Genomic DNA, 144,179 nt, shown 5'->3' with positions numbered 1-144,179 from the left:
CAACGGGTACGAGTCTCGAACAGTGCAGGCATTGAGTTTCCTGTAATCTACACAGAACCGGATGTTCCCATCCTTTTTCTTGACAAGCACCACTGGGGCTGCCCAAGGGCTCTGACTACTCTGCACCACTCCTGAATCCAGCATCTGCCTCAGTAATGTTTTCACCTCTTGATACATCTTGGGCGGCATCTGCCGGTATCGTTCTCGAATTGGACGAGCTTCCCCAGTTGGTATCTCATGCGTGATGGCTTCAGTACAGCCGAAATCTTCGGAGTGACGGGCGAATGCGGCCTGATTTTCCCACAGCATAGTTTCTATTGCTTGCACATGCTCAGGGCCCAGAGCCTTCACATCCACTTCCATTTGATCAAGGATGACCCGCCCACTCCACTCTGGGGATGGCGTCTCTTCGTCCCCCGCAGTAACTGCTAGGGTCCACCCGCGCCTTCTTTCGGTGATAAAGACATCTCCTTCTGACTCACCACTTCACACTAATGTAGGTACACCAAGGCCAGATCTGTCCCTCGTGGCAAGGTGACCTCCCCGGGGCCCACATTCAAAGCTCTTATGGGGACATGTCCTCGCTGGACCACAGCTATCGTACGAGCTATCATGACTTCTTGGTCCAATCCTCCGCCTACCACAGGCTGAACAACCACTACCAACCCGTCAAGGTTGCGGTGAGTCCCCACTGGAAGGTATATTATAGTTTCTCGCTTGGGAGGTAGGATTACAGGTTCTTTACCAGGAGCCCTGATGACCCCTACTGTCTGATAAGATGGCACACTCTTATGCGTCCCACAGACGAGGATCAGTCGTTGAAGGGCTTCTTGAGTAGGCTTATGTGTAGTAGCCTTCTTCCAATATCCAGGTCCCCATCTGGTAAACATAATCTGATCGAGTTCACGTAGGATATTCATTCCCAGCACTACAGGCATATCCTCCTTGATAGGCTCAGGGACTAGCAGGATCCCTTTTCTCCCAACTTCTTGCCCACAGATTCGAATATTCATCCACACGACCCCTGTGACCGGGATCGGTTGTTGGTTGGCAGCAAACAACCGGATCAATGTCTCTTTTTCTGGCTTGGCCAGGTCCTGGAAACGATGCTTCTGGCATCGTTGTCACTTGTGACCTGGTATCTATCAGGCAATCCACTAGAACTCCTTCGAATTCAGCATGTAGGATGGGGCTCCCAGCAATCAAGTGTTCGTTATGATATGGAGCGGCCTCTCTTCTCGCCTCCCCCGCAGAGTGCCGCACTACTGCGGGGGTTGGTAGTTTAACGGCGGCTTCCGCTAGCCTTGAGTATAGTTCTGACAGTCTTCTGCAAGGTGCCCCCGTCCTCCACATTCCCAGCATTGGATGCCTCCTCCTCGCCGAGGGGTACCTCGAGCCTGTCCTCGTGCCTCCGATGCCTGACGGGAGGGGGCTTGCTCCCACTGATCCCTTATCGGTCGGGCTGAAGAATGGTTGCATTAGTATGGTGGGTCAGACTGTTGTAGTTCCCCCACTCTTCGCTCCATCTGGGTCAGTTTCTCTTGCACGTTGACAAGGGACTGCTGCAAGTCTTGCACCACCTGGACCAGCACCTCCTGATGGTTTGGGCCCCCTCTGGTACTGGTGCCCTGGAAACGCATCACCCCAGAAGCATAGCTCTCTTCTTTACTTCGGGCCACTGTTTCCGCCAGGATTTGACGAAACGTAAGAGCCAGATCTGCCCGGACCCGCTTTGACAGTGCTCGCCATAAGGATGTGCTGTGCAGTCCCAGAATGAATTGCTCCCGGAGTATCCGGTCTTTAGAGCCCATGCCGCCAAATCCATCCGCCTCCTTTCTCTGCACCTCTGCTAACACTTCTTGCAGTGCTGTTGCATACTGAGAAATTCCTTCTTCTTCCCGCTGCAGCCTAGAGAAAAATTTGGCGCGAAGGTGTCCGGTGCTAGCAGTCTCGCCGTAGATCTCTTCCAGGAACTTCACTAGCTCCTTCAGGGTACTGCGGCTGAGTTCTGGATGTAGGCAGACGTTTCTACGGGCTTCTCCCTCTAGGGCAGTTAACGCAATGTCCGCTTCAAGGTCTGGGCTGATGTTATAAATCTTCAGGGTGCTTTGCAGCCGGGACACCCAGTCAGACAGTGGCATATTCTTGCCGTCAAACTTTGGTAGCACACTAAATATGGTGCCCATAGGGAGTGTCCTTGCAGGGGTTCCACCAATGCCCACAGCATCTCCATTAACATTAGCATTCCCGCCATTGCTGTCTGCTGCCTCCATCTTGGTGACAGTACCCTGCTCGCAGCACCACTTGAAGCGATGGCCAGGGGACCACCACGGTGCAGGAAGACTACTGTACACAAGATGAGGTGCAAACAACAAAGGGTAGATTTATTGGAAAGCAAGGAATGAAGGGAATGAGGAAGATGCAAACAGGGGTATACAATGGCAACAGACAATTTACAAGAGTTATGAACTTTAACTTTTCCGTAAAACAGCAAGGTGCTACAACTATTACAGACTCAAAATATGTCTAACAAGCAAATGTAAACAATAAACAAGTGATGATGCTACTCAACATATAACCTCCCTGGCCTTTACTAAGCAGGCCACACAGCTCCCGTGTACTGACTTTTGAAGCCTACACTAGGCCCTAACAGGTGCACCAAACAGGAACAAACTCACGGTGATGTTGGAGAATCAGGTCCAGTCCCAGGGGGGGCCCCAGCAGTCTAATATGGTGGTGCGCACGGCTTTCTGTCAGCTCTGTGAAACGTGGTCTTCTCCTTGCTTCTGGATCCTAGGGATGCTCTGGGAAACTGTAAATCCCTTTCTCTGTATCTTCGTGGCTCTCTTGCAGCTATATCAGGACACAGCTCTTCTCTCTTTCAGCTGTCAGCACAAAATGTCCTCTCTGAAGCAGCCTCAGCTCACACACGCTGCTCCAGCTCCACACCTGCGCTCTGCACAGACCAGTTCTTCACACCGACTATTGCAGGGGAGAAGCAGAACATTCCATCACGCCAGACAAGGGGGTGCAGCCTCTTAAAGTGACAGCGTGTTCCTTACTGTACAGCGTGTTCCTTACTGTCCATAACAGCACCACCCTCTTACACTATGGTAACAGCCAAGAGTGGCTGAGCTACGGAAAGAGCCAAGAGCAGCTGAGTGACAGAAACAGCCAAGAGCAGCTGAGCGACGGAAACAGCCAAGAGCGGCTGAGCTACAGAAAGAGCCAAACCAAGAGCAGCTGAGCTACGGAAACAGCCAAGAGCGGCTGAGCTACGGAAAGAGCCAAACCAAGAGCGGCTGAGCTACGGAAAGAGCCAAGAGTGGCTGAGCTATGGAAAAAGCCAAGAGCGGCAGAGATACGGAAACAGAGCTACAGAAACAGCTAAGCGTCTGAGTCATGCATTTGCGGAAACAGTGTTAGAGCTGGGCAGATTTATTCCCATCATATCCATGAAAGGTTGCGATGTGAATAACCCTCCAAATATTTATACCAAAAGACAAAGATGACATATTGTAATATAACACTACACTTACTATTAATAGTTAGAAAGCTTTTGGTTTCTGAAGTGCCCCTTCCGCCATCACTCCGCACTGCATGAAATAATTGCCAGTTTGCACTCTGATGATAAGAGTCTCCATTTCTGCAGGAGTAATTGGACTGCAATCCCAACCTGGACTTCTGTCACACCATCTCATATCCTTCATTTGCATGAAATATTAATGCTCCTCTGTGGTGTTCCTCAGCCTCTCGTGTTTACAAAATCCTCATGATCCGCACATTTATCTCCACTCTCTTCCCCATACTTTGGGGCAGCATTGCTTCAAAGTAATTTTTTTTATTTATGTATTTCTGAATTTCCTTCCTGGAGGCAGTCAGTCCTTCATGAAAATCCACAGATACCTCTGTGCAGAGCCACTATGATTACAAATTATTCGCCCAGCTCTCAAAAGTAACCCCTTCCCTCTGTACTTTTAAAAAACGATTTCCTAATTCTTATACTGTATGCCTTCTACCTGTTCTGTACAAATGAGTTTTCAGCAATCTTATTATCATTGCAGACAGAGGATTCCTCTATATACAGTAGATAACACAGGATCCACCATTCACAATGTGATATCACAGCTCACCTCCTCCTCCTGTACAATGACTGATAACACCTCTATATACAGTAGATAACACAGGATTCCCCATTCACAATAGGTGATGTCAAAGCTCACCTCCTCCTCCTATATAATGACTGATAACACCTCTATATACAGTAGATAACACAGGATTCCCCATTCACAATATGTGATGTCACAGCTCACCTCCTCCTCCTCCTGTATAATGACTGATAACATCTCTATATACAGTAGATAACACAGGATCTACCATTCACAATAGGTGATGTCACAGCTCACCTCCTCCTCCTGTACAATGACTGATAACACCTCTATATACAGTAGATAACACAGGATTCCCCATTCACAATATGTGATATCACAGCTCACCTCCTCCTCCTGTACAATGACTGATAACACCTCTATATACAGTAGATAACACAGGATTCCCCATTCACAATAGGTGATGTCACAGCTCACCTCCTCCTCCTATATAATGACTGATAACACCTCTATATACAGTAGATAACACAGGATCTACTATTCACGTGATATCACAGATCACCTCCTCCTCCTGTACAATGACTGATAACACCTCTATATACAGTAGATAACACAGGATCCACCATTCACAATAGGTGATGTCACAGCTCACCTCCTCCTGTACAATGACTGATAACACCTCTATATACAGTAGATAACACCGGATCCACCATTCACAATAGGTGATATCACAGCTCACCTCCTCCTCCTGTACAATGACTGATAACACCTCTATATAGAGTAGATAACACAGGAACCACCATTCACAATAGGTGATATCACTGCTCACCTCCTCCTCCTGTACAATGACTGATAATACCTCTATATACAGTAGATAACACAGGATCCACCATTCACAATGTGATATCACAGCTCACCTCCTCCTCCTTTAAGTATGTGATATTCATATACTCCCAGCCACGTTCCGACTAGATGGGCGCAGCCTTGCTCAATACAAGTGTATGAAGAGAGGCCAGAAAAAAGTCTAGTCAGAATGTGGCTGAGAGTGTGCATATCACATACTTGCGGTCACATGACTGAACGCTTCTGGTGCCGGAGGATTCACATGTTTGCGGTCACAGAGTGACTGCAGACTTGTAGGTTTAGACTGGACAACCCTTTTAAAATCTACATGGAAAAAATGTTGTTTTTTCATAGAGTAATAAACAGTGCAAAAAGTCAGTCTGTTTCCAGGGTCAATGAGATCCTTGAAGTCTGATTTTTGGGGTCATATCCAGAAGTACAGATGTGCGGCCATAGCCGGGTAGCACATGCAGACTGATCAGCTGCAGCTACAATTGAGAGGCAAATAGATTTGATAAGAGAGTGGGCATACATTTCTCCCCTTGAGATTTCGCCTGGCACTCAGGGGGCCTTGTGTGTGGGGTCTTGGCGCTCACCAGATGGTGCATGATGGTGATTGACAGCTTGTGCTCCTGGTGCAGCTGCAATATCTGGCTTCGCAAGCTGTTACCGGCGATCGCCTGGTGGATTCTCTTGAACGTAAGTGTTTTGGGTGACAATTATTCCCAGTCATGGAACACAAGATGGGGCCCTAATGGATCAGCTAAATGGAGCCGTGCCCCTTTCTTAAGAGCTGCACATTCTACTAGAAGAGAGGCAATTACCTTTCATATCATCTAAAGAGAGCAGATCTGCTGCTGCAGTACTGAGAAGTGCTATTCCCAAGAGATTACTCACAAGTAGACGGCACTGCCAAGAGATCGTGAAATGTGCGCGCCATCCGCCGGAGCGGAAGACTGCAAACATGTGAGCAGCGTCTATTACATACGGACTCTCATCAAGAGGTTGGGATCATTTCCTTATTAGTAAAATAATAATGAAGGACTAAATATTGGTCGCTGAGAAGTCCTTGATAAGTGGTCAAAGGGGTTGTCCAGGACTAATATTAATGATGGCTGGTGTTGGTTGGAATCGATTCATGCATCCTATTGCTTCGGGCATGAAGGTGGTCTGTGGCTTCTGCACTGAGGCGGGAGTTGGTGGCGGCCTTAGACAGAAGAGGGCCCTTTTTGTGTCTGTGACATAACCTGTTTAATGCCTTGTAGGTGGACCTGGCTCCTTCACCTCTTGGGCCCTGTGGGGCTGCACAGGTTGCACCAATGGAATGTGCGCCCCTAGCATCCTTGGCTCTTCAGTTCTTATCTGACGTCATCCTCGGCTCGCCTTTTGATTAGCCAGCCTGGTGGCGTGACGTCTTGCCAAGCCAGCCAATCAAAAGAAGGGCAGCAGATGCCGGCAAGTAAGGGGTGCTATTTCTGCTCCTGTGCAGTGGCCACAGACCACGTGTGAATCCAATTCGCTCCTATTCATAAGATAGGTAAAAATATCAGATCGGTGGAGGTCCAACATCAAGCACCTACTGATCAGATGTAAACAGTGCACAGCGCCAGCACAGCGCCACTCATTGTGTAGTGGCCATTCTTAGGTACTGCAGCTCAGGAGATCCATTTATCTGCAGTACCTGGTAAGGCCACTACTCAGTGAGCGGAGGGGAGCTGTTCTGGCTCCGCACACTGTTAACTTGGGGCCAACTGCTGATCCATGGGTGTGCCAGGTGTTGGAACGAACCAATCTGATATTCATTACTTCATCCTAGTGATACCAGGTTATCAACATTACAGGCCTGGACAACCCCTTTAAAAGTTATATATTCAGTGTAGTGACTCATTTCAACACAGGCCCCATTGCAGTCATATGGTAGTCATGTCGCTGGTGAGAACCATTATAATGTGGACCTATTATTATTACCCAGCTTTCCCAAAAATATAACTAGGAAACATGTCAATGTCAGTCTTAGCACATTAAAAGGGGTATTCCAGTGCCCCCAAATCATCACTAGATTGTTCTGGGTCCCCTGTTCTCCTCGAGGCTCAAGCCTGGCCAGGAGGCGTTGAATGGAATGCCTGCATGTGCACGCCCAGTTGGCTAATAAGACTAGATTTACATACAGGGAAGATTGGGCCATGTTTCAGGAACAGAGAGGTGCAAGAACAAAAAAAAGTTACGCATTCACAACAGATACAGAAATTATGTTATGGCAAGTGGCAGGTCGTCTTTAAAGGGGTTATCCAAAGTACAATCCATAGGATAGGTAACTACGTAGACCATCACCAATCCTGAGAACAGCAGTGTCAAAGACCTGTGTGAATGGAACATATATATATATATATATATATATATATATATATATATACACTCACTGGCCACTTTATTAGGTACACCTGTCCAACTTCTTGTTAACACTTAATTTCTAATCAGCCAATCACATGGCGGCAACTCAGTGCATTTAGGCATGTAGACATGGTCAAGACAATCTCCTGCAGTTCAAACCGAGCATCAGTATGGGGAAGAAAGGTGATTTGAGTGCCTTTGAACGTGGCATGGTTGTTGGTGCCAGAAGGGCTGGTCTGAGTATTTCAGAAACTGCTGATCTACTGGGATTTTCACGCACAACCATCTCTAGGGTTTACAGAGAATGGTCCGAAAAAGAAAAAAAATCCAGTGAGCGGCAGTTCTGTGGGCGGAAATGCCTTGTTGATGCCAGAGGTCAGAGGAGAATGGGCAGACTGGTTCGAGCTGATAGAAAGGCAACAGTGACTCAAATCGCCACCCGTTACAACCAAGGTAGGCCTAAGAGCATCTCTGAACGCACAGTGCGTCGAACTTTGAGGCAGATGGGCTACAGCAGCAGAAGACCACACTGGGTACCACTCCTTTCAGCTAAGAACAGGAAACTGAGGCTACAATTTGTACAAGCTCATCGAAATTGGACAGTAGAAGATTGGAAAAACGTTGCTTGGTCTGATGAGTCTCGATTTCTGCTGCGACATTCAGATGGTAGGGTCAGAATTTGGCGTAAACAACATGAAAGCATGGATCCATCCTGCCTTGTATGGAGCATCTTTGGGATGTGCAGCCGACAAATCTGCGGCAACTGTGTGATGCCATCATGTCAATATGGACCAAAATCTCTGAGGAATGCTTCCAGCACCTTGTTGAATCTATGCCACGAAGAATTGAGGCAGTTCTGAAGGCAAAAGGGGGTCCAACCCGTTACTAGCATGGTGTACCTAATAAAGTGGCCGGTGAGTGTATATATATATATATATATATATATATATATATATATATATATATATATATCACCCTTAAAGGGAATGCGACCGGGCTTTTACTACTCCATTTGAAAGCAGCATGATGCAGGAGCAGAGACCCTGATTCCAGCTTACTTTACTGGTTGCTGTAGTTTTGATAAAATCACAGTTTTATCTGCTGCAGATCTAGCAGTTCTCTAAATGCTGAGCTCTGTATAACACTGCCCACATCACTGATTGGCCGATTTCTGTGCACATTGTGCATAAGCAGAAAGCAGCTAATCGGTGGTGGCGGCGTGGTTGGACTAACTGGTGGGAGGGTTTTCTAGTCATCAAGTAATAATCTGCTGCTGAGAAAACACCAATTTTATCAAAACTACAGCAAGCAGCCCAGTAAGTGATACGTAGCTGGAACCAGGAGTCTTTACACTATACTCCTCTCAGATTAGGTGGCAAAAAACTGATGACTGATTCCTTCTAACAAAAGATGATGACTGCTCCTACCCATACAATGAGCGGCAGTAATTATCCATGGTCAGCCTTTGGGGGTCCAGCACGGCTCACGGGAGCAGCAACAGCCAGACATCTCGTGGGCAGAACTACCTGACGCAATATTATTTATTCAGGAATTGTACATGTTATCCGGATCTAATAATAAATCACCATAGTGATTAATTCTCCGAATTATGTACCATAAACCGATACACAGAAACAAACAGAACTTATATTTACATAGAAAGGGACATTAGCAAAACTAATCACTAAGGCTACTTTCACACTAGCGTTTTTTGCAATCCGTCGCAATGCGTCGTTTGGCCGAAAAAACGCATCCTGCAAAAGTGCTTGGAGGATGCGTTTTTTCCCCATAGACTAACATTAAGCGACGTATTGCGACGGATTGACACACGTCGCAACCGTCGTGCGACGGTTGCGCCGTGTTGTGGCGGACCGTCGGCACAAAAAAACGCTACATGTAACGTTTTTTTCAGCCGACGGTCCGCTTTTTCCGACCGTGCATGCGCGGCCGGAAGTCCGCCCCCGCCTCCCCGCACCTCACAATGGGGCGGCGGATGCGCTGGAAAAATGCATCCGCTGCCCCCGTTGTGCGGCGCAGAGAAGAACGCTAGCGTCGGTAACCGACGCTAGTGTGAAAGTAGCCTCACACAGCATCCCCAACACTTACCCTGAAGCAGCACTATACATTAGGAATTAGGAACTCATACATAAAACTCATTTGATTTGTTAAATCGTCCGTTAACGTTAATGCTAAGCCGGTTTATTACGCTATTGTGTTTGGATAAGCGTGGCCGGAAAGGAGGCCAGATGGAGTCCAAAAGTTGGGAACTTTGGACTCCATTTGCCTCGTTGCACTTAATGGCTCCATTGTAGGGGAAGTTCTGCCTGAAACATGAACAAAGAGGCTAAACGTAATGTAAAAATGGCATTTTTCTGAAAAACTCCCAATGAAGTGAATGGGAGCTCAGCTGTAGTACCTGAGAACGGCCACTACAAGGTGTGAGGAGCTGTGCTGTTCTGTACAATGTGTACATCCGGCCACCGCAGGAGCTGCAAACAGCTGATAGGTAGAGGTAGGAGCCGGCTGTCAGACCCCAGCAATCTGATACTGATGACTTACCCTCATCAATACCTGCATATTAAAGGGAGTGTCCAGGTTTGGCACAAAAGTCTGCAGTCAATTTATGTGATGGTAGACATGTGAAACCTTACAGCGCACACTGCACGTGGTTAGGATTCTCCAGTGCCGGTGGCAAGACCAGGAGGTCATGAGACTTCAAGTATCCGATATGCATAATTCCTGCTACATTCCGACTAGACGTGCACAGCCTCACCTCAGTACAAGTGAATTCAGTGAAGCTGTGTAAGTCTAGTCAGAATGTGGCCGACAGTATACATATCTGCTCCTGGCATCGACCCTGGTGAATCCTGACAGCATACCACGCTGTGCATGATGTGAGGGTTCACTAGTATGCAATCACACAGAGTGACTGCAGACTTGGGCCCCACATCTGGCCAACCCCTTTAACATTATGACCAGGTATTCGTAAATATAGCCTTTTTTGTGTGATGTGTTTTCATGAATTACAACCCAGAGGACTGGGCTTCCTTGTACCCAACAGAAGAGATGACTCTGCTGGTCCACCCCCATCTATACAGAACAGAGCAATGATTATAATTGCATTGTAAATTCTTGTATCATTGCGTCTGATTGGATCTTCCAATAGGTTTTTTTTCTGCTCGACTTTTGAAACTTATTATTTTGTAATCGCCTAGGTCCACTAGAGGATGATGTGGATTCATCATTGGCCGTCCAGCCGTGAATTACGTGACACTACAGATTGCTTTAAAGGAAATACCCTTTTGAGAGACTTCCTCTCTGGGCCAAGTTGAGTGATTAATGATGTCACGCGCCTTGTGCAGTCACATGACACGTATCATCTGATGGTGGATGGGGCAGAGTTATATGACTTTATCATTGGAGGTCACGTATTATGTAATATTTGCAGCACGGACACAGAACCCCTAAGGCTTCCAACACTAGTTAATGTGACCATGAGATCCTTCAAATCCTGGTTCCTTCTTAGCAATCAGCTCCTGCCCCTGAGCATACTTACACCAGAAGGCCATTGATTTCTATATATGGACAGGTGTGAGCGGCCAGGTGCCAATCATCAGTTTATGTCCACCAATCCACAAGGATCATTAGCCTTCAACAACATAGTAAGAACTTCTATAAAGGGGGCTTTGTCATAATTCCAATTCAGGAGCACACTGCTCCCAAGCCTCCCCTGACCTACTGACCAGGGTGTCTACCACAGGGTAGTGCTCTGATTGACAGTTTTGCCCATCTGAGCCAATGACCTAAACTGAGGGCATTCTGATGATATAGCGGCACTGAAGTTGGCCAGATACTGTAAATCAAACAAACTGTCAATCAGGAGTGCACCCCCCACTCCGGTAGGCAGCAAGTCAAGGGAGGCTAAGGAGCAGTGCGCTCCTGATTGATTGACAGTTTGAACTAGCTGAGCCAATGACCTAAACCGAGAACTCTTTGATTCAACTAGAGGTACGGAATTTGACCAGATGCTGTCAGTCTGTCTGTCAATCATCAGCGCACCTGTTATGGACCTGGTGGTTAGGAGCACCCGGAATGACCTGATGAGTAAACTAGTAATCGGAACAAGCTCTGGGAAAGTGGGAACTCTGCTGACCGCAAACTCTACTCCTATCACACACACTAGAAATAGCCGTGGAGCGTACCTAACTCTCCCTAGACGCCTCTTCACAGCCTAAGAGCTAACTACCCCTAAAGATAGAAATAGAAGCCTAACCTTGCCTCAGAGAAATTCCCCAAAGGTAAAGGCAGCCCCCCACATATATTGACTGTGAGTTAAGAGGAAAGTCACAAACACAGGAATGAAACAGGTTTTAGCAAAGGAGGCCAGACTTCACTAAATAGTCAGAGGATAGAAAAGGGAACGATGCGGTCAGCACAAAAGACTACAAAAAACCACGCAGAGTAAGCAAAAAGACTCCCCACAGGGAATATCATGATAGCAAGCTGGACTAGAAATTAGCAGTACTAATATATATTCAGGAAGCAGTAACAACAAATGAACTAGCAAAGACTTAGCTTCTGCTGGAGTAGACAGGTCCTCAGAGAAGTCCAAGAGAGATCTGAACCAATACTGAAACATTGACAGCTGGCATGAAGTAACGATCTGAGTGGAGTTAAATAGGGAAGCCAGCATAGCAATAAACGAGAGCAGCTGACAAAACCAACCTCAGTGACCAGCAGTTCCGCTCAAAGCCACCAGAGGGAGTCCAAGAGCAGAAATAACCAAAGTACCATTCATGACCACAGGAGGGAGTCCGAGAACGGAATTCACAACACGCACCACCATGTGATAGGCAGTATACTAGAAGGGGCTGGGGAGCAGTGCGCTCCTGATTGATTGACAGTTTGGACCAGCTGAGCCAATGACCTAAACTGATAATACAGATAATACAAACAGGAGCACTGAAGTTGGCCAGATACATCTATCCATCCAGCTTCAGAGCAGCACTTACAAGCTCTATAGAAAAGAGCATGTAAGTGCTGCTCTCCTTGCTCAGGAGACTGGCCACCCCAGGGAGCTATCAGAGGTGGCCAATAACCTACGCAACGAGCAATGAACTATATTATTCAAAATCCTTCCGCTCTTGAGAACAGAGAGGATTTTTAAATTACATGTTAAACTGCAAAGTTGCTTTTTTTTTAAATAGTTTTCATTTTTTCTAATTTATGATAATGAGTGATTCATTACTTAAATTTAAGAGGGGACTGGATACCTTTCTTGAAAAGTATAATGTTACAGGGTATATATACTAGATTCCTTGATAGGGTGTTGATCCAGGGAACTAGTCTGATTGCCGTATGTGGAGTCGGGAATTAATTTTTTTCCCCAATGTTGAGCTTACTCTTTGCCACATGGTTTTTTTTTGCCTTCCTCTGGATCAACGTTAGGGCATGCTAGGCTATGGGTTGAACTAGATGGACTTAAAGTCTTCCTTCAAACTTAATAACTATGTAACTATGTAATGACACAACCTCCTTTCATGCAGTAGCTAAGCAGTCTTAACGCAGGTCATGGAAAAATTAATTGCATGTGTATGAAAGAAAGAAAGAAATAGCTGTGAGCCAAACAAACTGCCCTTCTTAAAGCAGTGCCCCTTCATGAATGTAACAAAGCTGTTCCTACAAGCTCACGTCTGGATTCCCACATCTAGTGCGACAGCTGCAGCCAATATGATGCATTCACTTCTCGCTTGCTCCTTAGTCCAGGATGCACAAAGGAACCTGTGGGGTTAATGCAGCTGGAACCTGATGTATTGGACTGTGATGCCTGGAAGAAAAATAAGGCGCAGGCATGAAAACATGTGGGGTCATACTGCCACCTGGTGGAAGAAACCTGCATTGGAAATGACAAAAAATAACGGTTTGTGCAAAACTAGAGGTCATCCATGATAAACTGATGCCATTGCACAATCTATTTATATGACAGCACAGCTTAACCCATACAGAAACCTATACGCTTGTTTGCAAAGACAGCACAATTTCACGTGGCATAACGCGTTTTACGCCATGTAGATTTTATACAAATTGGGACATGATTAAGAAAAGGCGCAGCGTATTTGATTACCGTGAGGCATCTGCAATCACTGCACGGGAGATAGAATTATAATCACCCGTATAGAAGTCTATGCCACCTGACAAACCCTGCAGAGCGGATGTGAATCCGCTAAGATCCAGAGGCTCACCTGTGCTGCACGCAGATACACAATCAACTTTTCTGCCTCCTAAATTTTGCCATCGCCTTGGGAGAAGGTAAAGCTGTTCCCTAGTCTTGCCAGAGTCCATCTTTGCTATTTTATTACCAGAAATCAGAAGCCATAATCAAAGCCTCAACAAACAATCGGTGCAGCTCTGTATAATTGTCAGGGGAGCAAGCAAACCTTATCATTTAGAAACCATGTAGTTTGTTGTGCTTAAGGTACCTTCACACGAAGCGACGCTGCAGCGATAGCGACAACGATGTCGATCGCTGCAGCGTCGCTGTTTGGTCGCTGGAGAGCTGTCACACAGACCGCTCTCCAGCGATCAACTATGCCGAGGTCCCCTGGTAACCAGGGTAAACATCGGGTAACTAAGCGCAGGGCCGCGCTTAGTAACCCGATGTTTACCCTGGTTACCAGCGTAAAATCTAAAAAAAACAAACAGCACATACTTACATTCACGTCCCCCTGCGTCCACTTCCTGACTGACTGAGCGCCGTACAGTGAGAGCAGAGCGGTGACGTCACCGCTGTGCTGCTTTCACTTTCACTTTGCGGCGCTGAGTCAGAGGAGGAAGCAGACTGCAGGGGACGCAATGTGAGTATGTGCTGTTTGTTTTTTTTACATTTTACGCTAGTAACCAGGGTAAACATCGGGTAACTAAGCGCGGCCCTGCGCTTAGTAACCCGATGTTTACCCTGGTTACCAGTGTAAAATATCGCTGGTATCGTTGCTTTTGCTTTCAAACACAACGATACACAGCGATCGGACGACCAAATAAAGTTCTGGACTTTATTCAGCGACCAGCGACATCACAGCAGGATCCTGATCGCTGCTGCGTGTCAAACGAAACGATATCGCTAGCGAGGACGCTGCAACGTCACGGATTGCTAGCGATATCGTTATAATGTCGTTTCGTGTGAAGGTACCTTTACAGTAAGGCTTGTGCAATGCCCTCACCTGTTCCTTATACAATCCTAGTTTCACAGAAGCTCTATTATTTAAAAGGGCTGTCCACCTTTTGGGGACACATTAATGCATGTATTTGGGGCTAAAAATCATTTTTGCAGTTGGGTTTAATTAAACATTTTGCACAGTTTGGCATTTACATGCGCTTTGTTTTTCTTGTAGATTCAATTCTGATGTTTTCTGTGGTCATCAATCAGCTGAGAGGAGCTCAGGAAAAGACGGATAGAAGAGTTTGGGTATGCGCACATGTTGTAGATTTCCTGCAGATCTGCAGCTTTTTTTTCCGCGCAGAAATGCTGCAGATGCGCAAGTGATTTACAGTACTATGTAAATCAATGGCAAAAAAAAATGCTGCATGGAAAACGCAGCAGATTCAAAAAAGGACCAAGTCACTTCTTTTTGCGGATCTGCAGCGTTTCTGCACCCATTCCATAATAGAAATCCGCAAGGGTTAAAAAAAAAAGGAAGAAATCCGCACAAAAATCTGCAACGTGTGCACACACCAAAAAAAAGGCGCAGATTGTGACCTGCGTTTTCTGCCAAGAAATGCAGAATCTGCACAGAAAATTCCACAGTCAAATCTGCAATGTGTGCACATAGCCGTAAGAACTGTGTCAGACAAGCTGCCTGACAGATTCTCAGTTAACTCATTCTGCAGTCAGTGCAACACAAGGCTCTAGAAGGCAAATGGTGCATATTGTTTTTAATGAAGCTCAATTGCAAATTACTTTTTAAAACAGTCTTTAATGGACATATTGTTATAGTATACCTTGGTTTTAAAGGGGTTGTCCTACCTTGGGGTACATGGACATATGAGGCTATGTGCATCCTCATATCGCACAGTGCGCGCGCTGTCAGGACTCTCCGCCTCCTGGAGCGGACAGGTGCATAACGGCAAGCATGGGAATGTATACATGGTTCCTAGTGATGATGACTGTGCAGGGAGGAAGAGGTACGTATTGTGGAGGGAGTGCAGGGCCATAAATGACGCTGCTGGACGGGGCAAGTATAAGGCCGGGATCACACACAGCGAGATACGGCCGAGTCTCGCAGGTGAAAACCCAGCTCTGGCGCCGGCACTCTGGAGCGGAGCGTGCAGCCGCACAGCAATACATGGAGCCGCACGCTCCGCTCCAGAGTGCCGGCGCCAGAGCTGGGTTTTCACCTGCGAGACTCGGCCGTATCTCACATATGTGTGATCCCAGCCTAACAAAGAGGGCAGGAGGCAGGGATTTCTTCTACGCCCGGAGCCTGGAAGAAATCATTAACATAAGAAAAGAATATAAAATTTCTCAGCAAGACAATTAATATGAGGCAGACAGGTAGGACTAGTGTAACATCTATTACCTGTATGCTGATATTAATAGGTCCTACAGGGTGACAGATAATAATTTTATTTCTATAGCGCCAATATTCCGCAGCGCTTTACATTATATAGGGGACTTGTACAGACAATAGACATTACAGCAGAACAATAAACACAGATTAAAACAGATACCAAGAGGAAAAAAAACCAAACAGCACATACTCACATTCACGTCCCTCGCCGTCCGCTTCCTGCAATGACTGAGCGCCGGCAGTAGCAGGGTCACAGCGGTGACGTCACCGCTGTGCTTTCACTTTCACTTTGCGGCGCTCAGTCAGTGTGGGAAGCGGATGGAGGGGGACGTGAATGTGAGTATGTGCTGTTTGTTTTTTTTACATTTTACACTGGTAACCAGGGTAAACATCGGGTTACTAAGCGCGGCCCTGCGCTTAGTAACCCGATATTTACCCTGGTTACCCGGGACCTCGGCATCGTTGGTCACTGGAGAGCGGTCTATGTGACAGCTCCCCAGCGACCATACAACGACTTACCAACGATCACGACCAGGTCGTATCGCTGGTCGTGATCGTTGGTAAATCGTTATGTGAGACGGTACCCTTAGGCTCGGGTGTTCATGTAAAGCTGCATGAACCAGTTAACTGCCTAAGTATGTAACAGTACAGACACAGAGGGCTATTAACTGCATAAGGCATACAATAGCATGATACGAGGAACCTGATTATGGTAAAAATTTTGAATGGGCCACACAGGGATAGTTAGGTTAATGTGTTGAGGTGGTTGGTCCAGTCTGAACAAATGCGTTTTTACGGCACACGTAAAGCTGTGGAGATTGGGGATTAATCATATTAACCTAGGTAGTGCATTCCAAACAATTGGCGCAGCACGTGAAAAGTCTTGGAGACGGGAGTGGGAGGTTCTGATTATTGAGGATGTTAACCTCAGGTCATTAGCAGAACGGAGGGCACGGGTAGGGTGGTAGACTGGGACCAGGGAGGAGACATAGGGTGGTGCTGAGCCATGGAGTGCTTTGTGAGTGAGAGTGATAAGTTTATATTGAATTCTGGAGTGGATGGGTAACCAGTGCAATGACTGGCACAAGGTAGAGGCATCGGCAGGCTCGGACTGGCCCACAGGGGAATTCCCTGGTGGGCCCCTGTGCAGATCTAGGCCCCCAACTTACTGTATGGGTAGCACTTGTCATAATTCACTTGATTCTCTCTGTACAGAAAAAAAGCAGCATCTCATTCATTAAATAAACAACCCAGTTAATTATTATATAGAGATATAGGTAAATTTGTGAACCAGGCACGGTGTAACGGTTGGTGAGGAATATGATCAGCATTCAGGACAGATTGGAGCGGGGAGAGTTTGGTAAGGCCGGTTTCACACTTGTGTGTGGAGCAGTTGCGGAGGGCTGCGGACTTCCTCAGTGAAGCCCCGCCCTCCGCCGCTAGCTCCGCCTACTTCTGCATGCCGCCTGCATGCGGCCTGCGTACCTATCTTTAACATTAGGTACGCAGGTCGTGCGGCTGTATGCGGAGGCTGCCGCATGCGTCGTTTTGACGCTGCAGATAAAAAACAAAATGCTACAGGCTGCGTCCTACGCTGGTCGCCGCAGCGTCAAAACGACGCATGCGGCAGCCTCCGCATACAGCCACACGACCTGCGTACCTAATGTTAAATATAGGTACAAAGGCCGCATGCCGGCTGCATGCAGAAGTAGGCGGAGCTAGCGGCGGAGGGCGAGGCTTCACGGAGGAAGTCCGCAGCCCTCCGCAGCTGCTCCACACGCAAGTGTGAAATCAGCCTAAGAGGGAGGCCGATTAGTAGAGAGTTACAATTGTCCAGATGAGAATGAATAAGAGAAACAGTAAGAGTTCTTGCAGAATCGAAAGTAAGAAAAGGTTGAATTATATAAATATTTTTTGAGTTGCAGATAAGAAGAGCGAGCCAGTGATCGGATGTGGGGGGTGAATGAAAGCTCAGAATCAATTATAACCCCAAGGCAGCGGGCATGGTGCTTGGGAGTAATGATGGCACCACACACGGAGATGGCAATGTCAGGCAAAGGTAGGTTAGTAGAGGGAGAGAACACGAGGAGTTCAGTTTTTGACAGGTTCAGTTTCAGATAGAGGGAGGACATGATGTTAGAGACAGCGGTAAGACAATCACTGGTGTTTTGTAATAATGCAGGCGTGATGTTGACGTATTCGTGACTAGAGGTGTATAATCGGGTGTCATCAGCATAGAGATGATACTGGAAACCAAATCTACTGATTGTTGTCCAGTAGGGGCAGTATACAAAGAGAAGAGGAGGGGGCCTAGGACTGATCCTTGAGGAACCCCAACAGTAAGGGGAAGGTGAGAGGAGGAGGAACCAGCAAGGTCAGAGAGATAGGAAGAGAACCAGGAGAGAACGGTGTCCTTGAGGCCGATGGAGCGGAGCATAGTGAGGAGGAGCTGATGATCCACAGTATCGAATGCTGCAGAGAGATCCAAGAGAATTAGCATGGAGTAGTGACCATTAGATTTAGCTGTTAGTAGGTCATTAGAGACTTTAGTGAGGGCAGTTTCAGTAGAGTGTAAAGAGCGGAAACCAGATTGAAGAGGGTCGAGAAGAGAGTTATCTGAGAGATAGCGGATAAGACAGGAGTGGACAGGCGTTCCAGGAGTTTGTAAATGAGGGGAAAATTAAAGACAGGTCTATAATTAGCGGCACAGTTTTGGTTGAGGGAGGGTTTTTTAAGTAATGGATGTATGATGGCATGCTTAAATGAGGAGGGAAAAATACCGCAAGTGAGAGAAAGGTTGAATATTTTTTTTAGGTGAGAGGTGACAGCCAGGGAAAGGGACTGGAGGAGATGTGACGGAATGGGGTCACTGGTGCAAGTGGTCCGGCGAGAAGATGCAAGGAGCCTGATTACTTCTTCTGTGACTGGTTCAAAATTAGAGAGTAAGCTAGATGCAGTGGGGGAGGGAGGACAGTGCCTGGTATGAAGAGATTGGGAGAAAATTTCCTGTGAGATATGGTCAATTTTTTCTTTGAAGTAATTGGCCAGATCGTCAGCGCGGAGATCCGTGGTTGGGGCCTGCACTCTTGGGTTGAGTAGGGAATGAAAAGTGTCAAAGAGACAAATTCCCTTTAACCCCTTCCCGACATCGGACGTACTATACCGTCCGATGTCGGGTCCCCTGCTTTGATGTGCACTCCGGCGGTGAGCGCACATCAAAGCCGGGACATGTCAGCTGTTTTTTACAGCTGACATGTGCGCGCAATAGCGGCGGGTGAAATCGCGATCACCCACCGCTATTAACTAGTTAAATGCCGCTGTCAAACGCAGACAGCGGCATTTAACTACCGCATCCGGCCGGGCGGCCGGAAATGAGCGCATCGCCGACCCCCGTCACATGATCGGGGGTCGGCGATGAGTCAGGAAGGTAACCATAGAGGTCCTTGAGACCTCTATGGTTACTGATCGCCGGTGGCTGTGAGCGCCCCCCTGTGGTCGGCGCTCACAGCACACCTGCAATTCTGCTATATAGCAGCGATCTGATGATCGCTGTTATGTAGCAGAGCCGATCAGGCTGTGCCTGCTTCTAGCCTCCTATGGAGGCTATAGAAGCATGGCAAAAGTAAAAAAAAAAGTAAAAAAAAATGTGAAAAAAATAAAAAAAATATAAAAGTTTAAATCACCCCCCTTTCGCCCCAATCAAAATAAATCAATAAAAAAATATCAAATCTACACATATTTGGTATCGCCACGTTCAGAATCGCCCGATCTATCAATAAAAAAAAGCATTAACCTGATCGCAAAACGGCGTAACGAGAAAAAAAATCGAAACGCCAGAATTACGTTTTTTGGTCGCCGCGACATTGCATTAAAATGCAATAACGGGCGATCAAAAGAACGTATCTGCACCAAAATGCTATTATTAAAAACGCCAGCTCGGCACGCAAAAAATAAGCCCTCACCCGACCCCAGATCACGAAAAATGGAGACGCTACGGGTATCGGAAAATGGCGCAATTTTATTTATTTTTTTTTTGCAAAGTTCGGAATTTTTTTTCACCACTTAGGTAAAACATAACCTAGACATGTGAGGTGTCTATGAACTCGTACTGACCTGGAGAATCATAATGGCAGGTCAGTTTTATCATTTAGTGAACCTAGCAAAAAAAACAAACAAAAAACAAGTGTGGGATTGCACTTTTTTTGCAATTTCACCGCACTTGGAATTTTTTTCCCGTTTTCTAGTACACGCCATGGTAAAACCAATGGTGTCATTCAAAAGTACAACTCGTCCCGCAAAAAATAAGCCCTCACATGGCCAAATTGATGGAAAAATAAAAAAGTTATGGCTCTGGGAAGGAGGGGAGTGAAAAACGAAAATGGAAAAACGAAAAATCCCACGGTCATGAAGGGGTTAAGTGTGACAAACATGCAAAAGAATAGGAAATCAGGAAAGGGGCCATCCACTTTTTCACAACTGTATATACAGTATCTATATAAAATCATAAAGCTCTGCCCTGGCATGTCAGATCTTAAACCTGCCATCGCAGAATAAACTACAATTTTTGATTTAGGGATTTTACATCACTCTAAATTGCTTCAAACGAAAAAAAAAACACCTTTTTTCCAGCCAAAAAACTGCAAATTTCATTTTTGCTTATGACCTTTAGTATGATCAGGTCAAAATTTTTATGAAAGTGAAGCAGACGGATTGATCGGTCCTAAAAAGAAAGGATTCAGAATCGGATATATGATATAAACAAGTCAATAAGATTGGATGTCTCACTCCATAGCTGCATAAAACAAAAAGTCCAAGCAAGTTCTGAACCATAAACAATAGCTAGAAATGCAATTCCATATTATTTATTCTTTTTATCTTACCTTTAACGCGTTGCTTTGGCTTTTTCTACAAAAAAAAAATCCAGTGTGTCCTATATGAAATTTACATTTTACTTTTGGTTTACGGCACCATCAAAGCAACCAAACGCTTCTGAAAATGGAAGATATATGGGATATTGAAGTCCACCACAAAGCTTACAAGGAGTTATCCTATCTATGGACACTCTGAGCAAAGAAAAACAAACATTCACAAAAAACAGCTGTGATGTTACTCATGAAAAATAATTTTTCATTTTTTTTTTAACCTTTTTTCTCTAATAGTTCATAAAGTATCTACTCTTGTAACCCGGCTTCTGGGTGCAACACCAAGGAGAAGATGGAGAATTCTGGAAATCACAGGATGGATAGACAGGTTAATGATCTGCAAATAGGAAAAAAAATAAAAATAATAATAATCTTTATTTTTATATAGCGCTAACATATTACGCAGCGCTTTACAGTTTGCACACATTATCATCACTGTCCCCGTTGGGGCTCACAATCTATATTCCCTATCAGTATGTCTTTGGAATGTGGGAGGAAACCGGAGTGCCCGGAGGAAACCCACGCAAACACGGGGAGAACATACAAACTCCTTGCAGATGTTGTCCAAGGTGGGATTAGAACCCAGGACTCCAGCGCTGCAAGGCTGCAGTGCTAGCCACTGAGCCAAAAATAGAAAAAATATTTTCAAAACATCTTGATTTATTCAGTCTGGAGTATGAGCGCCAGGAACAGAAATCCTCGCACTTACACTCCTTGTCTGCTGTCACAGAGGTTATTTTTTAATCGTTGTTTGAGGAATGTTCTGCCGCACTGAAGACACTTGGGCAAATCATCAAGATCCGCTGCTGGCAGCTCCCTGTGCAATCGTCAACCAATGACGTCCCAGATGTGCTCAATCAATGGGAGACGAGTCTGGAGAGGTTTAAGCCACGCAGGCTGCTCAAAGTATCACAAACAACACACGGCTGGGCATTGTTGTGTTGAAAAACAACTTCTTGGACACTTTGGCGAAATGGCCACACCACTGCTTCTATGAACAAATCAATAATACATAATAATCTTTATTTATATATAGCACTACCACACCACCAGAAGGTCTTTGCAAAACATTTGGATACAAGTCCGACATCCATCCACAGGTGCTCCATTGAACTCATGCAGCCAAATGGAAATGGAGATCTATCGTCTTCAATGACAAGTCACGCTTTTGTCTTGGACACATTGATATTAGGGAACGTCCTAATCCTGGGTGGGTTGACATAATGTATAATAGCCGGACTCCTCTTCAATCCAGGTACAATAACAGCTCTGCATTTCATTAATTTGATCGTGGAACCAGTGGTGTGGACATTTCCCTAAAGTGCCATTTTCCAACACGACCATGCCAGACCGCATTTTGCTTTTCCCGGAGCAGCCTGCGTGGCCTAAACATGCTACCATGACCTGCTGCGTCTGATTTTAATGATTTGTCCAAATGCATTCAGAGCAGCAGATCCTTCCTGAGACAACCATTAATAACCTCATTGATAGCGGACAAGATGTGCGGGAATTTCTGCAAGTGACACTGATACTCAATATGGAATAAATTGAGATGTTTTGAAAAATATTTCCATTTTGTCATCATTTGCAGATAGACACGTTGTCTATCCATCCTGCAATTTCCATTATTCCCCTACTTTATCTTATCGCTTTCATACATGTAATTGTAAAATCTAAACGCAATCTCAAAGTTCTCGTATTGAGAATCGAAGCATTGCTGTTGTGAATAGGTAATTAAAGTGGATTATCTGATGGACTGCTGACCAGGCACAGCTGGTAGAGGAATTTGTGAGGCCATAGATTTATGGTCGGTGGAGATGACCTATGTCTGCTGAACTCCCTGTTATTAGAAGGCTGCAAGCAGACTGCTTGAGCTCAGACTCCTGAATGAATATTGGGGTTTTTATGAACTGCATTGATATGACAGATATGAGACATATTTTCAGCATTGTGACACTGTGGTGAGCGTAACGCATTGTCTTACATCACTGGGCGGTCATGGCAGCACCTCCAAATTAATATCGGGCAGATGGAAGAAAATACATATCCATGTTTCCTGCCTATGGATAGCTAAAATCATGATGGGGAAAAATGGCATTAATATCTCCCGCCCGGGACCTTCAGGGGCGAAGATATTCTAAAATTTGTGGATATCATAGTTTTCTAAAGACTTAGCCACATCCCATGTTCAGCCCCGTTATTGTTCACAGGAGTGGAAGTATATGGGCATGACTCGTGTTAAGAAAAGCAAATGCCAAACTAAAATCAGTCTCAGTCCTGGGAGACACCGTTAATTGTAGTGCTGTACCATTTCCAAAATGAAGAGCTCCCCTTCATAAGTCAGAGCCGATCCTGCAACTTCAGGTTTAGTACATTTCTTGCGGTTATCCTTTTTATTTAATTGTATATACTGCATTTCCCCCCCCCCCATTTTGTAGGATCTTTATAAACACTGCATATTTTTCAAATTAAATAAATCTTTGTTCCAAATTGGGGAAATTCAGATATGGGATAATCCCGAGTCCCCGCACCTTCAAAATTTACAGGGCCCGAGTATCTGGAAACAAAATGGAATAACAACACTTAATCAGTTTTTTGAAAAAGAAACTTTATTATCGTTCGAACAAATCCATGTCAGGTTCGGAATTCCCCACAGAGATTTTTATAGATATCTCCAACTGAGACACGCCATGATGTACCAGTTCCCGTTTCCTAGAATGAGAATATCTAAAAACCCACTGATAGGAGTATTATCAACTCAAGGACCCACAGGTGTGATATCCTCCCTTTACACCTTATTGTTAAACTCTAAAATCGCATCTACTCAGCTCGCTGTAGAACGTAAGTGGCGACACCTAATCCCCTCTATCACTGATGATCAGTGGAGCGATATCCTAGAAGCACATACCATGGTGTCACCTGCTGCAAATAACAAGTTAATACAATTGTATATTCTTCACCAATCCTATCTGACCCAAGTAGATTACATAAATTTGGTAGAGGGGTGACTGATGAATGTCATAGGTGTGGGGAATCCGGGGCTGATTTCTGGCACCTTATTTGGAACTGTAGAATTATACGAAGATATTGGAGTGAGGTCGTAGATACATTGGAGCCGATAATTGGGATACCGATCGAATGTAATTCGGAGTTGTGCATACTGGGTGCCGTGGATGAGGAGATGTGGGTCCACCATGATAGAACATTTCTTCGGGAAGTTCTATTTATGGCTAGAAAAGTGATAGTATTGAGGTAAATGGGGTGGGGAATCTTCGATTAACCAGTGGAAGAAGCTTGTGAATGACGTAATTCCTTATGAAAACATATTATACAGAAACAGAGGATGTCCCCAGAAATTTCAGAAGATTTGGGAAAGGTGGTGTGACTAGCCATTGATGCACTTGCAGCTCCTGGTGCTGTGGTCTCCTCAAGCTCACGATATAGTCCCTGACGTATATCCATTCTGGACCATGAAAGTGATGATTTTGTGTAGTATTAATAACATGTCTATTATAACCTGACCTGCTACGAGCTTTAAAACTTTTATAAAGACTCTGTTGATTAGGAAGTGCAATGCCTAGAAGAATATATTATACTGAAGGTTATGTTTTATTTGTTTGTATGTATACTTTATTATTGAAGGTATGATGTCATATCTATGTCAATGTTGATGTACGGATTATTTTGACTCTATGCTATGTTGCCATATGTTTGTTATCTTATTTTGCTCTATAAACCACATCCATGGAGCACTAAACTACCTGTAATGGGTGTCCAATCGGCATGTATAAACGATTGGTGGTGGCAGCTAGTTTTTTGTTTGTTATTGTGGAATCTGGTGGTAACTGTACTGGGGTGTATATATACACTGGGTTCGGAAAGTTTCAGACCCCTTTAAATTTTTCACTTTTTGTTTCATTGCAGCCATTTTGGTAAATTCAAAAAAAGTTCATTTTTTCACATTAATCTACACTCTGCACCCCATCTTGACTGAAAAAAAAACAGAAATGTAGAAATGTTTGCAAATTTATTAAAAAAGAAAAACTGAAATATCACACGGACATAAGTATTCAGACCCTTTGCTCAGACACTCATATTTACGTCACATGCTGTCCATTTCCTTGTGATCCTCCTTGGGATGGTTCTACTCCTTCTTTGGAGTCCAGCTGTGTTTAATTAAACTGATAGGACTTGATTTGGAAAGGCACACACCTGTCTATATAAGTCCTCACAGCTCACAGTGCGTGTCAGACCAAATGAGAATCATGAGGTCAAAGGAACTGGCCAAGGAGCTCAGAGACAGAATTGTGGCAAGGCACAGATCTGGCCAAGGTTACAAAAGAATTTCTGCAGTACTCAAGGTTCCTAAGAGCACAGTGGCCTCCATAATCCATAAAATTGAAGGAGTTTGGGACCACCAGAAGTCTTCCTAGACCTGGCTGTCCAGCCAAACTGAGCAATCGTGGGAGAAAAGCCTTGGTGAGAGAGGTAAAGAAGAACCCCAAGATCACTGTGGCTGAGCTCCAGAGATGCAGTAGGGAGATGGGAGAAAGTTCCACAAAGTCAACAATCACTGCAGCCCTCCACCAGTCGGGCCTTTATGGCAGAGTGGCCCGACGGAAGACTCTCCTCAGTGCAAGACATATGAAAGCCCGCACAGAGTTTGCTAAAAAAAAAACAAACACATGAAGGACTCCCAGACTATGAGAAATAAGATTCTCTGGTCTGATGAGACGAATATAGACCTTTTTGGTGATAATTCTAAGCGGTATGTGTGGAGAAAACCAGGCACTGCTCATCACCTGCCCGATACAATCCCAACAGTGAAACATGGTGGTGGCAGCTTCATGCTGTGGGGGTGTTCTTCAGCTGCAGCGACAGGACGACTGGTTGTCATTGAAGGAAACATGAATGCGGCCAAGTACAGCGATATATTGGATGAAAACCTCTTTCAGAGTGCACTGGACCTCAGGACTTGGTCAAAGGTTTACCTTCCAACAAGACAATGACCCTAAGCACACAGCTAAAATAACAGAGGGGTGGCTTCAGAACAACTCTGTGACCATTCTTGACTGGCCCAGCCAGAGCCCTGACCTAAACCCAATTGAGCATCTCTGGAGAGACCTGAAAATGGCTGTCCATCAACGTTCACCGTCCAAACTAACGGAACTGGAGAGGATCTGTAAGGAAGAATGGCAGAGAATCCCCAAATCCAGGTGTGAAAAACTTGTTGCATCATTCCCAAGAAGACTCATGGCTGTAGTAACTCAAAAGGGTTCTTCTACTCAGTACTGAGCAAAGGGTCTGAATACTTATGACCATGTGATATTTCAGCTTTTCTTTTTTAATAAATTTGCAAAAATTTCTACAGTTGTTTTTTTTCAGTCAAGATGGGGTGCAGAGTGTACATTAATGAGAAAAAAAATGAACTTTTTTGAATTTACCAAATGGCTGCAATGAAACAAAGAGTGAAAAATGTAAAGGGACCTGAATACTTTCTGTACCATGTGTGTGTGTTTCTTTTTCCATATATTGGAATTGGATATGTATATATTATACGTTTGCCGTGAGCTCTCCAATAACTGGTCTAGTAGGGAAAGCAGCTGCGGCCTAGCTCATCACTTGTCAGTCAATTGCATAATTGTCTCGGCAATTGGTGGCAGTGATGGGATATCTGCTGTTATCTTTGACATTGGTGTTGCAATTTCAATATTGAGGAGTGTGTATTGAATGTCAAGGGACCATTGCAAGCTCTCTGTTCTTGCCCCTAAAGAGGCCAGGGCCAATAGCCAGGCCATCGATGTAGAAATATATCTGAACCTTTTGCGTTCTAGAAATCTGAATATGTGTTCACCGGTGACTACTGTGTAAAGTGGAGGCAGCATGAGGAGGACCAGAAAAAACACCAGGAGGCGCTGTACTAAGTATCAATACAGCACTGAGTAACAATTTATGTTACAAAATCACATAATATTCCATGTTCTTTTCTTTACTACCTAAATTGCGCTTGAGATAACCCCTTTAAAATATTCATTATTTTCTAAATGATCCTTAATATCATGTACCAGAATTAGTAGCTAAAGGCAAAAAAAAAAAGACTGCTACAGCACAGGCTACATGACCCAAAAACTGGCATTGAAGGAAATTATAGTCATTGTCAAATATCTAAGAAAAATACACATAAAAAGCCAGGAAAGAGGCAAAACGGACAGTTTCAAGATTATTCATAACACTATGGAGCAAGGCGAGATACAATTCAAAGCCTGGTATAATACAGAAGGACCTGAAGAGCAGAAAATGTGATATCTTTGGGCGGTCGGCAGGTAAAAAGAGAAATGTTCCAGTGCTCCAGAGCAGTAGTAATTCAGCAGATCAATTGTCGGGGTCGTCACGACAATAACCCTCATTCACCAGTCATCCCAAATTAAAGTATGAGCAGAGCATTTGGTACCGGGTAAGAATGAGTCAGACAAAGGGCTGGTTCAATCTCAGTTGATGCTCGTGCGTCTACAAGTATCGGCAACGATCACAGCAACTGACTTTATTTCCGGATATGCAGTACTATATCGTTTTAGAAAAAGGAATGCAATAGGCGGGGTTTAAGCAATACATATCTAGTATTCAGTCTTTCTGATTTGTCCTGATGTCTTCTGGTGAATCCTCCCTTCTTCACATTCCTGAAGTTTCAATTTCAGAAGAAATGATACTTCTTTCCTCAGAGACGAAAAGTAGGGCAAAGGTGAATACTGGCAGCCATTTTAAATACAGTTACATTAGCATCTGCAAGCATGGGGAAAACTTATTGTTTCACAGTATAAGAATATAACAGTACAAAAAGTGTATAAAGATATATCTTTTTCACCCTGACAATCCCCCCTAAACACTAAGTTTTTCCCTTCAGATAAGATCCTTCGAGACTGTCCATGTGATGGGGAAAGGGGAGGTGGATTTCTTCATTCAGACACCTCAGAAGCTCTCCCCTTGCGAGAGGCCTCCAGGCAGCTAAACCCTTCACTAACCTCACATGGAGTTCTCCCGCTGTCCCTAAACTAAATCTCTTAGCGTCATCTGAGAATAGGGGGTTTTGTCTAATTTCTTGAGGGGGACGTACTTAGGGATTTCCCCTGGATCAGTACCATCGTACTCTAGTGGGTTTACTTCTTGATTGAGGAAGGTGCCAGTCGGAATTACTTTGGCAATAACCTTTTTATACAAGGGAATAACACAACAGAGAATCATTGATCCAATTACAAGGAGGGCAATCAGTACCAGACAGGCCTGTTGAAGGAATCCCTTGAGCCCACCCAACCAGCCGGAAAAGAAAGATATGTCTACTCCAGCATTAGTTTTCAATTCTGCTGCTAACCCAGTTATCTTTTTAAGGGCTATCATGGTTTTTCCATTCACTCCAGAGTTCTGAGGGATATAGGTACAACATTCTTCTCCTACCATCCCACAAACTCCTCCTTTCTCAGCTAAGATCATATCAAGGGCTAGTCGGTTCTGGAGGGTCAATCTAGTATTAGGGCCCAATTCCTCAACTATACCCTGAAAGGCATCTTGGCTAAAATTGACGAACCTTTGTTCACTGTAATATATGTAATTGATCCAATCAACATTTTTATTAATCTGCACCTGTGGGATCAAAGAAGCAAAGCCAGCATAGATCTGGTTCTGAGCTTTAAACTGGTCAGGCACCCCCCTTGGCACTCCAATAGCATCAATATATACTAGTAGATCTTCTTCATAACTCATATGGAGCTGATCAAGGCTTCTCCTCCTTCTGGTAGGTTCATCAGGTATCTCTGGATCCCAAGGTAAAATCTTGAACTGCATAGCTAGTTTAACAAGGGTGCATTGACCTGTCCAGGCATTAGGCAACCTAGGACGGAGCTTACCATCTCCACATAAACAATAAATATCATACATATATTGTATATGTTTAATTAGCAAGTCAGTATCTAGAGAACTGTTCTCTTTGCAGAAACCTATCTCGAAGATCCCTACTGGTGTACCTGTGGTGTCGTGGGAATTATAGCAGGTGTAATTGTCAGCTAATACGGTTACTTCTCCTGGGACCTTTAGTTTGGGTTTCTCATGAATTAGTGGGACATAATCTGGGCAATCAGTGGGCTTCAGACCTTTCAACAGATTCATGACACAGGCAGTGGTGTTGTCATCAGGAAAAAGCAATGCATGTGTGTATAGATGTGTATTCGCAGCAGCACAAGCAATACATCCTACAGAGATATTCTGGACTCTTACATTGTATCTCACCCATTCTAACCATAGGTTTTTCCTTGGGGCTGTTTGTGTTTCTATGGAGAAAACTTCTTGCCAACTGAGACCTGGAATGGGGATTACTTCGTTAACTACATTTTGCAAACACTGGTTCGGTCTCTTTTACAGTGTGAGGCGTGGATCCAGGTGCTCTTTCCTTCAAGTTTTACTGCAGTGGGAGTAACCAGGATCACCGTGTGGGGTCCTTCAAATCTTGGCTGAAGACTATCTCTGCGCACAAACTTTTTCACATACACCAGGTCTCCTGGCTCCAAGGGATGGTGTCCAGGAACCTTGTCTGGGTCTGGAAGATAACTGAAGACAGTTAAAGGCACTTTGGCAAGGTGTCCATGTAAGGCCTGCACATAGCTAGTCAAGTCCTGGTACTTGAGATGCAACTGTTGTGGAAAGAAACATCCAAGATTGCCAAACAGAATCTCATAGGGTGACAGTCCTGTCTTCCTGTTTGGGGTATATCTTACTGAAAACAAAGCTAGAGGAAGGCATTCTGTCCATGGTTTACCAGTCTCTGCCATTGCCTTCTGGATTTTAGGCTTAAGAGTTCCATTTAGTCTTTCCACTCTTCCACTGCTCTGTGGATGGTATGGAGTATGCAATGCTTGACTTACCCCCAGTGCTGCCATTACCTCTGACATGATCTCTCCAGTAAAATGGGAACCCCGATCGCTTTCAATGACTTCAGGAACTCCATACCTGCATATGATCTCAGCCATCAGTTTCTTCGCCGTTGTCTTAGCCGTAGCTTTGGCAACTGGGTAGGCTTCTGGCCAACCTGAAAATAAATCAATGCAGACCAACACATACTCATACGTCCCTACCCTAGGCAACTGAATATAATCAATCTGCAGTCTCTGGAATGGGTAAAGGGGCCGGGGAGTGTGTTTGGATGGAGTTTTCACTGTCCTACCCTGATTATGTGTGGCACATATCATGCAGCTCTGTGCCTGCCTTTCTGCGCAGATGGAAAACCCGGGGGCAATCCATTGTTTCTGTAGGGTGTCACACATGGCCGTCTTCGAGTGGTGCACATTCTCGTGCAGAACCTGTGCCATCATTGGGTACAGTACCTGTGGTAGGCAGACCTTTTCACCCCTCCCCCATAACCCAGTGACGGTATCAGAGCAAGCCCCTATCTCTTGCCACCTATCTTTCTCCTCCTTACTTGCCTGTTCTTGTAACCGGGCTAAGATGTCTTTTGACACAAGTGGAGATGGTGGGGTGTCTAGGTGATGTACTTTAGAGGCTACAGGAGTGCTTGCTGCTTTCTTGGCAGCCTGGTCTGCCAGTGCGTTACCCTTTGCCTGTCCATCAGTGCCTTTGGTATGTGCCTTTACCTTTATGATGCCTGCTTGGGTGGGAAGCTGTAGTGCATTCATAAGTTGCTGGACTGCCTCAGCATGTTTAACCCCTCTGTGACCTTAGACGTACTATCCCGTCGAGGTGACCTGGGCCTATCTGACCCTCGACGGGATAGTACGTCATAGCCGATCGGCCGCGCTCACGGGGGGAGCGCGGCCGATCGCGGCCGGGTGTCAGCTGCATATCGCAGCTGACATCCGGCACTATGTGCCAGGAGCAGTCACGGACCGCCCCCAGCATATTAACCCCCGGCACACCGCGATCAAACATGATCGCGGTGTACCGGCGGTATAGGGAAGCATCGCTCAGGGAGGGGGCTCCCTGCGTGCTTCCCTGAGACCCCCGGAGCAACGCGATGTGATCGCGTTGCTCTGAGGGTCTCCTACCTCCCTCCTCGCCACAGGTCCCGGATCCAAGATGGCCGCGGCATCCGGGTCCTGCATGGAGGGAGGTGGCTTACCGAGTGTCTGCTCAGAGCAGACACTTGGTAAGCCTGCAGCCCTGCACAGCAGATCGCAGATCTGGCAGAGTGCTGTGCACACTGCCAGATCAATGATCTGTGATGTCCCCCCCTGGGACAAAGTAAAAAAGTAAAAAAAAAATTCCCCACATGTGTGTAAAAAAAAATAAAAAAAATATCCTAAATAAAGAAAATAAAGAAAAAAAAAAAAAAATTATTCCCATAAATACATTTCTTTAGCTAAATAAAATAAAAAAAACAATAAAAGTACACATATTTAGTATCGCCGCGTCCGTAACGACCCAACCTATAAAACTGCCCCACTAGTTAACCCCTTCAGTAAACACCGTAAGAAAAAAAAAAAAAAAACGAGGCAAAAAACAACGCTTTATTACCATACCGCCGAACAAAAAGTGGAATAACACGCGATCAAAAAGACTGATATAAATAACCATGGTACCGCTGAAAACGTCATCTTGTCCCGCAAAAAACGAGCTGCCATACAGCATCATCAGCAAAAAAATAAAAAAGTTATAGTCCTGAGAATAAAGCGATACCAAAATAATTATTTTTTCTATAAAATAGTTTTTATCGTATAAAAGCGCCAAAACATAAAAAAATGATATAAATGAGATATCGCTGTAATCGTACTGACCCGACGAATAAAACTGCTTTATCAATTTTACCAAACGCGGAACGGTATAAACGCCTCCCCCAAAAGAAATTCATGAATAGCTGGTTTTTGATCACTCTGCCTCACAAAAATCGGAATAAAAAGCGATCAAAATATGTCACGTGTCCGAAAATGTTACCAATAAAAATGTCAACGCGTCCCGCAAAAAACAAGATCTCACATAACTCTGTGGACTCAAATATGGAAAAATTACAGCTCTCAAAATGTGGTAACGCAAAAAATATTTTTTGCAATGAAAAGCGTCTTTCAGTGTGTGACAGCTGCCAATCATAAAAATCCGCTAAATAACCCGCTATAAAAGTAAATCAAACCCCCCTTCATCACCCCCTTAGTTAGGGAAAAATAAAAAAATAAAAAAATGTATTTATTTCCATTTTCCCATTAGGGTTAGGGTTAGGGTTAGGGCTAGAGTTAGGACTAGAGTTAGGGTTAGGGCAAGGGTTAGGGTTAGGGCTAGGGTTGGGGCTAGGGTTAGGGCTAGAGTTAGGGCAAGGGTTAGGACTAGGGTTAGGGCTAGGGTTGGGGCTAGGGTTAGGGCTAGGGTTGGGGATAGGGTTAGGGCTAGGGTTAGGGCTAGTGTTACGGCTAGTGTTAGGGCTAGTGTTAGGGCTAGTGTTAGGGCTAGGGTTATTGCTAGGGTTAGGGTTGGGGCTAGGGTTGGAGCTACAGTTAGGGTTGGGGCTAAAGATAGGGTTAGGGTTTGGATTACATTTACGGTTGGGAATAGGGTTGGGTGTGTCTGGGTTAGAGGAGTGGTTAGGGTTACCGTTGGGATTAGGGTTAGGGATGTGTTTGGATTAGGGTTTCAGTTATAATTGGGGGGTTTCCACTGTTTAGGCACATCAGGGGCTCTCCAAACGGGACATGGCATCCGATCTGAATTCCAGCCAATTCTGCGTTGAAAAAGGAAAACAGTGCTCCTTCCCTTCAGAGCTCTCCCGTGTGCCCAAACAGGGGTTTACCCCAACATATGGGGTATCAGCGTACTCAGGACAAATTGGACATCATCTTTTGGGGTCCAATTTCTCCTGCTACCCTTGGGAAAATACAAAACTGGGGTCCAAAAAATAAGTTTTGTGGGAAAAAAAAGATTTTTTATTTTCACGGCTCTGCGTTGTAAACTGTAGTGAAACACTTGGGGGTTCAAAGTTCTCACAACACATCTAGATAAGTTCCTTGGGGGGTCTAGTTTCCGATATGGGGTCACTTGTGGGGGGTTTGTACTGTTTGGGTACATCAGGGGCTCTGCAAATGCAACGTGACGCCTGCAGACCAATCCATTTAAGTCTGCATTCCAAATGGCGCTCCTTCCCTTCCGAGCTCTGTCATGCGCCCAAACAGTGGTTCCCCCCCACCTATGGGGTATCAGCGTACTCAGGACAAATTGATCAACAACTTTTGGGGTCCAATTTATCCTGATACCCTTGTGAAAATACAAAACTGGGGGCTAAAAAATCATTTTTGTGAAAAAAAAAAGGAATTTTTATTTTCACGGCTCTGCGTTATAAACTGTAGTGAAACACTTGGGGGTTCAAAGCTATCAAAACACATCTAGATAAGTTCCTTAGGGGGTCTACTTTCCAAAATGGTGTCACTTGTGGGGGTTTTTAATGTTTAGGCACATCAGGGGCTCTCCAAACGCAACATGGCATCCCATCTTAATTCCAGTCAATTTTGCATTGAAAAGTAAAATAGCGCTCCTTCCCTTCCGAGCTCTGCTATGCGCCCAAACAGTGGTTTACCCCCACATATGGGGTATCGTCGTACTCAGGACAAATTGCACAACAACTTTTGTGGTCTAATTTCTTCTCTTACCCTTGGGGAAATAAAAAAATGGGGGCGAAAAGATCATTTTTGTGAAAAAATATGATTTTTATTTTTACGGCTCTGCATTATAAACTTCTGTGAAGCACTTGTTGGGTCAAAGTGCTCAACACACATCTAGATAAGTTCCTTAAGGGGTCTACTTTCCAAAATGGTGTCACTTGTGGGGGGTTTCAATGTTTAGGCACATCAGGGGCTCTCCAAACGCAACATGGCGTCCCATCTCAATTCCAGTCAATTTTGCATTGAAAAGTCAAATGGCGCTCCTTTCCTTCCGAGCTCTGCCCTGCGCCCAAACAATGGTTTACACCTACATATGGGGTATCAGCGTACTCAGGACGAATTGTACAACAAATTTTGGGGTCTATTTTCTCCTGTTACCCTTGGTAAAATAAAACAAATTGGAGCTGAAACAAATTTTGAGTGAAAAAAAGTTAAATGTTTATTTTTATTTAAACATTCCAAAAATTCCTGTGAAACACCTGAAGGGTTAATAAACTTCTTGAAAGTGGTTTTGAGTACCTTGAGGGGTGCAGTTTTTAGAATGGTGTCACACTTGGGTATTTTCTATCATATAGACCCCTCAAAATGACTTCAAATGAGATGTGGTCCCTAAAAAAAAATGGTGTTGTAAAAATGAGAAATTGCTGGTCAACTTTTAACCCTTATAACTCCGTCACCCAAAAAAATTTTGGTTCCAAAATTGTGCTGATGTAAAGTAGACATGTGGGAAATGTTACTTATTAAGTATTTTGCGTGACATATGTCTGTGATTTAAGGGCATAAAAATTCAAAGTTGGAAAATTGCGAAATTTTCAAAATTTTCGCCAAATATTCGTTTTTTTCACAAATAAACGCAAGTTATATCGAAGAAATTTTACCACTATCATGAAGTACAATATGTCACGAGAAAATGTCAGAATCGCCAAGATCCGTTGAAGCGTTCCAGAGTTATAACCTCATAAAGGGACAGTGGTCAGAATTGTAAAAATTGGCCCGGTCATTAACGTGCAAACCACCCTTGGGGGTGAAGGGGTTAATGGGGTGGCCATTTGCAGTCAGGAAAGCCCTGGCTCTCCAAATAGGCCCATAATCGTGTGCAATGCCAAAAGCATACCTGGAATCAGTGTAGATATTTACAGCCTTACCTTCTGCTAGTTTGCACGCTTCTATGAGCGCCTTGAGCTCTGCTTCTTGTGCAGACATATGAGCTGGCATTGACTCTGCCTTGATTACCTCATGTTCTGAGACCACAGCATATCTGGTACAGAAGTGTCCTTGGTCACCTTGGTGACGGGATCCATCTACAAAAAGCTCAAAATCAGCATTAGATATAGGCACACTAGAGACAGTAGGGAGACCAGCCGTTTCCTGAGACATCAATTCTAGACAATCATGTGGTTTGGAAACCTGATCTTATTCCTCTGGATCCATTCTAGAAAGAAAAAGAGTGTCCTTTTTCATGTCACCTACTCCTCCCCCATTTGGATCCATAGGAACGAGAGAAGAGTAGCGGGGTTTAGGACAGTGCACCTTTTCAAAGTCACATTAGTAGGCATGAAAATAGCACACTGAAGTCGCAGCTGTCTGGCCATAGACATGTGGCTAGGTTGTACTTGGTTAAGGATACTATGTACATCATGTGGGGTATGGACCATCAGTGGGTGATCCAAAACAATCTCTGAAGACTTGTGTAGCAACAGCTGGACAGACAACACAACCCGAACACAAGAGGGACTTCCTCTTGCCACTGTATCCAAGTGGCCGCTGTAAGAAGCAACAGGTCTCTGTTTATCTCCATGAAGCTGAATCAGCACACCCGTAGCATGTCCTGCATAGGTGAGTACTGTCTGCAATATTGTACGGCAGTGCTCGGGTGTCTTGTAATCATATATGGGGCCTGCGGCATGTAACACTATATCACAGGGCAAATTCCCTCCTTGGGTGGACATAGCGTCTCCTGGTTGCAAGGGGCCATAAGCGGCAAGGTAGGCCTGACACTCTTGGGCTATGACTGGGCCTCCCTTGTTAGCTATCTGTTGGGCCAAACCACCTCTATGTGACAGGGTAGAGTTGGCTGGGTTCACTATGGCTCCCACCTGGTGGGTAATTATTTCCCCATACCCCACTGAGAAAAGAACTTGGGAGCCCTGAGGTGTGATGTAGTAGCGTGAATGACAGGGGAACCAAACTTCAGGTTCTTGGAGAGTCTGGCCTTGTAGGTGTGAAGGTTTCACGGGAAGAGGAGGTCTAGGGGCCTTTCCGGGCTGGGGGCCTGCCATCTACACTGATTAAAACAAACTCTTGGTCTGAGAATTGACATGACAGGGCTTGGGAGGGAGATTCCCAGACAGGGTTAAAAGAGGCATTGGAGAACTGAATTAGTGTACGGTGGGAGGAGGGCAAGAGCTGAAGTCTGTTACATGGGCCACTGATAAGGAACAGAGCTGTGTCCTTGTACTGCGGTGGGGGCTAGAGAGCGAGTAAGAATCGCTGTGGCTGCTGATTTAACCTTTAATTTCCCTGCTGATACAGAATGGGCTTTTTGTTACAATGAGAATCCCAGATCTTTAAATACTACCATAAGACGCCCATAGAACTTCTCGGCAGTCCAGGATATATTGGTGCCTTGGCTTTAAGGGGCATAGGGCTTACAGTCGGGAGTAGAGGCTTAATTTCCTGGGGAGGGACCATATTATCTAACAGGGAGCCCCCGTTTCAGATTATTATTTTTAATTATTCATCTTTCTAACACATTAATCTCAGTCACTTTCTCAGTTCCTTCTTGTACCACAAAACATCCAGTTTTGTTTTTTTTGTCATAGTAATAGGCAACTTTCCTTTTTCAACGTAGCAAAAACAATCAGAATTCACTTCCTCTGTTGATCCTCAATTTGCTATATATCAACCACTCGACTTGAAACAGGTGAATCTTTTACCAATCTTTCAATTACACTGATAACCAAACAATCACTTACAAATTTCCTTCTAAAACTAGGTACCATATTTCACTTTCAAATTCCAGCTTATAATATTTCTTTGTACTTCAAAACAATATTGTCGCTTTAAACAAAACACAGATCTACCAGCGCATACTACACCAAGAAAATACAGAGAGAGAGAGAGAGAGAGCAGCTACAGTATGTGCCCCCTCCATTCCAAGGACACAGAGATAAGAAAAAAATCACAGCATTCCTCAACACAGAGAAAGAAGAAAACAATAACGCAGCTGTGTGACCCCTCCCATCGGGTATCTTAGAAACAAACACAGAAACGGAATACAGCAGTTCTCAGACTTAATTTTTACAAAACCTTCCTCTGATCCTCCCTCTCCATCAACCTCTTTCCATCCTTCGTTCTTTAAGCCTCGCGCAACTCGTAAATGAGCTTGCGCTTGTTCTAACAATCCTTTATCCTTCAACATGCCCCTTTGTTCTCTATGAGATTGTGCCATGTAGACGGCTGCAATCTCCCTGACGAGGGCAGTCCTACATACTCGTACAACCTCTCAACATTCTTGACTGCCTTCTTTCCCTCCCGTGACTCTACTATTGTCCTGACTTCCACAGCATCCTCATTTAACTTGTGGGGCACAGACTTCTGCTTTAAGAGACGCAGCATAACTTCACAGAATACTATGCCCTTTTGCAGCAGGCCACTGACAGCGATATCAACACTGTGTCCTATAGCACGGAACCTCGCTTTCAACGTACTAGGAAAAGAGCCTCGCGCTCAATGTTTCCTGTCCCTAACCTGAACAACAGTGATTAACAGACTATCCTGTCACGATATTCTAAACAGTCGGGAGGCGGTCTCCTAGTGAGAGCCCTCCACAGAAATACAGGTGGTCCCCTCTCGGGACGTCTTTAATTGCCTAGTTGGTACAATATCACAGAAGCTGCGTCTCCTAATCCTTTCTCTAAGCCGCCCCGCAATCTACAACTTGCTCAATCTTTCACTCCACTTCACTACTAGACAATAGTCACGGGTAGGGTGGTTGAATGGAGTACAATGACCGGTGGAGGTGTGGTGTACACGAGGACGCGCAGGATGTGACGTCTCTCAGTTGCTGGTTCAGAGCGTGGCACGGGATCGCGCTCGGTCTCACCACTCGACCGGTCACCCCTCAGATCCAAGGAGACCACAGACAAACCAATAACGGCTGAGACACTAGCAAGTGTGACACATACAAAGTATATGATCTCCACTTACCGTGTTTGGAGGGTGATCAGTCCTCGAGGTCAGCCACTACAGGTGTCGTCCACGGACATCCAGGAATGGGTCCAGGGGGTCTCGGATCGCTGGCCACGCCCCACGTTGGAAGCGCCAAATTGTCGGGGTCGTCACGACAATAACCCTCATTCACCAGTCATCCCAAATTAAAGTATGAGCAGAGCATTTGATACCGGGTAAGAATGAGTCAGACAAAGGGCTGGTTCAATCTCAGTTGATGCTTTTGCGTCTACAAGTATCGGCAACGATCACAGCAACTGACTTTATTTCCGGATACGCAGTATTATATCGTTTTAGAAAAAGGAATGCAATAGGCGGGGTTTAAGCAATACATATCTAGTATTCAGTCTTTCTGATTTGTCCTGATGTCTTCTGGTGAATCCTCCCTTCTTCACATTCCTGAAGTTTCAATTTCAGAAGAAATGATACTTCTTTCCTCAGAGACGAAAAGTAGGGCAAAGGTGAATACTGGCAGCCATTTTAAATACAGTTACATTAGCATCTGCAAGCATGGGGAAAACTTATTGTTTCACAGTATAAGAATATAACAGTACAAAAAGTGTATAAAGATATATCTTTTTCACCCTGACACTATTAGACGTGTGTGCATTAGCCATGCGGGCATCCTTCTTGGCATATAACAATGCCAATTTCATGATGTCATGTACCCAGATTGGTTGTCACGGGAACCTGCAAACCGTATAATTTGGTACTCATGTGGTTTCTATTGTTCATTCTGGCATGTACTGCTCTTGTACAATACCTGCACCTAGTCGACGTACAGTCCTACAGTTACTATAAAAAGGTAAGATTGGGTTTTTTTCACTTCTGAAGCAAGAGCAAACAGAATAGTTATCACCTGTGATATATATAAAAAAAAAAAAAAAAAAAGAAAAATTGCAAACATTTGCAGGGTCATTGTGCTGCCATAAAGGTGTTCACATAGTTGGACAACCCTTTTCAGATGCCCTACCAGAGTTAATGCACGATTGTAGCTCCCCAACGCCAATCTACCGTTCCAGTCTTCATAAATGCATATTTTCGACTCTGCTTGTAAATACGAGCAGTTTTGTAATTTACTGCTTAATAAAATTCTCAGCCGCTCTTGAGATATAAGCACTTTTCTTTTGTTTACAGCTCGCTGCCTTGGAGACGGACCACTGCTACTAAACAGAACTTGTTCTGTACTTACAAGCTCTTTTCTATGGAGCTTGTAAGCACTGTTTTGAAGATGGCTCTTTGGAGTGTTCTGCTACCTTCTAATCCCATCCAGCTTCAGCGCAGCACTCACAAGCTACCGCGTTTCCCCAAAAATAAGCCCTAGCAGGAATTTTTGGCCTTTTTGGAGTATGCTTGAAATATAAGCCCTACTTTCCCTCAATGTGGAAGTGTTCAGGCAGCTAAAAAAAGTTAAAGAATACAGCAGGACACTTAAAGAAAGCCCCCCACCCCAAATAATAATAAAAAATCATCAGACCATAAACAATTACAGCTGACAGGTGCCAACGGTGGATGGGATCTCACACACATATCTGCGTCGCCGTCTCATCCCACGCCATTTCAGCTGCATTGCACTGCAGCTCGCACAGATAGGGTCCCAGTGTCACTCCGCTCACACGCATCAGGTCCTGGTGTCACTCCGCTCACACGCATCAGGTCCTGGTGTCACTCTGCTCACACACACCAGGTCCTGGTGTCACTTCGCTTACACGCATCAGGTCCTGGTGTCACTCCGCTCACACGCATCAGGTCCTGGTGTCACTCTGCTCACACGCATCAGGTCCTGGTGTCACTCCGCTCACACGCATCAGGTCCTGGTGTCACTCCGCTCACACGCATCAGGTCCCGGTGTCACTCAGCTCACACGCACCAGGTCCCGGTGACACTCAGCTCACACGCACCAGGTCCCGGTGACACTCAGCTCACACGTATCAGGTCCCGGTGTCACTCCGCTCTAACTCTGCACGAGTGATACTGGTTCCAGCCAGCAGGGGGAGCCAATTGCAGTGGAATGCAGGGAGACCGGACGCAGCTTTGTATGTAAGAGCCCATTCACTTGCCAACTCTTGTTTAGGGTCTGGCAAGTGCGATTCCTTTGGAGGGTGTCTGCTTTCATTTGGTTGTAAACAGTAGATAGAGAATCATAATTAGAATAATAAAAATTAAAATATAAATTCTGTATATATTTAACCACACATAGTGTATGGGAAAACATATGATCTATTTGCATTTATACTTTTTGTATTATAGCATGGATACTTGATAGAGGTATTGCCACATGTGTTTCTACCTGTCCTGCTGTACAGTGGGGCAAAAAAGTATTTAGTCAGTCAGCAATAGTGCAAGTTCCACCACTTAAAAAGATGAGAGGCGTCTGTAATTTACATCATAGGTAGACCTCAACTATGGGAGACAAACTGAGAAAAAAAAATCCAGAAAATCACATTGTCTGTTTTTTTTAATCATTTTATTTGCATATTATGGTGGAAAATAAGTATTTGGTCAGAAACAAACAATCAAGATTTCTGGCTCTAACAGACCTGTAACTTCTTCTTTAAGAGTCTCCTCTTTCCTCCACTCATTACCTGTAGTAATGGCACCTGTTTAAACTTGTTATCAGTATAAAAAGACACCTGTGCACACCCTCAAACAGTCTGACTCCAAACTCCACTATGGTGAAGACCAAAGAGCTGTCAAAGGACACCAGAAACAAAATTGTAGCCTTGCACCAGGCTGGGAAGACTGAATCTGCAATAGCCAACCAGCTTGGAGTGAAGAAATCAACAGTGGGAGCAATAATTAGAAAATGGAAGACATTCAAGACTACTGATAATCTCCCTCGATCTGGGGCTCCACGCAAACTCCCACCCCGTGGGGTCAGAATGATCACAAGAACGGTGAGCAAAAATCCCAGAACCACGCGGGGGGACCTAGTGAATGAACTGCAGAGAGCTGGGACCAATGTAACAAGGCCTACCATAAGTAACACACTATGCCACCATGGACTCAGATCCTGCAGTGCCAGACGTGTCCCACTGCTTAAGCCAGTACATGTCCAGGCCCGTCTGAAGTTTGCTAGAGAGCATTTGGATGATCCAAAGGAGTTTTGGGAGAATGTCCTATGGTCTGATGAAACCAAACTGGAACTGTTTGGTAGAAACACAACTTGTCGTGTTTGGAGGCAAAAGAATACTGAGTTGCATCCATCAAACACCATGCCTACTGTAAAGCATGGTGGTGGAAACATCATGCTTTGGGGCTGTTTCTATGCAAAGGGGCCAGGACGACTGATCCGGGTACATGAAAGAATGAATGGGGCAATGTATCATGAGATTTTGAGTGCAAACCTCCTTCCATCAGCAAGGGCATTGAAGATGAAACGTGGCTGGGTCTTTCAACATGACAATGATCCAAAGCACACCGCCAGGGCAACGAAGGAGTGGCTTCGTAAGAAGCATTTCAAGGTCCTGGAGTGGCCTAGCCAGTCTCCAGATCTCAACCCTATAGAAAACCTTTGGAGGGAGTTGAAAGTCCATGTTGCCAAGCGAAAAGCCAAAAACATCACTGCTCTAAAGGAGATCTGCATGGAGGAATTGCCCAACATACCAACAACAGTGTGTGGCAACCTTGTGAAGACTTACAGAAAACGTTTGACCTCTGTCATTGCCAACAAAGGATATATTACAAAGTATTGAGATGAAATTTTGTTTCTGACCAAATACTTATTTTCCACCATAATATGCAAATAAAATGATAAAAAAAACAGACAATGTGATTTTCTGGATTTTTTTTTCTCAGTTTGTCTCCCATAGTTGAGGTCTACCTATGATGTAAATTACAGACGCCTCTCATCTTTTTAAGTGGTGGAACTTGCACTATTGCTGACTTACTAAATACTTTTTTGCCCCACTGTATATGCTAGATTTTGGCACAGGGAATCTCTCACTTGTTGTGTTTTTTTTTTTCACCTATTATCTAATAAAATATTTTGCACATTTGTATAGTTGGAATGTATGACTGCTTTTTATGTGGATAATTATATATTTAACCAGTAGATGGCACCACATACAACAAATAAACAAGGAAAGGTATAATATATAAAATTACTATAATGACCCAGAGTGGAGTATTCAGACCCGATCTTATTTTCGGGGAAACACGGTAGATAGCAGTGGGGGTATGTCTCCTAGGCAAAAAATAAATAAATCTGGAAACAAAAGTAAAAAATTGTTAAAAGATCTCAAATAGTAAATTGCCAAAGTGCTTGTTTTTACAAGCACAATCCGATAATATCTATCTATGAAGATGGGATTCACTCTCTAAAGGGAATCTGTTAGTTTTTTTGCTATGTAATCTGAGAGCAGCATTAAGTAGGGGCAGAGGTCCTGATTCCAGCCATGTGTCACTTGTCAGCAGATTGCTGTAGTTTCAATAAAACATTGATTATATCAGCAGATTATCATTAAAGGACTAGGCGTCACGTGCAAGACAGTCCAGTTCATCTGTGCAACCACAACCCCACCACTGATTGGCAGCTTACTGACAGTGTACACAGGAAGCTGCCAATCAGGAGTGTGAGAGAGGTTATACACAGCTCAGCATTCTGAGCAGAGAAAACAGGGATTCTATTAAAACTGAAACGGACAGTGTAGTAAGCGACATATTGCTGGAATCAGGGTCTGCTCCTCTCAGATTCCACAGCATAAACCTGCTGACAGATTCCTCTTAAAGGTACATGATCTGATAGAATAAAAAATCACCTTATTTTCGGTAACATAACTAATGAGAGGGGAGGAGGGAGGTGGATGAAGCTGCAGTTGTTCTTTGCCATGTTTATGTTGTGAGAGGGAGACACTGACTAGCTAAAGTGCCTAGTATGAGAGAGAGAGGGGGGGTAGAGGAAGACAGTACAAAACATTGAATAGAGAGCAAGGCACAGAGAGATGGGAGGGAGGGCTAGAAAAGGGAAGAGAAACCCTTTAAAAAAAACCTCCAAAACTTACTAACTATATACACAGCAGACACGGCGTAAACCAGGCTTAAATCTCACCTAAAAGAGTTGGCCTAATTTGCCAGAGTAGCGATCATAAAATAAATAAAAATGCGATACTTATCATCTGAATCCTCCTGTCACTCTAGTGATCTCTGCCAGGACTGTACATCAGTGACCTCACTGCTGCAGCCAATCACTGGCCTGAGCGGTCGTGTGTATGTATAGCATGTGATCTCTGAGGCTAGTCATTGGCTGCAACGATCAGGTGACTGATAAACAAGATGTGATCACTTCTCTTGATCACTGCAGTCGATCAGCGGCCTCAGCAGTCAGATGAATGATGGACACTTTTAGTCATAATCGGCAAGTAATATAGGGATTTTTGTGTACTCATCGCAAAATCCTTTTCTCCGAGCCACTCATTGGGGACACAGGACTGTGGGTGTATGCTGTTGCCACTAGGAGACTGACACTAAGTTAATACAAAGAAAGTTAGCTCCTTCTCTGCAGTATACACCCTCCTGCTGGCTCTTAGAGAACCAGTTCAGTGCAAAAGCATTAGGAGAACATTAACATATAAGAGTACAACATGTCAAACTAACGAAAAACACCAGCCATTAGGCTAACAGGTGGGTGCTGTGTCCCCCAATGAGTGGCTCGGAGAAATTGAATTTTACGGTGAGTACACAAAATTCCCTATTTCTCCTTCGCCTCATTGGGGGACACAGGACCGTTGGACGTCCCAAAGCATTCCCTGGGTGGGAAAGCAACAGAAAACATCAGGCTTCACGTAACAACTGCCTAGAGGTGCGCCACCGCAGCCTGCAGAATTCTTCTGCCCAGCCGTGCATCAGCCAAAGCTTGAGTATGAACATTATAGTGCTTCGAGAAAGTATGTAGGCTGGACCAAGTCGCGCCTTTACAGACCTGCTCTGCCAACGCCTGATGCCGAATGGCCCAGGAAGCATGCCCTGATCCTCGCTTGGATAGGCTTTCCTCTGATGAGGTAGGAATCCTGAATGGTGGAATGAATCCACCTAGCTATCATGGCCTTTGAAGCGGCTAGACCCTTCTTGTGACCCTCAGGAAACACCAACAAAGAATCCGACCTTCGAAAGGGCGCCGTTCTCGAGACGTACCTTCTCAGAGCTCTGAATACATCCAAAGTATGGAGAGCCCTTTCCACCCTGTGGACTGGAGTTGGACAAAATGAAGAACAATGTCCTCGTTAAAGGTGGAAGGATGAGACAACCTTGGGCAAAAGGAGGATGGGGACGGCCTAAGGACAACTTTGTCGTGGTGGAAAAAAAGGAAAGGCGCCCAAGAGGACAGAGCAGCCAGCTCCGAAACCTGATTAATGTGATTGCAACGAGAAAGGCAACTTTCCAGGACAGAAAGGTGAGCAAAATGTCCTGAAGCGGTTCAAAAGGAGCTTCTTGTAAGACCCCCAGGACCAAGTTAAGGTCCCAAGGGTCTAAAGGCATGCAATAGGGGGAAGCACATGTGTAACCCCCTGAATGGATGTCTTCACCTGAGGTTTTGTTGCAATCCTACGTTGGAATAAGGCCGATAAGGCAGTTATCTGGCCCTTGAGTGAGCTGAGTGCCAGGCCAAAGTCCAGACCGGTCTGTAGGAACTCCAAAATGGTGAGAATAGAGAAGACGAGGGGAAGACGTCCACGAGGCTTGCACCAAGCAAAAAATGTCTTCCAGGTATGGTGATAAATGCGTACCGACGTAGGCTTACGAGCATTGATCATTGTGGACACGGCCTGTTGTGAAAAACCAGCCTGGTCAGAATTCAGGCTTCAACGGCCAAGCCGTTAAACACAGGGCCACCAAGTTCTAGTGGTAAATCGGTCCCTGGCAGAGCAGATCTGGACGATCCGGCAGTCGCCAGGTTACATCGGCGCACCAACTCTGCAAACCATGCCTGGCGTGGCCAATCTGGAGCAACCAAGATCACTGGAACCTCTTCCACCTCGATCTTCCTGATGACTCTCGGAAGAAGCGGCAGCAGGGGAAAAATGTATGGAAGACTGAACTGGTGCCACGGAAGAACCAGAGCTTCCACTCCTATGGCTCATGGATATTGAGAATGAGCTATGAATCTGGAGACTTTGGCATTCAGTCTGGGCGCCATCAGATCCACATCTGGGTTCCCCCAACGAAGACAGATCTGTTGGAAAACTTCTGGATGAAGTTCCCACTCCCCCGAGGCGAGACCCTGACGACTGAGGAAGTCTGCCGCCCAGTTTTCCACGCCTGGCACAGTGCCTTGCGAAAGTATTCGGCCCCCTGAACTTTTCAACCTTTTCCCACATATCATGCATCAAACATATACGAAATGTAAATTTTTGGTTTAGAATCAACAACAAGTGGAACACAATTGTGAAGTTGAACGAAATGTATTGGTTATTTAAAATTTTTTTGGAAATTCAAAAACTGTAAAGTGGGGCGTGCAATATTATTCGGTCCCTTTACTTTCAGTGCAGCAAACTCACTCCAGATTCCAAAGTTCATTTTGGATCTCTGAATGATCCAATGTTGTCTTAAATGCCTAATGATGATAAATATAATCCACCTGTGTGTAATCAAGTCTCCGTATAAATGCACATGTTCTGTGATAGTTAAGGGTATGTGCACAGATTGTGGATTTTGCTGCGGATCTGCAGCGGATTGGACGCTGCGGATTCGCAGCAGTTTTCCATGAGTTTACAGTACCATGTAAACCTATGGAAAACAAAATCCACAGTGCACATGGCGCGGAAACGCTGAATAGTTTATTCCGCAGCATGTCAATTCTTTATGTGGATTCCGCAGCGGTTTACACCTGCTCCATAATAGGAATCTGCAGGTGTAAAACCGCAGGTGGAATCCGCACAAAAAAAAAAAGCGGTAATCCTGTGGTAATTCCGCAGGAAATCCGCAGTGCGGTTTACCTGCAGATTTACAAAAATCAGTGGGGAAAAATCGGCACAACTTTCCGCAGCGTGTGCACATAGCCTCAGGGTTCTGTTTGAAGCACAGAGAGCATCATGAAGACCAAGGAACACAACAGGCAGGTCTGTGATACTGTTGTGGAGAAGTTTAAAGCCGGATTTGGATACAAAATGATTTCCAAAACTTTAAACATCCCAAGGAGCACTGTGCAAGCGATCATATTGAAATGGAAGGAGTATCATAGCACTGCAAATCTACCAAGACCCGGCCGTCCCTCTAAACTTTCAACTCAAACAAGACGACTGATCAGAGATGCAGAGATCTACAGCTGAGGTGGGACAGTCTGTCCATAGGACAACAATCAGTCGTACACTGCACAAATTTGCCCTTTATGGAGGAGTGGCAAGAAGAAAGCCATTTCCCATAGATATCCATAAAAAGTGTTGTTTAATGTTTGCAACAAGCCACCTGGGAGACACACCAAACATGTGGAAGAAGGTGCTCTGGTCAGATGAAACCAAAATCGAACTTTTTGGCAACAATGCCAAACGATATGTTTGGCATAAAGGCAACACAGCTCATCACCCTGAACACACCATCCCCACTGTCAAACATGGTGGTGGAAGCATCATGGTTTGGGCCTGCTTTTCTTCAGCAGGGACAGGAAAGATGGTTAAAATTGATGGGGAAGACGGATAAAGCCAAATACAGGACCATTGTTGAAGAAAACCTGTTGGAGTCTGCAAAAGACCTGAGACTGGGACAGAGATTTGCCTTCCAACAAGACAATGAACCCAAACATAAAGCAAAATATACAATGGAATGGTTCACAAATAAAATGTATCCAGGTGATAGAATGGCCAAGTTAAAGTCCAGACCTCAATCCAATCGAGAATATGTGGAAAGAGCTGAAAACTGGTGTTCAAAAACGATCTCCATCAAACCTCAGAGCTCAAGCTGTTTGCCAAGGAAGAATGGGCAAGAATTTCAGTCTCTCGATGTACAAAACTGATAGAGACATACCCCAAGTGACTTGCAGCTGTAATCGCAGCAAAAGGTGGCGCAACAAAGTATTAAGTTTAAGGGGCCGAATAATATTGCACTCCCCACTTTTCAGTTTTTGATTTTCCACAAAAATTTAAAATAACCAATAAATTTCGTTCAACTTCTCAACATTTACATTTGGTATCTTTATGTTTGACGCATGATATGTGGGAAAAGGCTGAAAAGTTAAAGGGAGCCGAATACTTTGGCAAGGCACTGTATATGCACTGCTGAGATTACGGAGTGGTTTCTTTCTGCCCATTGAAGAATGCAAGTTACCTCGCACATGGCTGCCCTGCTGCGGGTAGCCCCTTGATGGTTGATGCATGCCACAGCCGTGGCATTGGTCGATTGAATTCGGATGGGGTGACCCTCTAGGAGATAATGAAACTGCAGTAGTGCTATAGCCATATTGCTCAGATGTCCAAGATATTGATTGCTGTGAATACTTTTCTTCTCAATGATGACAGAAGTATTCTAGGAGTGATACCTTTATTTGCTAACCAGAAAAACCAATAAAGGTATCACTCCTAGAATACTTTTGTCATCATTGGGAAGAAAAATATTCACATCTCTTTTTTCTGGCTAACACAGTACCACAATACAATTTGCTATTGTACATCAAGATATTGATGAAAGTTTTGATTCCTGAGAAGACCAGCAGCCCTGAGTGGTGTGGTGATGAAAAACTCCTCCCCAGCCCAGAAGACTGGTATCTGTAGCCACCACTAGCCATAGAACTGGGAGAAAGGACTTCCCCTAGTTGAGGGAAGAACTCAATGTCCACTATCAGAGTCTGCCTGACCCGCAGGGATAGGCAGCACCGGCAGTCGAGTGAGAAAGAGTTCCTGTCCCAAGCTAATAGAAGAGCATGCTGTAAGGGTCGGTGGTGCATCTGTGGGAAAGGAACAGCTTCCATTGCTGCCACCATTTTCTTCAGCACCCTCATCGCAAAGCAGATGGAATGAGGGGATGACTAAGAAAGTGCACAGGCTCCTTGCTGAAGGGCTAGGACCTTGTCTTGAGGGAGAATCACCAACCCTCGGGAGGAGTCCAGGGTTATGCCTAGAAAGGATATCTGCTGGTCTGGAACAGGGAAAGACTTGGCTAAGTTTATCAGTCAACCCAGACGAGAAAGAGTATTGCAAGTTATATGAAGGGACTCGTGCAATCATGGAAAGATGGACACTTTACTAGGAGGTCGTACAGATAGGGTAGGACAACCATGCCCTGAGAGTGACCATGACCTTTGTGAAAACCCTGGGAGCGGTAGCGAGGCCAAAGAGCAAAGCCGTGAATTGAAGGTGCTGTTCGTGAATGGCGAAACGCAGGAACTTTTGGTGGGGAAAAAAAATAAAATGTAAAAAAAAAAAAATCGGGAAGTGCAGGTAAGCATCTCAAATATTGATAGATGCTAGACACTCCCCTTTTTCCATTGAGGTGATGACCGAATGCAGGGACTCCATGCGGAAAGGACGTACCTTGACAAACTTGTTTAGAATTTTGAGGTCTACTATGGGTCTTACTTTTCCGTCCTTTTTTGGGACAATGAATAGGATGGAGTAGAATCCCTTGAACATTTCGTTTTCCGGAACCGGAACAATAACGCCATCGCAGCGCAAAGAGTCTATAGCTCAGGAAAGAGCCTTTGCCCTTGATGATGGAAGTCGGGAAGGGTTAAACGAGCCGGGGACGCGAAGAAAAAAAAAATCGATTTTGTATCCGGAAGACACCAAGTCTCTGACCCATTCGTTGTGAACAACTGAGAGCCAGACCTGGTGAAACAGAAGTAGGCACCCTGCTGGTGTCGACCGGAGAACCCCATGAGTCATTGGGTGGAAAATCTCTTGGATCTAGATCCCTTAGATCCAGACGGTTTGGGCCCTTCCATTGCTGATTGGACCTATAGGATGTCTGGGGTCCTCTGTTACTGCGTGAATAGCATTCTGATCTTGAAGAGGTAGTGGACCAAACCAGATTGGCGCGCAAGGATCGGAAACGGATTAGTTGTTGACGCCGAAAAGGACGCCTAAGCCTCTGCTGGGGAAGAAATTTGCTCTTTTCTCCTGTAGCATCAGAGATAAGCTTAACCAGCTTCTCTCCAAACGCTCACTCTGGTAAGGAAGAGACGTAAGAGACTTCTTTGACACAGAATTGCCTTCCATTCTCTGAGCCATAAAGATCTTCTGATCGTGATGGCATTTGCCGCCAATAGAGCGGCACAGTTGGCCGCATCCAAAGAAGCGTGTACCAGGTAATCTGCCTGAGAAATTTGGTTAGCCAGCTGCGCTGCCTCCGGAGGAAGATTGCTGCTCTGAATGGAATTAGCCATGGTCTCCGACCAAGAAACCATTGCTTTAGCTACCGACGCTGCAGCGAAGGAAGGACATAGAGCCGCACCTGAGAACTCGAAGACAGATGGAGCCAAATTTTCTATCTGGCGGTCTGTGGGATTTTTAATAGATGATCCGTCCAGCAGGGATAGAAGGGTTTTGGATGCCAGGCGAGAGACTGGTGGGTCTACTACAGGGGACTCGGTCAAATCTTTTCTCAGATCGGCTGAGAAAGGGTACTTTGCCTCAAGTGGTTTTTGTCCTGTAAAGCACTTATCTGGTAATTTCCTGTGCTGATTGACTATATCCCGAAACTCCGGGTGGATGGCGAATGTTCTATGAGGACGCTTAGATTTTTTGAAGCACACAGCGTGATCCGGCACAGAGCCGGAGTCTTCATCAACCTTCAGAGTTGGGTTGACGGCCTCAGAGAATCAAGTGTCCTCTGAAAGTCTGGCAAATCCAGATCTAAGGAGATGTCAGATACATACTCCGAATCGAGTTCGCTACCAACGTCTGGAGAGGGAGAACGAGAAACTGAGCTCGCGGACGCCATGGCAGGCACGTGATTGTACTTGAGATGTACTACGTATTCATTTCCTAGATGCTAGTACTTTTCTAGATCGTGTGCGGCCCATCAGCCAACTGTTCCCGTGTAGGGGGAGGGTCTCCCTGCGTCAGATGTGCGAACTCCACGATCCCCAGAAGGAACACTGAAGGATTCAAGGGCTTTGGCCAGAGAAGTCATAGATTGCAACAGAGACTAGACCCACTCAGGGGGACTAAGGACACTGGGCTCAGTGCCAGCGGGGGGGCTCCTATGCACATTTGGGGTCACATTCTTTGCGGATCAGTGAACTCAGCTTTTGGAAACACAGACTGGCAGGAGTTACATGAAGCGAAAAAGACTAAGAGTCTTATGGGACTTTTTAGGTGCCTGAGGCTAGGAAGTGATGTACTCCTATGTGCCCCATTAATCAGTGTTCCCACAGAGGATAGGATACTGAAAGGGAGAGCTAATGGCAGCGCTCCTTACCCAGGTCCTGTGTCCCAGCCACGAGAATCACACTCCGCGCCGCTATCCAGGCAAGCAGGCTTCCTGAACATCCGGAGGCCATGTCAGCTTGTGACAGTGTAGGAAGATGGCCGACGAGATTTCATGGGCGCCTCATTCAGAACGAGAAGCACCGAAAAAGTGTGTGGGGCCGCCAAAACGCGTCATAGCGGGGCGGAGCTTCGGCCTGTACAAGGCCAAAGCCGGGGACTAAATTTATGCCCAGGCCGGAAAAACGCCTCTTCCGCCAGGAAAAGTCTGCTGCCTGTGCCCGGACTGCTCAGAGCCCCCCCTTCTCATCGCTTACCCAGAGAGGCTGGAGATGTCCTTCGGATGATGCTGCAGGTACCTTCGCTGTACTGCAGGTACCTCCGTTGTGCTGCTGTTGCTGGTGATTTTTTGGACGGTGCAGGGATATGGTTAAAAACCCTCAATCCACTCTCCCTTTCATAGGGAGATGGAGAGGAACCGTCCACCTCCTTGCTTCATCCGCTAGACAGTGGTGGAGCAGTGGGGGCTGCACGGACGCCAAAACGGAGGGTGCCTCTGTGCATCCAAGGGGTTCAATCCTGGTGGACAGGGCTGGTTGTCCGGCATTAGGCCTAGCTGCAGAAGAGGGTACATGGAGGCAACACTCCATCTGTTCTTCTGTTGATGGTGCGGGGAGATCGGTATCCTTTAAGAGACCCATCGCCCCTAAAAATCAGCCCAGGCATGGCATCCCACGTCGCAGGAGAGGATACGTGGAGGCGACACTTCACGTGCTCGCCTGTTGTTGGTTTGGGGAGATCGGAGCCTTGAAAGGATCCGTCACCCCTTTGTCCAGGTAACAATTCTTAAGAATTAAAATAAAAAAGGTTTTTTTTTTGTCTGAATAGCAGACTCGTGTGCCTCCTACGGACACTAAGCAAGAACTGGTTCTCCAGGAGCCAGCAGGAGGGTGTATACTGCAAAGGATTAGCTAACTTTCTTTGTATTAAGTTCGTATCAGCCTCTTAGTGGCAACAGCATTCACCCGCAGTCCTGTATCCCCCAATGAGGGGAAGGAGAAATTTATTTTATGATGATCCCAACTTTCTGCCCTTTATAATCAGCAATACACAGCCACAACTACGCAAGTCTTCTCAGTGACTGTATCTGTACTTACTCAACCAGAACCGACTGTCCTAGAAAACACAATAGTTGCATTGCAGCTAATTGGATATCATTGATGAAGATGGAAAACACATCGTGCCACTGCCGCAGGATGAGCAAAAACACCTGAACTTTACTATACCTGTATAAACAAGAAAACTCAAAAAGGACACGCATGAAAGCAACACTTCTTTTAATGACAGATATGCCAGTACAGCTGCTGGTTCCATATTAGCAGTAATTAAAAAAACAAAAAATTACAATCATTAATAGACAGGTTTGCACATTAATGCTGGAGGCCATACAATAAGTCAGCAGCTGTAATGAGAGAGGACACTTTTCACCTGTGTTGCAGTTTTCAATGTTCGGCTCTTCCCCGGATTACAGCACGGCGTAACATGCGTTACAATAGCAAGTCAGAAAAAGGACCCTCTGATGAACGGTCCTCGATGGCGAATCAAAAAATAAAAATCGCCTTTACCGATTATTTGCGCAGTAAAGAAACACGGACACGCGTCATGCAGTATCAATAGGTACGAGTAACTCCTACCTATTAAATCAGTTGCCACTTGTATTTTGATATGTTTCCACTGTATTTGCTGGTGACTGTAGAGGATTTCTCTTAACCGGATATATAACTAGGAAAACAACTGTAATTTAACTAGACTAGGGGTGAAATGAAGTCCCAACAAATTTAAAAGGGTTGTCCTGCAAAATGGTGACGGGTCATTCCATATCAAGTGATCCAAATATGAATATTTTTTTTACCTGACGTCTTTATATATTTTTTTTATTTATTTATTTTTTTATGAAGTACAACTTTGGTTAATTACAAGTTTTGAATTTTTTTCTTCATCAGTTAATTTTTTACAGACTTCTAAAGATTTGAAAAAGCGCAGATTTTGGCCTGGTATGGCTTTACATATTATCATATCTCGGGCTAGAATTAAGATAAAGAGGTGGGAGAGGCATCATTTTTCTCAGAATGGTACCGGCTTTCATTTGATAAGTCACAAGACTGTTTCTTTATATTTTGTTTTGGAGAAATCAAATTCTAAATTTTGATGCGCAATTGTGAAAAAATGCATGTGTGTTACTTGTGTTCTAGGTTATATTTGTACAGGGATTCAACTTGGGACCTATCAAATTTTTTTTTTTTTTTATTTAAGTCTTGAATCATTTCATTTTATGCATGTGTGAGTTTCTTTTTTTCTTTTCAAATTACAACTTATTGAATTCATCATTTATATGCAACAAGAAACACAAAAAAACAAATACCGAAGTGCCAGAATAATTACATCTTAATCATCATAACACAACTTGCTCACCATTTTCAACCTGAATGCATTGAACAAGCCAAAAGAAAAAAAGTGATCATATCCTCAAGTGTGATTTTGTAAATACAGTCTCATCCTAATTATATGTTAAAAACAAGATTAAAAGAAACAATATTTTTACCACCTATTTCTACATATAACAATTTTTTTTCTATTATATCACTAAATATGTCATTTATGAAGTGTTTAAAAGAATAGTACAGTAGTTAAATCCTCGTTCTATAAAATAGGAACTAATCAAACAATAGTAGGTTTTTAAACTGGCCTTATATCAATGTGTCCCTTCTAGTGGGTGAAATGTAATCTGGCCCATAAGCGCTTACTAGCAATGGCCATTTTCTTTTGTGTCAGAGTATGTGCGGCCTGTCATGGTGTTCCACTCCACCTGAGCTAATATCTCATTTTTGTTAACTTTTAAAATGTCTGGTTTTCTTGGATACACAAAGGATGGAAATGGACCGAAAGGTGCAGAAAAATCACTTCTACTTCTTCATTTTCACAATCTTTGGAGAGTCCAGTAGCCGCCACCAGCGCCAATCATATTCACAGGTCACATAGCCAGTTATGTCATCCACTGCCAATCTTGTGCCGCCTTCTCCCACTTCATGGACTTCAAGGTCTTTACTGAATGAAAAAACTCCTTGTTTGTATTTCTGTTTCACTACATGAACTGAATGTTAAGAATATTTTTCTCCCTCTATGTGAAAAGTTGCCTGGGTGTTAAGATTTGGTGTGAATGTGGCCTCTGGAGGCTCGAGTGCTGGCCGGCCATCTGCTCTGCATTCACTGTCTACCCCTGCTCATTCTCAGGTTGAGCCCTAACAAAGCTTTCTCCTCTCCTCTCCTGCTTCTAAGCTGTAACATAATAATACAGTAATATCTAAAAATCATGGATTATTTGGGAAATATGGACTCCACACTGTTAGACCACAGGCTGAACAGATCTGAATTCAAGATTTTCGAATTGACACGGTAATTGTTTTATTTTTTTAAGTATGATCCCATTACGATCCCAACTTGTATTTTGGGACAGATGTGGCTAGGAGCATAGCAGGCACATGTGCAGTTTTTGACATTTTTAAATTAAACTTTTTTCAGAAATGCGTTTTAAAATGTTGCGTTTGCATAGGTAAAATATTAACAAAGATACTCTTGTGACATATCTGGTGAAAGCCTGTACAGTTCTGAGTAGAATAATGTTTATTTTGTTTCTCTATCTTTTTTCTAGCCTGAGTTATGAGGAGAAATGTAAAAGGTAGGCAACACCGAAATTTGCACTTTTTCCGAACTGTGAAAATCAATTAAAAAACATACATAGAATTTTTTTTCTTCACATTTTGCATTCTCTGACACACTATTACCAAATAACAAAATCTCAAAAGAATTAAAAATACATTGGTAAAAATCATTGGTTCACTTTACATGGAATGACCCCGACGTTTCTAGAAGAAAAAGCAGATCTGCTTTTTTTTCTTTTAAGTTGTCCCCATATAATGATGGATTGGGCCCCCCTATCCTTGCAGTGCGGAAGTGGAAAAAGAGCCCTGATAAGGAGGGCGAGGAATGACATAGTGAAATATGATTAAAGTATGCTTTAAAGGGTTATTTCCATTTTCCTAAAAAGATATTATTGGATAGCATTTGTTATTAAAAGCAAATTACTACTTATTTAAAATATGCAGCTGTTCTGGAGAGATTAACACTTTTCTTTTGTTTGCAGGGCGTTGCCTAGGAGACCGACTACTGCTGCTGTCTAGCTTATAAACATGTCGCTGAAACTGCCCAGCAGTATTAGGAGGTAACAGTGCACTCCTGGTCAGCTTCAAAACAGATATTACAAGCTCAATAGAAGGGAGCTTGTAAGCACTTTGGATACTGTGCTATGTAGCAACAGTGGTCGGTCTCCAAGGCAACGGGATAAAAACAAACAAAAACTTTTAATATCTTCTGAACCGCTGAGCATTTTAATAAATCAGTTAATTGCTTGCATTTACAAACACTAACCAACAGTACCCATTTATGAAGACGGGAATAACCCTTTAAGGAGTTTTGTGATATCACTATAATATGCCATCTAATAGGGGCCTAACCTAAATGACCCCCCACTGAGCCCGAGAATGGAGCAGCCTCAGTGCTGGTATAGCAATGCAATCCTTCCAATTTTTCCCTACACAGCAGAGCTCCCAGCTGGTCCTACTCACTTGAATGGGGCCACAATATGGTTTCACAGAGAGCCAGAGGCTGCAGGGCAGGAGAAAAGTAGTAACATTGTAATGAATCAATAACAATTATTCCCTGGACGACCAATTTAAAGTGAACCTGACAGATTCCTAGACACACAGGTAGGACGAGAACTGTCACTCATGGGAAGTGGGGCACGGAGAAGCCACCGGTGATTCATTTCTTGGACTAAGCATATAAAAGGAAAAGCTGACAGCACTCACTAAGTATGGACACCTGCTCTTGATCCAAGGAACCCACTTGGAAAAGTAACAGCAGTCAATGTAAATGAGAACAGCGTCCAGTCCAGGTGAAGAAATTCAAGGAAGCTTTATTCAGGTCTTGATAAATACCTGCTACAGGTCGAAGCGTTGTATCTATGGCGGAATAAAGAATCTTTGAATTTCTTCACCTGGATGCTATTCTCATTTAACTTGACTGCAATTTCTTGGACTAGTCAATTGATTGGCCTGGTGGTGGCTCGGCTTTCTCTAAAACACTGCAGAGTAAAAAATAGCTGGATGAAATGATGGAGCCAGACTGAATTATGCTGTCCATTATTCAGACAGCGTGAATTAGCAGTCAGGATCCCTTTAATGTTGTACATAAAATTAATGAATATGTAAATATATAAAAGAATAATAAATAGCAGAAGAATGTAATGCTTTATTTCCCCTCCGGAGGCACTGTCTAGGAATTTAACACTTGCTGTCAAGATCACAGCTGATCACTGATTCAGGCTACTTTAATAAACAATAAATAAACGGGTGGTGTAGCGGCGCTAATGAAAAAGAAAAGCATAAAAAAGCAGCTGGTATAGCCCCTAAAACCACAAAGGGCGAAGAGATGATCTAATGAATACAGAAAAAATATATATATTAAAAATATATATATATATATATATATACCTGCGCTATGATATGCATACACAAAAAACCATTACTATTACCTATCAAAAGGGAGGGAGCAATGCTGAAAGGAATAAGATCATCCGTATATAAGTCCACCTGGGCTTTCAAAGTCTAAGAACAAGAATAACATAAAATGGTAAGCAAGAACTATTGCGACAGCTATATTTATAAAATTAAAAAATAAGGTTGCGGAACTACATTAAAGATTGCACGCAATAGTGACCAAAAAAGATAAGAATGTGTTACATACTATTTGACGTGCAGACACCTGAAGCTGAAGAAAGTCAGTAGCGAAGACAGGGTGCTCTTATCAGATGTTGCGATAAATAAATTACTTAACTTTCCGGTGATCAGCGATGTAACGAGATGGTAATCCCTCGGCGTGCTGTCCCGGCCGGTGACAGCCGCCCGTGCAGGGGGAAGCAGGTATGAAGTGAGCGCTCAGTAACGTTGCAGCTGACAGGACCTTCGGAGTATTCAGGTCACGTGGTGCCCTTGTTTGAAGGTACTGAGCACGATATATATATATATATATATATATATATATATATATATATATATATATATATATATATATATATATATATATATATATATATATATATATATATATATATCGTGCTCAGTACCTTCAAACAAGGGCACCACGTGACCTGAATACTCCGAAGGTCCTGTCAGCTGCAACGTTACTGAGCGCTCACTTCATACCTGCTTCCCCCTGCACGGGCGGCTGTCACCGGCCGGGACAGCACGCCGAGGGATTACCATCTCGTTACATCGCTGATCACCGGAAAGTTAAGTAATTTATTTATCGCAACATCTGATAAGAGCACCCTGTCTTCGCTACTGACTTTCTTCAGCTTCAGGTGTCTGCACGTCAAATAGTATGTAACACGTTCTTATCTTTTTTGGTCACTATTGCGTGCAATCTTTAATGTAGTTCCGCAACCTTATTTTTTAATTTTATAAATATAGCTGCCGCAATAGTTCTTGCTTACCATTTTATGTTATTCTTGTTCTTAGAGTTTGAAAGCCCAGGTGGACTTATATACGGATCATCTTACTGCTTTCAGCATTGCTCCCTCCCTTTTGATAGGTAATAGTAATGGTTTTTTGTGTATGCATATCATAGCGCAGGTATATATATATATATATATATATATATATATATATATTTTTAATATATATATTTTTTCTACTTTAATAAACAATGGATTTCCAAAGCAGATAACCTCTTTCAAATGAGACGCATGTCTTTTCACTTCAATCAACTACCAAATAATAGAACTGGACATGACAAACATTTAATCCTTAAAGTGCAAGCAAACAAAAAAAAAATACATGCCGCAAACTACAGCAACTGATCCAATATCAGGCAACACTAAACTTTCATAAACTGATGGCTTATTGGCTAGAACCCAATAATTACAACGCCCCAAACCAAGAGCCGGTACATAGGCTTCTAAGTCACTAGCTTTAGATATGTCATCATTGAGCTTCTCAATCTTGTATGTGTAGGAATGATTCTTTGGAAGAATATTCATAAAGACAGGAAAAAACAAAACAAAAAAACCCGGTTTTAAACCAGGCTTTGGTGTACGAAATCGTAAAAACTCAACTCCACATTATTCCTACAATCATTAATTTTGTGCAAGTTTAGGTAAACCAAATCCTAATATTCCCATTCATCTGTTTTCATGTCCAAATAACTCAGGATATTATTGGCAAACTTTACTGCTTGTTTCCTTGCCATTTTAGACCGCTCGTCGCCTTGTGAATCAATGGCATCTAGAGAGAGAAGCTGCTTGGTGAGGAGCTCTTCTAACCTCATGTAATTTCTATCTGCCCTTCTGCCGTCAAAGGACAGGACCTCTCTCTGAAGCTCGGACAGGCTCCCGAGAACTCTCCACACAGCGATATGAGAAGGATGTTCTGGATTGACTTGATCACCGATGTTGTGTCTCCTTTCAATAGCCTCCTTGAGGTCAGTGTATGTGATGACAGTCTGGACCTCCACCACTGCTCTCCTTCTCGCTTCTCGTATGCAAGGATTCTTCTCTACACTTACTTCGTCCAACTGGGCTATAAGACTCTGGAGTTCAGATTTGGTCCCTAAGTGAATTTCAGACACGTTTTGTCTTTCCAACAGACTGGCTTTTATGTCGGCCAGTCGTTGGCGGATCATTTCGATTTGGACTATGGATTGGTTTTTGGCCAGGTCATAAGCACTGGTGAAGTGGGCTTCCTCTTCGATGTCTAGATATTTAAATAAGCTGTTGATTTCTTCAACTACTTCTTTCCTGTATGTCCTCACTTCTACGTGTCCGGAAACATCTAAAGCGTCCAGTTCTGCTATGAACCCGGAGAGGACGCAAGATAAGTGTCTGTAAGTTTCACATTCATTTACGCCAGCGAGAAGAGCAATCAGGCTGGCGCGGGCCTTGTTGACTTCACACATAATGGAGTTAATCTTAGAAATGGTTGGATGAGCATCGGTGGAGAGGGGAAGGGCCAGCACCTGCTGCTTCAAGCAGTTTTCCAGTATGTCTTGAATTGCAAGAACTTTAGTTAAAGTGCGATATCTTGCTTTTCTTAAGGAGGCTTTTCCCTCGGTCTTGACTTGTGTAAGTCTCATAAGAATGTTCTGAATGCCTTCTTCGAACTCCTCTGTGATACATCCTCTCCCTCCATACAAAGGCCCTATTTGCTGACCTACCAGGTTCTGAACCTCCTTGAAAATCTGCTCGATTTCCAGTCGACAAGGATGGTTTGCAGTCTTCTCCAGTTCTTTCAGAAGCCTTTCCACCTCCTCAATTGCTCTCCGCCGGGCCTGCTGAATGTTCCCCTTTCCTTCTGTATCTATAGATTCAATCTCAAAGAGCTGTTTGGTCAGAGTTTTCTCTAACTTCTTGTACTCAGGGTCACTCTGTAAGCCGCTGAAGCTAGCCACATTCTGCTCGAGATCTTTGACTTTCCGCTGGATCTCCTGAAGAGCTGTGATTGAAGCATGTTGATTACCCATATCCATTCTCCGATAATCCTTCGTTTATTATCTAAACTGAAAGAGAGAAGGATAGTTTTCAACAACATGTGAATCAAAATTTGTCATAGTACTATCTCAATTTTAACCATCGGACGGAATAGTACGTCTGATGGCAGAACCCGCATCGCAATCCACCCGCGCCTATTAACTAGCTAAATGTGCTGTCAAGCTCTGACAGCGGCATTTAACAAGTGCTTCCAGCCATCCGGACTGCTGTGAGTGCCACCCTGTGGTCGGCGTTCATAGCAATGCAGTATTTCTGCTACATAGGAGCGATCTGAGGATCGCCTCTATGCAGCAGAGGCAATCGAGTTATGGCAGCTTCTAGCCTCCCACGGGAGGCTATTGAAGCATGCCAAAATGTAAAAAAAGGGTTTTTAAAATAGGAAAAATAAATAAATAAAAAAGTTTAAATCACCCCCTTTTGCCCCATTCAAAACAAAAACAATTAAAAAAAGAAATCGAACCTACACATATTTGGTATCGGCGCATTTGGAATCGCTCGATCAATAAAAAAAAAGGGGTAACCTGATCGCTAAACAGCGTAGAGAGAGAAAAAGTCAGAACGCCAGAATTACGTTTTTTTTTGGTCACCGCAACATTGCATTAAAATGCAATAACGGGCGATCAAAAAACGCCAGCTCAGCATGCAAAAAAAATAAGCCCTCACCCAACCCCAAATCACAAAAAATGGAGACGCTACGGATAACAGAAAATTGTGCAATTTTTTTTTTTTTTTTATTAGCAAGGTTTGGAACTTTTTTTCACTACTTAAAGACACCAAACGTGTCCAGGTTCTTTTTTATCTATGAACTTGTAATGACCTGGAGAATAAAAATGGCAGGTCAGGTTTAGCATTTAGTGAACCTAGCAAAAAAGCCAAACAAAAAACAAGTTTGGGATTTAACTTTTTTCTTGCACATTCACCGCACTTGGAATTTTTTGTCCCGTTTTCTTGTACACGACATGGTAAAACCAATGGTGTCGTTCAAAAGTACAATTTGTCCCGCCAAAAATAAGCCCTCACATGGCCATATTGACGGAAAAATAAAAAAGTTATGGCTCTGGGAAGGAGGGGAGCGAAAAACACAAACCGAAAAATGCACCGGTCATTAAGGGGTTAAAAGGGTTATTCCGATAATTTCAAGTTTTCACCAGGACTGCTAGGACCCAAAAGAACAGGGCTCTGAAATGTCCTATTGGAATGGATCGAAGGCGGAATACTTTGCTCAGCCTGTCCTATAGTCAATGAATGAATGAAGAGGCAGTGTCCATTGGCAGTCAAAGCGCTTTTCCGATGAGGCATTTCAAAGCACTGTTCTTGCAATCTTTAAGGGCTAAAATGGTTAAGCTTCATGGTTCCAACAAGGGCTGTGGAGTCAGTAAGCCAAACCACAGACTCAGACTCCTCAATTTTCCTGACTTCCGACTTCACAGCACTGGCCACTACTGAGCATGTACATAAAGTGCAGTACAGATTCATCTCAACTAAAAGCAGAGATCCTTAGATCCAGAACAGAACAATCATTTATAGGACATTTCATAACTTTCCAAATTATGAAAACATTTACAGCATGTCCTGATTTGTACTACTGAACCCAATTTATTATATATTTTTGGAGTCAAAGTCGGTCCATTTTATTCAGACTCCAACTTCACCAAAATGGACACCGGTTGATAAGTTACTGATCATCGACCACATCATGTACACATAGTTTACTGCCTCCCATTGTTCTTCATTTACCGAAAACTCCAGAGCTGATAAGACATGCTGATCGGTGATCCTTCCAGTCAATCATTGGATGGTGATGAGTCGCCACCACTACGGCCAGGGATAGGCTACAGCGATCATATGTGATAACAACAATGTCATTGTTAGGAACCAGGTGAACAGAGGGGCTGGTCAGATGCATATTACTCCTTTTGTTATATAATATTTCAAATGGCTGTATAACTCCTTTAAGATGCAAAGCAATAGTGTAGTCAACTTTGGCAATAACAGCGTTTCAGATGATAGGTGTGCCCTCATCTAAACTAGTGACGTGTCCAAATCACAGCAGTGCTCAGTTGACTTTTAAAGTGATTTTCCACTTTCACAAAACCTCTCCTCCAAACTGTGCCTTTTTCACACTCTGCACTATTGCCTGTTATTGTGTGCAGCAGTGGCGTCAGGTCACGTGAGCTGCAGTCAATCAGGGAGTTCATCTTGTCTGCGTGTCAACTCATCTTGTCTGCTTTGGCAGATCTACTGAGCTCGTTGAATGGCTGCAGGACCGTCACGTGAGGTCAGCGCTACAGACACTGGGATAGCGCTAAAAAGCGAGTAAACCACAGGTTTGTGGCTATTTTTTGAACAAACTGACTCTGGAAAGGGGTTTTCTGAAGCCTTTCCACCAGGATCATAGAAAAACCCTTGAACTTTATGGTCCTGGAGGACGTTGCAACAGCAAAAACCTCATCATTTCCAAACAGGAAACCCTTGTTCTGTAGAGTTGGGCTTGTAGGGAAATGAAGCAAACACAGAAAAGCCTAAAGTACAATTCATAGTGACATGCAACGTGACCGCTTGATCATTTTTCATCTGTTCATTTTGTGGTATTTAGAAACATATGGGATCAGCAACACCCGTTCCTTTTTCATGTGTCAGTTTAATAGAGGTTTTCCCTCGATGGTAATATAGATTAGATTTAGTAAACTCCCTGAACTTATCTTCCTGCTTAAATCAGATAAATTAAAAGCCACAAACCACCCACCGATATACAACTGCAGCAGCCTCTTTGCCGCTGAGCCAATGCAGTAATGCGGAGTCAGTGTGCGCGTGCCTGGAATCTCGCTGCAGCGATGAGCTCTTAATCTGCAGGCTAGGACTGCGGCTAGGAATATATCAGGACATAAACCTCTGCTGAACCACAGAGCATCCACAGAAAACAGCTGTTCCCCTGACAAGCCAGGACAAGAATTTCACCCTCTGACCCTGATTACATGGCTGCAAGTAGAGTCCTGGTAGGTACAGGAGTCTATGTGGCAGGAAGGTGCCCATAGTCAGTCTGTAGTAGGATCTGACCTTTTTTTGTGTGGCTCACACAGCCTCAAAAAGTCTAATATCACCTATACAAAATATACTTAAAAAATAAAGAAGCCAAATAAATATTTCTGCAGGGTGTAGTCTGTCCACATTAGTAGGATATGTGGCAGAAGCTCAATACTTTTTCCAGCATGATGGAGACCATCCCAAGGCAAAAGAGATCACAAGTGGCTCGGTGAACAAGACATTAACATTTTGCATCCATGGCCAGGAAACTCCCCAGATCTCAATCCCACTGAGAACCTGTGATCAATCCTCAAAAAACAGGAGGACAAATAAACACTCAGAAATTGTGATAAGCTCCAAGCACTGATGAGACAAGAATGGGCGATAATCAGTCAGCATCCAGCCCAGAAGCTACCGGGGCGAAGGGCAGAAGCCTGGAGAAACAAGGGTCAACACTGGAAATATGGAGGAGTCGTTACATAAACTTGATGTATTTGTCAACAAAAAGTAACAACAAACTTATGAAATGCTGATTGTACTTCAGTAACCATAGAAACATCCGACTAAAAGATCTAAACACTGACGATACAAACTTTGTGAAGACCAAAACTTGCGTCTCAACCTCAAAAATGTTGGCCCCCCAACTCTAACAGCCTCATCAAGTTTAAGATGTATTTTATAAGGTATGCAGTTTATATAGTGAAATCTGGTGATAATTCCACTTTACTTGTACCAGAGAAAGATACCGTAGTTTATATTTCCAGATGTCTCATACTGATGACCGATCCCTAGGAACAATGTTGGGTGACCGACAGTGCACACCCATGGATCAGCAGTTTTCAGCTACAAAGCGCATAGAGCTCAGCTCTGTACATTATGTGTATCAATAAAATGGACATCAGAATCCCAGGCTACCTGTGTAGTAGCTTTGCTATAATTATCAAGTAAAAAACTTGCCTTCATGAGTGGAAAACTTCTACCCTGAGCCATGGGTGATATAGTATACTGGCAGAATCATGGTTTGAAGAAGCGCCCCTTCAATTTTACCGCTCCAACCAGGTGAAGTCTTTAAAATCCAGCGCAGTCACTTGCACGATCCGGGCTCCGAGCGCCTCTGTACTGAGCCCAGATTATACAAGTATCTGCGCTGGATTTCACAGACATCGGGGCTGACGACACCTGGCTGGAGTGAACGATCAAAGCCAAAGGACTTGGTGACTAGGCCAGTGCACTATACCGCCCCCGATGATGAGGGGGAAAGGTTTTATACTCACAGAGGCATGTCTTTACTTGATAAGTATAGGAAAACAACTACACACATTGTAGCTGAACTATCATCATTATAATTCGCATGTAATTGCCTGCAGGATCCTGGGATTAGCGTAATAGGCAATTTTCTAATGTCAGGTTCCCTTTAATGTGGAGTTTAGGAGCTCGTTGGTTGGATCAATCCAGCATAGTTTTTATTTTTAGCAGACAGAAAATCAGAGCTTCTATAGACAGATAGAAAACAAGTAAAAAAAAATCAATCCCCAGCAACAAACTCCGAGGCACACATACTACCTACAGTGGCTTGTGAAAGCATTCACCCCTTGGCTTTTTGCATTACAACCTGTGTTTACATTTTTGTAATCTGATTTGTGTGTGATGCATCACTAAATACTCTAAGTTGGTGAAGTGAGAAAAATCTAGGCAAAAATAACATTTATTGTATAAAATAAATTAAAATTGTCATGTGCATAAGTATTCACCCCTTTTGCTATGAAGCCCCTTAACATTTCTGGGGGAAGCAATTCCCTTCACCAGTCCCATGCTTAGTGACAGGACGTCCCCCTGTGTGCAATCTACGGTAAGTGTCACATGGCTGTCAGTATATACACTTAACTATTTCGAAAAAGCCACAGAGGCTGCAACACCATTAACAAGAGGCTCCACTAACCAAACACCATGAAGACCAAGGAAATCTCCAAGCAAGTCAGGGACAAAGTTGTTGAGAAGTACAAGTCAGGGTTGGGTTATACAAAAAAAAGAACCCAATCTCTGATGATTCCCCAGAGCACTATGAAGTCCATTATCATCAAATGAAAAGAACATGGTACCACAACAAAGCTGCCAAAAGAGGGCCACCCCCCAAAACTCTCAGCCCGGGCAAGGACGGCATAAATCAGTGAGGCAGCTCAGAGACCAAAAGGTAATGCTGAAGGAGCTGCAGAGTTCCCAAGCAGAGACCAGATTATCTGTCCATATAACCATAATAAGCTGTACACTCCATGCAGGCTGCTTTTATGGAAGAATGGACAAAAAAAAAAAAAACCTTGACTTTTACACAAAAATTCTAAGGCTGATTTTTAGTTTGACAAAATACATGTGGGAGACTCCCCGAATGTATGGAGGAAGGTGATGTGCTCAGATGAAACCAAAATTGAACTTTTTGGCCACCAAGGTAAACGCTATGTCTGGCACCAAACCAACACATCTCATCACCCCAAGAACACCATCCCCACAGTGAAACATGGTGGTGGCAGCATTATGCTGTGGGGATGTTTTTCGACACCAGGGACAGGAAAAAAGGTCTGAGTCGAGAGGGAAGATGGATGGTGCAAAATACAGATATACTTGAGCAAAATCTGTTTCAGTCGGTCAACAATTTGAGACTGGGACAGAGGTTCACCTTCCAAAAAGACAATGACCCAAAACATACTGCCAAAGCAACAGGAGTTGTTTGTTTAAGGAGCAATGTGTACATGTTTTACAGTGGCCTAATCAAAGCCCAGACCTTAATCCAATTGAGAATATGTGGTCAGACTTGAGGGAGCTAGAGCTGTTTGGCCTTGAGGAATGGGCAAAAATCAGAGTGGCAAGATGTGGAAAGCTCATAGAGATTCATCCAAAGCGGCTTGCAGCTATAATTGCCACAAAAGGAGGCTCTACAAAGTACTGACACTTTAGGGGGGTGAATAGTTATGTACACTGAAGTTTTCAGTCATTTTGTCCTATTTGTTGTTTGCTTCACAATAAAAAGAAAACCAAATGTTCACAGTTGTAGGCATGTTCAATACGTGAATGGATGCGAACCCTAAAGAAACAAAACAGTGAAATTCCAAGTTGTGAGTTAGCAAAACAATGCTGAGGGGGTGAATACTTTCACAAGCCGCTGTATGTCCGACCCTGCCTTCTCACAGGAGATAAGATGGTGGATAAGAGGTCTATTGATGGCTTAGTACTCCCATCCCAACTGAGAACACACACACACACACACACACACACACACACACACACACACACACACACACACTATAAAAGGTACCTTCACACTGAGCAACTTTCCAACGAGGACAGCGATCCGTGACGTTGCAGCGTTCTGGATAGCGATCTCGTTGTGTTTGACACACAGCAGCGATCAGGATCCTGCTGTGATATCGCTGGTCGGAGCTAGAAGTCCAGAACTTTATTTAGTCGCTGATCACCCGCTGTCATCGCTGGATCGGCGTGTGTGACGTCGATCCAGCAATGTGTTCACTTGTAACCAGGGTAAACATTGGGTTACTAAGTGCAGGGCCGCGCTTAGTAACCCTATATTTACCCTGGTTACCATTGTAAAAGTTAAAAAAAAACCCCACTACATACTCACATTCTGATGTCTGTCACGTCCCCCGGCGTCCACAGGGTTAAAACTGCTTTCGGCAGGAGCGCTTGCTAATGCTGCGCTGCTGCCGAGAGCTTCCTGCACTGAATGTGTCAGGGCCGGCAGTAACAGCGGTGACGTCACCGCTGTGCTCTGCTTTACGGCCGGCGCTGACACAGTCAGTGCAGGAAGCTCTCGGCAGCAGCGCAGCATTAGCAAGCGCTCCTGCCGAAAGCAGTTTTAACCCGGTGGACGCTGGCGGGGGACGTGACAGACATCAGAATGTGAGTATGTACTGGTTTTTTTTACAATGGTAACCAGGGTAAATATCGGGTTACTAAGCACGGCCCTGCACTTAGTAACCCGATGTTTACCCTGGTTACCCGGGGTCTGTGTGACAGCTCCCCAGCGACCACACAACGACTTACCAACGATCACGGCCAGGTCGTATCGCTGGTCGTGATCGTTGGCAAGTCGTTTAGTGTAACGGTACCTTAACTCTATAGTTATCTATACAACTGATTGGCTGACAGCTTTCTCCCACTAGTGTTCCATATGCAGAAATGCTTTGTTGAGTGCTCCCATGTACTCTATGAGAGCTACCACCAGCAGCAGCGTACCTTACAGTGACTCGAAAAGGCCCACACACAGATTAGATGGTCGACTGATTCCGCCGGAACTGCTGGGTTCTGCCGATTGTTATGTAAAGGTTGGCCTTTTTTCACCCTGATGTTTCTCAAGGTTTCTTACCTCAACTTAAATGATATCTAAAGATGTGATCATGCACTGTGTTCATGAGACAACCCTTTAAAGCATGGGTGGGGAACCTCAGGACCCAGGGCCATTTATCAGGTCCTGGAGCAGATTCTAAGGGACCGCATTCTTGGGCAAGAAACTGTATTTTGATTGCCACAAGCTCATTAATTTCTTCTTGCTCTGTTAGCACACACACACACACACACACACACACACACACACACACACACACACACACACACACACACACACACTGTTCACTACTGAACACTGAAGGGAATGCAATGATAGATTATGTCCTGAAACCAGTGCCAGACTCAGGATGTACATTGTGGGCGAAGTTTGTACGGCCCCTGCAGGATGGTATAAATATCCAAATGGCCCTTCGCAGAAGAAAAAAAAAAAAAAAAAAAGATTCCCCACCCCTGCTTTAGAGGCATGTTGTGCATCTCTACAGGGCACGGTAAGATATTCCGAAGATTAGATGGGAAAGAAGTATGCACAATATCTCATTAAAACATGTTTGATGATAGTCAGATGAGTCCACCTGCATACATGGTACTCAATAAAAACGTCCTCTGTTTCTTCCATACTTAGGGTACCGTCACACATTGAAATTTTCATCGCTGCGACGGCACGATTCGTGACGTCGCAGCGTCGTATAATCATCGCTCCAGCGTCGTAGACTGCGGTCACACGTTGCAATCACGGCGCTGGAGCGATGCCGAAGTCCCCAGGTAACCAGGGTAAACATCGGGTAACTAAGCGCAGGGCCGCGCTTAGTAACCCGATGTTTACCCTGGTTACCAGCGTAAATGTAAAAAAACAAACAGTACATACTCACCCGTCGGTGTCCTTCAGGTCCCTTGCCGTCTGCTTCCTGCTCTGAGTGCAGCCGTACAGTGAGAGCAGAGCGCAGCACCGCTGTGATCTGCTCTCACTTTCCGGCCGGCACTCAGAGCAGGAAGCAGACGGCAAGGGACCTGAAGGACACCGACGGGTGAGCATGTACGGTTTGTTTTTTTACGTTTACGCTTGTAACCAGGGTAAACATCGGGTTACTAAGCGCGGCCCTGCGCTTAGTTACCCGATGTTTACCCTGGTTACAAGCGAAGACATCGCTGGATCGCTGTCACACACAACGATCCAGCGATGTCAGCGGGTGATCAAGCGACGAAAGAAAGTTCCAAACGATCTGCTACGACGTACGATTCTCAGCAGGGTGTCTGATCGCAGTAGCGTGTCAGACACAGCGATATCGTAACGATATCGCTAGAACGTCACGAATCGTACCGTCGTAGCGATGGAAATTTCAATGTGTGACAGTACCCTTACACCATGTTCCCGTACTGCCTGGACTCATTAAATGTAAATTTTAGTTCAGCTCCATCAAGGGCTGATCATCTATGCGTGACCTACTCCAAGTGGGTGCATAAAATACAGTTGTCACCCACTTAAGGGAACGTATTGAAGAGGGGACAATAGTTTTCCCAACTTAGGTTGCTTTCACACATCTCTGTTTGGACTGAGACCAACTGCTGTTGAGTTTGGGTTAGCAAATCTCTTTTTTTTTTTAATCAGATATTTTTATTAAACAGTAAGGGTAATACATGGAAATTACGTTACTGTAAGCAGTACACATATGTATTTTACTTTTTAAGAAATTTTTAAACCCCAAACCCAACTCCCACATCCCCTCCCCTCCAACCTTAGAGACCTGACAAAAACCACCCCAGTTTGCTACATCGTACATAGTTATACAAGAAAAGGAAGATGACTTGTCGGTATTGCCCTCGAGAGGGCAGAGAACCCAGGAACAGAAACAGAGTCACTTAAATCACGTTGATTCGAGCCACGGATTCCACAACCTACTGAAAAGGTCCATCTTGTTTCTCTTAAGGTAAATGCTCCTCTCCAGAGAGATAATGTGATCCACTTGCGTCATAAAGTCTCTTCTCGTTGGTGGCTCTTCCCTAATCCAGAACTTGGCAATCAGCTTTCGCGCAATAAACAGCAATCTAGCAATAACCATTTTGTACAGATTATCAGTTACAATCTCCTCTACGTAGCCCAAAACACATACCAAAGGGTCCCGTGGCATAGAGCAGTTATATGTCAATCCCACCTTATTCAGTACCACAATCCAAAAGGAGGACAGCCTGGGGCATTGCCACATCATATGGAGGATGCCCGCCTCGGATTGTGAGCACCTAGGGCATTCCGAATTAGGTCTCAGACCAGCTTTGAATAACATGTCCGGAGTTCTGTAAGCCCTATGGATAACAAATAATTGTGACAACCTCCCAGGCTCACTCATCGAGATCTTGGGCACATACTCCAATATTGAGTCCCAACAATCGTTGTCAATCACCCCCACGTCAGCCTCCCATTTCGCCCTGGCTCTAATAGGGTGCCCCTCTAAGAAAGAGAATAGAAGAAATTTGTATATACCCGAGATCACCCCCTTCGTGCCTCCCCCCGTAAGAATAAAATCCAGCATGAGATCAACCTGAATCTCCACAGGCCCTCTCTTAGGGTACCGTCTCACAGTGGCACTTTGGTCGCTACGACCGTGACGCTCCAGCGTCGCTCCAATATCGCTCCAGCGTCGTAGACAGCGGTCACACTTCGCAATGCACGACGCTGGAGCGATAATTTCATGACGTATTTGCGATGTGGAAGCCGTTGGTTACTGTGCGCACATCGTATACAACCTTTGTTACACGATACGATCATGCCGCCACAGTGGGACACTTGACGACGAAAGAAAGTTTCAAACGATCTGCTACGACGTACGATTCTCAGCGGGGTCACTGATCGTAGTAGCGTGTCAGACACAGCAATATCGTATGGATATCGCTGGAACGTCACGGATCGTGCCGTCGTAGCGACCAAAGTGCCACTGTGAGACAGTACCCTTACACTGTGCCTGATATGCATGTGAAATGCAGCTATACTGATACAACTCAGAGTTTGGCAGTAGAAATTCTTCCTGCAATGCCTCGAAGTTCCTAATCCTACCCTGATGTAATATTTGACTTATCAGAGATATGCCTGCCTCCCTCCAGACATGAAATCCCGCCATCTGTCTAAACTCTGGTAGGAAGTAGTTATTCCAAATAGGTGAGAATCTAGCGAGAGCCCTCACTCCCCTAATTACCTTTACTGTGTCCCAAACGTTGTGAATAAGCCTAATAGTGCAGAATTTAGAGCCCATTTCACGAAAATGCCCACCCTCCAGGCCATCACTCAATACCCTTGACCCAATGAGCGTCCTCAGGCTACATGGTATCCGCTCCCCACCCGAATCCACACCCCATCCCCTAAGGTGCTGACACTGTGATGCCAAAAAGTATAGCCACGGATTAGGTAGTGCTACCCCCCCTCCGTCTTTGGCCTTTGTAGAATTTCTTGTTTAAATCTGGGGCTTTTCCCTCCCCAGATCAGCTCGCCAAACAAGGATCTGATCCTCTGAAATCTGCTCCTTGATATCCATACAGGAGAGTTGTGTAGCACGTAAAGGAGTTGCGGCATCACAATCATCTTTATAAGGTTTACCCTACCGATCACCGATAAGTGTAGCTTTTTCCACGCCTGGACTTTAGTGCGTATCCTTCGCAAAAGTGGTGCCAAATTCAGCTCCTCAAAACCAGTCAAAGGGAGAGCAATCTGGATCCCCAGATATTTAAATTTATCAACTGACCGCAACCTTGTAGAAGAGTCCAACATCTCGCTGTCTCCATATTCCCCATCAATCATCATATTGGATTTGTCCCAATTAATTCTTAGGCCCGAACAACTCCCAAATTCCTCAATGATGGCCTCCGCCCCAACCAGGGTCCCCTCAGAGTCCTCCAAGAAGAGCAAAATATCATCAGCGTATAACGCCACTTTTTCTTCTAAATTCCCGTATATGAAACCTCTCACCTCCCGGGATCCTCTAATTTTTGCAGCAAGGGGCTCCACCGCCAAGGCGAAGAGCAGTGGGGACAAAGGACAGCCCTGTCTAGTGCCCCTAGACAAAGAAAAGGTCTCAGAAAAAGCATTATTCACTCTAATTTTGGCCACTGGAGAGGAGTACAATAGCCGCACCCATGAAATGAATTTAGGTCCAAACCCCATTTGTTCCAGTACCGACCACAGGTAGCTCCACTCCACGCAATCAAAAGCCTTGTGGGCATCCAAGGAAACCACAACCCGTTTGCCGACATTGTCGGAAGGAATTTGCAAATTTAAAAACAACCGTCTCAGGTTGAGTGCCGTTGATTTGTTGGGCATAAAGCCTGTTTGATCAGGGTGAACCAGTTTGTCAATCACCCTAGTCAACCTATTTGCCAAGGCCTTTGCCAAAATCTTTATGTCGGCCGACAGCTGTGAGATTGGTCTATAAGATTCCGGTAGCTGTGGGTCCTTGTCGGCTTTAGGGATAACCACCACAACAGCCTCTCTCATTGACAAAGGTAGCTCCCCTCTTTCCAGCGAACCATTGCACACCCCTACCAGATTGGCCAACAGAGTATCTTTCAAAATCTTATAAATCTCAGCTGGAATACCGTCTGCCCCCGGAGCCTTACCCCCAGCTATGCCCGCTAAAGCCGCCCCCAATTCTTCCTCCCCTATCGGCTCCTCCAACGACTCACATTCCTCCCTACTCAACCTGGGCAGACCAATCCCCTCCAAGTACATGGTCATATCCTCAGACCCCCTCCCCACGCTAGAAGTATATAATTTACCATAGAATTTTCTAAACACTTCCAGAATTTGCTCCCCCCCGAGTAACCAACGTCCCGTCCTCCGTTTTTATGGAGTAGACATGCGAGGAGCCTCTCTGTGCAGATGCCACCACAGAGAGTAAGTGTCCCACCTTTTCCCCCTTCTGAATAGAAAGTTTCTTTTTGAAAAGCCCGCGACTTCTCCGCTTTTCTCAAATATAACTGGTTAACCTCCTGCTGAGCTACCCTCATACGGCTCTGAGACTCCTTAGTGCTGTGGGCCCCCAATGCAGCCTCAGCTGCCTTCAGTTCTTCCAAAACAGCTTGATCCTGTGCTCTGGTCCTTGTCTTATGTCTTGAGATATCACGAAACAGAATACCCCTTAAATACGCCTTCATAGTGTCCCAAACTACATGACTTTCTGCACTCCCTTCATTGATCCTAAAAAACTCCTCTCTGTTCCCACCCTTTCCATATCCAAAAGTTGTATCGAGGAGGGGTGAAATTTCCAACCCATCCTCCCCGATCCAACCTGACCTGATAATTTCAGAGAGACCTGAACTGGGCTATGATCTGATAAAATCCTAGGACTATATTCCACCCCACTTAACAGTTCGTTCATCCCGTCATTACCCAAGGCTACATCGATTCGTGACATAGATCCATACGTAGTCGTGTAGCAGGAGTAAGAATATGTATTAACATTGCGAACCCGCCATAAGTCAATCCAACCTATTTCTCTAAGATAATTTCCAAAAGGAGTGTCATTGCCGTCCCTGCGCAGCGAGGCGTGATTACTCTTGTCCCAGTGGTCATCAGCTATATTGTTCACATCTCCCACAACTAGAAGGGGAACCCCTTCCCATCCTCTCATAGACTCCAATATGTCCTGAATTTTCTTACCAGAATATGGCGGGGGTATATATAATGAAACAATGCAAATCAAACGATTAAAGATTTTACACACTAAAAAAACATACTGACCGTCCTTATCAATTTTAACCTCTATTTCCTCAAATGGAGTATTTGTATGGATTAAAACTGACACCCCCCTTGCGTAATTAGAGAACGTCGAGTGATACGCCTTGCTCACCCATCGCTTCTGTAACATATCAACTTTTTCTTCCACTAAGTGGGTTTCTTGCAGGCAAATCACCGAGGGCCTCTGTTTCAGCAGGTACTGAAATATTGCCGCCCGTTTAGTAGCGTCTGCTAACCCCCTGACATTCCAACTTATAATATTAACGTCCCCTCCCATTTCCTTAAAGAAAAATAACATGTGAGAACAGTCTCCCCCAGGTCTCCACCAATACCCGCCTCCCCCCTCCCTCCCCCACAACCAAACCATCCTCCCCCATCTGAAACTCAACAAAATTCAAATAGAACAAACTTTCTTTCTCTATGTGATAACTGAGAGCGCTTGGTACAACCTAGAACTATGCCCTTTACCATCCATCTCTCCCCCTCCCACCGCGACCAATATGAACTATTCATTGCGCCGCCGAACACAATACTTTAACTTTGGGGTGCATTCTGCCAGAAAACACAAAGCACGTTCAAAGACCAGAGAGAGGCAGAACCAGTGAAATTACGAATCCTCAGTTTCAGACTCAACGGTTCCGATCCGTGCCAATTTTCTTGGCATTAATATCCAGCCAATGCATAGCCTCCTCCGGACTCTGGAAAAAATGGACACGATCCAGCGCTACCACCCTGAGCTTAGCCGGGTAGAGCATCGAATATTTTAGGTCCAGTTCTCGGAGCCGTCGCTTGACTTCACCAAACTTCATTCTAAGTTTTTGCACCGATGCCAAATAGTCCGGATAAATGGAGATCCGATTTCCGTTTATGCTCAGGCCTTCACTGATCCTGGCCTTCCTTAATAGGGTTTCCCGATCCCGGTAGTCCAAGATTTTTGCCAATATAGCTCGAGGGGGAGAGCCGGGTGGCAGGGGCCGAGTGGGGACTCTATGAGCCCTCTCCACCGAGAAGTGATTTGTGAGGCCGTCACCTCCCACCGAGTTCTTAAGCCATGCCTCAATATATTCAGTGGGATTATTCCCCTCCACCTTCTCCGGCACCCCAATTATTCTTAAATTATTCCTGCGGGAACGGTTTTCCAAGTCATCTGTTTTAAATTCCAATTCTGCAATACGTTGAATGTATTTCTTTTCTCTTTTTAACAGTTCGTTTGTCTGATCCTCCACACTGCCCACACGTTCCTCCACCACCTCCACTCTCTTCTCCACCTTGCGCATAGCAGAGTTAAGGGACTTCATTTCAACTTTTAAATCATCCACCCTTATGTTCAGCGCAGCCAGGGCAGATTTGCAGTGTATAACAACAGAGAAAATGTCTTGCAGTGTTGGCTCCCCCATGTTTAAGTGCTGCACACCATCAGAATCATTAGTCAGCACTGGGCTGGCAGCAGGAGTCACATTATCAGCGCTGTGCACTTCCTGCACCCTTCCTGGGGAAAGTTGTTCCTCCCCCACACTGGGAATGTCCTCCCCTCCTCTCCTCTGCCTTTGCGGGGTCTCCTTCTCTCCAAGCCCCTCAGGATCCAGCAGCAGGGCACCCCCCTCCTCCGTGTGGGCAAACCACTCCAGCCGTGCGATTACCTCCAGCGGTATGAAGCGCTGGCTCTGGCCGCCTCCTCCTTGGCAACGGCGCCATCTTGGATTTTCGCGCCTGCCGCAGGCACCGACTGTTTTCGGCGTGGCATCGCCGCTTCTCACCGCCCGTTACCACCGGTGTCTTCCTCCGCACGCAGGGGTCCTGCGGTGCCTCTCTGCCCAGTTTCGGTGTTCGGCGGTGCCTTCCAGGGTGAGTTATAGGAGCGGTGCGGGGAGAGAGAGCCGTCGCACGTCCGCTCACATCGCTCGCTAGGCCACGCCCCGTTAGCAAATCTCTTGACCCAAACTCAACAGCTGCATAAACATGCATGAACATTTCAAGTTTGATCAGAAGACCAGCGGCTGGTCTGAAAATTGCGGTGCAGGTATGGACAGTGAAACTAGTCTGCTTTTATACTAACCCAAAGAGTCCACCACCAAGCTGCTGGACCATGGTAATTGAAGCCCAAGAACTGTGGAAGCCCACAGTAGTATTTAGTTTCATGAGCACTTTACACAATAGCAGCATAAACTTGCTTTCTATGATGTTGTTGGGAAACAATCAGTAATGACTTAAGTACTGCTAACTAAAATGTAAGCAATTCTGCAACTAGACAGTCATATATTCCATTTCCCAGTATACAGATATAGTTTCACCACCGAGCCCTAGGTGCAAATCACCCTCTAAAGCTATAGATGAAAAGGTCATACGGATGCCTCCTCTCAGACACTGTATTAAGGGCTTGGATAAAGATCAGCTCTGCGCACAAACAACAACATGATATTACTAGCGCTGGAATGTGCTGAATTATATTAACATGCTGTCAAGTTAAAAAAAGGCAATGTAGATATTCGCTTCACATCCTACCCGTGAGCTCTGTGTGTTTGGACACAACCTACCTCTGTGTAATTCCTCCTGTAAGCATAGGAGAGCAATGATTTCCTAATTCCAAGTAGAAGAACTTGTCTTATCAGATCAGGGTGGATCCTCCGTCAGGGCGGAGTATTTACAGCATTACTACTGATAGATGTACATGTGGTTAAGTTATTATTGGTGGAAGAGCCTGGAATTTCCCCACCTTGTATTGTCACCTATCGTACCACTTAATAGCAAGGAGCTCTGGAAGTAAAATTAAATTTTTCGAAACAGAAAACTGAAATACAATCTTTGCTAACTCCTTGGAGAGTCTATTGGGTCTGCAGGCTGTCCGGGGATGGGGGGGGTCTGTGGGCTGTCCGTGTGTGTGCGCGCACGCGCGCGCACACAGGCATCATCCGATGGGACTACAAGTCCCATCGGGCTATGCCTGCTACAGTGACAGGGATTGACACATTAGCCAATGATGGGACAGTAGTAGTCCCATGATCCGGCTAATGTGTTGAATGTAAAAGAAAAAACAAAACAAAAAAGCCACATACACACATATACAGTACATACAACATACAGTACATGCTACATATGACATACAGACCATACTACATATAACAAACATATAACATACAGTACTTACAACATTTGACATACAAAATATGACAGTACATACAACATAAAGTACATATGACAGAGTACATATTCACCAATCACCTTGATCCCGAAGCCCTTGCTCACCTGTAAAAATAATATTAAAATAATAAACAATATACTCCCTGTGTCCGCAGATAACCAATTAATACGAGTTTCCCACGACGATCTCCCGTGGAGAGCTGCAGCATCAGCAGATGCGACCGCTCTCCAGGGGCACTGGGATACAATGACAGAAGGTATCCTTCCGCACTGTATCCCTCCACCGCTGTGAGAAATAGTTCCTACTCTCACTTGTGGCTCTGCTGTGTTGGAAATTTCCCACGCAGCCTTGCCATAAAGTGAGACCAATGAACTTATGTAACCTCTTCAGTGATGCACTGCAGGGCAGGAGCCATTGTCTCCTGTCAGTGTGTCACTGGAGGCCTATAGAGCAGTGACATCACCCGATGTCACTGTTCTATAGGGGAGATCGTCGTGGGACACTCGTTATTAATTGGACTACGGCGGAAAGGGAGTATACGGTTGGTTTATTATTTTTAATTTTTTGCAGGCGATCGAGTTATAGCAAGTATGGTGAAATTAGGAATATTAAAATACTTTTTTCTGGCTGTGTCTTTTTTTTTTAAACTCTTTCACTACTATAAGATTTGTAATAGATAGGCGTCTTATTGACGCCTCTCCATTATTAACCGGGCTTAATGTCACCTTACAATAGCATCTTATACATGTGCCATTTCTGGGGCGGCTAGTATTTGTAGCGGAGGGGGGAAGAGTAAACATCCATGGCCCCTGTCTATGCTAATAATAGCAGCCCGCAGCTGTCTGCTTCGCCTTTCTGGCTATTAAATATAGCAGGAGCCCACGTCATTTTTTTTTTTTTGGGGGGGGGGGTCCCCCTATTTTAAATAGCCAGTAAAGGCTACGCAGACAGCTGCAGGCTGATATTCATAGCCTGGGAAGGAGCCATGGGTATTACCCCGTTTCCAGGCTACAAATACTGGCCCCCGGCTTTCCCACTCTGGCGCAGAAAATTGCGGGGGAGTCCACGCCATTTTTTTTCCGTTTTTTTTTTTTTAAATTAAACATGCTCATTAATCATCATCGGCCTTGCTATTATATATCTATGGATATATCTATAGATATATCCATAGTTATATCTATAGATATATCTATAGATATATTTATAGATATATTTATAGATATATTTATAGATAGAATTCCAAGAAAGAGGCAGCACTCCATTGTTTCAGTGGGAAAATGTGCAGGATTTTAATCAACCCACATGTCTGGGCGACGTTTCGGCTACAAATGAGCCTTTCCCTTGATAAAGCGATGTAGTGAACACGCGAAACGCGCGTCGGGGTCATCCAACACCAGGCCCGGGGGTCTTTTTGCTTCTAAGAAGAAAAACAGAAAAATATTTCAGCTCACCCTTCAGGAAACATTTCCTCATAGTCCTTGCAAGATCCGAGCACGGAAAGAGCTGCTGCCCCAGCTCTCCTGAAGTAATGTATTTGAAGAGAAGATCCAGCTCAGAAAGTATTTAAAGATAAAAAATTATTTATTCCAAAACTTATTAAAAATGGAAACACTGCATGTCAAAATCAGCGGAAAACATATTTACAGAGGGACATCCATGAAATAGCTGAACGCTATAGCTGAATAGCTGTGGACTAAGAACACCGAGAGTGTTCGAAACGCGTTCAGCTATTTCCTGGATGTCCTCTGTAAATATGTTTTTCGCTGATTTTGACATGCAGTGTTTCCATTTTTAATAATTTTTGGAATAAATAATTTTTTATCTTTAAATACTTTCTGAGCTGGATCTTCTCTTTTTGCTTCTGCCCCTGGTAAGTTTCTTTCCCTCCCTAGGACTTCAGTTGAATATTGTCACTTTGACATTTCCTCTGAGAGGGGTTTTCTTGCCATTTCCATATGCTATTGCACAAGCACTTTAGATGAACATTGGGTCATTCCATGTCAAGTGGACCAGTGGTCCCCACTCGACCTTCTCCGATTTTGCTGAAAATTTATAAGGATGTACATGTATGTTTGAAAAGAGGTTCTGTAAATTTTTAGGGCCAGATCTCAAATACATTGGGCACTGTTGACCTTTCACTGGAGGTTCCACCAAGCCTGCGGCTTCAGCTAATAAGAGGATTTTGCAAACTTTGGCACATAGCCATTAGAGTTCTATACTGGCTTTGATGCTGAAATTTGGCATACTAGCTCAACTTTTGCTGCTAAACACGATAAAATTACCGGCTATGACAAAACAATATTTCGGCCGCAATTTTGTGTCAAAGTAGCTTGAAAAACGCGTCGCATAAAATTTATGCCAAACTTTGCCCATATATAACTCAAGACCAAAAACCAATAGTAACTGGTGCTTTGCCCTGTACACCAAACATCTACATGACTTTGCATTGCTGCAATATCACGGTCAAAGCATATGTATTTGTGGAAATATTCACACCCACATATGATGAAAAACTTAAAAAAAACGAATTTTACCTATTTTTAGGTCAAATTTCTCAAAAAGGGTACCTGTTATGATTGAACTGGTGGTTAGGAGCACTAGAAATGACCAGATGAGCAAACTAGTAATACAGGACGAGCTCTGGGAAGTGGGAGCTCTGCTGACCGCAAGCCCTAATCCTATCACAACAACTAGAAAAAGCCGTGGAGCGTTCCTGATTCTGCCTAGACGCCTCTTCACAGCCCAAGAGCTAACTACCCGTAAAGATAGAAAATACAGCCTACCTTGCCTCAGAGAAATCCCCCAAAGAAATAGGCAGCCCCCACATATATTGACTGTGAGTTAAGATGGAAGTCACAAACACAGAAATGAAACAGGTTTCAGCATAGGAGGCCAGGCTTAACTAAACAGACTGAGGATAGAAAAGGTATCTTTGCGGTCAGCATAAAACACTAACAAAAAACCATGCAGTGGGCAAAAGAAACCACCACACCGACTCACGGCGCGGTGGTGCCACTCTGCATCCCAGAGCTTCCAGCTAACAGAACAAAATCATGATAGCAAGCTGGACAAAAAACAATGATAACAAATAAGCTAGCAGAAACTTAGCTTTTGCTGAAGTAGACAGGTCATCTGAAAGATCCAAGAGAACTGAACCGGTACTAGGACATTGACAGCTGGCATCAAGTAACGATCTGAGTGGAGTTAAATATAGCAGCCAGCCAAGGCCTCAACGAGATCAGCTGGAGAATGAATCTCAGAACCAGCAGCTCCACTCACAGCCACCAGAGGGAGTCCATGAACAGAACTCGCCGAAGTACCATTCATAACGACAGGAGGGAGCTCGAGAACAGAATTCACAACAGGTACCCCTAAAGTATATTAATTCTGATATCATTAGAAAGAGCACATTTTTCTCTACAAGGATCATTGGGTTTTTTTTTGGAGTCTATCAGTTTAAGAAATGAAAAATGCCACTGAACGTGGTGTTATTTATTAATACGCAATGAATGGTAACTGCACTATTCAAACCCTTGCGTTGGTCCATGGTGGTTATACCACAACCAATTCCCTAAGAATTGGTACTATAATCCTATTAAGAGTTGTAATAATGCTGTCTATCGAGAATTGGCAGCCCCATCGCCTAGGAGCCATGGCCGACAGCCGTGCAAGGCGAGCCTCGGGTGGTCTCTTTATCGCAGGTTCCAAAGCCTGAGGGTGGGTGTCTTTGCCTAGGATCCCAAGCTTAATATTGGGTATCTTTTGTTGGTTCCCAAGCCATAATGTTCAGTCTAAGTGGTCTGGAAGTGTTGCTGAATTTGCAACATAATCGGTTCAGAGAAGCTGTATTGTCGGCCCATTGCTGTTGCAGCGGTGCTGAAATTATTGCAATGATTGACTGCTCGGAATCCAGCATGTATCATTTCTCACAGGCCAGTGAAAGAAGTTAGCTGGTCCATGAGGATGCATAAAATTTATTAATGCATCATGCTTGTCGACTGAAATTTCAGAAATATTTCCAATCCACCAGTTCCTATCGTAAATGCAGGCAATGTATTGCCCTGGCTGGAGGTTAGCAATTGGCACAAAAGGCATTTCTGATCTGACAGATCTATCTACATGGGCAATGAAAGATGATGGGTCATTTGACACCCTTGAAATGCAAATCTTTTTGTCATCAATTGGCACAAACTGGTGATTTTCTCTTGTTCCAGCAATCGTATGTCCATCTTTGAACCTTTCCTCTTTAACTACCCGTATTTCGTCAATTTTTTCTTTTGGAACAAAAAAAAAAAACTTGATTCCATGCAGTTGCTCGTTGCAAAAGTTGAATAAATCCACCGGGGTCAGTATTTGGTTTTCAGTTGGGCTTTGAAGACTGGCACGAGCTGCCAACCTCTTTGCTGTCCCTCCAATCCCATCACAGGGCGACTTTCCATGACTGGTACCAAAAAAATTCCATTCAGCGCGGATATTGAAATCAGCATTGTGGTGGCACAAGTAGAGAAAATTTTTGAAATTTTTGTACTGGGCTGCAGATCCATCGCTGAAGTAGTGGATATGACAAATCCCATAGATTAGTCTTGAGATACTCCACAATTACTGTTAAGAAAGTGTGGACTGCAACTGTGTCATGTCGTGAGCAATCACTGATTATGCACAAGCTGATGTTCTGCGCAGCTTCACCATTTAACTCCTTGAAGTAAATTACAAATGGGTGTACTGTAGCTTGACTATTTTCCCAGTGGAAACCTTGAATGGCATCTTGAACAATAAATGAGTAATTTTCAGCAAAGTCCATAAGGATCACAAGCTCTCCAGGTCTCAGATTTTCCTTCAACGATTTCAGATATCAACTTTGATGCTTGGCGATGTAGTGATGGCTACAAAGTTTAGAAATTTTCAAAACCAATTCTTCAATGAAATCTTCTATAGTCAGTTGTTTCGTATCAAGCGAAGGTCTCGATCAGTGTGAATCCATTGTTTGAACTCAATAATATCTTCAGGGTCACTGTTGACAAACACATTGACTAGAAATTCTTTTAAAACTTCAGGACCCGGGCATTTATCACAACGGCCAAGCATACAGTCCTTGGATTCAATTCCACAGACCATTTTGCATACAGTTAGGTCCATATGTATTTGGACAGAGACAACATTTTTCTAATTTTGGTTACAGACATTACCACAATGAATTTTAAACAAAACAATTCAGATGCAGTTGAAGTTCAGACTTTCAGCTTTCATTTGAGGGTATCCACATTAAAATTGGATGAAGGGTTTAGGAGTTTCAGCTCCTTAACATGTGCCACCCTGTTTTTAAAGGGACCAAAAGTAATTGGACAGATTCAATAATTTTAAATAAAATGTTCATTTTTAGTACTTGGTTGAAAACCCTTTGTTGGCAATGACTTCCTGAAGTCTTGAACTCATGGACATCACCAGACGCTGTGCTTCATCCTTTCTGATGCTCTGCCAGGCCTTCACTGCGGTGGTTTTCAGTTGCTGTTTGTTTGTGGGCCATTCTGTCTGAAGTTTAGCCTTTAACAAGTGAAATGCATGCTCAATTGGGCTGAGATCAGGTGAATGACTTGGCCATTCAAGAATATTCCACTTCTTTGCTTTAATAAACTCCTGGGTTGCTTTGGCTTTATGTTTTGGGTCATTGTCCATCTGTAGTATGAAACGACGACCAATCAGTTTGGCGGCATTTGGCTGGATCTGAGCACACAGTATGGCTCTGAATACCTCAGAATTCATTCGGCTGCTTCTGTCCTGTGTCATATCATCAATAAACACTAGTGACCCAGTGCCACTGGCAGCCATGCATGCCCAAGCCATCACACTGCCTCCGCCATGTTTTACAGATGATGTGGTATGCTTTGGTTCATGAGCTGTACCACGCCTTCGCCATACTTTTCTCTTTCCATCATTCTGGTAGAGGTTGATCTTGGTTTCATCTGTCCAAAGAATGTTCTTCCAGAACTGTGCTGGGTTTTTTAGATGTTTTTTAGCAAAGTCCAGTCTAGCCTTTTTATTCTTGATGCTTATGATTGGCTTGCACCGTGCAGTGAACCCTCTTGTATTTACTTTCATGCAGTCTTCTCTTTCTGGTAGATTTGGATATTGATATGCCTACCTCCTGGAGAGTTGTTCACTTGGTTGGCTGTTGTGAAGGGGTTTCTCTTCACCATGGAGATTATTCTGCGATCATCCACCACTGTTGTCTTCCGTGGGCGCCCAGGTCTTTTTGCATTGATGAGTTCACCAGTGCTTGCTTTCTTGCTCAGGATTTACCAAACTGTAGATTTTGCCACTCCTAATATTGTAGCAATTTCTCGGATGGGTTTTTTCTGTTTTCGCAGCTTAAGGATGGCTTGTTTCACCTACATGGAGAGCTCCTTTGACCGCATGTTTACTTCACAGCAAAACCTTCCAAATGCAAGCACCACACCTCAAATCAACTCCAGGCCTTTTATCTGCTTAATTGAGAATGACATAACGAAGGGATTGCCCACACCTATCCATGAAATAGCCTTGGAGTCAATTGTCCAATTACTTTTGGTCCCTTTAAAAACAGGGTGGCACATGTTAAGGAGCTGAAACTCCTAAACCCTTCATCCAATTTTAATGTGGATACCCTCAAATGAAAGCTGAAAGTCTGAACTTCAACTGCATCTGAATTGTTTTGTTTAAAATTCATTGTGGTAATGTCTATAACTAAAATTAGAAAAATGTTGTCTCTGTCCAAATATATATGGACCTAACTGTATGAGCTCTTTGTAGTCATCATTGATTGGGCATGCTGCAAGCATTAGTTTGACATTTTGGTGAATGGTACACACAAACAGAATGTGTTCCAGCAGATCCAACGGTTACGCACCACTTTGGCCGAAGCTCACACAACTTGGAAAATCCAATTTCAGGGCCATTCCGATCCCGATAGGCAACAAACATTTCCCTCATATTGCTCAGTAATAGTCGCTTTTGCATGTGCTTTTTTTCTCCTGCTATTCGCACTGATATAGTCTTTTTTACCAGGGCACATTCGACTGAATTCATCATCCTCAAAAAATGCCTGCACTTTTTTCTTCACTTCCTCGGAAACTTTCTTCCCACACTTGATTCTAGGTAAGGCTAAAATCCCATGTTCACATTTAAGCTTTCGAGCTTGTTTGACCATTCGTTCAGAGACACCGAATTCGTCTGATATAGCCTTAATGGACCAACTTTTAGGTGCCAATGTCAAGATTTGGACCTTTTTGGACAGCAATGGGCCGACAATACAGCTTCTCTGAACCGATTATGTTGCAAATTCAGCAACACTTCCAGACCACTTAGACTGAACATTATGGCTTGTGAACCAACAAAAGATACCCAATATTAGGCTTGGGATCCTAGGCAAAGACACCCACCCTCAGGCTTCGGAACCTGCGATAAAGAGACCGCCCGAGGCTCGCCTTGCACGGCTATCGGCCATGGCTCCTAGGCGATGGGGCTGCCAATTCTCGAAAGACAGCATTATTACAATTCTTAATAGGATTATAATACCAATTCTTAGGGAATTGGTTGTGGTATAACCACCATGGACCAACGCAAGGGTTTGAATAGTGCAGTTACCATTCATTGCGTATTAATAAATAACACCATGTTCAGTGGCATTTTTCATTTCTTAAACTGAGAGACTCCAAAAAAAACACCAATGATCCTTGTAGAGAACAATGTGCTCTTTCTAATAATATCAGAATTAATATATTTTAGGGGTACCCTTTTTGAGAAATTTGACCTAAAAATAGGTAAAATTCGTTTTTTTTAAGTTTTTCATCATATGTGGGTGTGAATATTTCCACAAATACATATGCTTTGACCGTGATATTGCAGCAATGCAAAGTCATGTAGATGTTTGGTGTACAGGGCAAAGCACCAGTTACTATTGGTTTTTGGTCTTGAGTTATATATGGGCAAAGTTTGGCATAAATTTTATGCAACGCGTTTTTCAAGCTACTTTGACACAAAATTGCGGCCGAAATATTGTTTTGTCATAGCCGGTAATAATTTTATCGTGTTTAGCAGCAAAAGTTGAGCTAGTATGCCAAATTTCAGCATCATAGCCAGTATAGAACTCTAATGGCTATGTGCCAAAGTTTGCAAAATCCTCTTAGCTGAAGCCGCAGGCTTGGTGGAACCTCCAGTGAAAGGTCAACAGTGCCCAATGTATTTGAGATCTGGCCCTAAAAATTTACAGAACCTCTTTTCAAACATACATGTACATCCTTATAAATTTTCAGCAAAATCGGAGAAGGTCGAGTGGGGACGATTTTTAAAACTGGTCCACTTGATGTGGAATGACCCCATTGTTAACTATGCACTATGCATCGGGCAGCGGCAATTAGTGTCCTCGGGATCTTTCTGCCTGGTCTCTGTGTATGTGTCATTTCATTATTTGTTTGGTGATTTACGGTTATCTGGTATATCTTTGAACTTTCAATAAAATATATTTTTATTTTTTGTACCTGGTTGCTCTTATTTCTCCTTATACCAGAGGTCCCCAACGTTTCGGACCTTGAGAGCCACATTCAGCTCAGAGAGGGTCGGGAGCCACATCCAGCCTTGAGAGAGGGTCGCAAGCCACATTCAGCTCCCGCCCCCCCTCACAATAGTGGCAACTAAAGACCCCATTACAGACATAATGGTTAACCAAAGCTTTTCCACAAAAATCACGCCAAAGCAGTATACTAAGATCCAGGGGTTCCCACAATACCCCCATTCAGTATTCTCCTATAAAGCACTCCCAAGACACTGTCACATGCAGCTTCAAACATCTCCTCTGACAGGTGGTGTCATCTTGCCTCCAGCATACCATACTTAAATCATCTCAAAACCCCTAAGACCAGTAGATGTTCATCGAGATCTGCTCTTCTGTGCAGGGCTGCTCACAAAATTCACCATTTTCAGATTTGCTCTTCATACCTGTTTGCTAGAACTGGAGCTAATTCACCAAGCTGACAGGACATCCGCGAGCCACAATTATGGGACCGCGAGCCACATGTGGCTCCTGAGCTACAGGTTGGGGACCCCTGCCTTATACTATATATTTTTGAGTGGGTACTTAGTTGTTCTATTCTTGATGGGTGAACTTTAGCCCGACTATTGACATTGAGATGTCACTGAAGTATTTGTGTCTATCTATATATATATTAGGAGATATGTCTATCTATCTCATTCCTTCTATCTATAATATCTATGGATAGATGTAAATAGATATAGATATATCTATCTATAGATATATACAGTTAGGTCCATATATATTTGGACAGAGACAACATTTTTCTAATTTTGGATATAGACATTACCACAATGAATTTTAAACAAAACAATTCAGATGCAGTTGAAGTTCAGACTTTCAGCTTTCTTTTGAGGGTATCCACATTAAAATTGGATGAAGGGTTTAGGAGTTTCAGCTCCTTAACATGTGCTACCCTGTTTTTAAAGGGACCAAAAGTAATTGGACAGATTCAATAATTTTAAATAAAATGTTCATTTTTAGTACTTGGATGAAAACCCTTTGTTGGCAATGACTGCCTGAAGTCTTGAACTCATGGACATCACCAGATGCTGTGTTTCCTCCTTTTTGATGCTCTGCCAGGCCTTCACTGCGGTGGTTTTCAGTTGATGTTTGTTTGTGGGCCTTTCTGTCTGAAGTTTAGTCTTTAACAAGTGAAATGCATGCTCAATTGGGTTGGGATCAGGTGACTGACTTGGCCATTCAAGAATATTCCACTTCTTTGCTTTAATAAACTCCTGGGTTGCTTTGGCTTTATGTTATGGGTCATTGTCCATCTGTAGTATGAAACGACGACCAATCAGTTTGGCTGCATTTGGCTGGATGTGAGCACACAGTATGGCTCTGAATACCTCAGAATTCATTCGGCTGCTTCTGTCCTGTGTCACATCATCAATAAACACTAGTGACCCAGTGCCACTGGCAGCCATGCATGCCCAAGCCATCACACTGCCTCCGCTGTGTTTTATAGATGATGTGGTATGCTTTGGATCATGAGCTGTACCACGCCTTCGCCATACTTTTCTTTTTCCATCATTCTGGTAGAGGTTGATCTTGGTTTCATCTGTCCAAAGAATGTTCTTCCAGAACTGTGCTGGCTTTTTTAGATGTTTTTTTTTAGCAAAGTCCAGTCTAGCCTTTTAATTCTTGATGCTTAGGAGTGGCTTGCACCGTGCAGTGAACCCTCTGTATTTACTTTCATGCAGTCTTCTCTTTATGGTAGATTTGGATATTGATACGCCTACCTCCTGGAGAGTGTTGTTCTCTTGGTTGGCTGTTGTGAAGGGGTTTCTCTTCACCATGGAGATTATTCTGCGATCATCCACCACTGTTGTCTTCCGTGGGCGCCCAGGTCTTTTTGCATTGATGAGTTCACCAGTGCTTGCTTTCTTGCTCAGGATGTACCAAATTGTAGATTTTGCCACTCCTAATATTGTAGCAATTTCTCGGATCGGTTTTTTCTGTTTTCGCAGATTAAGGATGGCTTGTTTCACCTGCATGGAGAGCTCCTTTGACCGCATGTTTACTTCACAGCAAAACCTTCCGAATGCAAGCACCACACCTCAAATCAACTCCAGGCCTTTTAATCTGCTTAATTGAGAATGACATAACGAAGGGATCGCCCACACCTGTCCATGAAATAGCCTTGGAGTCAATTGTCCAATTACTTTTGGTCCCTTTAAAAACAGGGTGGCACATGTTAGGCTACGTTCACATTTGCGTTCGGCGCCGCAGCGTCGGGCGCTGCAGCGTCGCCGCATGCGTCATGCACCCCTATATTTAACATGGGGGCGCATGGACATGCGTTGCATTTGCGTTTTGTGACGCATGCGTCGCTGTGGTGCATGCGTCAGGGCGCAGAGAACACAGCAAGTTGCAGTTTTTTCTGCGCCCAAAACCATGCAAAAGTGGACGCATGTGTCAAAAAACGCTGCGTTGTGCATGCGTTCACATTTGCGTTGTGCGTTGCGTCGCCGACGCTGCGGCGCACAACGCAAATGTGAACGTAGCCTTAAGGAGCTGAAACTCCTACACCCTTCATCCAATTTTAATGTGGATACCCTCAAATGAAAGCTGAAAGTCTGAACTTCAACTGCATCTGAACGGTTTTGTTTAAAATTCATTGTGGTAATGTCTATATCCAAAATTTGAAAAATGTTGTCTCTGTCCAAATATATATGGACCTAACTGTATATCTATTCATATATCTATCTCATTCCTTCCATCTATCTATCGATAGATGATAGATATAATAGCTAGAAGGAATGAGCTAGATAGATAATATCTATTGTGGCGAAACGCTATCTGAGTGTGTTGGGGGACACTCGCTTGGCATGGGATTTAAGCACTCAGGCACGATTTCTCCACTTAAACAGTCTATTCCGGTTTATTAAACTTCATAAACCACATGACATACAGTCTATTTCATTATGTTCATGAACTTATCACGACCACCAGTCTGTTCATGCAGCAGATAAACTTCTCTGCCATATATTACAATCCCCTTGTCCAGGGTTACCTTTCAGGAGTTCCACTCCTCATGCTGACTTCACGTCAGTCCCAGGTCCTCAACACAGACCGTCCAGGTCTATGGTCTCTAGGTGCTTCCAGGACGACTCTACTTCCAGGAGCCTCCAACACTGACCGTCCAGGTCCACGGTCTCTAGGTGCTTCCAGGAGCCTCCAACACTGACCGTCCAGGACCTACAGCACAGAGGCCACATGGAAGTCTGTCCACACTTGCAGACTACCAAACACTCCCACCATGTGCTACACACACCTCCTTTACATAGGACTAACCACACCCAGGTATCTGTCACATGGCCAGTCAGGTGAGCGTGACATCAACACAGGTCCTTAAAACACAAAACCATCTTAGGTGTTCAGACACGCCTCTTTGCGTGGGTTTGTAGGTGACTGGACCCAGCCATCTCTCCAATCACCTGGAAGCCTTCCCAATATAAACAAAACCCTCAGCAGTAGATCTGCTTGAGCAAAACATACCCTGGCTTCCATCACAGGGCCACCCACCTCTGCGATACATACCGGCCATTCACAACACTGCCAGTCACTGTTTCATCACAATTATGCTTCCAAGTGCATCTTGAAGCGCACACACAGCGCCCCCTGGCTGTAACATTGGTCACTGCACCACACTATCGATCTATTTATAGATCTATCTATAGCATACCTCCCAACTTTTGAGTAAGGGAAAGAGGGACAAAGTTAGAGGCGTGCGCAGCGGCGAATTTTAGGCCACGCCTATGACCACACCCATTTCACAACTAGTCACGTCCAAACCACACCCATTTAGCACTGCTGATCACAATGTTTCATAAACAATAATTATAAACAAAAAAAATATGGCCACAGTGCTCCATAGTGTATAATGGCCACACATGATGCTCCATACTGTATAATGGCCGCACATGATGCGCCATACTGTATTATGGCCCCATTATGCTCCATACTGTATAATGGCCCCACGTGATCCTGCGTACAGTATACTGGCCCCACGTGATGGTCTATACAGTATAATGGGCTCACATGATGCCTTGTACAGTATAATGGCCCCACACGATGATGGGTACAGTATAATGGCCACACATGGTTACCCCACCCCCATCATTGCCTTCTCCATCACCACACACACTTTTCGCCGCGCTCCCTCGCAACAGCCAGCAGCTTCCACTCCCGCGGCGCTGAATGATGTCATCCAGCTGTGCCGCTGACTGCTCACGTCGCTGCAGCTGTGATACGCCACTGATAAAGACCTCTCCGTGTCTCCTGTGCTAGTCAGTGTGAGGAGCAATATCTGCTCCGATCCGACACAGCTGGCGTCCACCTCGTACACACACGGCTCCACTCCGTACACCTCGTACACACACGGCTCCACTCCGTACACCTCGTACACACACGGCTCCACTCCGTACACACACACACACACACACACACACACACACACACACACACAACTCCGCTCCATACACATTGCACTCTGCTCCGTATACCATGTACACACACGGCTCCACTCCGTACACACGTGGCTCTGCTCCGTACATCTCGTACACGCACGACTCCGCTCCATACACCATTCACACGCTGCTCCGATCCGTAACCTATTGCACACGGCTCCGCTCCATACACCTTTCACACGCTACTCCGATCCGTAGACCTCGTTCACCTCATACACACGGCTCCGTACACCTCTTACACACACACACGACTCCGCTCCATACACCTTTCACACGCTGCTCCAATCCATACACCTCGTACACACACGGCTCTGCTACATCCACACTGTAAACACCTCCTGACCTTACCCTCGTCCAGCGCCATGACAACCAGCAGAGTCCTGTACACGGAGGTCCTCCCGATCATGTGACCCCTGACTCCTACCATCCTGTGACCTCATCACAGGTCCTGTGCGCACAGAGCAGCCAATATGTGGTGTGCTGCTCTGCGTGTGCAGGGACTCAGGGAGCTGACCGGGTGATATTACACACCTCCCAACCAGTGCGGGACAACTAATGTCCCGCCCGTGATCGCGGGGCTGACTGTCAAAATCGGGACGGTCCTGCTGGATCCGGGACGGTTGGGAGGTGTGCTATACATCTGTCATCTATCTATCTATCTATATTTATATCTATTTATCTATCTATCTATCTGTGTGTGTAATGGAGTGTGGGTTGGACAAATGTAAAAGAAGGTTCGACAAGAAATGACATCACAAATCTTTTTTTTGTTCAATAATACATCTTTATTTAGCTTTCAAAAACGCATCAAAAGCAAGCAAAAAAAAAAAAAGCGCATAAAAAAACGCTCCTTCGTTGTCTGCCAAGAGATGCAGATTCAGTGCAGAAAAGGCCGCAGGCAAATCTGCAACGTGTGCACATACCCTTGCTGTCAACGGACACCTCCTTGGAACCATCAGGAAAATGTATTGGGTGGAGAAGACTGTGTTCAAGTATAAAGGGAACCTGTCACCCCCAAAATCGATGGTGAGGTAAGCTCACCGTCATGAGGGGCTTATCTACAGCATTCTGTAATGCTGTAGATAAGCCCCCGATGTTACCTAAAAGAGGAGAAAAAGATGTTAGATTATACTCACCCAGGGGCGGTCCCGCTGCGGTCCGGGTCCGATGGGTGTCTCAGGTCCGGTCCGGCGCCTCCTATCTTCATTCCATGACGTCCTCTTCTGCAGTGCAGGCGTACTTTGTCTGCCCTGTTGAGGGCAAAGCAAAGTACTGCAGTGCACAGGGCCTCTCTGACCTGTCCCGGCGCCTGCGCACTGCAGTACTTTGCTCTGCCCTCTCTCCCACAAAATGACTTTGCAACTCCCCAATGTCATTTCCAAGGAGGATATCTGCAGGAAGTCCTCCCATAACGCCAATCCAACACAGTGTTTCTCCAAAACCATAATCCAAAAGTACCAAAGCTCGCTGTATATATTTGCGGACACCCCCGCCAGGACAATGGGAATTTCCGGGCCCTGGTGAATTGCCTCGGGTTGTACCACACGGGGGTCAGTGATAGTCAGGAATGCCCCCGTGTCTCTAAATCCCGACACTTTGTATCCATCAATTAAGACATCCTGCAGGTGGCAATGCCGTTGCTCTGTATTTCTGATGGACAAAGGCTGGAGTCCGTACACTCCAGGAGGGGTATCTATGGTGCCGTGGTCGGTGGTCCACTCTGGTGGGGGTGGTGGTAGCTCTTCCTCAGGCAGGATGGAGTGCACAAGATGCACTGGACGAGGTGGGGCTGTGTGGGGCTCCCTCCGAATCCTTGAGGGACAGCCAGACTGCAAAAGTCCAGGTTGACCACACCCGTAACATCGCTCTGTGATACCCCGAGGGCGTGGTCGGAACTGTTGGGGCCCAGGATTGTGAGCTGTGATTGTCATCGGCCTGCGGCTGGGTGAAGGGCAGATATAATCGGAGGGGAACGAGGCGTGGTTCATTGTCCAGAAGCCTCCTCCATTGCGGTTGGATAGTAAGGGCTTCATCGGCCAGGGCGGCAGCTCTATCCACGGTGCACGGCGTGCGCTCCCGGACCCATTCCCGTACCTCTGTGGGGCACTTGGCAAGAAATTGTTCTATAAGGAATGCCTGTATAACACCTTCCACAGTAAAGACGTTTTCTGCTTCCAGCCATCTCCGACACGCCTGGGACATCTTATGTGCATACATCCTAAAGGATCCCCCCCGTGGTGCATGGCAGGTCTCAGAACTTGGCCCTATAGGAGTCTGGGGTGATAGCATGGTAATCCAGGATAGTCCGTTTTACAATGTTATAATCCTGGTTCTGCTTGGAGTCAATGCTTCGGTAAGCCTCCGCCAGGCTACCTTTCAGGAGTCCCACTAACAAACGCATCCAGCCAGAATGGGGCACCTCCATCACAGCACACTGCTGCTCAAAGTCCTTGAAGAACCCCTCCACATCTCCGGAAGCCTCATCAAATGGCTTAAAGTCTGTCCGAGTGATCCGTACAGGCTCCCAGATCGTTGGGTTTACATTCCACATTGCGTTACTCCCTCTTTCAAGCTCCATTGCTTCTTGTCTCCGCTGTGCCCGGCGGGCAGCCTCCTCCTTGTACTCCTGAGAGACGCCTGGGCCCAGAACCGCCATCTCTTCTTCGTACCACACCACCCACTGGATTTTTTGGCGTCGTCTCCAGTGCTCGTCCTTCAGACATATGGGAGTAGGTTGTCTGGCTAGCACCCACCAGTAGATCAATTAAGGCCTCTTTAGTCAGTCCCTGGTAGTTCAGGCCCAAGTCTCTGGCTCTCTCCTGTAAACTGGATACAGTCCAATTTCTGTACTCACTCTGTGGGTGGTTCTCCATTAGGTTACGCTCTGTTGATCCCGCTGCTTGCCACCAGTTGTCACGGGGTCATTGTCCGGTACCACACAATCAACAGAGCAAGAGAATAGTTAACAATTCCAGAACCTTTATTTAAGCAAAAACACGAAAAGGTCCATATAATCCACCACACTGAGGATACAACAGTCCAGAACACGAATGCAGTTCAGTAACAGGATAAGGGTATGTGCACACGTTGCGGTTTTTGCTGCGGATCCACAGCGTTTTTGACGCTGCGGATCCGCAGCAGTTTTCCATGCGGTGTACAGTACAATGTTAACCTATGGAAAACAAAAACCGCTGTGCACATGCTGCAGAAAAAAACGCGTGGAAACGCTGCGTTTTTTTTTCCGCAGCATGTCAATTCTTTGTGCGGAATCCGCAGCGGTTTGACACCTGCTCCATATTAAAAAACCGCAGGTGTAAAACCGCAGTAGAATCACACAGCTTAAAAGTCCAACAGTCCAGCAGAGAGGATAGCATAGTCCATATACTCTTCTTTCTCTCTGATATCCTCTTCACATCATGATTCCACACCAGACTGATCTGTGTCTCACCTCCCTGATATTTACAAGTCTCCCTCCTCATTCACAGGTCAGGAGGGGGAAGGTCTCAGGGGCTCTTTGTTTCAACAAGTTAAGGTACCGTCACACTCAGCGACGCTGCGGCGATATAGACAACGAGCCGACCTAAACTAGATCGCTGGAGCGTCGCTGTTTAGGTCGCTGTGGAGACGTCAAACACAGCAACTCCAGAACGATGCAGGAGCGATCCAGTGACGTAACGGCAACTCACTTCTCGTTCTCGCTGGTTGTTAGCTCCATTACATCCATTGTTATAGTCGTTGCTTTTGATGTCAAACATGACGATACACGCCGACCTGGCGACGAAATAAAGTTCTGGACTTCTAGCTCCGACCAGCGATGGCACAGCGGGATCCAGATCGCTGCTGCGTGTCAAACACAACGAGATCGCTATCCAGGACGCTGCAACGTCACGGATTGTTGTCGTTCTCGTTGCAAAGTTGCTGAGTGTGACGGTACCTTTAGGTCAACATGTCATTAGCATATTAGCAAACAAGATTATTCACTGACCCTGTGGAGAGATAACAATATAGAACTGTGTGGAGAATATCAGATGGCAAATAACAATTCATCCTACAAGAGAACACCATGAAAATAAGTAAAATACACCAAGGTTACTTACTGGTAGCCGGTTTTTCCGGAACCCATGACGGCACACCTGAGAGGGGATCCGCCCAGTCAGGACAGGAAACCCTACTGAAAATAAAAGGGTGGTACCTCTCTGTCGCTTCAGTTGGTTTTCAGAGCATGAGAGGCCCCCCTGGTTAGTACACATGGCAATCCAACACCACATTATAATAACTAAACACACCCAAAACAATAGTGCACACCGAAAGGGTGATAAAGGGGGGGAATATACGGGTGCCGTCATGGGTTCCAGAAAAACCGGCTACCAGTAAGTAACCTTGGTGTTTTCCCTTCACCCATGACGGCACACCTGAGAGACTTTTGTAGAATGAAACCTTAGGGACGGACCACCGCTTGTAGCACCCTTCTACCAAAGGTTAGGTCAGCAGAGGAAGAAAGATCTAGCCGGTAGTGCTTGAAAAAAGTTAAGGGTGAGGACCAGGTAGCGGCCTTGCAAATTTGATCAATTGATACTTCAGCCTTTTCTGGCCAGGAGGTAGCCACGGCTCTGGTGGAGTGAGCCTTGATGCCTTCAGGAACCGGAGTGCCACCCGCAGAGTAGGATAAACTAATGGCCTCCCTAATCCATCTGGCAATAGTACTTTTAGCTACCCCACACCCTCTTTTGCTACCCTGAAAGGCTATGAATAGGGTTTGGTCTTTCCTCCACTGACTAGTCATAGATATGTATTGCAACATAGATCTTCTCACATCTAACATGTGGAACTTTTGTTCCCCTGGATTTTTAGGATTACTACAGAATGATGGTAAAGTAATCTCTTGACTACTATGGAACTTTTGAACCACCTTGGGGAGATAAGCCGGGTCTGGTCTTAGAACAATCCTGTCATCAAAAACCTGAGTATACGGAGGGCATATTGACAGGGCCTGTAAATCACTTACCCTTTAAAACAGTTTTACTAGTAGCCTTAACATCGGCACGTAGGGTAAGTAACTTAGGTGATGAGCCCTTGCAGGAGTTAAAAGGCTGTTTAGTTAGGGCTTCTAAGACTAAATTTAGATCCCAAGGAGGGATTTTTGGGATAACGACCGGTCGAGATCTACTACAAGATTTTATGAATCGTGAAACCCATCTATTTGAGGCAAGATTACAGCTATATAGGGCCCCCAAGGCTGAAATCTGAACTTTAAGGGTGCTGGTTGCTAACCCAAGATGTAATCCTGCTTGCAGAAATTCTAGGATAGGACCTACTGGAGCCACCTCCCCCAATGGTTCACCCAGGAAGTTAAGAAATTTTTTCCATGTCCTACCATAGATCCTAGAGGTTATGGGTTTTCTGCTTTTCAACAGGGTGGAGATTAACCCTGGTGAGAATCCTTGGCGACCTAGTAACGCCCTCTCAAATTCCAGGCTGCGAGATGGAAGCCCTTCACCTGAGAGTGGGTCACTGGGCCCTGGGTTAGCAGGTCCGGAACCTCTGGCAGAATCCATGGGTCTGTTACCGACATCTGCCTTAGAAGGGAGAACCATGTCTCCTTGGCCAAAATGGAGCTATGAAGATGATTTTTGCCTGATCTTCTCTGATCTTCCAGATCACAGCTGGAATCATTACTATCGGGGGGAATGCATAGGCTAGAGAGAACTTCCAGGGTATCAGTAGGGCATCTACTGCGAAGGGATGTTCTCTTGGATTCAAGGAGCAGAACTTTCTGACTTTTCTGTTGTGAGAGCTGGCAAACAAGTCTATTTCTGGTGTGCCCCAGGCTTGGACTATTTGTTGAAATATCTGGGGGTTTAGGGACCATTCCCCCTGCCTTACGCCTCTGCGACTCAGGAAGTCCGCTTGAGTGTTCTCTATGCCTTTGATGTGCAGCGCCGACAGAGATGACAGGTGTTGTTCTGCTAGTTGAAAGAGTAGATTTGATGCTTCCATGAGGCCTTTGGACCTCGTCCCCCCCGATGATTGACATACGCCACCACTGCTCGATTGTCCGTCAGGATTCGAGTATGGCGACCCTGGAGTAAAGGAAGAAAATGTCTTAGGGCTTTCTCCACTGCCCATAGCTCTTTTTCGTTTGACCCATAGTTTTTTTCTTGTATGGACCAGGTTCCTTGTACAGAGTGAGACCTCAGGTGAGCCCCCCAACCTGTACCGCTTGCGTCGGTCGTGATGATGTCTTTGACCGGATTTTGCCACCGGACCCCCATTGTCAGGTGGTCTTTCACCGTCCACCAAACTAGGGAATCCCTTACGCCCAGGGAGAGACATAGATTTCCTTCTAAATGCCCTCTTAACAGTCTTTGAGCTGAGAGATCTTCCCACTGTAGCTGTCTTAGGTGGAATTGTGCCCATTCTACCGCCGGAATACACGATGTTAACGAGCCTAGTAGGGACACCGCCTTTCTCAGAGTCATTGTTGGCTGACGTATCGCTGTACTGGTCAGGTTTCTTATCTTGTCTACTTTGTTTTCTGGAAGGAGGCAGAGCTGACGTTCGGAGTCCAGTATTAACCCCAGGAAGGACTGTAATTTTACTGGCAACAGTCTTGACTTGGGGATATTTATTAACCAACCCAGCTCCATTAGAGTTGATGTTACCACTGATACTTGATGAGTGCAGTGGGACTCTGACCTCCCTATTACAAGAAAATCGTCCAGATATGGGACAATGACTACATCCCGGGACCGGAGGTATGACATTACTTCCACCATTATTTTGGTGAAAACCCTGGGGGCTGTAGACAGGCCGAATGGAAGGGCTGTGTATTGATAATGCTTTACCTGATTCCGAATATAGAGAGCTACTCTCAAGTATTTCTGATATTCCTGATGTATTGGTATATGGTAATATGCATCTTTCAAGTCTATTACTGCCATGAAGCAGTGTTGGAAGAGAAGTTTTATGGTCGTGTTTATAGACTCCATCTTGAAAGAGTAGTTCTCTATAGATTGGTTGAGCTTCCTTAGATTTATAATAGTTCTCCAAGAACCATCCGGTTTTTGGATTAAGAAGAGGGGGGAGTAAAACCCGTCTTCCTCCCGAACCGGGACCTCCTGAAGAACCTTTTTGTGGATAAGTCCCAAGACCTCGGTTTCTAGGGCAGATTGTTCCTGCTGGGACTTTCTTCGGAGAGTTATTATAAAGTTTCGTCTGGGTGGACAGATGAATTTTATTTTTAGGCCGTCTTTGATAATATTTATGACCCAGGTACTGGGGGAGATATTTACCCAGGCCGGAAAGAAGAAGGAGAGTCTTCCTCCCACTTCTGGCGTAATGTCATTGGGGGGATTTTTTTGCCGATGTAGAGGGCCCTTTAAACATATAGCCCGATCCTCTCTTATCCCTAAAGTCCCAGTTTTTTCTCTCCCCTGGGGGGCGACCTCTATTATATCTTCTCCTCCGAAAAAAAGGTTTTTTGGAATCTTTAGGGATATTGGGAAAAACTTTCTTTTTATCTCCTGCATGTTCCAGGATCTCCAAGTTTTTTCCCAAAGAGAAGTTGGCCGTCACATGGAATGGAGCACAGCTTGTGTTTAGATGGCAAATCCCCCGGACAACCTTTGAGCCAAAGGGCTCTTCTTGCCGCATTAGACAAGCCTGCTGCTCTGGCCGTTAGTCTTGCAGAATCCGCAGAAGAGTCTGCTAAAAAGGCTGCTGCTCCTTGCACTAAAGATATATTTGCAAGGATGTCGGTTCTGGGTACTTTGTCCTTTAGGTGATCCTCTATCTGCTGTAGCCAGACCATTAGAGCACGGGCCGTACATGTTCCAGCAATTGCTGGCTTCAGGCCCCCCCCGCTGAGGCTTCACAGATATGTCTCAGAAAACCATCTGCTTTTTTATCAAGCGGGTCTTTAAGAACACCCGAGTCTTCTAATGGAAGGGATGATATTTTTAAACATTTCGCTACTGCTTCGTCAATTTTTGGGATCTTTTCCCAGGGTTCAGAGTCTTTATCCTCAAAGGGATATCTCCTTTTGGATGAAGAGGGCAAAGAACCCATTTTTTCAGGTTTTTACCACTCTCTCAATTAATGCTTTTATTTTTGCATTAACCGGAAACGTGCGTTTCCTCCTTTCTTCTAAGCCACCAAACATGACATCTTCTAGTGACCTAGGTGTCTTCTCCTCTTTAAGACCCATTGCAGACCTAACTGCTTTGACTAATTGGTCTACATCCTCAGTTGGAAAACATGGACGACCTCCTGAATCACTGTCCGAGGAGGAATCTGAAGACTGGACAGAGGCCGGGGAGGTAGAGGGAGATCGGGATGTTTTATGATTTCCCTGTCTCCGAGAGGCATCTGACTCTGTAGACGCCTTACGGCTTCTCCCTCTCGGTTCGTTAAGGGCCAATTTCAAGGAGTCTTTTATTTCAGCCTGTATTATGGCTTTAAGGCTAGTGGCGAAATTAGGGGTCTCTTCTTGTATAGTTTTACTAATGCAGTTAGCACAGAGATCCTTCTGATACTGAACTGCAAGCGGGTCTTTACAAAGGGCACACTCTCGGTTCTTTGTTTTTTACCGCTAGCTTTCCTGGACCCCTAGTGATCAAAACAGAAAAAATGGACCCCGTTACCATAAGGGATACATTCACGTAGATCACTCACCACCACCGACAATCAAGGGTACCGATTTTGGAGGCTGGACAGATGCACGTGAAGCGTCCCTCCTGGACGCCGACGAATCTTGCCGGACAGAACGACCGCTGTTCCTACCGCTTGAGCGGCTGCTCCTGGTATGTTGGTGGCTCGGCAAGGCATCTGGTGAGAGCTCCTGCTGCTGCTGTGAAGGCGGCTGCTGCTGCTGCTCCTGTTGTCCCACTTCCATGGTGAAGTTTTGGACATGAGCGCGTCTTCTGTGGTCCAGCACCCTTCTATGGGGGGACCACTGCACTCCCCGCCTCCTCCGGTGCCCAATAGTGGCCCCTCCCCTTCTCTGCCATGCCGCCGGAGTCCCCTTCCACCGGCTGGCGTTTCTTCATGGGCGCCGCCATTTTGGATCAGGCGCCCGCCCCTGACGTCACACGGGCACGCCCATTCCCAGCGTGCCTTGCGCGTGACGTCAGACGAGCGACCCGGAAGCGGCCGCCGCACCTGGATGCCGGCAGAGGGGAGAGCGGCGTGGCAGCCATGGAAGGAACCCGGTCCTCCAACCATGCTGCGCAACGCCCGCACGGATGCAGCGACCCGGGGGACCTGCGGACGACGCATCCAGGACCCGAACTCCGACGCACAGGCGCTGCCTGTTCTTCCACGCCGGGACGGAACTGGGTAACTGGGTAAGTGGAATCACCGCCGTGTTCAGCACAAGGGTCCCTGTCAGGACAAGAAACCCAACTGAAGCGACAGAGAGGTACCGCCCTTTTATTTTCAGTAGGGTTTCCTGTCCTGACTGGGCGGATCCCCTCTCTCAGGTGTGCCGTCATGGGGGAAGGGAAAATAAATATACACAAAATGATACCCACATAGCATATCACACCATCACATGGATGCAATAGCATGCCGCTGCAAGATGCTGTGGTAGCCATGCTGGTTCAGTATGCCTTCAATTTTCAATAAATCCCCAACAGTGTCACCAGCAAAGCACCCCCACACCATCACACCTCCTCCTCCATGCTTCACAGTGGGAATCAATCATGTAGAGTCCATCCGTTCACCTTTTCTGCGTCGCACGACACAGTGGTTGGAACCAAAGATCTCAAATTTGGACTCATCAGACCAAAGCACAGATTTCCACTGGTCTAATGTCCATTCCTTGTGTTCTTTAGCCCAAACAAGTCTCTTCTGCTTGTTACCTGTCCTTAGCAGTGGTTTCCTAGCAGCTATTTTACCATGAAGGCCTGCTACACAGTCTCCTCTTAACAGTTGTTGTAGAGATGTGTCTGCTGCTAGAACTGTGTGGCGTTGACCTGGTCTCTAATCTGAGCTGCTGTTAACCTGCAATTTCTGAGGCTGGTGACTCAGATAAACTTATCCTCAGAAGCAGAGGTGACTCTTGGTCTTCTTTTACTGGGGCGGTCCTCATGCGAGCCAGTTTCTTTGTTACGCTTGCTGGTTTTTGCCCTGACCTTCATTTCTTAAGTAATGATGGCCACTCGTTTTTCTTTACTTAGAATTTGTATTATGGCAAGAAAAAGCAGCTAACAGTCTATTCAGTAGGACTATCAGCTGTGTATCCACCAGACTTCTGCTCAACACAACTGATGGTCCCAACCCCATTTATAAGGCAAGAAATCCCACTTATTAAACCTGACAGGGCACACCTGTGAAGTGAAAACCATTCCCGGTGACTACCTCTTGAAGCTCATCAAGAGAATGCCAAGAGTGTGCTAAGCAGTCATCAAAGCAAAAGGTGGCTACTTTGAAGAATCTAGAATATAAGACTTGTTTCACACTTTTTTGTTAAGTATATAATTCCACATGTGTTAATTCATAGTTTTGATGCCTTCAGTGTGAATATACAATTTTCATAGTCATGAAAATACAGAAAAATCTTTAAATGAGAAGGTTTGTCCAAACTTTTGGTCTGTTCTGTAGCTGGATGGGACAGATCACAGGGGGCACAGAGATCACATGGGAGCACAAATATCACAGGAGGACATATAGCTATGGGGCAGAGATCACAGGGGGGCACATAGCTGGGGCCACATAGATCACATGGGGGCACACAGCTGGGGGGGCACAGAGATCACAGGGGACACAGATCACCAGCAGAAAGGCACAGAGCTGGGGGCACAGAAAACACCAGCACACAGCTGCTGGCACACAGATCGCTCTGGACTCTCTGGCAGCAGCTCCTCTTCCGGGACAGGAGGATGGGAGCACATTGGGCACTAACCCCACCCACCCCGATGATATCATTATTCATGTGCAGGCAGCGTTCTGTAATGAACACTGCGTACCGTGCACTTGGGGGTTAAAGGGCCGGCAGCTGACAGGATACGGATGCAGCCCGAGCATTGCTGACTTCGGGGACCTGTCACCCGAGGTTTCCCACCCCTGGGTTTAAAATGTATTAGCGTCTAAAAGATGCAAACAGATTTGAACATCAGAAAGAAGTTGAGTGTGTGCGGCGGCAGGCCCGGCATACGTGCCCACAGAGAGGGCTCTGTGTGCCCACTGTGGCACGTGTGCCATAGGTTCGTCATCACTGTACTAGGCCATATTCAGTATTTGGTCAGTATTTTACATCAGTATTTGTAAGCCAAAAGCAGGAGTGGGTGATAAATACAGAAGAGGTGATGTGTTTCTATTATACTTTTCCTCTGATTGTTCCAATCTGGTTTTGTCTTACAAATACTGTTGTAAAATACTGACCAAATCCTGAAATTTGAAGATGACCTTAGGGTCACAAGTGTATCTGTTTTTTCCTGAATTATAGAGGGCCATTAGGTGAAAACTCACCTGTTATCAGTGCTACTGTACTGTGCCCATCTACTACACTATACCGTGTACTATATGAGCCCAGTATAGTATCATGTACAGTGTACTAGATAGGCACAGTACAGTATGTACGGTGTAGTACATGAGCACTACGTGGGTACAGTAGTATGTACAGTGTAGGTAGATGGACACTATGTTGGGCACAGTTCAGTAGTAACAACAGGAGGAGAAAAAAAAAAAAAAGGATGAAAAACCTCCACTATTCTGGAGAAAACACCACAAAAAAAAACAGGTAAAGGTGCTTACCTGTTCAGGCCTCAAGTCAAATGCACTATCATGGTGCAGCGGGCCCAAGTAAAGATGGCGACCTTTACTTGGGCCAGCTGCACCATGATCGTGCATTTGACTTGAGGCGTAGACAGGTAAGCACCTTTACTTGTTTTTTTTGTACAGGTCAGTAGTATGTACAGTACTATATACGGTGTAATAGATGGGCACAGTACAGTAGTACGTACTGTGTAGCATATATTGGCACTATACGCGCACAGTAGAGTATGCACTGTGTAGTAGTTGGCCACAGTAGTGTGGTATATACAGACAGTAGATAAGCACTGTGTGAGCACAGAGCATTAGTGTGTGCAGCGCAGTAGATGGGCACAGTAGTAGTATGCACAGTACAGTAGTATTATTTACACGTCCAAAATTCCTTGAAAGCATAGAATGATAGACAATTCAAATACAATAAATATAGTTTTTGCCAACAGCTGTATTTTTTTCTTTTTAGCTGTCAACAAAGTATGAAAAGCTTCCAGCTTAATTAAAAAGTATAACAAATTGTTAATAAAGAGTATTATACTTTTTAATTAAGCTGGAATCTTTTCATACTTTGTTGACAGCTAAAAAGAAAAAAATACATACAGCTGTTAGCAAAAAAGATATTACAGCACATTAATATGTACGGTGCACTATTTGGGCATAGTACAGTATGTGCTGTGTAGCAGATGGGCACTATGTGGGCACAGAACAGAAGTACAGTATGTGCGGTGCAGTAGATGGGCACAGTACAGTACGGTAGTGTGCACAGCGCAGTAGATGGCTACAGTAGTATGTGAGACACACACACACACACACACACACACACACACACACACACACACACACACACTATGGTATAGAGGCGCTGACGTCTCAGCACACAGGCAGTGGCATGCAATGAGAACATGGCGGTCTCTACCTGTCTCCCCAGCAGTGGGGGTTGGTCCCGGGTCGTCCCCACCTTTTCTAAGCAGTATTCTCTTCCCCGCCCCTCTCCGGGCTCCTGTCACTGACGGGTCACCATGGCCCAGCCGTCTCGCTGGTTGTAAAAACCGTCTCGTCTCACTCCCACGTTGCCATAGCGACAGCGGAAGTGATGTCTTGCCGTAAAGCTGCGTAGACGGCAGCCGGCGTCGCCATCTTTAAAAGGGGGGGGGAGTTAATGGCGGCGTCCTGTGCCCGTGTGCCCCTTCTTCGCCCTCAACTTGCACAGCTGCAGTTCTCCCGCACTCTACGCTCCAGAGACGCTGACACGCGAGCGGTAATTGCCAAGGTGACGCCATGAACTGCCTGCGTCATCCCTGTCCTGTGCTATTGGCGCCCAGCTCCCAGAATGCTGTGCGGCCGCCAGCCTGTCGCTGCAGAGCGCGCCTATTCCTGTCAGAGAGACAGAGAGGTTACTCGGTGGCCTCTGACTCGGCTGCATAGCGCACGGCTTCGTTACGAAAGCGGACGGTGAATCTCCATAACGTGTTTGCGTCCTTGTACTGCGTCAATAAAACACGCAATGTGCTTTTATGGACCCAGTGATATTTGGCGCAGCTAATTATAATTAATACCTCGTGGCAACTATATGATATTACTGGCCATTATAGGAGTTGTGTGTGTGTGTATATAATATATATTAATTTTCACCAGCTCTCTAATTTTCAGTTTCTGAGGTAGTGAGTGGGTATTAGCTGCTGTTATGGCCCCTATATAGTGCACTCACGAACAAAAGAGTCTCATGTTTTTATGTGGCACATGTACTGAGCAGTGTAGCTGTGAATCCAGCACTGCTGTGAGATAAAACACTAGAAGCTGTAATCTGACACCTCAGTTGGCAATCTTTCTAGTCTGGTATGGATTGTATCTGTTATTCACTGCTAAGTTCAGGAGGGGAGAAAGTGGATCAAATAATTTTTCTCTGATAATGTGGCTTACAACGTTACTTATTTCTATATGCTCTTGATTTATATTTGCAAAGGTTGTTGAAAGGACTATTTAATTCCTAATGATCTGTCTTCACTTTAAAAAAAAAAAAGAAATCGCTGACCTCCCCATACGGGTTAGCGTACACTGCGTCTGTACATTTAGCCGAACAAAGAAGCCTGGAAAAGATCCCGAAATAAACTTTAGAGGAGTTGTCCACTTTCAGAAAACTTCTGCCAGCTGGCTCAGCTAGAATAACATAATGAGGACTTCCAAGTGACGGGACATCTTGAATCTCTGCGTCTTACCAGAGCTCCAGATAGCCGTCTCTATAATTTTTCTCACTATCCAACATGAAAAAGGCCATAAAAGAAGAATGTCCACTAGATCAAAAATGGTGTTTGAAAAGAGCTCAAAATTTCTACCTTCGGGAACCCAGTGCACAAGCCGCACTTTCCCAAAAGACGCCTTGCACTCTCGTCAGCCTTTGACCTAGAAGATGCGTGCTTCACATACGAAGCCTGATGCCAATAAGGATTGGAGTGAAATGGAGAGAGGTGAAAGAGTCCTGAACACAGTACTTGATGAAACTGGACCATTAAATCCCATTCGGCAGATATTTTTCACAATACAGCCTGCAATTCTCTTACATCCAGAAGAATACCTTTTAATTGAGCTAGCTGCATGGCCGAGACATCGAATCCCATTGATGCATTCAGAAGAATTCGGAGCTCAGCGCTTACTCCGCATGCCTCCACTCACCGAGGACCTAGTCATCACCAAAGACCTCCGCTTGGACTGTAGAATGCCTGACTCTTTTTGTCGAAAGGGAAGATGTACTGTGAGCTACATTGTCACCACCAAGTAGTCGTCATACAAATATTGAAACATATATAAAAACAAGTGGCCAGACATATTATGAAGAGCCCAATTTATCAAGTGTTCTGTCTTCTCAACTCTTGAAATTTTAAATAATCACTAACTTTTGTACTTGACATTAGAAAATAAATCTTGAACTCAAAATAACTCGCTGCTCTTCCGAGCCAAAGGATGTTAAAATATCTCCCAATGCCAAAGACCAGTAATTCAAGTCCTACAACACCATCAAAGTTATAATGCCCTTTTACTATTACCGTATATAAATCAGGATCTAATCTTAAACCTTTTATGAACGTTTCCAACTACGGTACGTTATTTTATATCCCCCTCTTTAAGATGGGCTTACACTACCCAATTGGCATTAAATGACCACCGATCGGCTACACTATGCTCTTTAGCCTTTTGAAACAAGTAGACTGCACAGAATGATCACCAATAGATTGTACTTGGAAGTATATTTCTTGTTTTCACAGGATGAGGCATAATTTTTAAGCCAGCCATTAGATCATTTCACCCATTGAACAAACCGTTCTTAAGGTGATCGTCAGCCTTTTGACACTGCACGAGTATCAGGAACATTTGAGATAATCCTGTAGTCTAAATGCAATTCTGCAACCGTCTGAAAGATCTCATTGGATGATGGAAACAGTATCTTCACAAAACAGCCACAGAGATGACCAAAAGAAGAGGAAGAAGATCACAAGGCAGCTCCCAATCTACTGAAGCAGGCACAGAAGTGTCTGTACTTACAAATGGTTTACACACTCGAGCTCAAGATTCGCAACTGATTCTTTACTATGGTGTCTGCAGATAATCATGGTTGTCACTCAGTTTCTTCAGTAACCTAAGAAGGATTATGACTACTAGCTCCCCGTGCTGGGCAAGTGACTAGATTTACCATAGCCATCAATAAACCAAGTCCTAGCTTATGTTACCTACAACAAACAGAGAATTGGCGACATTAAAACCAATAGAAACGATTACGGTACTCATTTTCATTAAAACACCCTCCCAACAGCCTTCGGTCTTCAACTTGAGCTGTCCACCGCAGCTATCTAATTACCTAACGTGCCTACAGACTTGGCCCCTAGAGAGAGAACTGGACACACGTGTGTGTGTGTGTGTATATATATATATATATATATATATATATATATATATATATATATATATATATATATATATATATATACACTCACCGGCCACTTTATTAGGTACACCATGCTAGTAACGGGTTGGACCCCCTTTTGCCTTCAGAACTGCCTCAATTCTTCGTGGCATAGATTCAACAAGGTGCTGGAAGCATTCCTCAGAGATTTTGGTCCATATTGACATGATGGCATCACACAGTTGCCGCAGATTTGTCGGCTGCACATCCCAAAGATGCTCCATACAAGGCAGGATGGATCCATGCTTTCATGTTGTTTACGCCAAATTCTGACCCTACCATCCGAATGTCGCAGCAGAAATCGAGACTCATCAGACCAAGCAACGTTTTTCCAATCTTCTACTGTCCAATTTCGATGAGCTTGTACAAATTGTAGCCTCAGTTTCCTGTTCTTAGCTGAAAGGAGTGGTACCCGGTGTGGTCTTCTGCTGCTGTAGTCCATCTGCCTCAAAGTTCGACGCACTGTGCGTTCAGAGATGCTCTTAGGCCTACCTTGGTTGTAACGGGTGGCGATTTGAGTCACTGTTGCCTTTCTTTCAGCTCGAACCAGTCTGCCCATTCTCCTCTGACCTCTGGCATCAACAAGGCATTTCCGCCCACAGAACTGCCGCTCACTGGATTTTTTTTCTTTTTCGGACCATTCTCTGTAAACCCTAGAGATGGTTGTGCGTGAAAATCCCAGTAGATCAGCAGTTTTACCCTTCGCCACGACAGCACCCACTTTGAGAGAGGGACCCGCCCATAGGAACAGGAAACCTACAGAGATAAAAGGGCGGCCCCCCTCTCCTCCTCAGTTGGTTTCCTGTTCCTATCGGAACTCTCTGGATTACCTACAGATGGAGGTGGTTGGAGCGCCTCCACTTTTTCTTACCCGAGCCGGTACATCCGCCTGCGTGGTTCTCTCGGTGACAGCAGGGGCTGCGGCATCGGAAGCAGCGGCGGGGGAGCCACTGCATGCAGCCTCCCCCCTCGTCTGGGCACTATCCGGCAGGTTCCGGGCATGGAAGGCCCGGCCTATGGAGGGAGCCTGTGTGTACGGGGCGCCGATTCCAGAAAGCAGCAGCGCCGGCTCTGGTGCGCGGGTAAGTCTGCGCTGCTTCATTGAACCGGAAGTGTTGGTGCACTTCCGGTTCGCGGGGGGCGCGGCACGCTGCCTGGGACCGCGCGATTCAAAAACGCCGGGGCACAGGGCTAGTTGCTCAATATGTCGTCCCCGGCAGATACTGAGCTTCCACTTGCTGTGGAACGTGATAGCGCTGACAAAAGTAGCGCTAAAAGCTTAAAGTCAGCGGCTAAACGGAGTGGTCATTCCATGGATGGATCTGACACTCACAGAAGTAAATCAAGAAGTACGGATGCAGTACTCAGACCCCACACAGTGTCTCCATCTCCTAATCCGGTATAATGATGAATATAATAGCTTCACTGGGTGAGTGTTATAATCCTTTTTCCCATAAGCTGATCCCTTCCTTCTCTGATTTTCCCCTAGGCTAAAAGGACTAGTAAATCCAAGCATAAAGAATGTGCTCTATGCAGGCAGCCCTTACCTGACACATATTCTAAAAGGCTGTGTCAATCCTGTATCAGCCAGACCTTACAGGATGAGGCAGCTGTTACAGCCACAGATATTAGAGCCTTAATACGGCAAGAAATACAGTCCCTGGGGTCAGAATCCTTGAAAAAGCAGGGCACTAAGCACCTATCTCCAATCTCTAGCTCAGAGTCTGAAGAGGGCCTAATTCGATCCTCCAACACCTCAGGATCATCTCCTAGTTCCTCTGAGGATGAAGGTGGAGCGTGTTTTCCAGTTGAGAGCATTGACAACCTTATAAAATCTGTAAGGAACACTATGGGGTGTCCAGACACTAAGGGAGTTAAATCTGCACAGGACATTATGTTTGCAGGCCTGGGTCATAAAAAGAGGCGAGCTTTTCCTGTAGTTTCTGCCGTTAAAGACCTTGTAAAGAAGGAATGGGACAAACAGGGGAAGGGGTTTCTCCCATCCTCTTCTAAAAGACGCTACCCCTTCAGCGATGAGGAATTGGCAGTGTGGTCTAAAGTCCCGAAGGTGGATGCAGCGGTGGCGTCAACTTCGAAACCGGCATCTCTACCTGTGGAAGATGCAGGGATTCTATTAGATCCCTTAGACCGCAAAACAGAAGCTCTTCTAAAAAGGTCCTGGGAGACAAACACTGGAGCTTTTAAACCGGCCATATCAGGCACGTGTACAGCCAGGTCCCTATTAGTCTGGGTTGACCAGCTTGAACAACAGGTGAAAGGCAAGATCACAAGGGATAAGATTCTTCAATCCTTGCCTCTGATTAAAAGTGCCGCAGCATTTCTAGCTGACGCTTCAGCGGACTCCCTCCGTTTAGCAGCCAGGTCAGCAGGTCTGGTTAATGCAGCTCGTCGTGCCCTTTGGCTCAAAGGATGGAAGGGAGACGCACAATCAAAAACCAGATTATGTTCAATCCCATGCCAGGGTGAGTTCTTGTTTGGGAAGGTTCTGGATGACCTACTTAACAAGGCAGGAGAAAGAAGGAAGGGCTTTCCTAAACAGTTTCTTCCTTCTTATAGGAGAGCGTTTAGAAGACGGCCATTTAACAGGAGGAGGCCGTATGAGGCCCAAAAAGATCGGTGGGAAACAAAAGAAACCAGACCGAAAGGTGCCTTATATAGTAATCCCGAAACATCTAAGCGGGGGAGATACCATCAGTGATGAATACCCAGTAGGTGGCAGACTGAAATTCTTTTATCATCAATGGGAAAATATAACCTCGAATCAATGGATCCTTCAGCTAATAAAATCTGGATTAAGATTAGATTTCTTTAAATTACCACAAGACAACTTTGTAGTAACATCTCTAAAAGCGCCGGAACAACAGGAAGCGCTTCAGTTAGAAATTCTGAGCCTTTTGGCAAAGAATGTTCTCATCGAAGTACCAATAAACCAGGAAGGGAGGGGGTTTTATTCCTCTTTATTTTTGGTTCCAAAACCTGATGGTACTTTTCGTACTATAATTAATCTAAAAAGACTAAATGCCTTTTTGGTTGAACACACCTTTAAGATGGAATCTATAAGATCTACTATAAAACTCTTGTTCCCTAGGTGCTTTATGGCAGGTCTGGATTTGAAGGATGCGTACTATCATCTTCCAATTCATATAGAACACCAACAATATCTCAGAGTTGCAGTAGTTCTACAAGGCCGGATCCGTCACTTCCAATTTACGGCCATGCCATTCGGCCTATCTATGGCGCCTCGGATCTTCACGAAACTTATGCTAGAGGTGATGGCCCATCTACGTCATCAAGACACATTAATTGTACCCTATTTAGATGATTTCTTAATAATTGGTAATTCAGCATCTCAATGTGAAAAACGCTTGTCTAATACCGTTTCATCATTGCAGGCCTTAGGTTGGATTATAAACTTCAAAAAATCCAGACTTCTTCCAGAAACTCGTCAGTCCTTCCTAGGACTAGTCTTGGACTCTGTAAGTCAAAAATGTCTTTTACCAGAATCCAAAAAGTTAATCATAGTTTCAAAGGTCGCTACGGCAAGATCAAATCCTCGTATGTCCCTCAGAGAGGCCATGTCTCTCTTGGGCTCTCTCTCCTCCTGCATTCCTGCGGTTCAATGGGCCCAATACCATACCAGAACCCTACAACACCAGGTGCTTCATGCTCAGTCTCATTTCCAGGAACATCTAAATTCAAAAATCACCTTATCTGAAGACGTACTTCATTCACTTCGTTGGTGGTTAAATAAAGTCCATTTGTCCAGAGGAGTCTCATGGGCATTTAGGTCCCCTAAAATACTTACTACTGACGCAGGCCCAGAGGGGTGGGGAGCCCATCTGGGTCAAAATATAGCCCAGGGTTGCTGGACTCCTTTAGAGACTCAGCAGTCTTCCAATTGGAAGGAGTTAAATGCAGTATATTATGCTTTAAATTCTTTCCTTCCTCAGCTTCGAGGTTCTCATGTCAAGATCCGGTCGGACAACACAACTGTCGTCGCGTATTTAAATCGGCAAGGCGGAACGCGATCGGAAAGTCTCATGTGTTCAGCGGCAGACATCTTCGATCTAGCAGAACCCAATTTTCTATCTCTCACGGCGGTCCACATCAGAGGTATAGAAAACTCAAGGGCCGACTTTCTAAGTCGCCACACGCTCCGCCAGGGAGAATGGACCCTCAATCCTCGCATATTCAAAAACATAGTGGACATTTGGGGTCTTCCGCAGATAGATTTATTTGCGACCAGGAGCAACAGGCAAGTACCAATGTTTGCATCCCTGAATGTGGCAGATCGTCCAGATCTAGTAGACTCGCTCCAGTATCCATGGAATTACGATCTAGCCTACGCCTTCCCACCAATGATGCTAATTCCTTTGGTGATCAAGAAAATAAGAGAAGAAAGATCAAAGGTGATTCTGATAGCTCCATTTTGGCCAAAGAGGCCTTGGTTCTCCTGTCTTCGAGCGATGTCAGTTTGCGATCCGTGGATTCTGCCAGTGACTACAGACCTACTCTTTCAGGGTCCATTCTACCATCCACAAGTAAAGGGCCTCCACCTCACGGCGTGGAACTTGAGAGGCAGATACTAACTTTAAGAGGGTTTTCTCAAGAACTAATCAATACATTACTGTTGAGCAGAAAAAAATCTACAACTCTAATCTATAGCAGAGTATGGAGAAAATTCCTCAACTTCTATACAAAACCCTTCTCTAAGGTTCCTATTAAACCAATCCTTGAATTTTTGCAGAAAGGTCGTGAGATGGGGTTATCAGTTAATACTCTGAGAGTTCAAGTGTCTGCCCTGGGAGCCCTCTATAGTGCTAACATTGCTAGTAATAGATGGGTAACTAGATTTATTAGGGCATGCGAGAGGTGTACACCGGTTCATGTTCCACGCCTGCCACCCTGGGACCTGAATCTAGTCCTAGACTCCTTATCTGGTCCTCCCTTTGAACCTTTATATTCTATCCCTCTTAAAAACATCACATACAAGGTAGCTTTACTGATAGCCTTAACTTCTGCCAGAAGAGTGGGTGACATCCAGGCCCTCTCTATAGACCCTCCATTCCTAATAACATATCAGGATAGGATAGTTCTCAAACCTGATCCTTCATACCTCCCTAAGGTAGCTACAAAATACCATAGAGCCCAAGAGATTTTTCTACCTTCCTTTTATGATAATCCAGCAAATTCAGAGGAGGAAAAACTACATATGCTTGATGTTAAAAGAGCAGTCCTGGGCTACATAGACAGAACCCGCTCTTGCAGACAGAGTAGGGCTCTGTTTGTGTCTTTTCAGGGTCATCGAAAAGGCCATGGAGTCACGAAAGCTACCTTGTCCCGGTGGATCAGAGAGGCTATCCATCTTGCATACTTGTCAAAAGGCGAAAGTCCTCCAGAGGGAGTAAAGGCGCATTCAGCTCGAGCCGTATCATCCTCGTGGGCGGAGAATAAAGACATTCCCATCGAGCTCATATGTAAGGCCGCAACCTGGTCGTCGCCTTCAACTTTCTATAGACACTATAGGCTTGATCTGTCTTCCGCTTCTGACTTGGCATTCGGGAGAGCCGTCCTTAGTACGGTAATCCCACCCAGGTGAAGGGTCTCTGAAAGTCTCTCAAAGTGGGTGCTGTCGTGGCGAAGGGTAAAAAGCCGGATTACTCACCGGTAATGCCCTTTTAATGAGCCACGACAGCACCCTGTCACTTCCCACCCTTGTAGATATGTATAGTTATTAATACAAAATATTCTCATGGGTGATTATAGATATAATAAAATGTACTAATAATTAAGAATGTATACTAATTTAACAATGGCGGTTCCTCTTGTACTCTGAAAAACAACTGAGGAGGAGAGGGGGGCCGCCCTTTTATCTCTGTAGGTTTCCTGTTCCTATGGGCGGGTCCCTCTCTCAAAGTGGGTGCTGTCGTGGCTCATTAAAAGGGCATTACCGGTGAGTAATCCGGCTTTTCTGAAATACTCAGACCAGCCCTTCTGGCACCAACAACCATGCCACGTTCAAAGGCACTCAAATCACCTTTCTTCCCCATACTGATGCTCGGTTTGAACTGCAGGAGATTGTCTTGACCATATCTACATGCCTAAATGCACTGAGTTGCCGCCATGTGATTGGCTGATTAGAAATTAAGTGTTAACAAGAAGTTGGACAGGTGTACCTAATAAAGTGGCCAGTGAGTGTGTGTGTGTGTGTGTATATATATATATATATATATATATATATATATATATATATATATATATATATATATATATATATATATATAATCACCATGTAATAGCTTGCTTCTTCCAGTTTCAACCAAAAGATCAGATGTTAAGGGGACAATTAAAAGTACAATCAATGAATCCTCATCTTCCAAGATGTTTCAATCTGTCTCCCCAAAAGAAAAGCATTCTCCACTTTATGCACATATTCCAGCTACTCTACACAGCTCGCCTAAGAGTGAACATTGATATAGCTATGATCTTCGATGACCCATCACAAGCCAGAGAATATTGTGGCCTGCTTTGCGCTACAGACTAATCAAACTTTTTCATGAAAACGTGGAACATTTTCATCTATACTACCATAATTGATATTAACTTCCCACTGAAAATCTTTCTATATCCCAATCAAAATATGAGAATGAGCTTATTGGATGCGTGTGTGCTCATTCTTGAGACCTTAAAGGGAACCTGTCACCTGAATTTGGCGGGACCAGTTTTGGGTCATATGGGCGGGGTTTTCAGGTGTTTGATTCACCCTTTCCTTACCCGCTGGCTGCATGCTGGCCGCAATATTGGATTGAAGTTCATTCTCTGTCCTCCGGAGTACACGCCAGCGCAAGGCAATATTGCATTCAAATATGCACTCACAAACAGCAGAGTGGAACACCGGGGAGTAAAGGAAGGAAAAAACAAAAAGGAGAGCATGAGGAAATGCACATAGACAAATCACCTAGCATCAGTCTTCTGAACCAACTCTCCAAATGCCTCCTCAAACAATCAACAACTCCAGAACCCGGCAGTATAAAACTAACACTGACAATCCCTGATTGCCAGAGGTGAGTATGTAGAAGGGAGTGGCCAACACTGAACAGCTGAGACCAGCAAAGCAGGAAAGCTACAGGAGCTCCCAACTGAACAGATTAACCCCGCGCTACTAGCAGAAACCTTCACTGTTTAATACGATGAAGTGCTTCTAATCAATGCAGGAGTACGTGAAATCAGAAACAGTGGTCTTCTGGCCCCCTCTGTCGCCGTAAACCCATGACAAGACCTCTATCCTTCAGGTCCTGTCAACTTTACAGTGCGATATTTCGCAGCATGTGCATGAAATTTCTCAAAATCTCATTCTCTTCGCTGGCGTTGTAAAAATGCAGCAAATTTTCTGTAAACGAATACCCTTTGGAAAATCCAGTTTTTGCACTAAGGAAACAACCTACAATGTATGTTAAACCATCTGGGGACCATATTGCTCGAATGACTAGTCAAAAAGACCAGTCCCTGCTCCTCTCCTCTTCCCTTGGTTGACAGGTCTCTCCCTTTTGTGTCTGTATAGCTCCATAAGCACCTTTTTTACCCTCCTACTGGCTATTGTCTCTGCATACCACATTTATTTATCAATGTAGTAAAAAGAAAGCTGCAGACAGGCCACCACAAAAAAGGTGGCCCCAGCAGCACCAAACCTGTCTGCCTGTCTGTGTAGGGGAGCTTCCAGCCCTACTGGGTATGTCGGGCTTCATTACAGGCCGTCTTAAGTCAGATCCGTCTCATCATTGAGTTTTGTTCTTTTTTTGTAATGAAACTGCAGTCGCCAGTGTGAACTCAGCCTTACAAGTTTAATAGGGGGTTAGAGAAGCTTAACATGTATGATTAAAGTGTTTTTCCCATTTTATATGGTGATAAGCCATCAGGTTGTAATTGGAGGCTGTCCAACATCTGAGACCCCACCAATCCTCAGAATGAAGGATTGGTGGGGTAATATATATTTTTTTTATTCATGCTGATTGTTATAGCACGAGTTCTCCAGCTGGCGGCACTACTGCTGTACAGTAATGCATCTACTGGACCTGAAGGAAAAGTATATACAAATATACTAGTAACGTTAATAAAAAGCCTCTTAGGATGAACAGCCATATTATATTTTTGCCATATTTTTATTTTATTTTTTTTAACTTAGGTTATACGTATTTTTTATTTTTTTTTAATCTATGTAGGCTACCAGCTTCTGCCCACCTGTGGACTCAAAGTATGACTGGATTGGTCCTCCCGATAGATATTCCAATCTTCGACCTATAAAATACTTTGTTCCGGCAGACGAGTCTCCTTTGGAAAGAAAACTTCGGGAACTGCGTCAGGAAACAGAAGATTGGAATCAAAAGTTTTGGGCAAACCAAAATCTGACTTTCCTTAAGGTATAACTCCTCTTTGTGACAGTCATGTTAAAGGGCTAGCATAGTTTGCTATTTCAGCCAGAAGATGCTACTACTTGCATTCGTTGCTTGTTATATGCACTTTATCCATATACGGTAATTAGGCCTGTACTGGGATTTGCAGGGCTTATTATGGACATGTCAAGTCAAGCAGAGTGGCCTATATCGCATATAGTGTCTACCCTGCAGCTGCACATTCAATCTCAAAATATCTACATACCCAGTGATGGCAATTAAAGGTTTATTCTCATGTTGTATTCAGGGGTGCATCGGTCCTCTGCCCCTGCTTGCTGTATGGTGAGACGCTCCAGAATCAACGCTCTATCACACTGTAAGCAGAGGCAGCTTTGTCTCCGCAGCATCAGAGAAGCACAGAGCCACTGAAGCTGGGCGGATCTAGTAATCTGCCCAGTTTCAGAGCAGTCTTTGCAAGCCCTACAGTACTTACAGCTACAATGCTTTATCTAAGAAATGGGTTCATTTTTAATATTTAATTTATGCATTCACCTGTATGGTGCTTTGGGCACGTAACTTGTATTGTGGCTGTGTGGACCCGACATAGACACTTGCCAGTCTGGATTTTACCTACAGTCATGGCTGAAAGTATTGGCACCCTATAAATTGTGCTAAAAAATCCACCATCCGGACTATCCGGGGTTGCAATTTTTGTTTAATTTTTCTCTGCCATCCACATCCAGGAAGATTAGCTACTGTGCCATGGGTTGTAAACTTCTTGATTATGTTGTGCACCATGGACAAAGGAACCTCAAGATCTCTGGAGATGGATTTGTAACCAGGACATTGGTGATATTTTACAACAATGTTGGTTGTCGGGTCCTCAGACATTTCTTCTCTCTGTTCTCCATGCTTAGTGTGGCACACAATGCAAAGATTGCAGTCAACGTCTCCCCTTTTTATCTAGTTTCAGGTGTGATTTTCATATCGCTGACATCTGTTACCACAGATGAGTGCGAAAGATCATCACACGCTTGAAACAAAGTTGTTTACTTACAATTTTGGAAAGATGCCAACAATTTTGTCTGACCCATTTTGGCGGCTTTGTGTGAAATGATGTCCAATTTTCCTTTTTCTTTTTTTTTCTGTTCCAATACACACAAAGGAAATAAACATATGTATAACCACATGCGTAACTGCAATAATTTTGTGGGAGAAATACTTCATTTTCTGGAACAATTTCAAGTTGCCAACACTTTCGGCCATGACTGTGTAGTTCAGTTCTTGCTAGTAGAGTAATGGCCTGACTATTCTGCAGGCTGTAACCCCATCATCATTATTGAATGTATTTCTTTCTTTTTAGGAAAAAGAAGAATTTATCATCTCAAAACTTCATGCCTTGGGTTTGGGGCAGAGAGATGAGGAAGGTGAGACTTCCTGGGAGATGCTTCAGACTGTACGTCTTCCAGTTTTAGGGTTGTGGATAAGTCTGGGTCTTGTGACTGTCCTTATTATGCCCTGGGTGGTCTCCCATTTTGGGTATTATAATTGATTGGGACCCATTTCTGTGTCATGAAAACTTTATCCTTTTTTTCTCCCCAATCGCAAAACGGACTATAATCCCCGCCAGTAAATTATGTATGTGTCACGGGTTACAGCGACAGTGTGGAGCCAGAATACCACAGCGTCTGATTGCTCCTACTTCGGCGCTGACAAGAAGCACTTCTCCTTCAATTTAAATGTTTATTCCCTCTAGCAGAACAGGAGTTAATCGACCATGTTGGAAATCCCTGTGCTGAGAGCTGAGCTCGGTTAGCCACTCCTTTTCCTTTTATAATCTGGGCTCTGATACTAATCCTTGTCAGAGCTAGCTTTATTGCTACATTGGAAACGGAGGGAAAGGAGTTCGTATGAGTAGGAGAGTTGAAGGAGTTATTAGTGACTGTTGCTTGGTTTGTACGTGTGGTAATACCTTATCCTTCTCTGTTTTTGTTCATTCCTCTACCTTCACAGCCCGGTGCATTCCTCTGTTATATGTGAGTGAATATTTTGTATGCCTGGAGTTTTCTTTTAACCCTTGTTTGTGTTGCCTTGTTTGTCGGGTTGGTGTTCTACGGTGCACAGTAGTGACCCCCCTCTTCCCTGGGTTGGGGAAGAGAACAGATGGAGGACTAACTCAGGAGACAAGGCAAGGGTGGAGACCCCGGCATCTTCCCCATCTGAAGTATCCCAGGGAGCAGGGCGAGCTAGGCTCCCCCTAGTGTTAGGGACAGGGAAGGAACCCCTGGTCCTGAGTCACCCGACAACTGTGTTGTGACAGTATGTCCCATGTCTGGCTTGGTACCCCCCCCAGTGGTTCTATAGATTGCAGGAGTCACCAGGCTGTCTGGTCCCCAGAGATTAGACATCCATCCTGGTGTACAACCCTTCTATGTATACAGAGGACAATGTCACTACTATAAGTACATGGTATTTCTCCCAACAGTTGCAATACAGCCCCTTTTCGCATGCTGGGATTTGCAGTTTTACCCCACCTGTGGTTGCACTGGTTGGAAATTGCTGATTCAAGGCAACAGGAATGTGTTTATCTCCATCCTGGACATAAGTCTAATGACTCGCCGCACATCGCTGTCTCATCGTAATGATTAATACTCGGCCAATGTGCCATATGTGCCAAACATCTTCTCTGCCCTTCACAGGTCGGAAAAGGACACTGGATGCAGAAGTGATGGCTTATTTTTATAAGGATTTCCTCGGCAAGAACTTTAACAAACATTCACAATATAACAGGTACTTGTATCCTCCGAACCACTGTAGGACTGCAGTGCTCAGTGTATGGTGTATTATGGGATATTTGCAAATGTTTGTGAGGATGGTATACAAAACTTTTTTTGTAAAAGTGATTTTGAGGTTTTTATTTTTCAGTAAATTTTTCCCATTTCTTTAGTTTGTTCACTGGTCATCCCTAACTCAGAAACAAACTAGCCACCCTGCGCCACATCTCCCTGACCTATTACAGTATTCAGTCCCCAGTTCTTCATGTCGGGTTGCTACATCCCTCCGCAGTACTTTCCACTGTTCTTCTTTGCACCAGAGAACTAATGTTGTGTGTCAGACGACCTCAGCCCTAACTCTGCTGTGTGCCGGACCAACCCCACCCCTAGCTCTGCTGTGTCCTCGATTACCTCCACCCTAGCTCGGGTGTGTGCCGGACCCCTTATGCCCTAGCTCTATGTCCCAGACTACCTCCATCCTAGATCCTGGTGTGTGCCGGACCCCCTCCCCCACTAGCTCTGTTGTGCGCCAGACCACCCCCGCCCTAGCTCTGCTGTGTCGTGGACCACCCCTTGGAAAACTTAATGACTCGAGTATATGCTGGGTATAAATTGTCCCCTCATCCCCATCCTTGTCTGCATGTTTCCTTATCCCTATCCTTGTCTGTTTGGCTCCTTATCCCCATCCTTATCTGCGTGGCCCCTATGAGAAAAGCATAAAAAACCCAAAACATCATCCTACTTACCTTCACTGTGCACCCTCACAGCATTTTGTTCCAGTGCTAGCACCATCTGCGGCCGAGCGATCATGTTTCACCGCTCATTAAGGGAATGATTATTCACCTCTATCCACGCCTATTGAAGTGGAGAGAGGTGAACATTCATAACCTTAATGAGCAGGCACCCGTGATAGCCCGGCAGCTGCTGTAACTGTGCGCGCTATAAGAGAAATTAATATTCATTGCCAGTGCAGTGAATATTCATTTTTCTTTAGCAGCGGGCACAGGCTTTAGCCGCAGCCACAGGCTCCTGCCTCCTGTGACCCGTTGCTCCGCTGCTCCCCCTCTCCCGCCGTTTTCTGTGACAATGACTCGTGTATAAGCCAATGGGGGCGTTTTCAGCACAAAAATGTGCTGAAAAATTTGGCTTATACACGAGTATATATGGTACATATGGTCACAGGACAATGGTTACCCAGTAAATAAAAGAACAGTGTACCTATATCATAACAGGACCTAAGCTGCAAAATATATAACAATAATTGCACTCTATATCCTTTAAGGGTTTGTCCCACATACAAGTTCATTTTAATTAACAGATCTTGGAATAATAATAATTTACACAATTGGATGTGTTTAAATACATTTTTCCTGTGCTGAGGTATTCTTATAAATGTGTCCCTGGCTGTGTTGTGTGACCATACAGGAACATGGTCTGATCATACCAAAGCTTCTGGACAGGGGAGGGGAAGAGGGTATACAAACATTACAGCACAAGATTTCAAATAATTCTTTCTTTGAAGTAAAACATTGTTTAAAAACGGGCAGGGAAATGTTTTACTTTACAGTAAGAATCAGCTGTGATCCCCTGCTATAATGTCTGTATACTCTTTTACTTCCTCCCCTGCCCAGGAGAAGAGGTATGACATACCGTGTGCCTGCACATTGAGACACAGACATTACACACTACACGTACAGCCTATAGAGCGACAAAGATAAAGGTACTGGGATCCAGTCACCTCCTGATGAAGCCGCAACTCCTTAGCGGTGAAACGCGCTTCGAGGTTGCTCTTTACTTCCACCTCCATTACAACATGACCACAGGTAATATACCCATGTAAATATTTTATCAACTGCTGTGCTCTGAGTCCCCTGATGATCAGAATGTATCTTAGGCCATTAGTTGGGTGGTTATGTTGTGAGGTACTATACAGTGCCTTGTGAAAGTATTCAGCCCCCTGGAACTTTTCAACCTTTTTCCCACATATCATGCTTCAAACCTAAAGATACCAAATGTAAATTTTTGGTAAAGAATCAACAACAAGTGGAACACAATTGTGAAGTTAAACGAAATGTATTGGTTATTTAAAATTTTTGTGGAAATTCAAAAACTGAAAAGAGGGGCATTATTATTCGGCCCCTTTAACTTAATACTTTGTTGCGTCACCTTTTGCTGCGATTACAGCTGCAAGTCACTTGGGGTATGTCTCTATCAGTTTTATATTTCGAGAGTCTGAAATTCTTGCCCATTCTTCCTTGGCAAACAGCTCGAGCTCAGTGAGGTTTGGTGGAGATCGTTTGTGAACAGCAGTTTTCAGCTCTTTCCACAGATTCTCGATTGGATTGAGGTCTGGATTTTGACTTGGCCATTCTAACACCTGGATACGTTTATTTGTGATCCATTCCATTGTAGATTTTGCTTTATGTTTGGGATCATTGTCTTGTGGGAAGACAAATCTCCATCCCAGTCTCAGGTCTTTTGCAGACTCCAACAGGTTTTCTTCAAGAATGGTTCTGTATTTGGCTCCATCCATCTTCCCATCAATTTTAACCATCTTCCCTGTCCCTTCTGAAGAAAAGCAGGCCCAAACCATGATGCTGCCACCATCATGTTTGACAGTGGGAATGGTGTGTTCAGGGTGATGAGCTGTGTTGCCTTTACGCCAAACATATCGTTTGGCCTTGTTGCCAAAAAGTTCGATTTTGGTTTCATCTGACCAGAGCACCTTCTTCCACATGTTTGGTGTGTCTCCCAGGTGGCTTGTTGCAAAGTTTAAAGGACACTTTTTTTGGATATCTTTGAGAAATGGCTTTCTTCTTGCCACTCTTCCATAAAGGACAGATTTGTGCAGTGTACGACTGATTGTTGTCCTCTGGACAGCCTGTCCCACCTCAGCTATAGATCTCTGCAGTTCATCCAGAGTGTTCATGGGCCTCTTGGCTGCATCTCTGATCAGTCTTCTCCTTGTTTGAGCTGAAAGTTTAGAGGGACAGCCTGGTCTTGGTAGATTTGCAGTGGTATGATACTCCTTCCATTTCAATATGATCGCTTGCACAGTGCTCCTTGGGATGTTTAAAGTTTTGGAAATCATTTTGTATCCAAATCCGGCTTTAAACTTCTCCACAACAGTATCACGGACCTGCCTGTAGTGTTCTTGGTCTTCATGATGCTCTCTGTGCTTCAAACAGAACCCTGAGACTATCACAGAGCAGGTGCATTATACGGAGACTTGATTACACACAGGTGGATTATATTTATCATCATTAGGCATTTAGGACAACATTGGATCATTCAGAGATCCACAATGAACTTTGGAATCTGGAGTGAGTTTGCTGCACTGAAAGTAATGGGGCCGAATAATATTGCACGCCCCACTTTACAGTTTTTGAATTTCGACAAAAATTTTAAGTAATCAATACATTTTGTTCAACTTCACAATTGTGTTCCACTTGTTGTTGTTTCTTCACCATAAATTTACATTTGGTATCTTTTTTATGTTTTAAGCATGATATGTGGGAAAAGGTTGAAAAGATCCAGGGGGCCGAATACTTAAGCATGGCACTGTATATGGGTTCACTTATTCTTAATATATACATACCATCATATTTGTTATATATCTTTTCTGATATATACCTGTCTATAACTACGTTAATGCTTTATTTGTTGAAAGTGCATTTGAACAGCAAGGTGGCTTGTTGTTGAAGGGAAATAGAGAAAAAAAAATCTATAAAATCTTCAGCATAGCGAGTGTGAGCGAGCTGAGTGTGACCTGAGCGTAAGTGTGGACGGCGGTAAGTGTGACTTGTGATCCAGTGACTTTGGAATCAGGGAGTTTCCAAGGGAGGAATTGCTGTCTGTTTTTTTTTTTTTTTTTTTTGCTGTTGTTGTGTTTTTTTTTGTTTTTTTTTTAATACTTTGTATTTATTTTTAATTAACGTTTGTGTGGTGCAATCCCCATTAGGAAATGTGCTCCACTATTGTTAATGCCATCCAGTGCACATCTTGCCACATGTATGCAGTCCTTGATCGGCCGGTCGAGGGTGCATACTGCTGTGCGAGATGTGAGCACATTGTGCATTTGGAAGCCCAGATTCTGGATCTAAATGTGCAGCTGGCAACACTGAGATCCATAGACAATATGGAGAGGAGTCTTCTGCTCACTGAGCAGACGCTCAATGGGATAGGTGAGGGGGGGGATGGTAGGATGGAGCTGCAGGACAGTGAGGCAGTTAGCTGGGTGACAGATAGAAGGCGGGGTAGAGGGAAGAGTGCCAGGGAGGCTAGTCCTGATCTGGTACACCCCAATAAATTTGCTAAGTTGGCAGATGAGGGGGGTGCCAGTACAGGGGTAGCACTGCTGCAGCCAGACATGTCCTCTGAAAGCCGGAGGAGTGACTGCTCCAGTAAGGAGGGAAATAGGAGAGCAGGGCAGGCCAGACAGGTGCTGGTAGTGGGGGACTCAATTATCAGGGGTACAGATAGGGCAATCTGTCACAAAGACAGGAATCGTCGGACGGTGTGCTGCCTACCTGGCGCTCGAGTCCGACACATCGCTGATCGGGTTGACAGGTTATTGGGAGGGGCTGGTGAGGACCCAGCGGTCATGGTGCACATTGGCACAAATGACAAAGTTAGAGGTAGGTGGAAGGTCCTTAAAGATGATTTCAGGGAATTAGGCTGCAAGCTGAAAGCAAGGACCTCCAACGTGGTATTTTCCGAAATACTGCCTGTACCACGTGCCACGCCAGAGAGGCAACGGGAGATTAGGGAGGTTAATAAGTGGCTCAAGAATTGGTGTAGGAAGGAGGGGTTTGGGTTCCTGCAGAACTGGGCCAACTTCTCAGTCGGCTACAGGCTCTACGCTAGGGACGGGCTGCACCTCAATGGGGAAGCGGCAGCTGTGCTGGGGGAGAAAATGGTTAGAAGGTTGGAGGAGTGTTTAAACTAGGGATTGGGGGGGAGGGTATTCATTTTATAGGAGGGGAAGATAGTGCAGATAGAGACCTGGGCACAAATAAGGAAGTTGGGGGTGGCGGTGGCATGGGGGGTGGGGTTAGAACAGTTAGTAATTTAAGAAAGAATAGAGGTACAGAGAGGAACATCAAGTGCATGTATACTAATGCCGGAAGCCTCGCCAACAAAATGGAGGAATTAGAATTAATGTTGTTAGAGCATAATTATGACATGGTGGGGATATCTGAAACATGGCTGGATGAGAGCCAGACTGGGCTGTTAACTTGCAGGGCTATAGCCTTTTCAGAAATGACCGTACAGATAAGCGAGGGGGTGGGGTGTGTCTGTATGTAAAATCGACCTTAAAACCCATCCTGCGTGATAATATAGGTGAATCTAATGAAAATGTAGAGTCCCTGTGGGTGGAGATAAGGGGAGGGGGAAAAAATAATAAATTACTGATAGGGGTTTGTTATAAATCTCCAAAAACAATGGAAGCAATGGAGAATATCCTCGTAAAGCAAATAGATGAAGCTGCGACTCAAGGAGAAGTCATTATTATGGGGGACTTCAACTACCCTGAAATAGATTGGGGAACAGAAACCTGCAGTTCCAGTAAAGGTAATCGGTTTTTGACAACTATGAGAGACAATTACCTTTCACAACTGGTTCAGGACCCAACAAGAAGGGGGGCACTGCTAGACCTAATATTAACCAACAGGCCAGACCGCATATCAAATATAAGGGTTGGGGGTTACTTGGGGAATAGTGATCACAAAATAATAAGTTTTCATGTCTCCTTTAATAAGATGTGTAGTAGAGGGGTGACAAGGACACTAAACTTCAGGAGGGCAAATTTCCAACGGATGAGAGAGGATCTTGGTGCAATTAACTGGGACGATATCCTGAGACAAAAAAGTACACAAAGAAAATGGGAGACGTTTATTAGCATCCTGGATAGGACCTGTGCACAGTATATACCGTATGGGAATAAACATACTAGAAATAGGAGGAAACCAATATGGCTAAATAGAGCTGTAAGGGGAGCAATAAGGGACAAAAAGAAAGCATTTAGAGAATTAGAGGAAGTAGGTAGTGATGAGGCATTAAATAAATACAGAAAATTAAATAAATTCTGTAAAAAGCAAATCAAGGCAGCAAAAATTGAGACAGAAAGACTCATTGCCAGAGAGAGCAAAAATAATCCCAAAATATTCTTTAAACTACATAAATAGTAAGAAACTAAAAAATGATAGTGTTGGCCCCCTTAAAAATAGTCTGGGTGAAATGGCGGATGAGGATGAGGAAAAAGCCAATATGCTAAATGACTTTTTTTCATCAGTATTTACAAAAGAAAATCCCATGGCAGCCAATATGACTAGTGATAAAATTTCCCAGTTAAAGGTAACCTGCTTAACCCAGCAGGAAGTACGGCGGCGTCTAAAAATCACTAAAATTGACCAATCTCCGGGCCCGGATGGGATACACCCCCGAGTACTGCAGGAATTAAGTACAGTCATTGATAGACCATTATTTTTAATCTTTAAAGAGTCCATAATAACAGGGTCTATACCACAGGACTGGCGTATAGCAAATGTGGTGCCAATATTCAAAAAGGGGACATAAACTGAACTCGGTAATTATAGGCCAGTAAGTTTAACCTCTACTGTGGGTAAAATCCTGGAGGGCATTCTAAGGGATGCTATACTGGAGTATCTGAAGAGGAATAACCTCATGACCCAGTATCAGCACGGGTTTACTAGGGACCGTTCATGTCAGACTAATTTGATCAGCTTCTATGAAGAGGTAAGTTCCGGACTGGACCAAGGGAGCACAGTGGATGTAGTGTATATGGACTTTTCAAAAGCTTTTGATACGATGCCACACAAAAGGTTGTCACATAAAATGAGAATAATGGGGGCGTTGATCCAGGGAACTAGTCTGATTGCCGTATGTGGGGTCGGGAAGGAATTTTTTTCCCCATGGTGGAGCTTACTCTTACCACATGGGTTTTTTTTTGCCTTCCCCTGGATCAACATGTTAGGGCATGTTAGGCTATGGGTTGAACTAGATGGACTTAAAGTCTTCCTTCAACCTTAATAACTATGTTACTATGTTATGTCTATATGTCCACTGTGACTACCCGTATTGTTATATAACAAGTTCAGAGCATTTTTGTGTTTCTGCTCATCTGTCCCATTAGTATCTATGTACTTTTTTTTATAGATATTTATTCTATTTTATGAGTAATATTTATGTTGTATATTTCTATTTCATTATGTGTTAATAAAGTCTTTGATAAATGAGTTAGCAATATTTGGATTCCAGTACCTCTTTCTTTGTCGCTCTATAGGCTGTATATGATCTTTTTAATAAGGGATTATAATACTTTTGAGAGGATCATTATATGACACAGTACACAGCAGGGGCACATTTAAAAGATTGTCAGCACAGGAAAATTTTATTTAAGCACATCCAATTGTGGAAATTATTTTTCAAATATCTATTTATTTAACCCCTTAAGCCCCAAGGGTGGTTTGCACGTTAATGACCGGGCCAATTTTTTCAATTCTGACCACTGTCCCTTTATGAGGTTACAACTCTGGAACGCTTCAATGGATCCCAGTGATTCTGACATTGTTTTCTCGTGACGTATTGTACTTCATGATAGTGATAACCTTTCTTCGATATAACTTGTGTTTATTTGTGAAAAAAAATGGAAATTTGGCAAAAATTTAGCAATTTTCCAACTTTGAATTTTTATACCCTTAAATCACAGAGATATGTCACACAAAATACTTAATAAGTAACATTTCCCACATGTCTACTTTACATCAGCACAATTTTGGAACCAAATTTTTTTTTTTTGTTCGGGAGTTATAAGGGTTAAAAGTTGACCAGCAATTTCTCATTTTTACAACACCAATATTTTTTAGGGACCACATCACATTTAAAGTCATTTTGAGGGGTCTATATGATAGAAAATAACCAAGTGTGACACCATTCTAAAAACTGCACCCCTCACGTTGCTCAAAACCACATTCAATAAGTTTATTAACCCTTCAGGTGTTTTACAGGAATTTTTGGAATGTTTAAAAAAAAAAAAAAAAGTTTAACTTTTTTTCACAAAAAATTTATTTCAGCTCCAATTTGTTTTATTTTACCAAGGGTAACAGGAGAAAATGGACCCCAAAAGTTGTTGTATAATTTGTTCTGAGTACGCTGATACCCCATATGTGGGGGTAAACCACTGTTTGGGTGCATGGCAGAGCTCGGAAGGGAAGGAGCGCCATTTGACTTTTCAATGCAAAATTGACTGGAATTGAGATGGGACACCATGTCACGTTTGGAGAGCCGCTGATGTGTCTAAACATTGAAATCCCCCACAAGTGACACCATTTTGAAAAGTAGACCCCCTAAGGAACTTATCTAGATGTGTTTTGACAGCTTTGAACCCCCAAGTGTTTCGCTACAGTTTATAACGCAGAGCCGTGAAAATAAAAAAATCATTTTTTTTCCACAAAAATTATTTTTTAGCCCCCTGTTTTGTATTTTTCCAAGGGTAACAGGAGAAATTGGAAATTGGACCCCAAAAGTTGTTGTCCAATTTGTCCTGAGTACGCTGATACCCCATATGTGGGGGGGGGGGAACCACCGTTTGGTCGCATAGAGAGCTCGGAAGGGAAGGAGCGCCATTTGGAATGCAGACTTAGATGGATTGGTCTGCAGGCATCACTTTGCATTTGCAGAGCCCCTGATGTACCCAAACAGTAGAAACCCCCCACAAGTCACCCCACATTGGAAACTAGACCTCCCAAGGAACTTATCTAGATGTGTTGTGAGAACTTTGAACCCCCAAGTGTTTCACTACAGTTTATAACGCAGAGTCGTGAAAATAAAAAAATTTTTCCCACTAAAAATGTTTTTTAGCCCCCCAAATTTTTATTTTCCCAAGGGTAACAAGAGAAATTGGACCCCAATTGTTGTTGTCCAATTTGTCCTGAGTATGCTGATACCCCATATGTTGGGGTAAACCCTTGTTTTGGCGCACGGGAGAGCTCGGAAGGGAAGGAGTACTGTTTTACTTTTCAAAGCAGAATTGGCTGGAATTGAGATCAGACGCCATGTCGCGTTTGGAGAGCCCTGATGTGCCTAAACGGTGGAAACCCCCCAATTCTAACTGAAACCCTATCCCAAACACACCCCTAACCCTAATCCCAACCATAACCCTAACCACACCCCTAACCCTAATCCCAACTGTAAATGTAATCCAAACCCTAACCCTAACTTTCGCTCTAACCCTAATGGGAAAATGGAAATAAATACATTTTTTTTATGTTTCCCTAACTAAGGGGGTGATGAAGGGGGGTTTGATTTACTTTTATAGTGGGTTTTTTAGTGGATTTTAATGATTGGCAGTTGTCACACACTAAAAGATGCTATTTATTGCAAAAAATAGTTTTTGCGTTACCACATTTTGAGAGCTATAATTTTTATGTTTTGGCGCTTTTATACGATAAAAACTATTTTATAGAAAAAATAATTATTTTTGCATCGCTTTATTCTGAGGACTATAACTTTTTTTATTTTTTTGCTGATGATGCTGTATGGTGGCTCGTTTTTTGCGGGACAAGATGACGTTTTCAGCGGTACCATGGATATTTGTATCCGTCTCTCTGATCGCGTGTTATTCCACTTTTTGTTCGGCGGTATGATAATAAAGCGTTGTGTTTTGTCTCGTGTTTTTTTTTTTTTTTTTTTTACGGTGTTCACTGAAGGGGTTAACTAGTGGGACAGTTTTATAGGTCAGGTCGTTACGGACGCGGCGATACTAAATATGTGTACTTTTATTGTTTTGTTTTTTTTATTTAGCTAAAGAAATGTATTTATGGGAACAATATATTTTTTTTTCTTTAGGATTTTTTTTTTTTTTACACTACTTTGTCCCAGGGGGGACATCACTGTATAGTGACAGATCGCTGATCTGACACTTTGCAGAGCACTGTATCAGATCAGCGATCTGACATGCTCTGCTCCTGGCTTACCAGCGCCTGCTCTGAGCAGGCACTTGGTAAGCCACCTCCCTGCAGGATTTGGAAGTAGCCCCGCAGCCATTTTGGATCCGGGGCCTGCAGGGAGGAGACGCTCGGTACAAGGTGAGCACATTTCCTTGTACCGATCATCTCAGGGAAGCCCGCAGGGAGCCCCCTCCTTTCGCGATGCTTCCCTGTACTGCTGGAACACTGCGATCATGTTTGATCGCAGTGTGGCGGGAGTTAATGTGCTGGGGGCGGTCCGTGACTGCTCCTGGCACATAGTGCTGGATGTCAGCTGCGATAGTCAGCTGACACCCGGCCGCGCTAAAATCCCCCCCCCTCCTCCCCCCGTGACCGCGGCCGATCGCATATGACGTACTATCCCGTCACTGGGAATTAAGTCCCAGGTCACCTTGATGGGATAGTACGTCATATGGGATTGAGGGGTTAAATCAACTTTAAAATTAACTTTGTGTTAAAACCCCTTTAAGTAAAATTGTTCATTGGAGTTAGATATGCATAATGGGTGTAAATAGTGTGCAAAAAACTGCAGTATATAGTGCAGCAAAAGGTAGAATAGGGGAATAAATATAAAGTGTGTAGTATATAGAATATGGCTGATTTTAAGACTCACAAATAAGAAATGTGTATCAGGAGGACAACCAGATATGACTAAGCACCAAGCAAAGCTGACATATAGGAATGAGACATAATATACAGTACATATTAAGGCACGTGACAACTGCATGACACAGGTAGGTATGTGTATATATATATATATATATATATATGTCAGTAGATAAAATCTCGATTGATGCGAAAAGGGTAAATTGGAAGAAGCCCAGAAGGAAGTCCGATGGAGAACTATTTTGTTCACCTTATATGTGCATGTATTTGGGCATCACAAGCAGTGGTGTGGATTCGGTAAGGCAAACCTCCGACTCCTCAATTTCCATGACACCGACTCCACCAAAATGGACTCCGACTCCACGACTCCACAGCCCTGATCACAAGTTGGATACTTGGTACGGCACGGCTCTCTGATAGGGCCTTTGCGTTCCGCTGTGAAACGCACTTCATTTCCGGGTGATTAATTTATATCTGCGTTCCAATGTGGAACGCGCCGCACTTCCGACCCAACATCATATTATACCCTGAGGACGTCCTTTGGAGACGTGCTATCTGGCTAGGATATGCGCTGGTGTCTCCACCCATGCATGGGACAGCTGCCACTGATGTGAAATTCTTATTGGTCCGGCTATATTTTAAATATCCTTTGTTTCCCTTGTGAAAGCCTCTGGCGAAACGCGCGTCGGTTCTGAGCTTATGGTCTATGGTTAAGTATTGTACTTTTGCCATATCATCACATTTTACTGTGTACTTACGGTATGTCCTCTTTGTTTATAAGTTGTCTACACTTAATACTGTGCATTATCATTACTTGATTGAGAGGTTTACAGCTCTGGCAAAAATTAAGAAACCACTGCAAAATGTTCTGTTTGTCTGATTTTTCTCTTTATATGTTTATTTTTGAGTAAAATGTAATTTTTCATTCTTTAAACTACTGACATGTCTCCAAATTTCCAAGCAATACATTTTGGGGGGTTGTTTCTGAAAAGGAGAAATTGTCAAAATTACAAAAAAAAACCAGTTCTTTCAGACCTCACATAATGCAAAGAAAACAAGTTCACAATCATTTAGAAACAACAGTACTAAAGTTTAAACTCAATAAGAGTTCAGAAATCAACATTTTGTGGAATAACCATGATTTTTAATCACAGCTTTCATGTGTCTTGGCATGCTTTCCACCAGTCTTTCACACTGCTCCTGGTGCAAAAATGTAAGCAGTTCTTCTTTGTTTGATGGCTCGTGACTATCCCTCATCCTCTTGATTACATTCCAGAGGTTTTCAATAGGGTTCTGGTCTGGAGATTGGGCTGCCCATGACAGGGTTTTGATGTGGTGGGCTCTTAATTTTTGGCAAAGCGTATGTCTCACTCTGGGGTCTATGTACGGCTGTGTACCTTTGACAAATACCGTATATACTCATGTATGAGCTGAGTTTTTCAGCACACTTTTTTTTCTGCTGAAAACACCCCCCTTGGCTTTTACATGAGTCACCGTACAGAAAGCCGGTGGAGCAGCGGGTGCCAGGAGCTGGCGGACACATCATACTCATCTACCTGCGCACCCTCTGTGCTGGCACTGTATCTCGTTCCAGCCGCTGGCGTCTGCCTGCAGCTCTTCCTGTGCTCAGTGGTCACGTGGTACCGCTCATTAAGGTGATGAATAGGGACACGCCTCCCCTCCCGTAGGCATGGAGTGCATATTCATCACCTTAATGAGCGCTATCACGTGACCGCTGAGCACAGGAAGAGCTGAAGGCAGACGCTGGAGTTCGGAACGAGATGCAGTGCCAGCTCCCATGGCGCGAAGGTAGGTGAGTATGATGTTTATTTTTTTTTTTTCCAATAGGAAACATGCACACAAGGATTGGGGATAAGGAGGCCTGCATGCATACAGGGAAGGAACGGGGGAGGCATTCATACCAGGACAGGGAAGGGGGAGCCATGCATAGCAGAACAGGGATGAGGAGACCATGCACACCCGGCTTATACTCGAGTCAATAAGCTTACCCAGTTTTCTGTGGCCAAAGTAGTTGCCTCGGCTTATACTCGGGTCGGGTTATACTCGAGTATATACGGTACCGTATATACTCTAGTATAAGCCGATAATTTCAGCCCATTTTTTTTTAGGCTGAGATTGCCCCCCTTGGCTTATACTCGAGTCATTCCCAGGGGTTGGCAGGGGAGTTGGAGCGGCAGCTGTCTAATCATACTCACCTGCTCCTGGCGTGGTCCCTGCACGTCCCTGGTTCTCCGGGCGCCGGCAGATTCTTCCAGCGTTGAGCGGTCACATGGTACCGCTCATTACTGTAAGAATATGGACCCAACTCCACTCCCACTCCACGCTCAGGTCAGAGGACGCGATTAGTGTGCGCGCCGCCCTCTGCCTGAACTTCAGTGCAGAGGATGCGGAAGACACAGCGGCGACGAGAGGCGAGTATGTGATTTTTTTATTTATTTATTTTTTAAATTACAGCAACAGCATATGAAGCAAATGTCTCTATGGGGCATCTTATGGAGCCATAATCAGCATTTGTGGAGCATTATATGGGGCAAATATTTCTATGGAGCATCTTATGGGGCCATAATCACTATTTGTGCAGCATTATATGGGGCAAATATCTCTATGGAGCATCTTATGGGACCATAATCAGCATTTGTGGAGCATTATACGAGGCAAATGTCTGTATGGAGCATCTTATGGGGCCATAATCAGCATTTGTGGAGCATTATACGAGGCAAATGTCTGTATGGAGCATCTTATGGGGCCATAATCAGCATTTGTGCAGCATTGTATGGGGCAAATGTCTGTATGGAGGATCCTATGGTGTCATAATCAGCATTTGTGCAGCATTGCATGGGGCAAATGTCTGTATGGAGGATCCTATGGGGTCCTAATCAACATTTGTGCAGCATTATATAGGGCATATTTTAATATGGAGCATCTTATGGGGCCCATCATGAACTGTATGGAGCATTATATGAGGCTCCTGATTCAATATGGATATTCAAAAACACTTAACCTACTGATGTCTCAATTAATTTTACTTTTATTGGTATCTATTTTTATTTTTTACATTTACCGGTAGCTGCTGCAATTTCCACCCTAGGCTTATACTCGAGTCATTAAGTTTTCCCAGTTTTTTTGTAGCAAAATTAGGGGTCTTGGCTTATACTCGGGTCGGCTTATACTCGAGTATATACGGTAATTTGTCACTGTTAACATACATATCAAGGCATAGAATTATGTCTCCTATGTATATGTCAGCTTTGCTTGGTGCATAATTATACCTGGTTGTTCCCATGATACACCTTATTGTGCGTCTTAATCAGCTATCTTCTATATGCTACGTGCTTTATATATTTTATTATATAAATATGTCAAATCTATATCTATGCATATTCCCTTTTTATCTTTTTTTTCTGCACTTTTTTGCACACTATATACACCCATCATGCCTATCTACCTCCAGTGAATGATTTTACTTAAGGATATAGTGAATTCATTGTTCTATATTTTTCTGCTTACATGTTATGCTATAGGGGCACTGTCCATTTATTTACTGGGTACAAATTGTCCTGTGACCATATGTATGTTTTTTAATCTTACTGTGGCATTTTCCCCTTGCTCGTTTTTAATTGTACTTAATAAACTTTTATATATATTTTCTTTTGGGTCATGTATCTTGCTTGTATTTTTCACGGTATTATAAGAAAGTATACTGCAGGCCTGGAATTTATAATACTCCATGAACCCTTCTGTTTTTTTCAGAGAATGGTACAAGAGGAATTTTACGATCACGTTCCTTATGGGACAAGTCACATTACAGAGAGCGCTGAAGAAGATTCGATGGAAATAGGATTAAAATGTTAATTAAATGCAATTTATAAAACTACAGGTATCCTTGTCTGTTGGTGGAATCGTCTCGTATAGCCGCGCAGTTACTTGTAGAGATGCACCTGAAATGCAATATTAAAACATTTTATTTATTTTTTAAAAGTCATATCCTTATTTTATTTTCTACCTATTTTCTTGCAGTTTGTTGAAAAGAAAACTGTGACTTTCTCTTAACCTGGGTCCAGCGCTGAGTCTTTGCCACTGCCCAGTGTCTCTGAAGCACTGACGTCTCATTAACAGTGCTGCATCCACTGTCACTGAGCTCAGCAGTTCTGCCAATGTAGAAGCCACGAGCCGCTAAGCACACTGATTGGCTGCAGTGCTGTAACGTGATGTCGGCTTTGCAGATGACAACAGACCCCATCAGCAGTGCTGGAGACTTGGTGCTGTACTTGAGAAGAGGGAGTAAAGAACCATTTATTTTGTTTTTGTTTTTTTTTAAACAAACTGCAGCCAGGAGATGGGTTTTCTGAAGATTGTAAACCCCATTCGGGGCCTTCAGAACAATGCACAAAAAGTATGATTGAACTTTAAACCTTCTTTAGAGACTGTGGAGCTATGAGGCAAGATATTAGTGAAAGTGTGGACAGTGATGATAATGGCTGATCACCGTCGTGTATAGTATACAAGGCCGTCTTTACAAATTTCTCATAATCTTGTTGTTTTTTTTTTTTCCTTTGCCTTGCGCTTGTTCGCTGCCTGTCATGTTTTCTGCTCTGTGACTAATTAGTCATTTCCTCCTGCATAATTCTGAACAGCAGGGAGGCTGCTAACTGAGCTTTGCCAGTAAATTCCCTCCTCATACTATGTTTTGCATAAGGATTTTAAAGTGATTTTTTTTCATCCACCAAGAAGTGACGAGTTTTAATCCTGAATCTGAACCTCTGTCTAAATTCAGCTACTCCTGATCACCCACAATCATCGTCTCCTGTTTACTTACGGAGATAATCTTACCAACATCAAGAAATCATCCAATCCACAGTGATCGCTAGGCCCCCACTGGTCTTGAGAGTAGGGGTCTTGAACATGTACTATTGTTCAATTTGACTGACGGAAATAGTGAAAGTGACAGCCTATACTTGAGACAGAGGAGGCCCGACATGTTCTGAGCCTTTAATTAAACAGGTCCAGGACTTATCTTGAAGAACATTAATCTATGTGTACGTCATCAATGTCAGATCAGTGGGGGTCCGATGACCGGGACCTCCACTGATCATTTGTATGCAGCTACCGCTGTGGCCACCGGATAGAGCCGTAACAGCACAGCTCTGTACATAGTGTAAGGATTCTGGGGAAGTGTAGCTCAACTCTTATTGACTTGAATGGGAGCTGTGCTCCGGTGCCTGAGAATGGGCCCTACACAATGTATGAAGCAGTCCTTTTACAACTCCGCACCCTGGCAGCAGGAACTGCAAACAGCTGCTCGTGTGTCAGACCTCCACTTATCTGATATTGATGATCTATCCTAATGATGGTGTAACGGGCAGAGTGGTGGAACCACTTTGCCGAAGACCTGGAGGGCTGTTACTAGGAGCTTCACCCAATCTGTCCACGGATACGCAGCGGCTAACGACACTGAGATCCGAGGAGAGACAGGGGAGGTGGTCCAGGTGCTACTCCAGGATTGACCTTGGGTAGATGGCAGCTAACCCCTAGGAACAGGTAGCTGAGGGGGGTGGGGACCGAAGGAAAGTCCAACAGTTGCAGGCAGAGAAGATGACAGGAACTGCAGGAGCAGGACAGGCTGATGGAGAGATGAGCTCTGGCAGGTTGATGGAGAGATGAGCACTGGCAGGTGCAACTGTACCGGCTGCCATTGAGGTGAGCAATGGCAGGTGCAGCAGGCTCGTCTGCCGTTGAGGTCAGCACTAGCGGGTGCAGCAGGCTCAGATACAAGCACTGGGACCTGAGAACTGACAAGAGTGTTAGGAACAAACTCACAACATTGCACAGGCACCTCCATGTTTGAGGAGGTGTTTTAAATAGTAAGCTTCCTCCACCTATTGGCTGAGGATGCTTTAGAGGAATACACGGGGCCCCTTTACGAAAGAGGAAATGTGTGCACGCCCTAAGCACAGTGCCTGGAGACTTGCTTGCGGTGCACGCACTCCCGGGCAGCAGAAGTGGCTGTGAGTACGCTGGTGTCTGCAGGCAGAGAAGGACTGCAGGCAGAGACTCAGGTGCTACTGATAGCTTATCAATACTGTCTTGGCCGAAAGTGTTGTCACCCTTTTAAATTGTTCCAGAAAATGAAGTATTTTCCAAGCACACTATTGTAAGTATACATGTTTTGTTATACACGTTTATTTCTTTTGTATGTATTGGAATTGGAACAGCACAAAAAAAAAACATAGAAAAAAGGCAAACTGGATATAATTTTACACAAACTCCAAAAATGGGCCAGGCAAAAAGACCCTCAACTTAATATTTGGTTGCCCTCTCTTTGGAATAAATAACTGCGATCAATCACTTCTTAAAACCATCAAGAAGCTTCTTACACCTCTGAAATGGAATTTTGGGCCACTCTTCTCTTGAAAACTCATATTTGAAGGCGCCTTCTCTCAACAGCAATTTTAAGATCTCTCCACAGGTTCTCAGTGAGATTAAGATTCGTACGCATTGCTGCCACTTCAGAACTCTTCAGTGCTTTGTTTCCATCCATTTCTGGGTACTTCTCCCAACAAATTTGGTTCTTAAGTCCTCAGACAGTTCTCTTCTCTTTTTTCTTTTCTCCATTCTTAAGGCTCATTCCCACTTTGGATGAAAGCGGATGAATGCATTTGGATTGCATTTGGACCAATGTTATTCTATCATTGTGTGTTCATCTGCATTTTGTTTTCCAGCTCAGATCGGATCACAATTGGACTGGAAAAAAATTGCAGCGTGCTGCGATTGTAATCGGAAATCGGATCGCATCCTGCAATACACTATGTTCCAAATTATGCAAATTACATTTTTCTCTGATTTTCCTAAATGGTTGGTGCAAATGACAGTCAGTCTAATAAAAGTAATCACCCGTTAGAGTATACATTGAATTTTATTGAATAAACCTCCCAATGATAACAGTATAATCTCCAAAATGAATAAAAACTCAAAATGCACTGTTCCAAATTAATAAGCCCAGTAGAATTTCTAAACATTTGATATGTTTTAAAGAACTGAAAATGCTCATTTGTGGAATTTGCAGCATTAGGAGGTCACATTCACTGAACAAAAAGCTATTTAACTCCAAAACATCCTAACAGGCCAAGTTACATGTTAACTTAGGACACTTCTCTGATATCACCTTCACAATTCTTGCATCCATTGAACTTGTAAGTTTTTGGAGAGTTTCTGCTTTGTATTTCTTTGCATGAAGTCAGAATAGTCTCCCAGAGCTGCTGTTTTGATGTGAACTGCCTCCCACCCTCATAGATCTTTTGCTTGATGATACTCCAAAGGTTCTCTATAGGGTTGTGGTTAGGGGAAGATGGTGGCCACACCATGAGTTTATCTCCTTTTATGCCCATAGCAGCCAATGACTCAGATGTATTCTTTGCAGCATGAGATGGTGCATTATCATGCATGAAGATGATTTTGCTCCTGAAGGCACATTTCTGCTTTTTATACCATGGAGGAAAGTTGTCAGTCAGAAACTCTATATACTTTGCAGAGGTAATTTTCACACCTTCAGGAACCTTAAAGGGCCATACCAGCTGTTTCTCCATGATTCCGGCCCAAAACATGACTCCACCTCCTTGCTGTTGTTGCAGCCTTGTTGGGACATGCTGGCCATCCAGCAACCATCCACTACTCCATCTATCTTGACCATCCGGGGTTGCTCAACACTTATCAGTAAACAAGAATGTTTGGAAATTAGTCTTCATGTATGTGTGGGCCCAAAGCAACCATTTCTGCTTGTGAACACTGTTTAGGGGTGGCCGAATAGTAGGTTTATGCACCACAGCAAGCCTTTGTAGGAGCCTACACCTTGAGGTTCGAGGGACTCCAGAGGCACCAGCAGCTTCAAATATCTGTTTGCTGCTTTGTAATGGCTTTTTAGCAGCTGCTCTCTTAATCCGATGAACTTGCCTGGCAGAAATCTTCCTCATTATGCCTTTATCAGCACAAACACATCTGTGCTCAGATACAGCCACAAATCTCTTAACAGTACGATGATCACGCTTAAGTTTTTGGGAAATTTCTAATGTTTTCATCCCTTCACCAAGGCATTGCACTATTTGATGCTTTTCATCAGCAGAGAGATCCTTTTTCTTTCCCATGTTACTTGAAAACTGTGACCTGCTTAATAATGTGGAACATCATTTTTAAGTAGTTTTCCTTTAATTAGAATCACCGGGAAAACTAATTATCACATGTGTTTAAGATTGATTTCAGTGATCCATTGAGCCCTGAGACACAATACCATCCATGAGTTAATTTGAAAAACAAAACAATTAAGTCTTTATCACACCTAAATCCAATTTGCATAATAATTTGGAACACAGTGTAGAAGTCAATGGGTGTGAGAAAAAAAAAAATCACACAGCACTCGGGCCATGCGAGTGCTGTCCGATTTTTACACAACAACCTCCTTTGAAAAGCCGCCAATTAATCTGCCGTGTACAGTAATATCAGTGTGCCAGGTTAGAATAGATAGAATACATAGACATATAGATGTCAGTGACACATACATACACACGTGGTCAAAATTATTGGTACCCCTCGTTTAATGACAGAGAAACCCACAATGGTCACAGAAATAACTTGAATGACAAAAGTAATAATAAAAGATCTATGAAAATGAACAAATGAAAGTCAGACATTGCTTTTCAAACATGCTGTTAGGGCTGGCGTAACGCACCGAGTAAATAGATGATATTTGGTGCGTTCGCAGCCCGGGGTCCACCGTGCAGGAAAGAACCTGCTGCTGGCAAATGGTGGCAAAATATGGCGGTAGAAGCGAACTCTGTTACTTCACAGAGTCGCTATAGAAAACGCACTGTGTCCTGTTTAGCTCATAGTTGTACACAGTAACTGCCGAGCAGATAGCAGCTTATGGTCACGCAGTCAAAGAGACAAACATACAATCTCCTCACCGGAGGAGCCGGTATTCTAGTGTCTTATTTCAGCCGGGGCCCTGAAACCATACACATACTCTCCTCACCGGAGGTGCCGGTATTCTAGTGGCTTATTTTAGCCGGGTCCCTGAATACACAAAAGAGTGACCACATTGGCGCAAAACTCATCACATGAATTGATACTAGCGCATGGCCGTGCGGTCATGCGCACCTTTTATAGCTGCAGCAAGTACAGGACCTTCCCAGAAGGACCAATGGGAGGCTGCCACAGACATTTGAGCACCTTCAGGACCTTCCTAGAGGATCAATGGGTTTTGCTGCAGTATCTAAGCATGTGACCCTTGATCTCCAATGAGAGATCTTACCCTGGGCATGCTCAGAAGGGGAAAAGTGGGACTTAGTCCCAAAAACGTCTGCTCGCCGCTGCCCAGTACTGGCCACAATGGCAGAAGCTGGAAAGGCAGCAGTAACCCTCTGCACAGAGTCTGAGCAATATGCTGGGACCGACGCCTCCGCTGAGCGGCAGGAGAAGAATGGGAGACCGCAGCGGAGACGGCTCAAGATTTCCCCTGTGCAGAGGCGGGAACTCGACCCCTAACATGGCCCTCCCTCCTTGGACCTCGCCACGCTCGAAGGCAGCAATGAGCTGCGGCGCCTAAATATACTCAGCAGGCTCTCAGGACCATAACCCTTCCAGTCCACCAAATAAAATTTTTTGCCACGTACCACCTTGCACCCCAAAATAGCGTTCACCTCATAACCGTCCGTAGATGAACCCGATGTCCCAGCAGTAGGGTTGAGCGACTTTTGCTTTTTTAGGATCGAGTCGGGTTTCGTGAAACCCGACTTTCTCGAAAGTCGGATCGTGTGAAATCGGCCGATTATTGTGAAAAGTCGGGTGGCCGACCGAAACACGAAACCCAATGCAAGTCAGTGTGGATTTTTTTTTTCTCTCTCTCTCTCCTATGTCACGCTGCCCACACTCCTTCATTGGCTGAAAAAATGGAGGTTAAAGCGTCATACGTAATGCGACTTTGGCGCGAAGATCGCCGATCGCATGGCCGATCCCACGCTGGGATCGGCTCGGGTTTCACGAAACCCGACTTTGCCGAAAGTCGGCGACTTATGAAATTGACCGATCAGTTTCGCTCAACCCTACCCGGCAGATGACTCGGAAAACCGGGACATGTATACGGGTTTCAAGAGGGACACATGAAAGGTGTCGGTGATACCCAGGCGTGGCGGAAGGGCCAGACGGTAGACCACAGGGTTAACCTATTCGAGGACCTTGAAGGGGCCCAAGTAGCGAGGTTCAAAATTAGTGGACTCTACTTGCAGCCTGATGTTACGGGCGGAGAGCCACACTAAGTCGCCAGGTGCAAAGGTCGGAGCGGGGTGCCGATGTGCATCGGCGGAGTACCTCATTCTCTCCTTTGAGGCCCGAATGGCATCCTGAGTGCGGTCCCAAATGTCCTGTGCCTCCACAGCCCATGCTGCCACCCTGGAGTCAGCGGAAGACACGGGCATAGGCAAAGGAACCCGCAGATGCTGACCATAGTTAAGGAGGAATGGGGTCTGTCCAGTGGAGTCGGCTACAGCGTTGTTCAGCGCAAACTCCGCCCACGATAGCAAGGATGCCCAGTCATCCTGCCTGGCTGAGACAAAATGTCGCAGATATGTGACCAAGGTCTGGTTGGCCCTCTCTACCAACCCATTCGTCTCGGGATGATATGCAGACGAGAGATTCAGCTCAATGCTGAGAAGACGACAAAGCTCTCTCCAGAACCGAGAAGCAAAGTGGGGACCCCGGTCACTGACAATTTTGCCAATTTTACAACGCTGCCAAGGCCAGTGCAGAAGGTAGCCGTGGAAGCGGCACCAAGTGCACCATTTTAGAAAAATGATCGGTGATAACCCAAATGATGGTACAGCCACGAGACTTGGGCAAGCCCACCACAAAGTCCATCCCGACCATCTCCCAGGGCCTGTCTGCCACCGGCAAGGGATAATGTAACCCAGCTGGCCGTTGTCGAGGAGACTTATTTTTGGCGCAGGAGACACACGCCCGAATATAATCTCCGATGTCACGGACCATATGCGGCCACCAGTACGTCCTCGCCAGCAGCTCAGATGTCCTCTTTGTCCCAAAATGTCCACCCACATTGGACGAATGAGCCCAAGAGAGAACCTCTGGTCGCAAATTAATAGGTACAAAGGTCTTGCCCGGAGGCACTGACTCTAGCGAAAACGGAGCTACGGTTCTCAGGCTCTCGGAAGGGACAATAAGCCGAGGCTCCCCTTCCTCCTCCTCAGAAGACACAATGGAGCGAGAGAGGGCGTCAGCATGAATGCTCTTCTCCCCAGCGAGATAATGGAGGGTGAAGTGGAACCGGGAGAAGAACAAGGACCATCTGGCCTGACGAGAATTTAGCCGCTGGGCTGTTTATAAATAAACCAAATTTTTGTGGTCCGTGAAGACTTGGAAGGGAAAGCGAGCCCCCTCCAAAAGATGTCTCCACTCCGAGAAGGCTAACTTCATTGCTAGCATCTTCCTGTCCCCGATGGAATAATTCCTCTCCGCTGGTGTGAAGGTCTTGGAGAACAAGAAGCAAGGATGCTTCCGACCTTGAGCATCCTTTTGGAAGAGGACTGCTCCTGCACCAACAGATGAGGCATCCACCTCCATTAGAAACGGCTTATCAACATCGGGACAATGTAGGATGGGAGCACTAGCAAAATGAGACTTAATAGAAGAAAAAGCCTTGGAGACCTCTTAGACCACAATTTGGGATTTGCTTCCTTCTTGGTGAGGGCTACCAAGGGAGCTACCCAAGTTGAGAAGTGGGGAATGAACTGACGATAGTAATTTATGAACCCCATAAAGCACTGCACCGCTTTAAGAGATTGGGGTTCTTGCCAGTCCATCACAGCCTGTAGTTTGGCAGGATCCATAGACAATCCCTGGGCGGAGATGATATAGCCCAGGAAAGGTAAAGACCCCTGCTCAAACATACACTTCTCCAACTTTGCATAGAGGGAATTTGCCCATAAGAGGTCGAAGCCTCTGCCAACAACTCTCCGGTGGGAGTCAATATCTGGAGAGAAGATGAGAATATCATCCAAATAGACTACGACCGAGGTAGAGAGCATATCCCGGAAGATATCGTTAACAAAGTCTTGGAAAACGGCTGGGGCATTACAGAGCCGAAGGGCAGCACCAGATACTCATAGTGCCCATCCCTGGTATTAAATGCCGTCTTCCATTCGTCCCCCTCACAGATGCGAATCAGGTTAGAAGCACCCCGCAGATCTAATTTGGTAAATACCCTTGCTCCCCGTAGCCTATAAAAGAGCTCTGAGGTCAGAGGCAACAGGTACTTGTTCTTATCGGTGATGGCGTTAAGACCCCTGTAATCTATGCATGGGCGTAATTCTCCATTCTTCTTCTGCACGAAGGAAAACCACGCCCCAGCAGGTGACACTGACTTCCTAATGAACCCTCTTGCCAAATTCTCCTGGATGTATTGGGACATAGCCTCCGTTTCCGGGAGAGAGAGGGTATAGACCCGTCCCCGAGGAGGTTCTGCTCCAGGCAAGAGATCAATAGGACAATCATAGAGGCGGTGAGGCGGAAGGGTCTCCGCAGCCTTTTTGGAGAAGAAAAAAAAATCATTATATTCTCACCTTCTGTCGTCCGCGCCAGCCTTGCCGCCTCCTCGCGACGCTCCGGTCCCAAGAATGCATTGCGGCAACGACCCATGATGACGTAGCGGTCTCGCGAGACCGCTACATCATCAAGTGTTATTGCCGCAAGGCATTACTGGGAACGGAGCGTCTCGACGAGCATCGCTAAAGGCCTGGGCTGGATCCGGGGGCCGCCGGAAGGTGAGTATATAACTAATTTTTATTTTAATTCCTTTTTTAACAGGAATATGGTGCCCACATTGCTATATACTACGTGGGCTGTGTTATATACTGCGTGGGCTGTGTTATATGCTACCTTGCTGTGCTATATACTACGTGGCTTGTGCTATATCCTACGTGGCTGTGCAATATACTACGTGACTGTGTTATATACTATGTGGCTGTGTTATATAAGAAACACCACAAAAACAATTCAGTGAAAAAAGTCCAAAGCAAATTGTAAATATATTGCAAACAATAAATGTATTAATTAAAAAAAGGTCAACTGACAAACAACATGGCTAAAAAGTGACAGACAATGCCGCATATAAAAGGCGATAAACAGCATGACAATCCCTAGATATTCAATAAGTACAGGTATGCGATTTCATGAATAATAATTCAGCAAAGTGTGCACAGATATCATAATCAAGTAAACATACCCAGTAATGTGCAGAGGGGATTCACGCTGTCTCCCGCCCTCCCCTACGTGGCCTGTGTTATATACTGTGTGGGCTGTGCTATATACTACGTGGGCTGTGTTATATACTGCGTGGGCTGTGCTATATACTGCATAGCTGTGCTATATACTACGTGGCCGGCCGTGAACAATCAGTGACAGGCGCAGTCCGTCCGAATCCTGTGTATTCATTGCATTATTCTGAAAGCTTCATAAATAAACTACATACATATTCTAGAATACCCGATGCGTTAGAATCTGGCCACCATTTAGTGTGTGTGTGTGTGTGTATGTGTATATACACTCACCGGCCACTTTATTAGGTACACCTGTCCAACTTCTTGTTAACACTTAATTTCTAATCAGCCAATCACATGGCGGCAACTCAGTGCATTTAGGCATGTAGACATGGTCAAGACAATCTCCTGCAGTTCAAACCGAGCATCAGTATGGGGAAGAAAGGTGATTTGAGTGCCTTTGAACGTGGCATGGTTGTTGGTGCCAGAAGGGCTGGTCTGAGTATTTCAGAAACTGCTGATCTACTGGGATTTTCACGCACAACCATCTCTAGGGTTTACAGAGAATGGTCCGAAAAAGAAAAAAAATCCAGTGAGCGGCAGTTCTGTGGGCGGAAATGCCTTGTTGATGCCAGAGGTCAGAGGAGAATGGGCAGACTGGTTCGAGCTGAAAGAAAGGCAACAGTGACTCAAATCGCCACCCGTTACAACCAAGGTAGGCCTAAGAGCATCTCTGAACGCACAGTGCGTCGAACTTTGAGGCAGATGGGCTACAGCAGCAGAAGACCACACCGGGTACCACTCCTTTCAGCTAAGAACAGGAAACTGAGGCTACAATTTGTACAAGCTCATCGAAATTGGACAGTAGAAGATTGGAAAAACGTTGCTTGGTCTGATGAGTCTCGATTTCTGCTGCGACATTCGGATGGTAGGGTCAGAATTTGGCGTAAACAACATGAAAGCATGGATCCATCCTGCCTTGTATGGAGCATCTTTGGGATGTGCAGCCGACAAATCTGCGGCAACTGTGTGATGCCATCATGTCAATATGGACCACAATCTCTGAGGAATGCTTCCAGCACATTGTTGAATCTATGCCACGAAGAATTGAGGCAGTTCTGAAGGCAAAAGGGGGTCCAACCCGTTACTAGCATGGTGTACCTAATAAAGTGGCCGGTGAGTGTATATACAGTATGTGTGTATATATATATATATATATATATATATATATATATATATATATATATATATATATATATATATATATTTAATTCAGCGCTAGATAGCCGAAAAGCCGGTAATTCAATTGCTGGCTTTTCCTATCTCCTTCACAAACCCGACAGGATATGAGACATGGTTTACATACAGTAAACCATCTCATATCCCTTCTTTTATTACATATTCCTCTTTACTAATGTAAGAAGTGTCTCTGTGTAAAATTTCGGGGCTCTAGCTATTAAATTAAAGGGTTAAATCCTGGAAAAAAATTGGCGTGGGCTCCTGCGTAATTTTCTCCGCCATAGTGGGAAAGCCAGTGACTGAGGGCAGATATTAATAGCCTAGAGAGGGTCCATGGTTATAGGACCCCCCTGGCTAAAAACATCTGCCCCCAGCCACCCCAGAAAAGGCACATCTGTAAGATGCGCCTATTCTGGCACTTAGCCTCTCTCTTCCCACTCCCTATTGTAAGGTGACATTAAGCCAGGTTAATAATGGAGAGGCGTCAATTCTGACACCTATCCATTTTTAATCCAGTAGTACGAAATGGTTAATAAAACACACACACATTATTAAAAAGTATTTTAATGAAATAAAGACACATGGTGTTTTAATATTTTATTATACTCTTAATCCACCTGAAGACCCTTGTCACCTGAAATAAAGTTATAAAAAAACAAACAACAATATTCCATACCTTCCGTTTTTCAGTCTTGTCCCACGCTGTAAATCCATCTGAAGGGGTTAAATCATTTTACACCTAGGAGCTCTGCTAATGCAGCTGTGCTCCTGACTGTAAAACTTGGTGAATGAATGGAATGCAGGGGAATGTCCTGTAGTTACCTCGAGTCGCGGTGATGCGCCCTCTGCTGGATGAACTCATATGAACTCGAGCCTGGGAACTTTTCAGAATATTTTCTCACGCTCGAGTTCATATGAGTTCATCCAGCAGAGGGCGCATCACGGAACAGTGTTTTGGGACAATTACTGCGTATTACGGCCGTGAAAAACGGACCGTAGTTTCATACGCCTAGTGTGACGCCGGCCTGAAACAAAGTTGTTTATCCACAATTTTTGAAAGGTGCCAATAATTTTGTCAGGCCCATTTTGGGGGTTTTCTGTGAAATGACGTCCTATTTGACTTTTTTTTCTGTGTTTGTTCCAAAAGACAAGGGAAATACACATGTGTATAACAAAATGTGTTATTGGAATAATATTCTGAGAGAAATACTTAATTTTCTGGAACAATTTTAACAGTTCCATTAGTTTTGGCTGTGACTGTATATCAGTCCTGGACAACCCCTTTACAATCTAGGGGGACCATTTCTCAAGCAGTTTACAACAGTTTTCTGACATAATTGTTGCAAATTTTTTGCACAAAAATGTTGACTTTCTTCTATTTCTGATGTGTTGAGCACAATCTTTTTGAATAGTGGTCCAAGCCCAACGTGAAGGGTGCATGGCTCAGTGAGTCTGACAAATGTCCTCCTAATTTACACCACAAAAGTTACACAGAATATGGAAGATAGATTAGGACACGGATGTATGCCTGTCCCTAGCTGGCATGCATGTCTTGCGCTGGTGTATTGTTTCAGAAGGATGCATCAAATTCATTAAAGGGCGCATCTTACGCCATCACACACTTCATCAAGGCCACAGGAGAACAAAATGCTAGACTTGAAAAATCGGGGCCTATATGAATTTCAGAAAACACAGGAGTGGGCATGGAAGCATTTTGGGTGAATGACCTCTACTTTATGCTGTAACCTTCTGCATCTGAAGCCTATAAAGTAGCCCAATTTCTCCTCTGGTTGTGACTAAGATTAAATGTAGACCATGAAGCCTGCATCGTTATCACTAAGCTGCTACTTCTGTAATCTTAATTAAACAGGACTTTTCCAGAAGCTTTGATTAATGCGGTAATTAATACGCTTGGCGAATCCTTATAGCACCCGCACACTTCCTGGAGATGGGGACAGGATACGGGATATGAAGTTTCAGCATTAAAAAAAAAAAAAAAAAAAAATCGGATTATTTCTGCAGGGCTTTCCAATATTCTCACTTAAAGGGATAGTCACTGCATCCTAGAAAGTTCTCATATAGTATCTGTGTTAACCCACTGGCTTTTCAGATCTCTTCTTGCAGTAATTGAATGAAACATCCAGGTACTAGGGTGAAAGTAGAGGAATTTGGAGAAGGCACAGAAGAAAGGTTTGGCACCCTTGTTGCAGGGACAGGACCCCCAACTACTATATAATGGGGATTCTCCTTGTGGTGCACAGGGGCCCTCTTAGAGACTTGCCCATAGGATGAGCAGCATGATTGTGTCTATTGTAGTGCAGCGGGTTTGGTGCATTGCGACAGGCAGTGATCCAGGAAAGTTCAAAACAAACGTATTTTAACCCCTTTCTGACATCAGACGTAATATTTAGTGTTGAGTGATACCGTCCGATACTTGAAAGTATCGGTATCGGAAAGTATCGGCCGATACCGGCAAAGTATCGGATCCAATCCGATACCGATACCCGATACCAATACAAGTCAATGGGACTCAAGTATCGGACGGTATTCCTGATGGTTCCCAGGGTCTGAAGGAGAGGAAACTCTCCTTCAGGCCCTGGGAACCATATTAATGTGTAAAATAAAGAATTAAAATAAAAAATATCGCTATACTCACCTGTCCGACGCAGCCGGGACCTCAGCGAGGGAACCGGCAGCGTTGTTTGTTTAAAATTCGCGCTTTTACTTGGTTACGTGAAGTCCCGGCTTGTGATTGGTCAGGGCGGCCATGTTGCCGGGACGCGGACCAATCACAGCAAGCCGTGACGAAATTACGTCACGGCTTGCTGTGATTGGTCCGTGTCCCGGCAACATGGCCGCCATTAACCAATCACAAGCCGTGACGTCACGGGAGGCTGGACATGCGCGTATTTTGAAAAGCACGCGTGTCCAGCCTCCAGTGACGTCCCGGCTTGTGATTGGTTAATGGCGGCCATGTTGCCGGGACGTCACTGGAGGCTGGACACGCGCGCTTTTCAAAATACGCGCATGTCCAGCCTCCCGTGACGGCCCGGCTTGTGATTGGTTAATGGCGGCCATGTTGCCGGGACGTCACTGGAGGCTGGACACGCGCGCTTTTCAAAATACGCGCATGTCCAGCCTCCCGTGACGTCCCGGCTTGTGATTGGTTAATGGCGGCCATGTTGCCGGGACGTCACTGGAGGCTGGACACGCGCGCTTTTCAAAATACGCGCATGTCCAGCCTCCCGTGACGTCCCGGCTTGTGATTGGTTAATGGCGGCCATGTTGCCGGGACGTCACTGGAGGCTGGACACGCGCGCTTTTCAAAATACGCGCATGTCCAGCCTCCCGTGACGTCACGGCTTGTGATTGGTTAATGGCGGCCATGTTGCCGGGACGCGGACCAATCACAGCAAGCCGTGACGTAATTTCGTCACGGCTTGCTGTGATTGGTCCGCGTCCCGGCAACATGGCCGCCCTGACCAATCACAAGCCGGGACTTCACGTAACCAAGTAAAAGCGCGAAATTTAAACAAACAACGCTGCCGGTTCCCTCGCTGAGGTCCCGGCTGCGTCGGACAGGTGAGTATAGCGATATTTTTTATTTTAATTCTCTTTTTTACACATTATTACATTAATGTTGTTGTAATACCCGATACACGATACCACAAAAGTATCGGATCTCGGTATCGGAAATTCCGATACAGCAAGTATCGGCCGATACCCGATACTTGCAGTATCGGAATGCTCAACACTATATTACTAATATTCCATCCATGTGACCCGGGCCAATTTGACAACGGACAGAATATTACATCTGAGCAATCGGCCACACATACGGGGGGTGCGCGTGCGATCGCTGCCGGGTGTCAGCTGATTCTCACAGCTGACACCTGGCACTTTAACCCCCAAAATACATGGATCCAACAAGATCGCAGCATTCCGGGAGCCGGCACAGGGCTGACAGCCCCTCTGCCTTTGGATTGGAGATTGCTGCCATGGTGACTCGATGTCGCCATGATGGCATGCAAGTCACCAGACCTAGCAAACTTGCCGATCATGAGCAGTGCATGATCACCAAGTCTCC

General features: G+C 44.6%; 3 protein-coding genes across 4 annotated transcripts; 2 read left to right on the top strand and 1 right to left on the bottom strand.

Annotated features, from left to right (window-relative positions):
* Positions 1-51,378: 51,378 nt before the first annotated feature.
* On the bottom strand, positions 51,379-100,814 carry BAG5 (BAG cochaperone 5). The gene is made up of 3 exons (XM_077266844.1): positions 100,677-100,814; positions 56,868-58,726; positions 51,379-55,500 (listed from the first exon to the last, which is right to left on the bottom strand). The coding sequence occupies exon 2, from the start codon at positions 58,694-58,696 to the stop codon at positions 57,341-57,343; it is 1,356 nt and encodes a 451-aa protein (XP_077122959.1). The 5' UTR covers positions 58,697-58,726; positions 100,677-100,814; the 3' UTR covers positions 51,379-55,500; positions 56,868-57,340.
* Positions 100,815-100,886: 72 nt separating this feature from the next.
* Positions 100,887-129,411, top strand: COA8 (cytochrome c oxidase assembly factor 8). 2 transcript variants are annotated; one of them, XM_077266862.1, is made up of 5 exons: positions 100,887-101,018; positions 111,956-112,153; positions 113,490-113,553; positions 114,826-114,916; positions 129,288-129,411. In XM_077266862.1, exons 1-5 carry the CDS (start codon positions 100,920-100,922, stop codon positions 129,373-129,375), a joined length of 540 nt encoding a protein of 179 aa, XP_077122977.1. In that variant the 5' UTR covers positions 100,887-100,919; the 3' UTR covers positions 129,376-129,411. The 2 variants fall into 2 exon arrangements, with proteins under 2 accessions (XP_077122977.1, XP_077122968.1); XM_077266853.1 differs by having other exon boundaries at positions 100,896-101,030.
* LOC143776906 (uncharacterized) lies at positions 105,327-109,684 on the top strand. The gene is made up of 2 exons (XM_077266730.1): positions 105,327-107,212; positions 107,687-109,684. Exons 1-2 carry the CDS (start codon positions 106,115-106,117, stop codon positions 108,323-108,325), a joined length of 1,737 nt encoding a protein of 578 aa, XP_077122845.1. The 5' UTR covers positions 105,327-106,114; the 3' UTR covers positions 108,326-109,684.
* Positions 129,412-144,179: the final 14,768 nt, after the last annotated feature.

The sequence above is a fragment of the Ranitomeya variabilis genome, chromosome 1 (assembly GCF_051348905.1).
Source record: "Ranitomeya variabilis isolate aRanVar5 chromosome 1, aRanVar5.hap1, whole genome shotgun sequence".
Taxonomy (NCBI): Eukaryota; Metazoa; Chordata; class Amphibia; order Anura; family Dendrobatidae; genus Ranitomeya; species Ranitomeya variabilis.
This window is presented reverse-complemented; position numbering and strand designations above follow the sequence as displayed.

Excerpts from the sequence above, each read along its gene's own strand:
- BAG5 (XM_077266844.1), bottom strand. The coding sequence starts at position 58,696 with ATGGATATGGGTAATCAACATGCTTCAATCACAGCTCTTCAGGAGATC.
- COA8 (XM_077266853.1), top strand. The coding sequence starts at position 100,920 with ATGGCGGCGTCCTGTGCCCGTGTGCCCCTTCTTCGCCCTCAACTTGCA. Across the intron at positions 101,031-111,955 it reads CGCGAGCGGTAATTGCCAAG|GCTACCAGCTTCTGCCCACC; the intron begins GTGACGCCATGA and ends TAATCTATGTAG. Across the intron at positions 112,154-113,489 it reads AAAATCTGACTTTCCTTAAG|GAAAAAGAAGAATTTATCAT; the intron begins GTATAACTCCTC and ends CTTTCTTTTTAG.
- LOC143776906 (XM_077266730.1), top strand. The coding sequence starts at position 106,115 with ATGCAGCTCGTCGTGCCCTTTGGCTCAAAGGATGGAAGGGAGACGCAC. Across the intron at positions 107,213-107,686 it reads TAGGACTAGTCTTGGACTCT|CTTCGAGGTTCTCATGTCAA; the intron begins GTAAGTCAAAAA and ends TTCCTTCCTCAG.